Source organism: Muscardinus avellanarius, assembly GCF_963383645.1.
Source record: "Muscardinus avellanarius genome assembly, chromosome: 5".
NCBI classification, from domain to species: domain Eukaryota; kingdom Metazoa; phylum Chordata; class Mammalia; order Rodentia; family Gliridae; genus Muscardinus; species Muscardinus avellanarius.
The window spans coordinates 5932700-6060568 of NC_137790.1; the positions used below are offsets into that span (position 1 = coordinate 5932700).

Sequence of the window (127869 nt, forward strand, 5' to 3'; positions counted from 1 at the left end):
TTGCAGTACTGGGAATGGAACCCAGGGGCATTTTACCTCGGACCTATACCTCCAGCCCTATTTTTTTATTCTTTTTGAAACAGGGTCTCAATAAGTTGCAGAGGGTCTCACTAAGGAGATGAGGCTGGCCGCAAAACTTCAATCCTATCTCAGCTTCGTAAGTACTAGGATTACAAGCATGTGCCACCACACCCAGCTACGGTTATGTGTATTTAAAGCCCACAAATGGAAGAGGTTTAAATTCTTTAAATTTTGCTCAAGAATTTACCTCCTGGATGTCTGCCTAAATTACGGTAATGGCTGTACAAAGATATTCATGGTAGAAACTTGTTTGTAATCATTTTAAAAATTATGACTTGTAATTAGAAAATTTTCTAATAGTTAGAAAGTATCCCCAAAATCTATAGCACAAGCCTGGTGAAGTCAGTGGAGTAGTATTCCACGTGTTTTCAAAAGTAAGAAAAATCTATTCACATAGCCGGGCATGGTGGCACACGCTCGTAATCCCAGCATTCGAGAGGCTGAGACCGGAGGATCGAGGTTCGCAGACAGCCTCCGCTATTTAGTGAGGCCCTCTGCAACTTAGTGAGACCCTGTTATCAAGATAAAAAACAAAAACCAGGGCAGGGGGCGTAGCTCAGAGGTCAAATGCCCCTGGGTTCCATCCCCAAACCCGCAGAACAAAAAAATAAAGAAAAAAAGAAAAATCTGTATTCACTTATATAGAAAGATTGCCATGATTTTTTTAAATTATTTTTTGGTACTGAGGATTGACTCTGGGGGCACTCTACCCTAGCCTTTATTTATTTATTTATTTATTTATTTATTTATTTATTTATTTATTTTAGTGGTACTCGGGTTCTTGGAAACCCTTCTACCTCCGGGCTACACTCCCAGACCTATTTTATACTTTTTGTATTTTTGGAAACAGGTTCTCTTAAGCCAATGTGGCTGGCTTTGAACCTGCGCAATCCTGTCTCCGCCCGCCTCCCAAGCGTGGGATTACAAGCGTGCGCCACCATGCCCGGCTTTATTTTTTATTATAAAACAGGGTCTTACTAACTTGCTGAAGACCTCGCTAAATTGCTGAAACTTGTCTCAAACCTGTGATCCTCCTGTCTCTGCCATTCAACTACTGGGATCATGGGCATGCACCACCATAACCAGTTTTGCTTTGATGTTTGACAGAGAAACATCCAGAGACAGTGTGGAGAGCGGCTGTGCCCTGCTCTGAGTCCCTCTGTGTCTCCTAGGACAGCGGTTTCCAGGCTGGGCCTCACCCTGAGGTACTCATTTTAAGAACAAACGCTGAGGTCAAAGGACTCAGTACCTTATTTATACAAATAAACTGATGGGGAATGTGCCGATACCGGAAAATTGCTTTGGTATTAATTTCAAAATGTAAAAGAAGTCAGGACCTGGGTGCTGCCAGACACTCAGGCAGCCTATAATACAGAGTTTCCTCACCAAAAGTGATTACCAAGTACACAATAGTGTTGCAGCCCAGGGCCTTCATATTTTAAAGACAAGTTTACATAATAAATAACTTCTAGCAGATAGGCTAAAACTCCCCAAGGACGCAGGAGGATGGTACAGGCCTTCCTCAAAGAGGGCAGATACCATGAGAGCCCTGAGTCTGATCATCAAGTAACACATCTGCTTTGGGTTGTTAAGCAAGGCATAAGATAGTAAATCCTCATAATCATATCAAAAGACTTGTACCAGAGAAAACGAGCAGATCCACCCCTATGTCGGGTCAGGAAGACTATTGGTTAAGCAAAGATGGGAGATAATGAGTCTTTATAAAAACTGTTTTATATCCAAAAACCTCAGTGTCTTATTTTCCAGGCACTCCACCATATTTCTCTGGTGTAGTGCTTTAATATTCTGTCCCTTCTTTCTACCTTTGTTATAATAAAACTGCTTAGGCTTACAGCAGTATAGTTCTGGCTATTTTTTTCTAAAATTAGCTAAGAACAAGAATCCACAAGAATCCACAGCCCTACCTCACACTATTACATAAACAACCATGGTATACCCGTCAGATGCAGAGTGAACGCCCTGAGTTCACCACTGTGGCACCCTGATCCCATTATCTGGCCACGCATTCTGAGCATCGCCCAAGAAAATCACCACAGTGACAAACTTCTGATTCTCTGCCCCAGGCTTCAGCTCAGCACAGATTTCTCCTGCCCATGAGGACAGCGACACAAGGCCCAATCCAAGAGGACACTCACTCTGAGGTTGCCGTCCATCAGGACTCGCTTATGAAAACTCTTCTTTGACCACCAACAGAGACTCTGTGTTGGTGGTCAAACACCCCTGGGCCACTTTTATCCTTTCTTAGACTTTCTGTAACCAATATATTACCTCATAAAGTGTGATTTGAGTGCCATAGGTATTAGAAATTAAGATTAGAATAAAAGAATTTGAGATTGCCTGGGTCGTGACACCGGGTGAACCGTGAGTACTTGGCTGAAGAGAAACATCACTGTGGTGTACCTTGTAAATTGATTTTGAATCAACAAATTCTGACGTTATGGGAAGACACAAACATGTTTCTGTTAGGTTCTGGACCCTCCCCATATTGGACAGGGGCGGGGCTGACCCGCCTATCCTGCGAGACCCAGGATGTTCCCATGGAAAGCCACTCCCCTTTGATAAAAAAGGGGAACGCAGCGAGCTCGAAGAAGAAGCGTGGGGGACAGAGAGATTTCTGCACTCGTGGAAGGCTCTCTTCCACACATCCCCCCCTCACCCCCACCCCGCACCCACAACACGGGGGTGGGGGAGGGAGCTGCCTGGGACTAATGGGCTGATCTAATAAAGGCTTATGCCGCCTGCATGGCCGATCTCGCGTGTCTGTGGAACTCTTGCAAACCATACACCTGGTGCCGAACGAAACCCGACGTACCTATTTTGGCCTTTGGATCTATGCGCTCCAAACTTCTGCACTAAATCGCCGGGCACAAAACGACTAAGGCCCGGGCCCCGCCCGGCCTCCCACAACCCGGATTCTGGCCGCGAACAGTGCCCCGGCGCCTAAAAAAACGGGACGACTGAAAAAGGCTTATATGCTTCCCGGAGCCACGGATTCCTGAAACCTCCCGCGGCCGCCTCCGCCCTGCAGATTCCTGGGCGTCCTAAAGCCCCTGGCGGCCTCCCGTGCTCTGCTGGGAGCCGGCGGCCATGTTCCCACTGCTACCGCAGCCGCAGCCACCACCACCGGGGCGCTCTGCCTGCCTGCCGCTTGGACCTCCTACAGCCACCGTTGCAGCTCGGCGCTCCGGTCACCGCCGGGACCTCTAGCCAATTTGCCCCTGGCGGTGCTCCTCGGGGCCCAGCCTCACCATCTGGCGCGTACCTAAAAGCCATTTTTGTCTCCACGCCATGGGCCCGGCAACCCATGCCCGCGCGCGCCTAACCACCCCCGGCTCAGCGCGCCCCAACGCACAGCTAGGCTCCCGCGGACAAAGGCACAGCGGATCTCCGACCACCCCCCGCCCCACCCCCAGCAGCTCGGCGCGTTCCAAAGAGACACAGCTGATCTTTCCGATTCTCCCCGCCTATGGCGCTGGCTACTACGTTGCTGTAAGTACTAGGTTTTAAAACCAAATCCTTGGTGGTCTAGTGGTTAGGATTTGGCACTCTCACTGCTGTGGCCTGAGTTCGATTCCTGGTTAGGACACCAGGAAAAAAAGGCCATTTTGCTTTCTGCTTTAAGGGGACGTAAGCAGCCATCTTTAACACGTGGTTATGCTGATGGAGGCCATTTTGCTTTCTGCTTTAAGGGGACATAAGCAGTCATCTTTAACACGTGCTTATGCTGATGGAGGCCATTTTGCTTTCTGCTTTAAGGGGACATAAGCAGCCATCTTTAACACGTGGTTATGCTGATGGAGGCCATTTTGCTTTCTGCTTTAAGGGGACATAAGCAGCCATCTTTAACACGTGGTTATGCTGATGGAGGCCATTTTGCTTTCTGCTTTAAGGGGACATAAGCAGTCATCTTTAACATGTGCTTATGCTGATGGAGGCCATTTTGCTTTCTGCTTTAAGGGGACATAAGCAGTCATCTTTAACATGTGCTTATGCTGATGGAGGCCATTTTGCTTTCTGCTTTAAGGGGACATAAGCAGCCATCTTTAACACGTGGTTATGCTGATGGAGGCCATTTTGCTTTCTGCCTCCTTCTCTGAGGGTGACGGTGGCCATTTTTTTTTCCCAAACTGCAGGTCGGCCATCTTAGACTCCACCCTATTTTCACTCTTAACCAATCCTAGGGCTAATTAAAATTCTAAAACCCTCCCATTTTTCTCCTGGCCAATCGTAAAAGTCGGCGGCCATCTCAAATACCATTCACAGCCATTGTTTCACACACATCTCCACAGCGTGGGCCTGGCTCTGCAGCCCCTCTGCGCTCACACTGCGGTAAGCTTCCCCTTTAATTTGGATAAGCGGGTTCAGGCTTTTAGCCCCCTCCAGACTCAGGTTTCTGGCTGATTAAAGAAATCCGAACGTTCGGCCCTGAGTCTCCTCCAGCCGGCCAGGCCGCGCTGCGGGTGTGTACGGGAAATAGAGACGTCTTTTCCCTGACACACCAATCTGTTTCTGAACAAAGGGTGGGACCCCAGGACGCTGGAGTTCTGACTTTGTTCCTGCCCGCTTATCAGGAATGGGGGGAAATCAGCAATCTAAGATTAAGATCGATTCCCAGTCGGCACTGGGCCGCGTCCTGGCTAATCTCCAGGCTTTGGGCTTCTCAGGGGAACTGTCCCCAGAGAGACTTATTTCTCTTTGCACTAAGATTTGGCCGACATATGATTTAACCGATAACCTTCGATGGCCGGTAATGGGGACATTAAATCCTAGGATGTTAATGGCTCTCAGTGAGTTTTGCACACGATCTGCGAAGTGGTCTGACCTGTTGTATTTACAGCCATTCTGGCGCCTGCATTTTCTGTTCTACTCCCCTCCCAGCCCTGCTGCCCGAGTCATGCTGGCTGGGGAGTCCCGCGGGCCACAGCCGCCATCTTGGACACCCCCTGGCAACCCACAAGCGCCACCTGGTGGCCCCTCTGGGACACAGGCTGGTAACCCACCTGACTCACAGCCGCCATTGTACAAGGAAACACGGATACCGGAGTCTGACTCGGCCGAGGCACCGGCCTCATTTACGGATGAGCCTGACCCACAAGATCTCTCCGTACCGTTGCGACCATCAGCTCCTTCCGGGGCGGCCTCTCGCTCTAACCCACTTCTTTCCCCCCCGCCTTCCTCCCTCAGGGGACCAATCCTGACCTCCCCCTCGCCTACCCCCATAGGTCACCGGACTCGTTCCAGGAATCCCCCTTCTCTCCTGGCCCCGCTTCGTGAGGTGGCCGGTGCAGAGGGCGTGGTCCGCGTACATGTTCCCTTTTCCCTCCCTGACCTCGGACAACTTGAGAGAAAACCGGGCTCTTTCTCAGCCAATCCCAGTGGCTTCATCAAGGACTGGGCTCGTTCTCAGCCAATCCCAGTGGCTTCATCAAGGACTGGGCTCGTTCTCAGCCAATCCCAGTGGCTTCATCAAGGACTGGGCTCGTTCTCAGCCAATCCCAGTGGCTTCATCAAGGACTGGGCTCGTTCTCAGCCAATCCCAGTGGCTTCATCAAGGACTGGGCTCGTTCTCAGCCAATCCCAGTGGTTTCATCAAGGACTGGGCTCGTTCTCAGCCAATCCCAGTGGTTTCATCAAGGAATTCCAACATATCATACGAGCATATGACTTAACTTGGCGGGATCTTCATGTCATTCTAACCTCTTCTTTAACTCCAGATGAACGTGACCGTATCCTGAAAGCAGCCAGGGAGAGGGCCGACCAGACCCACGTAACCAACCCATTACTTCCTACCGGTAACGCTGCAGTTCCCTCTGAGGAACCCAATTGGGATTATAATGTAAAGGAGGGAATAGAAATAAGAAATTATATGATACAATGCCTTCTTGATGGTATGCGAGATGCCTCCCATAAGGCAGTTAATTACGATAAGCTTAAGGAAATTACCCAGGGTCCGGATGAAAACCCAGCTGTTTTTCTAAATCGGTTACGAGAGGCTTTTACCCGTTATACCGTTTAGACCCATCTACGGAGGCAGGCTCGGTCATATTGGCCACTCATTTTATTGGGCAGTCAGCTCCTGACATTCGGAGAAAACTAAAAAAGGCTGAGGATGGCCCTCAAACTCCTATCCGAGACTTGGTGAACATAGCATTTAAAGTTTTTAATTCCAGAGAGGAACAGGCAGAAGTAGAACGTACGCTCCAACTTCGCCAGATGGCGAATATACAGGCCCAAGCCCTGGCGGCGGCCCTGCGGCCAGCTGAGGATAAGCAGCCTTCGGGACGGCGAGCGCCACCTAGGGGAGGACGCCAGCAATGACAGCCACCCTCCAGAACCTGTTTCAAGTGCAGTGGTGCTGGTCACTGGGCACGCAGTTGCCCCCAACCACGTCCGCCAACCAGACCGTGCCCAGCGTGTGGCCAAGAGGGACACTGGAGAAGTGAATGCCCTTGGAGAGGAGGTGAGTCTCAGGTGCCTCAACACCGGGGAACCACCCCTCCAGACCAGGCCCCGCCAATGGCCCTACTGGGTCTGGCTGAAGATTGACACTCCCTGGCCTCGGCTACCCGTATTACTCAAGCTGAGCCCAGGGTCACGCTACAGGTAGCGGGTAAACCAATCTCTTTCCTGATTGATACGGAAGCTACCTACTCTGTCCTCCCTTCCTTCTCTGGACCTAGTTTCCCTTCCCAAATCTCGGTCCAAGGGATTGACGGCCTATCCTCCTGCCCACGTATCACAGGCCCCCTGTTATGCCATCTGGAAAGTTTTATGGTCAACCATCCATTCCTGATTATCCCATCATGTTCTACCCCCCTTTTGGGTAGAGATTTTTTAACCAAACTTGGGGCAGAAGTTTCATTTAATCTTCCCCCAGTGTCCGCTTCCTCTAACATATTTTTAATAGCTACAGCTACAATAGAAGACCAAAAGGAAACCCCCCCCCTTCCAACAGACGTGGTGGACCCCATAGTATGGGACACCAGTACCCCAGTGGTGGCAACTCACCACACCCCGGTTCGGGTTACCCTACGTGACCCCAATATTTTTCCTGCTCGCGCCCAGTTTCCGATATCCCTCCTTCATCGGCGCGGGCTTAAGCCAATCATTTCTCATCTCCTGGCGCAGGGACTGCTCATCCCTATTAACTCCCCTTATAATACCCCTATCCTCCCAGTTAAAAAGCCTAACGGGACATATCGCCTAGTCCAAGACCTCCGTTTGATCAACGAGGCAGTGATACCAATCCACCCGGTGGTCCCTAATCCCTATACCCTCCTGTCTCAGATTCCCCCCAATACTACCCACTTCTCAGTCCTTGATTTAAAGGACGCATTTTATACAATTTCCCTTCATCCGGAATCATATCCCCTTTTTGCCTTCACTTGGGAGGACCCCAACACCCAGGTTGCCCAGCAACTTACCTGGACTGTCCTCCCCCAGGGTTTTCGAGACAGCCCACATCTCTTTGGGCAGGCTCTAGCGCGGGATCTCCTCCAGTGCCCCTTAGAGCCTAGTTCTCTACTACAATATGTAGATGACCTTTTGCTTTATAGCCCCTCCTTGGAAATGTCTAAGCGTCACACTGCTCTCCTCCTTAATTTCCTTGGGAGCAAGGGCTATAGGGTGGCCCCACATAAGGCCCAGTTATCAATGCCTGAAGTGCAATACCTAGGCCTCCACCTCACCCCCAACACTCTGGGACTCACGGTGGACAGGGTCAAGGCCTTACGAGACTTACAGCCTCCCACCACAGCTGGCCAGATCCAATCCTTTTTGGGCTTTGTGGGATTTTTCCGACATTGGATCCCCAACTTTGCCATCATAGCTAAGCCACTACACGAGGCAATTAAGGAAACCCCGGCTGGCCCTCTCACTTCGCCTGCGATCGTCCGACAAGCTTTCCAGGCTCTTCGAGAAGCTCTCCTTAAATCGCCTCCACTGGCACTCCCCAACCCCACTAAGACCTTCTTGTTATTTACTGACAAAAGGCAAGGGATAGCTACAGGAGTGCTCACGCAACCTCTGGGACCAACTCAGATGCCAGTGGCCTATCTGTCCAAACAACTGGACCCCACCACCCGGGGCTGGCCACCCTGCCTCAGGGCTCTGGCAGCAGCAGCCGCACTCACAAAAGAGGCTCTTAAAATCTGCCTTCAGATGCCCCTGCAGGTCTTTTCCCCACATAGGCTCCAGGATTTGCTCTCTCCACGAGCACTCCCTCTTTTGTCACCATCCCGTATTCAGGAACTTTATTTGCTGTTTATGGAAAACCCAAGTGTTAAACTATCTCATTCCCCAGCCCTTAACCCGGCCACTCTGTTACCAGTGAGCCAGGGTCAGGGCCCTGATTCGGGTTCATTCAGCGATGTTCACTCATGTGTTGATGTAATTGAAGCTCTAGCCAAACCTCGGGCGGACCTTCAGGACACCCCCCCTTCTTAATCCAGATGTCACTTATTTCGTTGATGGCAGCTCTGTTCCTGACGCCAGAGGTAAGAGGAGAGCAGCCTATGCAGTGGTCACTCTAACTCAAACAGTTGAAGCTGCCAGATTACCGGACAGTACTACCTCACAAAAGGCTGAGCCGATTGCCCTAACTCGAGCCTTACAGCTGGCAAAAAACAAGCGGGCAAACATTTACACCGATTCTAAATATGCCTTTCTAATAGCACATTGTCATGTCTCAATCTGGAGAGAGAGAGGGTTTCTCTCCACCAAGGGATCACCCATTATCAATGCTACCCTAATTAAAAAGCTTCTAGACTCCCTTTCTTTACCATCCGAGCTGGCCATCATTCACTGTAGGGGCCATCGGACGGAGTCTTCCTTAGTGGCAAAAGGAAACAATAAAGCTGATTATACAGCGCGACAGCTGACACAGCAGGCTCAGCCAAGCCCACCAGCACCTATACTGTTTCTAACACTCCCTACAGTGGTGCCTAATTACAGCCCGGCTGAACGGGAACACCTGACAAAACTTGGGGCATCCAGCGCAAAAGATGGCTGGCTCATGGTACAGGATAAAATTGCTCTGCCTAAGGCCCAGGCTGAAGAGATCATCAGCTTAATACATAACTCTCTTCACGTGGGACCCATGGCACTAAAGCATTTTCTGAGCCCCTTGTTCTATTCTCCTCTCCTACTACAGCTAATTGGTAAAGTCAATGCCTCCTGCTCCACTTGCGCTGCTGTATCTACTCAGGGAGGCCTTCGCCCCTCCTTCCCCACCCACCAAATGAGAGGACACCTGCCAGGACAGGACTGGCAAATTGACTTCACACATATGCCTCCCCATAAAAAACTTAAATATCTTCTGACCATGGTTGACACCCTAACAGGTTGGGTGGAGGCTTTTCCTTCAAAGGATGAGACAGCCAGCACGGTGGCCAATGTTCTTTGCTCAGATATCATTCCTCGTTTTGGCCTCCCTAACTCCTTACAATCTGATAACGGTCCAGCTTTTGTTTCTAAAGTCATTCAGCAGGTGACACAAGCTCTGGGCATTGCGTGGAATCTCCATATTCCATACCGACCACAGTCTTCAGGAAAGGTAGAAAGGATGAATGGAATTCTTAAAAATCATTTAACGAAACTCTCTCTGGAACTACGGGTTTCATGGCTGGAGCTCCTGCCACTAGCTCTGGCCCGGGTGAGGGCCACCCCCCGAAGCCCCACCTTTATGAGCCCATTTGAATTGCTATACGGCCGCCCTTTCTTGCTTAATCACACTCTTCCTGCAGACCCCCCTCCTTTGTCTTCCTATCTCCCTTATTTGTCTCTCCTCAGGCACCTTCTTAGGGAACATGCTGACCAATACCTTCCCCAACCGGGGACTGACGAAACAACTCGACATCATACAGCTAAGGCCCTCAAGCCGGGGGATCAGGTCCTTCTCAAGTCACTCCAGCCAAAACAACTTCAACCACGGTGGACAGGGCCCTTCACAGTAATCCTCACCACACCCACCGCAGCCAAACTGCTGGGGGACCCCAACTGGCACCATCTTACTCAGCTAAAAAGGGCCCCACTGCAACAGTCCCAGGACGAATTTTCTTGCACAGTATTAGGACCTACTAAGCTTCGTTTTTCTCGACATAACTCACTTTGAAGTTTATATTTTAGCAGGTCCACTCGTTTACATGTTATGGTGCTCTCCCTCTTCGAATGCTAAACTGCCATAAGTATTAAACTTTGAAAGTCGGGTACTGATGCTCCTGGACGCAGTAGCAGATGTTCGTTTGACCAGACAGACCTATACCCACTCAGGGAGTTGCTGCTATTTGTAACTCTGGTCAAATAGAAACTGCTGGAGGGGCGGAAGATATTCTCCTCAGGGAAATGCTGCTATTTAATTTAATAGATCTAGCGACAATCTACCTCATATTTAAAGGGCTCCTAGGATCTGCTCTCACAATTTTTCTTTCTTTCCTTAATAGCACCTTGCCTGTTAAGTCTCCTCAAAGTAAACCAGTCACCGAGCTCTCCAGGGTAACCTCCAGCTCTCGCTGTGGCCACGCCCGCCTACCCCCGCCCTTCCAGGGGATTGGATCCTGACTCCCGGCCTGGGGCCCCTGACTCTGCCCCCTCTGTCAGCAGGAAGTAGCTCGATAGAGTCGTCGCCCCTATGACCAAAAAGGCCGGGATGTTAGGTTCTGGACCCTCCCCATATTGGACAGGGGCGGGGCTGACCCGCCTATCCTGCGAGACCCAGGATGTTCCCACGGAAAGCCACTCCCCTTTGATAAAAAAGGGGAACGCAGCGAGCTCGAAGAAGAAGCGTGTGGGACAGAGAGATTTCTGCACTCGTGGAAGGCTCTCTTCCACACATCCCCCCCTCACCCCCACCCCGCACCCACAACACGGGGGTGGGGGAGGGAGCTGCCTGGGACTAATGGGCTGATCTAATAAAGGCTTATGCCGCCTCATGGCCGATCTCGCGTGTCTGTGGAACTCTTGCAAACCATACAGTTTCCTGATATAAGAGACAGGAAAAGAGAAACAGAGGGAAGGAGGGAGGGAGGGAGGGAGGGAGCCACACGCCTCTGTAGCTCCAGCAGCTTAGGGTAGCCCAAGGATCCTGCCCCCCAGACCCCTGAAGGGATGAGGAGCCTAATGACCCTTTATAAAATTGGTTACTTTTCCTGGATTTATGGCTCAGGGCAATTCTTCAACAACTGATGTGATGCTCAGAAATGGAGAAATAGAGCTGAGCATGGTGGTGCATGCTTGTAATCCCAACATTTGGGAGACTGAGACAGGAAGATCGCGGTTCGAGGACAGCCTCAGATATTTAGTGAGGCCCTTTGCAACTCAGTGAGACCCTGTTTCAAAATAGAGAATAAAAAATAGGGCTGAGCATGTAGCTCAGAGGTAGAGTGCCCCTGGGTTCCATCCCCAGTACCAAAAAAAAAAAAAATCTTTTTAATGGGGAGACAGTGCCTAGGGCCCAGAGCACAGTGCCCTCCTCTATACTCAGCGTGAGTGCATAGGGAGCTAATCTAGTTCAGAGCTACAGGAGAGAGCTGGGGGTGAGATAGGGCAGGGGTCCTAGAAACAGGGAAGGTTTCAAGAGGCCATCTATATAAAGAACAAAAACAGGGAAGGTTAATGAGATATACAGGTAACAAGGACCAGGCCAGGCCTATGCAAATTAAGACAAAGCTTCCTCCTCTTTTGTGGGCTGCATTCTGAGGACAATGTTGACGCTTTAAACAAGTCCTGGGTGCACCAAGCCATGATTTGCGCCCTGAGCAGTCCCAGCTCCAAGTGCAAGAGTTATCTTATTTCATTCTTAGAACATTCTCAAATATTATTTATAATCCCCAGTTTAGAACTGGAGAATCAACAACAACAACAACAACAAAAGTCAAACACACTCAGAAAATGAGAAAACCAAAATGGAATCACAAGCCCAGGGTTTTACCATCATGACCTCCAACGCAGCCATAGTCGTGGGCCAAAGTGAACCAGGATCCAAACACATTTTTACTGTCACAAACATTTCCAAATTCCATACCCCTCTTCTTCTAGAATTCAAAACAAAGCCCTTTCCAGGCTCAAATACTTGTCCTGGACATTTTATTAACTTGGGATCTATTTTGTCTTAAAATTTTTAAGAGGCTGTTTGTCAGTTAGCAGTAAACATACTTAGTAATCAAATGGCTGTGGACAGCCTCGAGGATCATGCGGCATCATACTGTCTTTAATCCAACTTTGTTTCTTCTTTTTTATGGCATTGGGGATTAAACCCAGGCACATTTTACTTCTGAGCTACACCCCCAGCCCTTTCTTTATTTTTAATTTTGAAACAAGGTCTTGCTAAGTTGCTGAGGCTGACCTCCAACCTGCAATCCACCTGTCTCGGCCTCCCAAGTACTGGGGTTACAGGCCTGTGCCACCATGCCAGACCTAACACAGCCTCATTTCTATGCAGAGAAACAGACAAAATCAGCACAAAGCTAATGCATATATAATGCTCCGATCACTGAGGTCACTTTAAACACACCCTGAAGAAAACATGGCTCTTACATTCCCTTTTACACAGTGGAGATGGCTTTGGTTACTGTGCACTTTGCACACAGAATAAGAAATGTATAAAGAACACACCAAGGCCACTGGGACCTAGAGCATTACGTACACAGCCGCAGAAGCACCGTGGATGCAGTGCTGACGCAGTAAGAAGGCCTGAGTTTCATGGGGACAACCATCAGGCTTGCTAGCATCTCATTTTCGTCCATTCATAAAGTAATTAACAAGAAGGATAAGACTTACATTTTCCCCTCATGAGTCTTCAGCCTGAAGCTCTGCTGCGGCCACCGTCACAACCAGCTGCTCTCCTGCATGCACTTGAACACAGAAAAGGCTTTGTTGTAGGAATTAGCCTCCTGGCCTGAGTGCACCGGGCTCTGGAAGCCACTTCGTGGATGGTGACACCGTTGCCATAGTTACCGGCTCGCCCTCCACGGTAGGTCCTTATACCTCGCCACAAAAGCTGCATGGAAAAATAAATAAGTAAAACCCCCAGTTGAGCCATCTGCTAAGAAATTAACCTATATGCTTCATTGGTATTAAATTAAAAGCAATCATTTTGGAAGAGAAATGAAATACGAAAATAGGGCTTTTCAAAGCATCTGTAATTGCTAATCCACTTGCATTTTTGTGGTGGTTGTTTGGTTTTTGTTGTTGTTGTTGTTGTTGTTGTTGTTGTTGTTGTTTATGGTGCTGGGTATTAAACCCAGGGCATTATACATGTTAGGCAAGCACTTTTTCATTGAGCTACCCACACAGCCCTTTTTATTTTTTATTTTGAAATTATCTCACTAAATTGCCCAGGCTGGCCTCAAACATGATATTCTCCTGTCTCAACTTTCCACATTGCTGGGATTATAGACGTGCCACTACATCCAACCCACCTGAATTTTTAAATTGAGCAACACAGCTAGTTAGGGAAAATGGGGTGCTCCCGGGTGCTTATTAGAAATAAACTTTGTAATAAGTTTGTTTCTTGGCTTATAGTTCTACAATTTCTTCTTTTTCTTTTTTTTTTTTTTTCAGTACTCAGGATGAAACCCATCTACCTCCGAGCTACAACCCCTGCCCTATTTTTCATTCTTTATTTTGAAACAGGGTCTCACTGAGTTGCAAAGAGCCTTACTAAGTAGCTGGGGCTGTCCGCTAGCCACAATCCTCCAGTCTCAGCCTTCCAAATGCTGGGATTACAAGCGTGCATCATCACGCCCGTCTAGTCCTACAATTTCTGTTGGGTTTACTCTTGGAAACATCTGTGACCCCCATAACCTTGAAGAATAATCCATTTTTGTTCCCATATTCCAAAGCCCTTGAGCACAGCATGGCTTCCGAGTGTCACGCGGTGCTTGGCTCTGTAAATGGAAATGGCGCCTTCACCTGGATGTCTCTGCAAAATGTGTCTATTTCACATCCTGGTGGGCTTTCCTGCCACAGTCCAGTGACAAGTTATTTAAATAAGAAAAGAAAACTCTTCCAACATGAATTACTCATACAGTTGGTAACAATGGTGACCAATTAAAAGCTGCAATATACATTTCATAGACATGTCTTTCTGAGATCAGAGGTACTTAAGATGAAACACAGCTTGCTGTGTTGGGACCTAACAGAAAGCAAAGGTCTTAGGGGGAGAGTACCATATAAACATGGATAGAGAAGATGAGTCATTGGGCCTGACATGTGGAATGACCTGGTGAAAACTCTGACTCCCATGCATATATTCCTGACCCCTACCAGACCTCTGTGACTTCCAGAGTGTCACACTTGGCCTTTCCTTCAGACCAAGTTCACTTTTTTACTTATCCTCTGACTAAAAGAATCTGCCCAACCAACTCCTGCTGAAACAGGAATGTGATGTAATAGGCCAAACCAGGCTCTAGCCTCAGCTGCAGCAGGAACTCAGACCCACCTTCCCACATCCTCTTCCGTCTCTGCAAACAATCTTCCCATTCCAGAGTCCATCCCTCGTAGTGTGGCCAAGGACCAGGCCGTGAAGGTTGGGTTGCTCTTCAGAATTACCCACTTGACCACAACCTCACAGTTTTGTTGAGGGATGCAACCCAGTTGTTCCCACAACATGGGACATTCGTCCAGGCCCACCTGAGTGCGTGACCTTTAAGAATCTATGTTGGATGCCCGGCGCTACCACCGACTGTACGTCATGTGAGAACATAAACACTCATCCAGATGGCAAACATCCTGCAGTGACACAAGGTGACCCTCAAGGCCACAGTCAGTCCTATAATTATTTCCAAAAGTCCATTAAAATGGGCGTGGTGGTACATGTCTGTAATCTCAGTACTTGGGAGGCTGAGACAGGAGGATCGCAGTTCGCGGACATCCTCAGCTACTTAGCGAGGCCCTCTCCAACTTAGTAAGACCCTTTTTTTGTTTTGTTTTGTTTGTTTTGTTTGGTGGTACCGGGGGTTGAACCCAGGGACTTTTCTACTTCTGATCTATCCTCCCAGACCTATTTTATACTTTATTTGGAAACAGGGTCTCACTAAGTTGCTGAGAGCCTCATTAAGTAGCTGAGGCTGGCTTCGAACCTGTGCGGTCCTCCTGTCTCAGCCTCGCAAGCGCGGGGATTACAAGCGTGCGCCACCACACCTGGCTAGTGAGACCCTTTTTTAAAATAAAGAATAGCTGGCCGGGCGTGGTGGTGCGCACTTGTAATCCCCGCGCTTGGGAGGCAGAGACAGGAGGAACGCGCAGGTTCGAAGCCAGCCACGTGCGCTGGCATAAGAGACCGTGTTTCCAAATAAAAAAAAGTATAAAAATAGATCTGGGAGTGTAGCCCGGAGGTAGAAGGGCTTCCAGAAACCCCAGTGCCACCAAAAAATAAATTAAAACATATATATAATAATAAAGAATAGCCGGGCATGGTGGCGCACACTTGTAATCCCAGCATTCAGGAAGCTGAGATGGAAGGATCAGAGTTCAAGCGGCCTCAGCTACTTAGTGAGGCGCTCCACAACTTAGTGTGATTCTGTTTCAAAATACAGACTAAAAAATAGGGCAGAGGTATAGCTCAGAGGTTGAATGCCCCTGGGTTCTATTCCCAGGCCTGCCAAAAATAATTAATTAATTAAAGAATAAAAACTAGGTCTGGGGATGTAACTCTAGAGGTAGAATGCACCTTGGTTCAGTCTCCAGTACAGAAAAAAAAAAAAAAAGTTCCACATTAAAATGCCCCCCAGGTTCTGTGGTGCACGCCTGTGATCCAGTACTTAGGAGACCGAGAGGGAGGATTGCGAGGACAGTGTTCAAGGACAGCCTTAGCAGCTTAGCAAGGCCCTTTGCAACTTAGTGCGACCCTGTTCAAAAGTAAAATGTAAAAACAAAAAGGGCTGGGGGTGTATCTCAGAAGTAGAACACCCCAGGGTTTAATCCCCAGTATCATGAAAAAAAGAATGTTTTCTTTAGCTTTCCTGGGTATTTCTTTCTTTCTTATCACTTGACTTTAAAATTACACTAATCAGAAGTGTTGTGAGCATATGTTTGTGTCACTTTGAAACTCACTCTAACGTGCCAATAAAAGTATAAAAGTATATACCAATAACAGTGTAAAGCTGTACCAATAAAGACAGGAGGATCACAGGTTCGAGGACTGCCTCAATAAGTAATGAGATTCTCATCAACCTAGCGAGATCCTGTTTCAAAATAAAATAAAATAGGACTGGGAGTGTATCAGAGATAGAATGCCTCTGCGCTCCATCCCCAGAACCACAAAAAAATAAATTTCTGTTGTTTAGAAGACACCCAGCTATGGTATTCTGTTATAGAAGCCCAAGTAGAATAAGATATCTATGTATATATCAACATATAGTAATGGCATTTTCTTCTTTCCACTAAACATATATTTCAGAAGCATAATCTTTTTCCTTGGAAAATTCCTAGTGGGAGAATGAAATTCCTTCTATGAATAGAACAGAAGTTTGATCCAAACTTAAGCAAATGCCAAGGGACAGCTGACCTCAGTTAACATCAAGATTATGATGGTAAAAGAAAAGAGGACCCTGGAACCTTTATTATCATATTATTTTTAAATAAAACAAAGCTTTTTCTCAAATGCACCTTGGAAAAGAATCTCTATTGTCTACACTGACTTTAAAATCTTCCACTGAGCCAGGTGTGGTGGCTCACGCTTGTAATAACCAGCATTCGGGAGGCTGACCCAGGAGGATCATGGTTTGAGGCCAGCCTCAGCTACTTAGTGAGGCCCTGTTTCAAAATAAAGAACAAAAAGTAGGGCTGGGGATATAGCTCGGAAGTAGAATGCCCCTGGGTTCCATCCCCAGTACCACACACATACAAAAAAAAGGTATACTTCTAGTCTATTCTTTTGTCTTCCCCCAAACAAATCCAATGAACTTTTTTTTTATTGGTGCACTGTATTCATACATCATAATGGTATAAAGAAAATACTTTTGTAGACATACATGCACATATCGCCCAGTTAGCCCCTACCTGATCCTCACCCCGTTCCCTCCCCATCCCTCCTTCCCATGCTTGGCTTAGTGGTTGACATCTAGTATTATAGCAATTTATCTAAAATTAACAATGATAATCTCACATAACAGTTTTATTTGTCTGATACCAAGCTTTTGATGACTTATATATAACATTTCAATATTTCTTTTTGCTTTCTTTCTTACCAGAGAATATTTTTTTTCTTTTTTTTTTTTTTAGGTGAAACTATCACACATTTATTTATTTATTTTTCAGAGAAAAACTATCCTAATATGGAATATGGACTCTAGATACCCAAAACAATCTCGAAGAAGAACAAAGCTAGAAGATGTATATTTTCTGATTTCAAACCATATAAAGCTACAATAATTGAAACAGTGTAGTACTGTTCTAAAGGCAGATATATAAACCATTGGAGTTAAATAAAAGCCTAGAGATAAATTCTTCCATATATTGTCAAGTTATTTTTGACAAGGTTTCCACAAACATTTGGTGGTAGAAATAATAATCTACATGAAATAATAATTACATGAAAAAGAATAAAATTGGACCCTTACCTAACACCATATACAAATATTAACTCAAAATAGATAAAAGACCTAAATATAAATCTTAAGACTATAAACTTTTAGAAGAAAATCTGGGTCATAAAACCTCATGACATTGAAATTGGCAGTAATTTCTTGGATATGATTTCAATGGCACAGGCAACAGAAGGGTAAACAAACTCCCTAGAAAATAAAAAAATATTGTATATCCAAAGACAATGTAGACAGAGTTAAAAGTTAGTGATAGAATGGGATAAAATATTTCCAAATGCTATATCTAAAGGTATATTAATATTCCAACTAGAAATCCTAAAAATTAGCAACAATAAAGGCAAACAATACCATTTAGAAATAGGTAAAAGACTAACATAAATAATGAATCTCCAAAGATAGCCGATCTTAGTTGTCTGTTGGATGGAAAATCTTGTTTCTCTAGTTCTGGAGTGTGTTACCTATTTCTTCTTTGTAGTTAATCTCTTTGAGTATTTTCTCTAGCGCTGGTTTTGAAGATATAAATTCCTTCAGTTTCTGTTTGTCATGGAAGCTTCTTATTTCTCCATCTAATTTGATAGAAAGTTTTGCTGGGTAGGAAATTTTTGGCTGGAAGTTGTTTTCTTTCAGAGTTTGGAATATGTTACTCCAAGCCCTTCTGGCTCTCATGACTTGGTTTGGGAAGTCTGGAGTGATTCTAATTGGTTTGCCTCTGAATGTCACTTGGCCCTTTGTTTTTGTTGCCTTTAAGATTCTCTGCTTGGCTTCCACATTGGTCATTTTGACAATTATGTGGCGTGGGGATCCTCTTCTCCGATCCTGTCTAAAGGGAGTTCTATAAGTTTCCTGGACCTGTGTATCAACCTCTTGCTCTATGTTTGGAAAATTTTCTGCTATTACTTCCTTGAAGAGATTGTTGATCCCTTTGGTTTCACCTTCTTTTCCCTCCTCTATTCCAATTATTCTTAGGTTAGCTCTCTTAAAATGGGCCCATATTTCTTCAATGTCAGATTCCTTTTGTCAGATTTTTTTTTCTAAATTAGAAACTATGCATTCATTTTTGGAGTGATCATCTTCTAGGCGCGAGATTCTATTCTCCATGTGGTCTAATCGGTTGTTTATACTTTGAATTGAGGCCTTTACTTCATTAATTACATCCTTTATCTCTTTTTGGCTCTCTCTGAATTCTTTTCGAAACACCTCTATTATTTCTGCAGTTATTTTCCTGATTTGATCTTCTAGAAATCTCTGAATTTCTGTTTTATCAGGTTCTGATGTTGTGGGGGTTGTGGGCATTCACTGCTCCATTGTTATTTCTCTTTCCCATGATTTTGGAAGTTTGTGCCTTCTCTGGGTTCTTCCCTGGGTCACTACGACTTCACTTAAGGTGCTCTGGATCTTGAGTCTGTGGTATCTCAGTCACCACTACTCCTTTACTGGGTTGTATCGCAGAGTCTCAGACCCCGGGAGTCAATCGAGGCTGCTTTAGACCATGGAAAGTGCCAGGCTGGGCATTCTCCTGCATGGAGTTGTGACTATAGTGTGATATCTCTGCCACCGCCACTCCTCTGTTGGGTCAAGTCCCTGGGAGTCAGTACTGGGATTTCTCCTGTAGGGGCCACAATTTGACTCACTGTTGAGTGCGCTGATGGAGCTGTAGTGGACTTGGTGAATTCGCTGCTGCCACCCCGGTGGCAATATGGCGCCGCTGCCACGCCCTCGGCCGTGAGGCTGGTGAATTTCTTCTCTGTTTTTGAGCTCCGCTCTGAGTCCCTGCAAGGTGTGCTGAGCCCAGCCCCTGGGAGCTTTAGATGCTCCCTGAGCCAAGAAATCTGCCGAATCCTGCCCGGCTGTTCCACAGCGGCTCACCTCGGCTCGCTGTCCGCCACTCCTCTCTGGAGCCTGGTGGGCTGTTGAGTGCGTTGGTCTGGTGCCGTCTGGTGAATTCGCCACTGCTGCCGGCAGTAAGGCGCTGCTGCCGTGTCCTCGGCCATGAGGCCGGCATATCTCCTCTCTGGCTCTGAGCTCCATTCTGAGTTCCCCTCCTCTCTGGAGCCTGGTGCTAGAAGGAAAGATGGCGTCTGCACAGCTCTGCGCTGCAGCTCCGGCCGCAGCACTGCGGTCTGGTTTCTGGTGTCTCGTTTTTCCAGCCCTCTTTTTCTCTGTCCCTTGTATTTACCTTTTTTGTTTGTCTGCCGATGGTGTTTTCTGGCTATGAAAGGCACTGATTTTGTTAGCGGGGCTCATAAGCACTTTTCTCCATCGCCATCTTCCCGGAAGTCCCCAATGAACTTTTTGTGTGTGTGTGTGGTACTGGGGTTCTGGAAGCACTTCTACCGCCGGGCTACACTCCCAGACCTTTTTTTTTTTTTTTTTTTTTTTTTTTGAAACAGGATCTCTTTCCCAAGCACGGGGATTACAAGCATGTGCCACCACGCCCGGCCCCAATGAACTTTTAACCAACATTTGATGTCCACAAAGGAAGGAGTTCTATATGGAAATGGTGGTCGTCTTTCAGGAAACCACTTGCACCATCTCCAGCCACTGGTCCTTGAGTCTGCGTGTGGCTGAAACAGAACCAAGCGGCTCAGCGGACTGCACGGGAGGATGAGCGGGTGGTGTCAGGCACTCCGCTCTCCTGGTCCTGCTCTGAGGCTCATCTCCTCGGCATTAGCTCCTTCACACACGCACACACGCTCATGACACACGCACACACTCACACACACGTACACATGCACGCCTCCACAGCCCCATTGCTTTGCTTCCCCCCGGGCTGTACGTGCTCTTTCTATTCAGAAAATCAACCACATTAAGGGAAAAAATACTGGCTTGGAGACTTGGAATCACTATGCTTGTCATCAAAGATTTAAAATCAAGAACTCAGACTCTGAGGCACTTGCGGTGTTTTCTCCCTAGAAAACCTGCACATCTTTGTTTAAATCCATTTTATTTTATATGCAAGGCACTTGGCTGTCATCCCGCCTCCCACTGACAGGCAAAGAGAGGCAAGACCATGGGTTCAAAACTCGAGTGTTTGAGTTTTTCACTTGTACCTCTTCTTCCTTTTCTTTTTCTTTTTTTTTTTTTTTTTTTTTTTTTTTGTACTGAGGTTTGAACCCAGGGCCATTCTACCTCCAACCTACATCCCCAACCCTATTTTTTATTCTTTGTTTTGAACAGGGTCTCCACAGTTGCAGGGGGCCTCACTAAATAGCTAGAGCTGTCTGAGAACCCAGATCCTCCATCTCAGCCTCCCGAGTGCTGGGATCGCAAGTGTGCACCGCCATGGCTGGCCGCCTCTCCTCACCATGGCTGGCCACCTCTCCTCACTTTACTTCCTACTTTTTGTTTGTTTGCTTGCTTGTTTTTGTTTTTGTTTTTTGGGACTGGATATCGAACTCAGAGACATTCTACCTCTGAGCTATACCCTCAGCCCTCTTATTTTTTGTTTTGTTTTGAAACGGGGTCTTGATAGGTTGAAGGGAGTCTCACTATGTGGCTGAGACTGGTCTTGAACCTGTAATCCTCCTGTCTCAGCCTCCCAACTACTGGAATTATAGGTTTGTGCCACCATACCTGGCTTCTTTCTACTATATTTTTTGGGGGGTGTTACTGGGGTTCCTGGAAGCCCTTCTACCTCCGGCTACACTCCCAGGTCTATTTTATACTTTTTTTTTAATTTGGAAACAGGGTCTCTTAAGCCAGCACGGCTGGCTTCGAACCTGCGCGGTCCTCCTGTCTCCGCCTCCCAAGTGTGGGGATGACAAGTGTGTGCCACCATGCCCGCTTCTTTCTACTATTTTAAATCACTGGCTCCTTGGAGAGAGAATCTCTGCCTCAAAAATGCAGAGGGAAGGGTATGCATCTGAGCTCAACTCACACACAGGAAAGTCGCACGAAAGGAGCAGAAGTCCTCTGGAATCAGTAGACTCAGACTCAAGAGAACAACTGCACTGAACAAATCCACAGGAATTCAACTGAAACATACAAAGGGGCTGCACAGAAGGAGCATTTGGCATCCATTAACTCATGTATCCCTGGCAACCAGGACATGAGTATTATCTCACCCATTTTACAGGGGGGACTGAGTGAGGCACAGGGGACTTGTGTTACTTGCTGAATTTCACCAAAGGTCTTACATGCTAGGAAGTCGCAAAACCAAGATTCAAAACTGAAGCCTGGCCGGGCATGGTGGCCCACACCTGTAATCCTAGTACTTGGAAGACTAACACAGATAGATTTGCAGGTTCAAAGAAAGCCTAGGCAGCTTAGTGAGCCCCTCAGTAACTTAGTAAGACCCTGTTTCAAGATAAAAATAAAATAGGGCGAGGGGTGTAGCTCAGAGGTAGAATGCCCCTCAGTTCAATTCCTAACACCACACAGACACTCAAACCCCAAAATCCATGCCCATATTAAAATATCTGCCTACACCCAGTCCAATGACAGTAAAACCAGGATATACCACAGCAATATACACTCCAGGAGACCAATAAATGCCACCCCAAGTTACAGTTCCAGAAGACTAGAAGGTACCACCCCAAAATATGCCTTAGGGGCAAAGGATTATTTGAAGGATGTCGGGGCCCTTTCGGCTAGACCGGGATGGGGCGGTGGCTCAAGATGGCGCCTAGGCATATTGCCAAGTCACGAGGCTCACGAGGCTGGCGGTGCCCTGAGCCTGCGCAGTGAGCCCTATCAGGCGCCCTACGGATGATCAGTGACGCGGCGCCTCGTGCTACCACCAGCCCGCCTATGAGAGGGTTAGAAATGCGCATGCCCTAGCTGTGGGAAGCTTGGGGTTGGTGGAGTGATGAGGGAGGGGTTATGAGACTGATATATATTTGCCTGCTGTGCGCATTGAAGGGGAAGCATTAAAGAGGAAGCATCATCAACAGACTCGGCGTCTGTGTGTTCTTTCCTGGGGCTCTGCAGGACGGAGCCTTAGGGACAGGACAGAAGGAGTCATCAGCACAACATAGCTCCACAAACACTGTAGAAATCCCCCTGCAGAGCCAGGCGTGGTGGCACATGCCTGTAATCCTAGTACTTGAGAGGCTGAGACAGGAGGATCACAGGATGGAGGTCAGCCTCATCAACTTAGTGAGATCCTGTTTCAAAATAAGAAATAAAATCGGGTTGGGGGTGTAGCTTGTATCAATCTCCAGTAGAAAGAAAGAAAGAAAGAAAGAAAGAAAGAAAGAAAGAAAGAAAGAAAGAAAGAAAGGAAGTCCTCCTGCTGTAAGGAAATCTGTATGTGTAGAGGGACCATCCACCTGGGAGCCCTCCCCCTGCTGTGGCAGGAAGGGCGGAGGCTTGGCCTCTAGACCCCTACCAGTGCAGAAGCACTGGCCTCAACCTGAAGGCCAGGCCTTTCCCTGGTCCACCCTGCCTTTCCAGCATGAAATGGCAGTTAAGCCTGACTACAAAGTCTCCTCTGAGAGGCCCTCTCGTCTCCCTGGCGTCTCTCGTGGACATACTAGCTGTGCGTGCTAACAAACTCTAGTAGAGTTTTCTCTTTTTCATCTGCCTGTGGTTACAGGAGTTCATCCCAATGAAGAACTATGGAAAGTACACAGGAAACTTTTTTTTCAGTACTGGGGATGGAACCAGGGCATTCTACCTCCAAGCTACAGCACCAGCCCTATTTTTTATTCTTTATTTTGAAACAGGGTCTCACTGAGTTGCAGAGGGCCTCACTAAGTACCTGAGGCTGTCCACAAACCATGTTCCTCCAGTCTCGGCCTCCTGAATGTTGGGATTAGAAGCGTGGCCACCATGCCCAGCTGGAAATTTATTTTTAACTCCCTATACCACAAACACCGGCATTTAGAGTAAGTCTATAAATCATCTTGAATAGGGAAAACAGTGGTTTCTTTTAATAATGAAAAGTAGTTACACACAGGTTCCAAGCCAGCCTCAGCTACTTAGTGAGGCTCTCAGCAACTTAGTGAGACTCTGTTTCCAAATAAAATATAAAATAGGTCTGGGAGGATAGCCTGGAGGTAGAAAAGCCCCTGGGTTCTACCCCAGTACCACCAAAAATAAATAAATAAATAAATAAATAAATAAATAAATAAATAAATACAATCACTAAGCCAAACATGAGAAGGAGGGAGGGGGAGGGAATGGGGCGGGAATCGGGTAAAGGCTAACTGGTTGATGTGTGCATGTACGTCTCCATCATCTTGCATCCCATTAAGATGTATGACTACAATGGACAAATTAAACTAATTAAATAAATAAATAAAATGGGGATGGACATGCCTATAATCCCAGCACTTGGGAGGCTGAGATGGGAGGATCACATATTGAAGGCCATTGTGCGGTATCTTAGGAAACCTTGTATAAAACAAAATTAAATAGGGCTGGGAGTGAAGGAAGGAAGGAAGCAAGGAAGGAGAAAAAGGGAAATAAGAAAGAGAAGAGAGAGAGGAGGAAGGGAGGCCAGTGGGGCAGCAGCTGCCTGGGGATAGTGAAGACAGAAACCTCACTGTGAGGACGCAGAAGAGGACTTTAAAAAGGACAAGAGGAGCGACAGGACTGCCAGCCACGCCCACCTCCAGGCTGTCAGGATTCACCCAGCCCCACCCTCAGACGGGCGCACACTGCTGCACACACTAAACCGCAGCAGAACTTTATGTGAAACCCTCTCTCCAACGCAGGGTTTTCAGACGGCTCTGAACAGCGCCCTGGTGGTCCACAGTCCCTGTCACCACAATCGGAGCGGCCGTCCATCGATCCGGCCTTCATACTGGGGACTGACTGAACCAAGAGTTAAAACCGCTCGGAGCCCCTGGGCGCAGAGGAGGCTGGCAAGTGGAAGTGAGTGGCGTCCTGAAAGAGGTCGGTCACACGCTCCGTGGGGTCACCGTGTGGGCTGCGTACTTTCTGTAGGAACATTGAGGAAAGTTAATGCCAGATGTGACACCTGCCCGTGTCGATGACATGTGAGCGGCGGCCATGGTGGAGAAAGGCATTCAATCGAGAATAAGCAAGACTGGGGGCGAGGATACGAGAGCGCTGCGTGCATGGGGTTCCCAGGGTCCGTTGCTACCTAAACTTCACTGCATCAAAGAACACGGTCGGCTGTGCACAGGTATATACCTGTGACCCCAGGACTTGGGAAGCTGAGTCATGAGGATCGCAAGTTCAAGACCAGCCTCAGCAACCTGGTGAGGTCCCCTGCAACGTAGCAAGGCTCTATTTCAAAATAAAAAATGCAAGCCGGGTGTGGTGGCGCACGCTTGTAATCTCAGCACTTGGGAGGCTGAGACAGGAGGATCGCACGGGTTCAAAGCCAGCCTCGGCTACTTAGTGAGGCTCTCGGCAACTTAGTGAGACCCTGTTTCCAAATAAAATATAAAATAGGTCTGGGAGTATAGCCCAGAGGTAGAAAAGCCCCTAGGTTCCATCCCCAGTACTGCAAAAAATAAAAATTTAAAAATAAAAAAATGTAAGCTTATAATTCCAATACTTGAGAGGCGGAGACGGGAAAATCACAGGTTCACAGCCAGCCTCCACTAATTAGTGAGGGCCTCTGAACTTAGCGAGACCTTGTTTCAAAAATAGTTGGGGGCATAGCCCAGAGGTAGAATGCCCCTGGGTTTAGTCCCCAGTACCACAAAAAAAAAAAGTCCCTAGGTTCAAGCACAAGGAAAAGAAAAGGAGAGACACAGCCATTTGCCCAGGAGTCTGGACAGGGGCGGCTCGTCTCCACCCCCCCCTCAGTATTACCTGGGGTGGCTCAGAGGCTGGAGATTGGAAGGATCTGCAATCTCGGTAGCTCACACTTCTGACTCGCTGCGTGGGACCACTCCTGGAATCTGCACTCACCTCCCCAAGTGGCTAGGGCTCCCTCACAACATGGCGGCTGGGACCCGAGGGCAGGCATCCCAAGAGAAATGGCCAGTTGGATCCATGCGGACTTTTCTAAGCTACCTGAGAGGTGGAATGGCGTCACACCCACCGCACTGCAGGCACTAACAGAAGTCACTGGGGCCAACCCATAATCAGGGGAAGCGGAATTAAATACCACCTTTTCCTGGGAGTGTCAGAGAATCCCACCTGTGGGAAGAAGTTCCCTTGGAAAGACATGTGAGCCGGGTGTGGTGGCTGTGATCCCAGCATTCAGGGGGCTGAGGCCGGAGGATCGCGATTCACAGCCAGCCTCAGCTACTTAGTGAGGCCCTCTGCAACTCAGTGAGATTCGGTTTCAAAATAAAGAATAAAAGAATAGGGCTGGGGGTGCAGCTCAAAGGTAGAATGCCCCTGGGTTCCATCCCCAGTACTGAAAAAAAACAACAAAGATATAACAGGAAACAATAGAAAATGCCTTCAAGAGGCATCGTGGAATCCATTGCCCAAGTCCACACCAACTTGTCTGGACCACTCTTCCCAGCTATCTGGTCAAGCATCGTTCTAGATGTTTCTGCCAACATATGTTATAGATGAGATGGTAACGCTTAAATGAGCAGACCTAAGTCGCAGATTACCCTCCACGGTGTGGCTGGGCCTCACCCAATCAGGTGAAGGCCTTTATAGAAAAGGACTGGTCTCCCTTAGAAAGAGGGAATCCTGTGGGTAGATGGCTGTGGGATGGAGATGTAAGGTTGACCTCGCCCTGGCCTTCAGCCTCCAGCCTCCCCGCAGCCTCACCAGCCTCCACAATCACGTAAGCCAATTCCTCAAAACCTCTTTCTAGATACATAGGTCTGTATAGTCGATTATGGATTATATGTGTTACATGGCTCCCCCTATTTATAACCAGTAGGATTGTGGGTTTCCCTGGAGAACCCAGCTGATTCAGTGTGGAGAGTAGGGAGCGGGGCTTTTTATCAAAGAGGAGATAAGAATGCCAAGGAGCATTAGAAAAACAGAAACACCCAGTAAATAGAATAATGGGCAAAGGTCAAAGAAGGAAAAATACCAAAGATATACAACAAACATATAGAAAGTGTTCAACCTCTATAGAATTAAAGAAATATTAATATTGGAATGACAATAAAATATTCTCTCAGATTTGCAAAGCAATTAAATAGTGAAGACAGCGGGGTGCGGTGGCGCACACTTGTCATCCCAGCATTCAGGAGGCTGAGACAGGAGGATCGCAGTTCAAGAACAGCCTCAGCTACCTAGTGAGGCCCTTTGCAATTCAGTGAGACCCTGTTTCAAAATAAAGAATAAAGCCGGGCGTGGTGGCGCACACTTGTAATCCCCGCACTTGGGAGGCAGACACAGGAGGATTGCACAGGTTCAAAGCCAGCCTTGCTGGCTTAAGAGACTCTGTTTCCAAATTTTAAAAAAATATATAAAATAGGTCTGGGAGTGTAGCCTGGAGGTAGAAGGTCTTCCAGGAACCCAGTACTACAAAAAATAAAAAATAAAAAAATAGGGCAGAGGGTGTGGCTCAGAGGTTTAAAATGAATGCCCTGGGTTTAGTCCCCAGTACCGCAAATAAAATAAAATAGTGAAGGCAAACTAAAACTATTACCCAAGAAATATACATGCCTTTTGATCTTGCAAATCGTTTATGAATAGAAAGATACAAGCCAGATGCAGTGGCGCACACCGTAATCCCAGTACTTGGGAGACTGAGGCAGGAGGGTCACATGTTCAGAGTCAGTGTGCAGCGACTTAGCAGATCCTGGTTCAGGTTTCTTTTTTAACAAAGGGCTGAGAGTGCAGCTCAGTGGTCTAGGGTCCTTGGGTTCAATCCCAATACCATCAAAAAAAAAAAAAAAAGCATTACATTTTGTCCAAAACAAGCTATTTTACATTTGAAAATCATAAATAAATGATGCACTAATTATCGCACCGACTGGTAGCGGGAGCTTTTGGGTTTTTTGTTTGCTTTTCTTCTGTCTGATTGATAAACCCCCTCTACCGGCCCTATTTTCAGCCTGTGGTACGCAGGCGCAGACACGGGCCAGGGCCTCAGGAGACCGCGGCACTGGCCCGGGGGACGGTCTTCTGTTGCCCCCTCGTGGCCACTTCCTGTCATTACAGTGCACTTGGGGCCGCAGACCCTTTTTTTTCCCCCCCTTTTGCAGTACAGGGAATGGAACCCAGGGGCATTCTACCTCCGAGCAACAGCCTCAGCCCTATTTTTTATTCTGTATTTTGAAACAGGGTCTCACTAAATTGCAAAGGGCCTAAGTAGCTGAGGCTGTCCACGAACCCAGATCCTCCTGTCCCAGCCTTCTGAATGCTGGGATTACAAGCATGTGCCACCACACCTGGCTCAAATCAAATTCTTTAAACCTCCATTAGCTTCAGATCATCATAAAATTATCCCATTTCTCTGTGCCTTGTTTTCTTTTTTGCAAAGTTTTTTATTTTTTTTTTACTACCTCTGAGCTACATCCCCAGCCCCATTTTTTTTTTTTTTAAGAAAGCATCTCCCTAGATTGATGAGAGCCTCACTACTTGAACCTGCAATCCTCCTGTCTCAGGCTCACAAGTACTGGGATTGCAAGCGCGCACCACCACGCCCAGCTGCAGGGATTTTGCCAGCTCACTGGGGCTTGACTTACTCTCTTTAACATACGCACAGTGCTGCTGAGGTTCTAGAAGCTTCCTATCTAGAGAAAGTATATGGATTTTGCTCTTTCTCTTTCTGTACTGGGGGTTAAACACGGGCATTCTACCTCTGAGCTATGCCACCAGCCTTTTTCATTTTTTATTTTGAAACAGGGTCTTGCTAAATTGCTGAGGCTGGCCTCAAACCTGCGATCTTCCTGTCTGAGCCTCCCAAGTACTGGGATAATGGGCGTGCACCACCCTGCCCAGCCAGCACGTGGGATTTTAAACATATTTTGATACCATACAGAGCCTTTTTGGGGTTTTTCTCGTTGTGCCCCTGGATCGGCTCGCCACTGCGGGCAGGAGTGACAGGGGAAACCAAAAGAGAAGCCAAGAGGCCTGAAACTGCACAGCTCACACTTGACCAGAGGTCCTGCCTCTTATTAACACTTCAAAGAAAATGAAATGCCAATAAACAAGAACACGCTCAACAAAGCCAATTCTCTAACTAGCAGAAAGAAAAAAAGAAAAAATCATTCACCTTAAGTAAGTTATGTGATCTCTTTACTTATTATGTGTACAAATGTTGATTTTTTTTAATTAAAAATATGAGGAATTTGGCATGGAGCCAAACCTACCCGCCCTCTCCCCTACAAAAGAGAAAAGTCAAGTCGGCTCTAGGCAACCGCAAGGCACTCAAGGCCTATTTGTGAGTGGAGTTGTTATTTTTTTAAATACGCAGCCTCTTTACACAGGGTGTGTTTTAATGCAGTGACATAAAGATAGAAGTGAATTTTATTAATTACACGAATTTCTGTTTCACTGTAGCCATTCACCTTATTTTCAGCAAGGGGAGAAATGTTTTGTTTTTTTTAAACTAGAGGACCTCAATGAATTCAAACAAAATACCCTTCTCTTCCGAATGTCTCTTTTTGTTACTAGGGTAACAGGAAGAAAGCTGTTTTCCGGAGCTCCTGAGAGCCTCTGCAGCCGGGGGATCCTTTTCCAAATGTCGCAGCTAGGCTGGGCTGCAGGATCGATCGACAGGAGGCCCAGGAGGGGACCCACTATGGCCACCCCAAGGGGAGCCCCCAAGGGACCTACGACAGGGGGCGGTACGGTAAGGAGATGCGCCCTTCTCCCAGACAGGAGCGAGAAACAGGCAGAGAGGAGGGCGGGATGTCACAGAATCTCACAAGAAAGACAAGTCTCCGGTCAGCTGAGCCATCCACCTACCTGGCACGCTGGACCAGCCGCTGGTGAACGAATGCACCTGGCCACGCAGCTAAAACTACAGCAGCCGGCTCCGCGGGAGGCTGCAAATCCAGCTCCGCTGGTGGGCCTTTGTCCTGGTGACCTCCCGCAGTGTGTGAGAGCCCCGGCTCTCAAAACAGCCAAACAATCAGGGCCACGAGGACCTGCCATCCCCGTGAAGCCGGGATTTAGGCTTGATGAGGGGCAGATGGACAGGCGCACACAGGCAGAGCGCGAGAAAAAAGACACGGGTGCACTGGCGGCCAGTCATCTTTATTTATGGGCTCCTTCCTGGGAAGCACTTCACTTTCAAGGCTAAGTCTAAGACAAGTGGCTCTCGGCACACAGGAAGAAATGCTTCTGCTGTGTCGCAGAGGGAGTCGTATTCCTTGGAATCACTTTTTTCAGAGTATTAAGAAGGTCTACTCGTGCAGAGCAAAATAAAATGTTTAAGCAACAATGTCAGGCACATGAAGGTATCTATAAACTGTTTTCACATTTAATTTTTATGTTGATATGATTAAGTAGATGTCAGATAGTACACGCCTTCGGTGAAGCCCAGATGTACACAGAGGCGCGCTAGCTTCGGGCTAAAGGACTTCACTGGATTTATGGGGAGACATTTGAAATGTTGCTTCATGGCTTGGGTTTTCTAAAAGAAAAGGAAAATGTGAGAGAGAATTGTTAAATAGAGACAAAAAATGTTTACCACAATCTTCATCCTAGAATATAAAACATTGTCTTTTATTCTTTTTTTTTTTTTTTTTTTTGGTGGTGGTACTGGGGTTCCTGGAAGCCCTTCTACCTCCGGGCTACACTCCCAGACCTATTTTTATATTTTTATTTGGAAACAGGGTCTCTAAAGCCAGCACAGCTGGCTAGGAACCTGCGCGATCCTCCTGTCTCCGCCTCCCAAGCGCGGGGATTACAAGCGTGCTCAGGCTGGGCACGCTGGCGCACACCTGCAATCCCAGCTCCTCAGAAGGCTGAAGCAGGAGGACTGCACGTTGAAAAGCCAGCCCGGACCGTTTAGCAAGACCCTGTCGCAAAATGAAAAGGGCTTAGGGATGTATCCCCATCGCAGAGCACCCCTGAATTCAACCCCCAGTACCCCTCAAAACACACACACACACGCAGACAGAGCCTAGACCACCCATGGGCTACAAGAGGGCTTTATCTCCGGGAGCCAAACGGTTTGTAAAGAGCCCAATCATGTTACCATGTCGCAAGTAGCATTTTTTCTTTTTTTCTCTTTCTTTTACTTGGTGGTAGTGGGGATTGAATCCAGGAACATTCTACCTCAGAGATTCACTCCCAGCCCCTCTGGATGTTTTGTTTCAAAAGAGGGCGTCTCTTGGTTGCTGAAGTCTGGCTACACTGCTGAGGCTGCCGTCTTGGGGTGAGGTTTGGGGAGCTGCAGGCTTCCTCTTTCACTTTCGGAAATTCTGTGCATGCCCTGGATCCCGACCCATCAGAGAAACAGAAAACTGCTGCCCCGCTGAGCTCACTTGTGGGTTTTTTTTTTTTTTTCTATGTGGCCTATAAAGCCATCTGTCTACACTAAGGATTCTCTCTCAACTGTGCTGTTTCAATTTCAATGTTTTTAAAATTGTCACATTAAAATTACATAACTTTTAAAGGACTTCGCAGACAGAGGGAATCCCAGTGGATTCGCACAGTACTTGGGAGTCTTTTCTTGTGACTTGTTTTGCTTCTGGTAGTAAGATACATCCCAGCGTGTTTTCATTTCCTACCCTCCTTCGGGTAGGAAGTTTATGGAATTTCATAAACTTACCAAATTTCTTTTCTTTTTTTTTTTCAAAAATGGCTCCCAATTCATTTCTTAGAAACACAATCACTACTCTAAAGACAATCAGTTGGCCTTTAAAGGAGAGCTCTGTGCGCCTGTGGTGTGATCGAAATCAGCGGAGCCTTGGGCTAGGCTCACTTTGTAACTTAAGTGAATGATAAAAGTTTTATAGCCCAATAATCAACTGTGACAGCTACTCCCACTGGCTCCAAGACGCAGCAAAAATATATCCGGCGTTTTAAAATTGGCTTTTCATTTGTACGCACAGTGAATAAGAGAGGTCTGTGCTACTTAAACTGGTCATTGGTGTTCATTAGCACGGACAGCCTCAGCTCCTTAGCGAGGCCCTCTGCAACTCAGTGAGACCCTGTTTCAAAATAAAGAATAACAATTAGGGCCGGGGTGTGGCTTAGAGATAGAATGCCCTGGGTTCAATAGAAGTCTCTGGCTGCACGGCTTCAAAAGCTTGCCGAGATCCCTCACGCCTCGGCCACATTTCCCCGTTCTGACGTCTAATAAGTGAGAACTGAGTCAAGCACTTAGGACTAAGCACCCGGTAGTGACAGTTTCTGCTCATGAGTCATGGCCAGCGCCGTGACTGTTCAAGGTTAAGATTCACCGCCATCGTGACACAGCAAACGTCACCTCCCTGCAGATGGGCAGGTGTGGAGGCCAGCGGAGGGCTCTGCCAAGGGAACACGAGGTACCTCCCTTCCACCAGCTCACGAAGAGGAAGGGGCGGCACCACCGCTCCCCTGCTCCCAGGCGCACCTTTTCCTAGAAATCACATGCGCCCTCGTGCCCAAGAAATGGATCCTCAGCGCTGCCAGGCTCACGCCCTGGCCAAAGGGTGGGGGGGCCTTAATCAGGACCCACGCCCCTCCCGACAGGTGTTTGGCGCCAGGGTGCTCTAGCTACCTGGGATTGCTGAAGGCCCAGGCGCCAGAGGCCTACGAGTCCGCTCCTTCTCCCGGCTCTTCTCCTCCTTCTTCAGCCTCCTCTTCCTCTGCTTCCCCTTCTGCTCCCTCCTCCGCTACTTCTGTCGTCTTGTTTTTAACAAAAAATTATATCGTTATTGACATTATTGAGAAGCATAAAGACACAATGAGAGAAAGAAGAGATCTTACGTTAGAGGGCTCCCCAACAACTCACACGCCACACGCAGACACACACACCATCACACACACACACACACACACACACACTCCATCACACACACACATTCCATCTCTCACACACTCACCATGCACATGTGTAACACATCATACTACAGAAACCACACACATACACACACCACACACAAAGCCATCACCCTGAACTCCTTAATTCAGAAAGAAGATGCAGAAATGTGCTCATGAACTCTAATGAGTTTTAGGATTTCTCATAAAGAACATAAGCGTATAGTCTTCACTCATAGCCGCAAACTAAGTCTCGTCAAACTGCCTTAAAAAACCCCGAGGGGACACAGCTGGAAGAAAAAGGTGTGAAAAGAATGTCAGCAAAATGGAACTTTGCTGAGCCGGGCGCGGTGGGCACGCTTGTCATCCCAGCATTCCGGAGGCTGAGACCGGAGGATCGCGGTTCTCAGACAGCCTCGGCTACTTAGCGAGGCCCTCTGCAACTCAGTGACTCAGTTTCAAAATAAAGAATAAAAAATAGGCAGGCGTATAGCTCGGAGGTCAAATGCCCCTGGGTTCCATCCCCAGACCCGCAAAAAAAAAAAAAAAAAAAAAAAAAAAAAAGAATTTTGCCAGAAAGGATGAGCTGTTTAATGGATGGGATGGCTATATTTTGTTAAAAAGCCAATTTCCTTAATCCAGTGTTACCAGCAGCCTACATATCTGGAACTACTTCCAAGTTAACAGGAGGATGCTTTTTGTATTATTTTTAGATATAAAAAATGGAATTTTCAAAAACAGAAGCTTGCCGAACAAGAGAGATACAGAATTTTATTAGAAAGATATAATGAAAATCATGGTATAAAATCAGGTAGAAATAACCTTTAGGCCCCAAAATTGGGTTAAGTTTGATTTGTGTGTATGTGGTACGAGGGATTGAGCCCAGGGGTATTCTACTTCTGAACTTCATCCCCAGGCCTATTTTATTTTTTATTTGGAAACCGAGTCTCACTACATTGCTGAGCGCCTCACCAAATTGCTGAAGCTGCTCTCAAACATTCAATCCTCCCGTCTCGGCCTCCCAAGTACTGGCATGCATCACCATACCCATCTTAAGTTTGATATGTTAACATCAATAATGATGAGTTGGATTTATATTTACTGCGTCTCCAAAATATAGATACATTACATGAAAAATATAGATGACTAGAGTATCCATCGAGACTTGATAATTATGTGTGTACATGGGTGAGAATGCATGTGTGTGTTTGTGTGTATATCTTTGTGTAGCTAGTGATTATCTCTAGGTAATAGCATATACGCTATTTTTATTTTCTTTGTATTTTCTAAATTTTCTATAAAGATCATGAATTATTTTGTAATTTCAGAAATCAGCAGAAATATCTCTGGAAGAATTTCTTTTGATATTTGAGACCACATTTAACACTGATGACCTTGCACTGAAATACCAAGTCAGTACATGGGAGTTTTGCTAACTCTTCCTACCCTGGAATTCTCCATTTTAATTTAGTTCTGATTGGCCATTTAAAGCAATTAATCCAAAAATATGCAAGAACTGTATTCATAAAACTCTTGATTATAATGAACGTCACAGAGATCTAAGCAACTTTGGGCACTGGCACAAGAGTAGGAAGTCTGCCCAGGTCACTTGGCTCTAAGCAGGCAATTCTCTAACCAGATTCCTCTGAGCGTTGACATGGTTACGTCCCTATTAGGGTTTAAATGTTCAGATTCCAAATCCCAGCCCATACACGGCAGCCTCACCAGCAGGCAGCCGAGTAGAATTTCAATTCTGCGCCCTTGGGGGACACTTACAGCCTCTTCCGCCTTTACAAGACAAACAATGTGCTGCCCTCACTGAGGAGAGCTGGTGAGAATTATCATAACATTCCTCCCACAGCTTATTAGGAAACAGAACAAAATCTCTTGGACAGAAAAAAAATAATTATTTGATGTTTTCAAAATAAAACTTGTAGACTTGGAAGGATTTAACAAAACAGGAAGAGAACGGAGAAGGAGAGGGCGCCTGTGTGACACCTTCAAACCACGCTAAGAGCTAAGTAAGAGTTGGGGGGTTTTACCAAGCACAGGCTTCTGATATAAAATAAACTGTCTCTGAAGTTACATGGACTTTTTATTACTGGCGTGGAAACAGGACGGGCTCTTGCACCTGACTTCAGCTTGGTGAGATATCAGGTTCCCTAGGACACATGTCTAATCCCATGGTCCTCAGACTCGGCCAGGCATCTGTCACCTACGGGGCTTCTTCAAACACAGACTATTTTGCCTTGAAGTTTCTGGTCCAGAACTTGAGGCAGGACCCGAACGTGTGCACAGGAGTCCTCTCTTACCTGCAGGCGACGTGTTCCAAGCCCCCTAGAGGACTCGTGTGACCTCAGCGAGTTACAAACCACGTATATACTGCGCATATACACGCAACAACCAATGCCCGTGCCATCTGAATGTATCGTCACAGTGGCTGTCACTTTTGCAGTTGAAATGTGACAGCAAAGCTAGCGTGAATTTCTTCCTCCTTCCCAATTCAGATTTTTCCCTCGGGTAGATCTTGGCAACCTCAGTACAGAGTTTTCTTTCTTTCTTTCTTTGTTCCTAAGTCAAGAACTCTTGCCTTTTAGCTTTAGGACTTTAGGGTTGTTCTCTGTCGTATTCAAATTGCCGGCTCTGTTACTCTTTGTCTTTGGGGCCAGTGGTAAGTAAAACAAGGGTGACTTGAACACAAGCACTACAACATGGCACCAATCAATCTGATAACCAAGATGGCTGCTAAATGACCTATGGGCGGGTAGCATATACAACGTGGATACACATCAGGAGCAGGACGGCACAAGTTAAAACTGGCAAGTTGTTCACGTCTGCGGTTTTCCATTTAGTATTTTTAGACTGCAGATAAAGAAGGACCATTATATTTCTAAAGGCTCCCCAGAGGAAAGGTGCCACTGCTGGCCTAGGGATCCCACTTTGAGAACCTCGTCCATGGCCCATATCCTTCCTCCCAGATGACACTGACTGGTGCGCAGAGCACATTGGCGCTCACAGCTAGTAGGGTCGGCACATCACCACCCACCCACGCTCACCAGAGCTGCTTATATTTGTTCCCACACTTGAGTATGCAACTTAGAGTGTTGTTGCAATTACAGAGTTTATTTTTTTAATTTTTTATTGGTGCATTGTAGTCATCCATCTTAATGGGATAAAAGACTGTGGAGACACACATGCACACATCACCCAATTAGCCCTCACCTGATCCCCACCCCATTCCTCCCCATCCCTCCTTCCCATGCTTGGCTTAGTGATTGACTTTGATGTGTTTGTTTAAGTGCAGCATATGCTTTAGAGGTACATAATTTAAACATACAGCACGGGGGCGATGAATGTGAGCAGAAAAAGGACTCTCTGTCCTGTGTTCACTTCGGGGGATGCTTTGAAAGACGCAGTACATGTGAATCACCTTCAAAATCTGCCACCAAATTTGGCGTCAAGAAAGCTTGGAGTGGCTGGGAGAATTCATAAACCCTCACGCAGCTAGATTGCTTTGCACATGTCTTCAAATTTCTGCTCTACTGAAAGAAACTAAATCTGGAATTTCTAGACAGGTGAGTATGATTATGTTAGAAAAACAATTAGTCACTCTAATCCTTGCATTCCTGTTTAGAGAAAAAGTCCTAATATCTAAATAGCTGGTGGCAGATATACACTTACATATTTCAAGTTCACATAAGTGTTTAAGGCCCCTATTTTTTAAGATTTGCACTTTAATTCTTCAACTGGCGAAGCACGCTCCAGCTCCAATCACAGGCTGTGAGGTCTTTCACCACGCCTGGAACCTTGGCACAGGAACTCCAGAACAGGCTCTCTAAACAGGCACACTACAGCACATGTGCAGAGAATACTTTTCATTCCTAAACATTTTACCCTTTATGGCTTGTAATATTGTTTTATCATTTTTCTTTTAATCTTTTAATTGTACCTTATAATCATATCCCTGATCCCTGGTATCCCTAACTTTTTTTTTTTTTTTTTGGTGGTACTGGGGTTCCTGGAAGCCCTTCTACCTCCGGGCTACACTCCCGGACCTATTTTTTTTTTTTTTTTTTTGAAACAGGGTCTCTTAGCCAGTGTGGCTGGTTTCGAACCTGCGCGATCCTCCTGGCTTCGAACCTGCGCGATCCTCCTGTCTCCGCCTCCCAAGTGCGGGGATTACAAGCGTGCGCCACCACACCCATCCTTATCCCTAACTTTTTAATACATTCCCTTTATTTTCTGTAACTCTTAATCTTCTCTCCTTGTGAAACTTTATTTCAGTTGGCCTTAGTCTGCCTTTTTCATTGTAAGGCAATTCTTTCTTAAATTCTTTAGCTTGTTAGCCAGGCGTGGTGGCGCACGCTTGTAATCCCAGCATTCGGGAGGCTGAGACCGGAGGATCACGGTTCACAGCCAGCCTCAGCTACTTAGTGAGGCCCTCGGCGACTCAGTGAGACCCTGTTTCAAAATAAAGAATAAAAAAATAGGGCTGGGGGTATAGCACAGAGGTAGAATGCCCCTGGGTTCTATTCCTAGTACTGCAAAAAAAAAATAATAACTAAATAAATTCTCTTATGCTTTCTGTCTTCTCTCTAGCTCCCAGAAATAAGAGAAAACACGGGGCCTCGGCTTCCTCAGCCTGACCTATCGCACTGTGCATGACTTTCTCTACTTACATCCATTTTCCTGCAGTCGACACGATTTTGCTCTTCTTTGTGGCTGAGTAGAATTCCATCGTGTGGAATCCAGTGTGCACCCTGCACTTCTTTAATCCAGTCATCTGTTGACGTCACCCAGATCGGTCCCATAATTTGGCTACTGTGAACGGTGCTGCTTATTATAAGCATGAGTATGTTTTTATTTAGCTGACCACGCAAATCTGTTAAAGGGCAAAGACGCACCTACCTCTTCTGTTGCTCGTCCTCCCTCTTCTTCCTTGGGCCCATAAATCAAAATTAAGAAAAAATACAAATTCAAGTTAAGTTTTAAGTCAGATCTGAATATTAAGCAAACTGTAGTTGAAGCCCATCAAAATGAACAGCACGTTAATTTATAAGCTGCATAGACAGCGAAGCCTGGATAGTGGGTCCCCTCCGACTTCACGCATCCTATTAAAGCTCTTGGGATCTTATAAGCCTAGAGATTTTTCCTTAGTACTCAACTCCTGAGGAGATGTAATTGATTGGAAACGCTGCCTAATAATATGTATTGTTCTGTCTCTACAGCTGGCGCATACCGACGATCTATGGTTCGCCTAGTAAAATTTGGGTCATATATGTCATTTAAATTTTTCAACAAAAACTGTCTTTTCTTCCCTTATAACCTTATAATCATAACATTATTTCGGTTTTGAACCAACCAATAAAAGTAGACTAAAACTATTTCCTCTATCAGAACAAAATGATGGCATTTCTGAGCCGTGTAGTATTTAAACACCAGTTTCTGGGTAAGAAAAGAAAGCTGTGAGGTAACAGAGGGTGGGCCCCCCAAAACTCAGGTCTAGGTGCCCACCCACTACAGATTCCATTTCCCCCAGATCAAAATAATTGAACCAGCCGGGCATGGTGGCGCACGCTTGTCATCCCCGCGCTTGGGAGGCTGAGACAGGAGGATCGCACGGGTTCGAAGCCAGCCTCAGCTACTTAGTGAGGCTCTCAGCAATTTAGTGGGACCCTGTTTCCAAATAAAATATAAAATGGGTCTGGGAGTGTAGCCCGGAGGTAGAAAGCCACTGGGTTCCACCCCCAGTACCACCAAATAAATAAATAAATAAATAAATAAATAAAATGCTTTAAGAAGACTGCCAATAAAATAATATTTCTATGTTAAAAAAATAATAATAATAATTGAACCAGCTTGCATCTCCTAGAACTGCAACCCCAAGAAGGAAACAGAAGCTTTCCCATCCCTTCCCCGAACAGCCCTCTCTGGGGCCCGTGTGCTCCAGTGACTTCATTAAACAGACAGGTAGCACATCCATCCACGTGTGTGTGCGTGCATTTCTCTCCATCCTCCTCCTCCTCCTCTCTCCTCTCTCCTCTCTTTTTTCCCTAGTACTAAGGACTGAACCCAGAGCCCTACTTTTCTTTTTATTTTGAATAAGTCTAAGTTGTCACAGCTGGCCTCGAACCTGCAATCCTCCTGTCTCGGCCTCCCAAGTACTGGGACTACAGGCGTGCACCACCACGCTGGCTGCGAGGTGGCTCTTGGGAGCAGCCTTCGGAATCCCATCGCCCTGCACCCCAGGCACTGAGCTCCTGCACGCCGGCCCCGGGCCTGCACTCATCTGTATCACAGCCCTTCTCTGGACAGATGCGGACACTGAGACCACCAAGTTTAGTAAGCTGCCAAGGGTCAGAGGACAAGTCAGCAACGCAAATGGGACTCGCTCCGAGTCACCAGGTCACAACCTGGTGTCCTTCCCCTTCCGCCAGGCTGCCTGTCAAGATTAGTAACAGAACAAGCCAACGCAGAGGCCCGAGACGCTTCCACGTGCCCAGCCCGGCCCCACATCCCGGGCCAGTCCCACCACACCGCCGTCAGATCTCAGAGATGGCACGGAAGGCAGCTGGCCAAGCCCGAGCCGGCAGCCAAGGGGACTTTTCAGCACTGGGCATCTCTAAGTTAACTAATCTCTAAGTTAAACACTCCAGTGACACACCCAGTGTTAGTGCAAAAGCAAAGTCCAAGCCGGCGCGGTGGTGCATGCTTGTAATCCCAGGACTCGATGCTAAGACAAGAGGATCCCAGGTCCAAATACAGCCTCGGCAATTTAGTGAGGTCCTGCTGCAAAATAAAAAATAAAATGGGCTGGGCACGGTGGTGCGCTCTTATAAGGGAAAGCTGAGGCAGGAAGACCACAGGGTCAGAGCCAGCCTCAGCAATGTAGTGTTGTTACTGTTGTTGTTTGGTGGTACTGGGGATTGAACCCAGGGCATTCTACCTCTGAGCTAGGCCTCCAGCCATATTTTTTTATTCTTTATTTTGAAACAGAGTGTCACTAGGTTGCAGAGGCCCTCAGTAGCTGAGCCTAGCTATGAATTTGTGATCCTCCTGTCTCAGCCTCCCAAGTACTGGAATTACAAGCGCACATCACCACGCCCAGTCAGCTTCAGCAATTTAGTGAGGCTCTCAGAAACCTAGCAAGACCCTGTTTCCACTCAAGAATTAAAATCGGGCTGGGGGTATAGCTTGGAGGCAGAATGCCTCTGGGTTTGGTCCCTAGTACCGCCAAAAAATAAGTAAATAGATAAAATAAAATAGGACTATAGGTGTAGCTCAGAGATAGAATGCCCTGGGTTCAATCCCCAGCTCCACCCAACATTAAAAAAAAAAAAAAAAGGAAAGTCCAAGAAGAAAGGGGTCTGGCACCTCTGGCCAAATCCAGGCACTGCCACCACAGTGGGGCATGGGCCGGCCCAGGAGCAGGGGTCGGCCAGTAGAGATAGTAGGCTGGTGCCCCCCCCCACGTTAGAATAAATTAAATATTCTGAGTTAAATTCTTCATCCTCACACCTCTCTTCAGAACCTGTACTTTTGCTGGCTGGCTCCGGCAGGCTCTCTAGCTCTGATCTCTGTCCTTGCAAAAGGAGCTTTCCTCAAGACAGGTTTGGGAGGAAGCTGAGAGGGGAGACATCATGGTCCTGTAGCTAACGATGGAGAGGGCTTACAGATTTTCAGGCAAGACCTCTGGGGTTGCAAAGAATACAACTCAAAATAATTTTACCTTTCTAGTAAAAATAGGTTTACCTTGATGGAAGCCACACACAAACATAAACAAGTTACATTCCTCTAGCAATCTGTCAAGTGCTCCTGGCATTCCCACTAAAGTCCTCCCGTGGGGAGGCTGGGCCCACGCCTGCACCCACCCTGGCCACCGGCCTCCCTGGGCAGCCAAGGCCTCCCCGGCCCAGCTTCCAGCTTCACTTCCAGAATTTCTTGCACACGTGGCCCATCTGATCCCCTGTTATCTCCACTCTGACTTTACAAAACCAGTTTCCTTCCCCCACTAGCCCCACTGGTCACCCTGCGGCCCCAGAAGAGGGTCTCCATGTCTAGGATTTGCTGGGATCTGCTATTCCCTTGCCTGGAATTGAACTGCGCTTCAGTCTCCTCCCCAAGGCCCCCTTCTCATCCCAAGTTCTTGTTGGCACCCCACAAATACACCACACCTCCTGGGCTGTCTTCCCAGCAGGCAGGGCTTTGGGTGGCAGTGTTTGAGGAGTCACTGCTCAAAACCAACGGATAAGGATGCCTGCTGGACCAGAACAGTAACCTCAGCACGACAAATCACTGCCTCCTCAGCAGCTGCTCCTCCAGGCCTGGGATGGGGCTCCCGTGCTTCCCTGAGCCCTCTCTGCCCGTCCACAGTGGCCAGTGTACTGAGGACAAGCACTTGCCGCTCTCGCCGCTGCGTGGCCAGCATGCAGCACAATCCCGGCACCCAGAGGGGCAGAGCTGACGCCCAGAGGAGCATGGAAAGAAAGCACTCACGGTCTTCTCCTGGGACTCGGGGAGGCCGCCCGCATCTTCACCCTCCTCCTTCTGAGTCTCATTTTCTCCACCTTCTCCAGCTGTCTCTGTTCCCTGCTCATAAAAGAAACCCAGGGTATCAGTGACCTTAGGTAAGCTCCCAGGACAAGCCGGGACACACCGCGGCAGCTTTCTTCTTTAGAGCACGGTATACAGACAAAACAAACACATCCCTACTTCTGAGGTCACTTAGCTCTTCGAGCACATGCTCACCAAACCCGACATTGTGGGTGAAAGTGAATAGACAGATGTGCGTGTTTACAGTACTAAACTGCCTGAGCGAGGGGTTGTGATTCACCCATTTCAGGATAATGAGGATGACAGATACACAGATGGATGGAGATAAACAAGGCAGATAGGCAGGTCGACATGATGGATGGATGGATGGATGGATGGATGGATGGATGGATGGATGGATGGATGGATGGGACAGGATAGATGAGGACATAGCAGCCATCCTGGGGGACTGTGGATGGATGGATGGATGGATGGATGGATGATGGATGGATGGATGGATGGATGGATGGATGGATGGATGATGGATGGATGAATGAATAGATGGGATGAGACAGGGGCAGATGAAGACCAAGCAGCCATCCTGGAGACACTGGGTGGGTGGGTGGATGGATGGGACGGGGACAGATGAGGACCATCAGCCATGCTGGGGACACTGGCATGGGGGAAGGTGGTTAGGAAGCCCTTACCTCCGCCGTGCCCTCTGCCTCTCCCACAACATCACCATTGGGAAGAGAAGATCCTTCCTCAGGAGATTTTGTCGCCTGCATCAAAGAGGTGAGAATATTTCAGCATTTTCTTGAGGATTGTAATATGCATTTCAATGTTTGACTATTCAAATTACATCTGTCTTCATCTTGCACTTTTTGTTTGTATTTTGTTTTGTTTTGTTTGTGGTACTGAGGATGGAACCCAGGGGCATTCTACCTCTAAGCTACACCCCCAGCCCTGTTTTTATTCTTTATTTTGAAACAGGGTCTCACTGAGTTTCACAGGGCCTCACTAAGTAGTACCTGAGGCTGGCTGTGAACCTGCAATCCTCCTGTCTCAGCCTCCCAAAGGCTGGGATTACACCAGGCGTGGTGGCACATGTTTGTAATCCCAGCATTCGGGAGGCTGAGACCAGAGGATTGTGGTTCCCAGACAGCTTCAGCTACTTAGTGAGGCCCTCTGCAACTTAGACCCTATTTCAAAATAAAGAAGAAAAAATAGGGCAGGAGGTATAGCTCAGAGGTAGAATGACCCTGGGTTCCATCTCCACACCTGCAAAAAAAAAAAAAAAAAAAAAAAAACAAATACTAGAATTACAATCATGCTTCATCCTGTATTTTATTCACAACAGTACGGTGGCTGGAGTGGGCGATACAGTCATTACCACCCACACTTCAGAGAGAATATCGAAGTCTGTGCCTCTTACTTGATGCCCTTTGAACTTAAGAAGTGGTTCCCAGCGCTGTAAGATCTCAGCCTACTTTTATTACAAACACATTTCAAGTACATGGGAACAATAAGCCATGTACGCTCCCTCTATCTCCACTGTCCCACGAAATCAGGATTAAAAGCTTGACGTGTGCTGTGTATGGGCTCATGCCTGTAATGCCAGTACAGGGAGGCTGAGACAGGGGGATCACAGGTTCAAGGCCAGCCTCAACAACTTAGTGAGACCCTGTCTCAAAATAAAAAAAATAAGTTGGGCATGGTGGCAAACGCTTGTAATCCCAGTACTTGGGAGGCTGAGACATGAGGATTGAAGGTTCACAACCAGCCTCAGTTACTTAGTGAGGCCCTCCACAACTTAGTGAGACCCTGTTTCAAAATAAAGAATAAAAATAAATAGGGCTGGGGTGTAGCTCAGAGGTAGAATGCCCTGGGTTCAATCCCCAGTATCACAAAAAAAGTAAATAAAAAAATAAATAATAGGTCTAGGGGTATAGATCAGAGATAGAATGCCCCTAGGTTCAGCCTCCAAGAAAGGAAAGGAAAGGAAAGAATATAAAAGAAAAGAAAAAAAGAAAAGAAAAGAAAAAGAAAGAAAGAAAGAAAAGAAAAGAAAAGAAAAGAAAAGAAAAGAAAAGAAAAGAAAAGAAAAGAAAGCTGGTACATACCTAACTCTATGCTAATACATAAAGGCTAGTTTGGAGATGCTTGCTATCTCCCTTTGATTTTCGTGGGTTTTGAAACAGAAATAAGAACACACTGTGCATAACTTGATTTTCTATCTTAATATACAGTAAACATTTGTCCAGCGATATACTCATGCTATACAGTTCCAACTCATGCTTTTAACACCTGATTAATATTAAATATATAATAATTTATTCAAACATTGCCCAACTGATGGATGTTCAGAACATTCACATGTTTGTGCCTCTACAAATAACACTATATTGCACTGAGCAGTATGGTAAAGATCTTTTTCTTTAAAAAAGGTGACAGTAGCCGGGCGTGGTAGCACGTGCCTATAATCCCAGTTCTTGGGAGACGGAGACAGGAGGATTGCAGGCTCAAAGCCAACCTCAGCAACTTAGTGAGGCCCTCAGAAACTTAATGAGACCCTCTTTCAAAATTAAAAATAATTGCCAGTCATGGTGGCACATGCCTATAATCCCAGGACCTGGGAGACCGAGACAGGAGGATGGCGGGTTCAAGGCCAGCCTCGGCAATTTAGCAGAATCCTCAGCAATTTAGTGAAAGCGTCTCAATTTTTTTTTCTTAATTTTTTTAAGGGCCAGGGGTTTAGCTCATAGGTAGAACATCTCTGGGTACCACAAACTGGAGGAGTAGCCCGGGTTCAATCCCCTGTACAAGGGAGGAAAGAAGTGACCATGCCCTTTGTCTTTATCCTCACGACTAAGACAAGTGCTCTTTCTACTGTTTGCCAACATGTTGAAGGGGAAATGAGATTTCTTTTTTTTTTTTTCATTTATATTTTCCTAGGTACTATAAAGGAAGGGCATATTTTGTGTCTGTTTTAAACCACTTATATTTCCTGTTCAAATCAGTGCTTTCAAATGGTCTACCCATTTTTACTTAAATTATTCTTCTTTAATTGAGATTTTGGGAAGTTCTTTATGTAATGGAAATATTAGAGCGGAGCGCGGTGGCACAAACCTGTAATCCCAGCACTTGGGAGGCTGAGACAGGAAGATCCCAGGTTTGAGGACAGCAAGTATTGAGATTCTCATCAACCTAGCGAGATCCTGTTTCAAAACAATAAAAAGAGATAAGGGTGTAGCTCAGAGGCAGAATGCCTCTGGATTCAATCCCCAGTACCATAAAAAGAAAAGAAAATTAGTCCTTTGTTACAAGTGTTTTTCCAGTCTGTAACTGTTTACAAATTTTGTTGTAATATTTTTGTTCATTGTTTAGCCTTTCATATAAAAAAATCTAACTTTTATTGTCAAAAGTATATTTCTCGCCCAGCATGGTAGTGTACCCTTGTAATCCCAGTACTGGGAGGCTGTATATAAGAGAATCACAGGTTTGTGGCCAGCCTCAGTGATTTAGTGAGACCCTGTTGCAAAATAAAAATAAAATAGGGATGAGGGTGTAGCTTGGAGGTAGAATGTCCCTGGGTTCAACCCCCAGTGCCACAAAAAAGTACATTTTTATTACTTTGTACTGATTGTGAATATCTAGGCCTTCAATCCGCCCAGAATCTAATTTTGCATATGACAGGGGGTCTAAATGGTTTTCTTCCAGATGGATGGCAAATTATGTCTGTCCTAAACTGTCATTTCCCACTGAATTAATATGATATTTTTGTCATTTATTAAGATATATCCATGAATATATTTATTCGTTCCCATGACAATACATGGCTTTACCCACTGCTGCTTTTCACGCGATCTTTAATATTCACAAAGGCAAGTTGCTAACAAAGTCTACTGCTACAGAACTTTCTTGGCTTTTCTTAGACACTGTTCTAATAAATTTTAAGATCATTTTCCTTATTTCCGACAGTTATAAAATGGGATTTTTGTTGAAATAGCACTAAATACTTATATTAATTTGGAATATTTTCATTTCTTACGGTCAGTCACCCTAACTAGGAACGTGAAAGGTTCCTGCTTCTTCAGTCTCTGTTAGGGTCTCTCAGGATAAGATTAAATTCTTTATCTAGACCCTTTGAGCTTCTTGTTACATTTATTCCCAATCTTTTTTTTTTTTTTTTTTTTTTCTCGGTACTGGGGACAGAACCCAGGGGCATTCTACCACCAAACGACACCTCCAGCCCTATTTTTTATTCTTTATTTTGAAACAGGGTCTCACTGAGTTGCAAAGGGCCTCACTAAGTAGCTGAGGCTGGCTTCAAGCCTGCATAATCCTCCTGTCTCAGCCTCCCAAATGCTGGGATTATAAGCATGTGCCACCACGCTCGGCTTCCCAGTCATTTTATACAGATTTTCTTTCAGTACCAGGAACTGAACCTAGGGCCTCACAAATGTTAGACATGTGCCCTACCAATGAGATACATCCCCAGTTCTTTTTTTTTTAATTTTGAAACATGGTCTCCCTAAATTTCTCAGGCTGTCCTCAATCTTGGGATTTTTCTGCCTCAGCCTCCTGAGTAGCTGGGATTATATGTGTATACCTACTACACCTGGCTCCTTGTCCTAAATTTTTAAGTTAAACATTAATTTTACTAATTTTTACCTTTCTCTTTTAGTTATAAAAATATTCAAATCTAACAGATTACATGCAAGATATGAAAGGAAGGAAAGGCGGATTAATCCCTCTTTTTCCCAGATGGAGGCGACTGTCCCCTCCTAAATAAACAGTCTCAGTTTCTGCAAAGGGAATCTGATCTCTGGACATGAGGTCAACTGAATAGGGAGCTACTCTGAGAACAGGGGGTCAATGTGGAGTTCACCTCCTGAAAGAAAGGAAGCTCCCATCCCCTTCCTCACCTGCACCTTGACCAATGATATGCCCTCACTTAACACCACCACCACCATCATCGCCACCACCACCACCATCACCACCAACAACAACATTACCAACACTACTACCACTACCACCACCATTACCAACATCACCACCTCTACCATCACCATCTCCAACATTACCAACATTACTGCCACTACCATCATCACCACCACAACCACCATCACCAACATCACCATCACCACCACCACCATCACCATCATCACCACCAACATCAACACCATTACCACCACTACCACCACCACTAATCACCACCACATCACCATCTCCAACATCACTACCACTACCATCATCACCACCACAACCACCATCACCAACATCACCATCACCACCACCACCACCATTACCATCACCATCAACACCATCACCATCAACACCATCACCACCAACAACACCATCACTACCAACACTACCACCAAATCCATATCACCAACAACAACACCATTATCACCTCCACTATCACCATCATCACTACCATCACTAACTACTACCACCACCATTACCATCACCACCATCATTTCCATCACCATCACTATAACTTCAAGTTATTTTTCTTTTTCTCTTTCTTCTCTCTCTTTCTCTCTCTCTAAACCAACAGAAAAAGCCCACAATCCAAGATTCCTAAAATCCAATGATTTCTTTGTTTCTACACTAAAGCCTTCCCCATACAGAAAGCCACACCCACAGACATAGGACTCTAATCAATTTTTTAGTACTTTGTCTTAAATAAATGGAGGGTCACCAGATATCAGAGAAAAACACAAGACATAAAAATAAAAAGGAAAATAAATGGAAAAATATCATACTTAGAGAAAATACAGGATGCAAAGGGTTAAAGAATGTTTTTAAAAACTGTTTGAAACTACATTTAATAAAATCAGAGTTCAGAAAAATAATCTTATATAAAAAGAAAGCTATTAGAATACATCCACAAAAAAAAACAAAAGGCTCTAGAGAAGCAAAAATATGATAGAGAAAATGAAAAACTAACAGAGGAGGTAAAGCAGAAAGTTAAAGAAATATTGCAGAAAAGAACACAGAGATGAGAGAAAAAGAATAAGACAATTAGAGAATTAGTTCAAGAGGTCCAGCCTTCAAATGTAAATAGTTTCAAAAAGAAAAAAGATAGCAACTAAAGGAAAATGAACCCATAGAAAGAATCCCCCCAACATGTCCCTTTTCAGACCAGCGGGACATGACTCTCCAAAGTCACAGGTCCCAGCAGCTTCCCAGTACAAACAACGAAGGTGCCTAGACCAGGCGCCTCATCACACAGCTTCAGAACAAAAAAGAGAGCCCTAACACCTCTCAGAACGGGGAAAGACAAGACCAGGCAGACACAAGGCTCAGGAGACAGACTATCACAGCAACTCGGGAAGTTGGAAGAGTACGGACAGTCCCCACGGGGACTCTGCAGCTACAAAATGGTGGGAGAAACCAAGGAAGGGGAGATGTTCCCTGACAAGTGACATTCGACCAGGGCTCACTCTTTTTTTTTTATGTACTGGAAATTGAACCCAGAGGCAGTCTACCTCCAAGCTACACCCCCAGACTGATTTTATTTCTTATTTGAAACCAAGGTCTTGCTAGGTTGATGTGAGTCTCACAATTTACTGAGGCTGTGCTCAAGCCTGTGATTGACAGGTCCAGCCTGTCAGTGGTGGGGCTGACAGGAAGGTTGAGTGCCGACGGCCGGAACAGAAACACACAAGCCGGGAGTCGTGTCAAGCAGGATCTCGTTTATTTCTGTCAGGCAACCCAATTTAAAGCAAAAAACTGCAAGGGGGATTTCCAACAGGAAACTATTCTAACCTATCAAGCTAAAGGTCACTCTTGCATGTGTAAAGTACATAACTTGCAGCCAATCATTATCCAGTGCACGAGGGGTTCACAAGCACGGAAGCATTATTTGAGCCAATAAGGCTCAACATCACCAAATTGGGCTAGCGGGGGCAAGGAGAGTAGTTACGCCCTCCATATCCACTCGGCGCTACATGTTGCAGATTCATTCATCGGAAGTTCAGGTGGTTGTGCAGACCTGCACTCGACGCTACATGTAGTCCATTCATCGGAAGTTCTGTCAGGCGGTTTGAGCAGACCCCAACATGTGATCCTCCTGTCTCAACCTCCCAAGTATAGGATTACAAGACTGCACCAAGCCGGGTGCGGTGACGCACGCTTGTAATTCCCGTGCTCAGGAGGCTGAGACAAGAGGATCGTACAGGTTTGAAGGCAGCCTCAGCTGGTTTAAGAGACCCTGTTTCCAAATAAAATACAAAATCGGTCTGGGAGTGTAGCCCAGAGGTAGAAGGCCCCTGGGTTCCATCCCCAGAACCACTAAATAAATAAATAAATAAGGAAAGAAAGAAAGAAAGAAAGAAAGAAAGAAAGAAAGAAAGAAAGAAAGAAAGAAAGATTGTACCACCATGTCCAGTCCAATGATACAAGATTAAGATAATCCTTGTAAGACTCTGACCTTTCAATATTATACATGTATTAATTTGATTAAAATTGTTTTTAGCTGGGTGTGGTGGCGCACGCTTGTAATCCCAGAGTTTAGGAGGCTGAGACAGGAGGATCGCACAGGTTCGAAGCCAGCCTCAGCTACTTAGTGAGACCCTGTTTCCAAGTAAATTATAAAATAGGGCTGGGGTTGTAGCCCAAAGGTAGAGATCCTCTGGGTTCCACCCAGAGTACCACAAAAAATTGTTTTTAATATTTTTTAAATCCTTTCAAAGAGAAATGAAAATATATATTGCCTTTTGCATAGGAGAAATAAGTTCAAGAGATCCATTGCACAACACGATGATCACACATGTGGAGAGTTAATCAAGTGTCCAAGACTTGGTAGAAAAACAAGCTCAAGGAGACTTGGGATGGTAAATACATCAGGAAGACAACTGCCTCTTTCAGGTCACCTTTCCCGGACAGAAACCTTAATTGCTAAGGAAAACTGAAAATCATCATAAATAGGGGACTCGATTTTCCCTTTTCTCACAGGAGTTAGCCATTCCCTTGGGAACAGGAATTAAGAAGGCCCAGGTGGCTCGCAACGGTGGTCACGCAAAATATGCAGCCTGAGGGCTACACTGCCCACTGTCTACTTAAGGACTCTCTGAAGACTGCAGGCTCTGAAGCCTCACCCGTGGGGAGAGCTCGTACCCACCCTGGACCAATCAGGACTCTGGCTGGCTGGCTGCCGGGACTTCCCAGCCTGCAACGCCAGATGTTGCTAACCCTGATTTAAGAAGTATACACACTGTATATGGCACTCTGTAAGAATGCCCATTTTTTTGTCTGTCTGTCTGTCTATCTGTCTGTCTGTCGGTGTATGTGTCTATGCGTGAGTGGTAACGAGAACAGAACCCAAGTACATTCTACCTCTGAGCTACACCCTCAGTCCTAGTGTGAGTGGGGGGGGGGTAGCTTGGGATTGAACCCAGAGGAAATCTACCTTTGAGCTACACCCCATCCCGATTTTATTTCTTATTTGGAAACAGGGTTTCATTAAGTCAATTCAAGTCTCACCACTTGCTGAAACTGTTTTCGAACCTATAATTCTCCTGTCTCAACCCCCCAAGTACAGGGATTACAGGCATGCGCCACCATGCCTGGCTTATTATTTTTATTTTGAAACAGGACCTCACTGAGTTGTGGAGGGCCTCACTAGGTAGCTGAGACGGGCAGCGAACCTGCCATCCTCCCATCTCAGCCTCCCAAGTACTGGGATTACAAGCGTGTGTCACCAGGCCCAGTTTGTTTGTTTCGGAGTCTTTTTTTGTTTTATTCTTGTACTGGGGATTGAACTCAGGGTCACTACCTCTGAGATAACACCCCCAGTCCAATTTAATTTTTTTTATTTTGAAACAGTCTCGCTAAGTTTCTGAGGGTCTCATTGATTTGCTGAAGCTGCCCTTAAACCTGCAATCCTCCTGTCTCAGCTTCCCCAGGACTGGGATTAGAGGTGTCGCCACGACTCCCAGCCAGTATGGGCATTTTGAAAATCACTGAGAGAAGATTTTTTGTTTTGTTTTGTTTTTTGTTGTTTTTGTTTGTTTGTTTGTTTGTTTGTTTTTGGTGGTACTGGGGTTCCTGGAAGCCCTTCTACCTCCAGGCTACACTCCCAGACCTATTTTTACATTTTTATTTGGAAATAGGGTCTCTTAAGCCAGCGCGCACGGCTGGCTTCAAACCTGCGCGATCCTCCTGTCTCGGCCTCCCAAGCGCGGGGATTACAAGTGTGCACCACCACGCCCGGCTCAAGATTGTTTTTTTGATAGTGAGGATACTCACTATAAGAAACCGGGTGTAGTGGCATACACGTGTAATCCCAGTACGTGGGAGGCTGAGACAGGAGGATTGCAGGTTTGAGAACAGCCTCAGCAAGTAGTGAGATTATCATCAACCTAGTGAGACACCGTTTCTAATAAAAATAAACTAGGTCTGGGGATGTAGCTCAGAGTAGAATGAGTTTAGGTTTAATCCCCAGTGCCACAAAAAACAAAAACTATAAGAATCCGAGGTGATGCATGTATTAATAGGCTCGATTTAGCCATTCCACCAATGTATTCATATTTCAAAACATATACATAATAAATACTTATTCTGTCAATGAAAAAATAAAATATCAAAGGAAAATATACATCAGGTCAGAGGAATTTATGTACTACAGAAATTCATCTTACTAAATTTTCTTCATAGCACAACAGAATCAGAAACTAATTTTTTTAAGGTAGAAACTAATTTTTTAAATAGAACCCAGTAGTTCTAAGGTCAAGGAGATTAGACGTGCTCATCTCTGGAAAGCAAAGCCGGGCACCGGGTCAGCAGGATAAATGTTATAAGCCTCTCAGAGAACAATTCGGTAGAATGTTTCATATCCATAATGATGCACTTTCATCTCACTACAGGAATGTCTCGGAATTTATCCTAAGGAAATATATTCCTAAAGAAAGAACACTATTTCCCGGCAGCAACCGCTGCAGAGTTATTTACAATAAATAATGGTGAACAACCAAAGGTTCAAAATTGTAAACACAGTAAAACAAATGATGTCCTATTTTACCCTGATAGCATATATAAATTATTTAAATGACTGTTATAACACTGTAACAGCATACGCACATTTATGACACATTAATAATAATTTTAAATGTAGGACTATGCAGACAGGCAGAGTGGCACGGGCCTATAATCTTAGTACTTGGGAGTCTAAGACAAGAGAATTGCAGGTTCAAGTCCAGCCTCAGCAACTTAGCAAGGCCCTACACAACATAGTGAAACCCTATTTCAAAATAAAAAATAAAATAGGGCTGGGGAGCCGGGCGTGGTGGCGCACGCTTGTAATCCCCGAGCTTGGGAGGCAGAGACAGGAGGATCGCGCAGGTTCAAAGCCAGCCGCGCTGGCTTAAGAGACCCTGTTTCAAAAATATAAAATAGGTCTGGGAGTGTAGCCCGGAGGTAGAAGGGCTTCCAGGAACCCCAGTACCACCAAAAAAAAAAAAAAAAAATAGGGCTGGGGGTATAGCTCAGAGTTAGAATGTCCCTAGGTTCAATCTCTAATAAATATATGATATATATAATGTCACATATATGTCAATTGTCATATGTCAGTGAGAGTATCTGACAAAAGTCTTAAGTGATTATTGTGAAGACTAGAGCTACATGAAAAAAATCTTAAGGCTACAATAAAAAAAAAGAAGTAAAGAAGATCTCAATGGAAAGAAATGGGGAAAACACGATTCCCGAGATTTCAGTGAGTAGGGAGAACACGCTTTCCTCCTACCCTCTCTCCCGTCTCTATCGTGGTTCTTGGTGCAGAGGGTGGCTTAAGACTTTGATCTATGGTAGCCGGGCATGGTGGCGCACGCTCGCTCGTCATCCCAGCACTCGAGAGGCTGAGACCGGAGGATGGCGGTTCACGGACAGCCTCAGCTACTTAGCGAGGCCCTCTACAACTCAGTGAGACCCTGTTTCAAAACAAAGAATAAAAAATAGGGCAGGGGGTGTAGCTCGGAGGTCAAATGCCCCTGGGTTCCATCCCCAGACCCGCAAAAAAAAAAAAAAAAAAAAAAAAAAAAATTTTTTGACCTATGTTAAAACTCCAAAGTTTTACCACCTTATTATTGACTAGTCATAAAAAAAATTCACGTCTGTTAGAAACACTCTTAATAGGTCTTTAGATGGGAAACAGGACACTCCCCCGCCCACCACCAGTGGTGTAGGGTCTGGAGAGGGGGTTGGGAATCAGCAGGAATAGGGGAGATGCCTACTGAGAGACAGAGGGCCGGTTACAGGATGGGAGGAGTCAGGCACCGTGGCCCACGCCTGCAATCCCAGTACTTGAGGAGCTGAGACAGGAGGATCACAGGTTTGAGGCCAGCTTCAGCAAGTGAGACTATTTCAAAATAAAAAAGCCAGGCGTGGCGGCGCACACTTGTAATCCTAGCATTTGGGAGGCCCAGACAGGAGGATCATCAGCCTGAGCTACTTAGTGAGACCCTGTGCAACTCAGTGCGTCCATTTCAAAATAAAGAATTAAAAATAGGGCTGGGGGTGGAGCTCGGAGGTAGAATAACTCTGAGTTCCATTCCCGTTTTGTATATTTAGGAATGCACTTAAGATTACTACAGGGCCTCACACATGCTAGGCTGAGCTGTATCCCCAGTCCTGATATTTGTTAAGTTTCTAAATATTATAAAATTCACTATAACCATGAAAACATAGCAAAAATATGAAAAGCACAACTTTGAACTTTGTGTGTGTGTGTGTGTGTTTGTGTGTGGTGTGTGTGGTACTGGGGGGTGGAACCCAGGGGCTTTCTACCTCCAGGCTACACCCCCAGACCTATTTTATAATTTATTTGGAAACAGGGTCTCTCTAAGTTGCTGAGAGCCTCACTAAGTAGCTGAGTCTAGCTTTGAACCTGTGCGATCCTCCTGTCTCAGCCTCCCAAGCACTGGGATCACAAGCGTGCACCACCACGCCCGGCAACTTTGAACTTTTTTTAGTAAAAATTCTTCATTATCTCTATGCATACGAATTTCCTGGGAGCAAGACTATATTAAAATCACGTTAAGTCAGGCGTGGTGGCGCACTCTTGTAATCCCCGTGATTGGAAGGCAGAGACAGGAGGATCATGCAGGTTCGAAGTCAGCCTTGCTGGCTTAAGAGACCCTGTTTCAAAATAAAAATATAAAAAATAGGTGTCTGGGAGTGTAGCCCAGAGGTAAAAGGGTTTCCAGGAACCCCAGTACCACCAAAAAAAAAAAAAAAAAAAAAAATCACATTAAGCCTGGCATGGTGGCGCATGCTTGTTATCTCAGTACTTGGGTGGCTGAGACCGGAGGATCACAGGTTCATGGCCAGCCTCATTTACTTGGTGAGGCCCTCCGCAACTTAGTGAGACCTTGTTTCAAAATAAAGAATAAAAAATCAGGCTGAGAGTGTGGCTTGGAAATAGAATGCCCCTGGGTTCCATCCCCAGTGCCCTACACACCAAAATAAATAAATAAATAAATAAATAAATAAATAAGTAAATAAATAACAATAAAGAATGAAAAATCGGGCTGAAGGTATAGGCCAGAGGTAGAATGCCCCTGGATTCCATCCCCAGACCCGCAAAAAAAATAAATAAATAAAAAATAAAATGAAAATAAAGATCATCATGCTAAATTAAACAGTACTGTTTGTCTATTTGAATTCCCATTTATTTTACCCTGCATTGAACTGCAATGGGGATCCGAACTTACCTTGGAGCCTGGAGGGGGGGCCAAGCCAAGGAAGGAATAAATAATATTCTCTTCTTTTGCAGAGAAGAAAGAGTCAAAATCCTTGAAACAAAGAGAGAGAAGGTTTAAACGCACTGTGCACTGGTGAGCCAGTGTGTTCACCCCACCTGCTCCTTTATGCTCATTAGTCACCAGGTGAGACACCAAAGGCCGCCCCAAAGGTGACGAAGCCCAAAGGTTAAGAATCAACCCATAAACTGTACGTTTGGGGTTTTTGTTTGTTTTGGCTTTTGGTTTTGGGGGTTTTTTTGTGTGTGGTACTTGGGATGGATCCCAAGGACATTCTTCCTCCAAGTTATACCCCCAGCCCTATTTTTTATTCTTTATTTTAAAACAGGCTCTCAATGAGCTGCAAAGGGCCTCACCAGGCTTGCATTTGTTTTTGATACACTTTCATTGTGCCTGTCTTGCACACATGTGCACACACATACACACGCGCTGCTCATACTCAGGAGTTACTGACAAGACCCACATCCACCCAGTAAGTGGCGTTTCCAAAGTTCTACAGCTTTAACCTGTTGACTAATTTGTCCTTTGGCCTGTAGATTTGGACCTGACTCGCCCGGGATTATTTCTCCACTTGTTCCCATAGAGCCCTGAGGCCCAGACCCACCTCAGGCCCTGCCAGTACCAGAAGCCATAGGACTGGGGAAACAGAGAGGGGCTTGTTTTGGGCAAAATGGGAAGAGCTCCAGAGTGGTCTGGGATGTGTACCAGACTGAAATCTAATGCACCCAAAGCTCGCTCCCACCCGGGCCCACGGTCAGCCTCCACAGGGCAGGCCCCGCGGGTCCAGCCCAAAACCAACCCCCAGGAGTGCAGCTGTCAACTGCTCGGAAGAGTTTCATTTTTCATAAAGAAAACATAAGAGATCCGCCTCCAGACTGCTTTAGTTGGGCTCCTCGCCGTCACTGGGCGATGGTACAGTCTCAACAGTGTTGCCAAAAGACTCGCAGTGCTGCAGGAGCTGGTCCCAGCTCCTAGAGGACGACGCTCCTATGACTGGGCCATGGCGTGGCCGGCCCGGTTACTGTGGGCAGAGACGCTTAAGACCACACGCAGAAGGGGTAAATGGTACGTATTCCTGTGTACTGGTCTTAGCCAAAGCTTTATTATTTCCCTGTCGGTTGTCCGGCTCTGTCAAGGATAGACTTTATTCTTCTGTACTGAATGTGCTGTAGAAAGCTGCCTCAATTCTTGAAGGGAATATTAGGTTATGGGTAAATGCAAGAACGAAGGCATCAAAAATTCTGCCTGTTGTGGAACCTACACTTCCTTTTTCATATAATGTGCCTTTATTGGTGCATTATGGTCTTGCATCATGTTGACAGTGATGACTGCATACAGTACTTGTGCCCCCAGGGCCCCTTTCCACTTCCCAATACCGAGGACTGAGATCGACGCTGTATAGTCACTTGTGCCCACTTAGTCAATGACAGTATGTCCATTAATGAGCCTCAGTTTCCCCTCTCCTCTTCCCTTAGACCACCTCTGCCTCCATGGAGGTGTCTCCTCCATTGTCTGGAGTCCCTCTGGTATCCCAATTACTCCCTAGCTTGTGCATATTATAGAAAACATAGGGCCCTTCACCTTTCTGTGACTGGCTGATCTCACTTAACATAATGCTCTCCAGGTCCTTCCATTTCTTGCAAATAACATAATTTTGTTCTTTATTGCTGAGTAGAATTCCATTGGGTGGATATCCCATAATTTGTAATCCATTCAGCTGTTGATGGACACTGGGTTTGGAACCCACACTTTCTGAGCACTGACCTTCCAGACCCCATCCACCCAGTGCCCAGCCAGCGTGCTCCTGAGGTCCCAGAGCCCAGGCAAGTGGCCACGGCCATGCCTGGCAGCGGGTCTAGTGAGCCCTGATTACGGCTATTCTAATCTGAAAATCCGGGTGTTCAAGGGATTGAGTCTTGGTAGCACACGCCTATAGTCCTAGTATTTGGGAGGCTGAAACAGGAGGATCACAGTTGAAGGATAGCCTCAGCAACTTTTAAAATAAAATATAGCAGCCACCACACGCCACGGGGGCAAGATGCCCAAAGCCCATTCTAAGCACCTTGGCTTCACAGGCAGAGTGGGCTACGTGTGTGAACACGCAAAGTTAGCACAGACAAAAAGGCCTAAGAATATCTTACATGGATGACTGAATCTTGCGTCAGCCAAGCTATGTGCAATTATTATTTGTTCAATAAATATTTTTGTGGTACTGCGGATGGAACCCAGGGGCATTCTACCTCCTAGCTACCCCCCCTGCCCTATTTGTTATTCTTTATTTTGAAACAGGGTCTCACTGAGTTGCAGAGGGCCTCACTAAGTAGCTGAGGCTGTCCGCGAACCATGATCTTCCGGTCTCAGCCTCCCAAAAGCTGGGATTACAAGTGTGCACCACCACACTCAGTCATTAAATATTTTTAAATGTTTAAGGAAATGGAAGTATTAACTCTCCCAATTTGATTATCACAAACTATAATTATTATATAGTATATATTATAAATAATATGTAATATTGAATCATAATATGGTACCCCATGAGTTTGTACAATTAGAATAAAAATTTTAAATAAAAAAGGATTGGAGGTATAGCTCGGAAGTAGAATGTCCCTGGGTTTAATCCCCCCAGTATCACCCAAAAAAAGTATATCTAATGGAAAAATATTGAAGATATTATTCAAAATGAAAATAAGACAAAAATACCTATTATTATCATTTCTGTTCAATAGTGTTCTAAAAACCCTTCACCAATTAAGTAATTCAAGAAAAAAAGACAGAGATATTGTAAAAGAATGAATTATGCCATGCTCGGCAATAAAAGTATTTTTTAAAAAAAGAAAAGAAGCTGGGCGTGGTTGCTCACGCTTGTAATCCCCGCGCTTGGGAGTCAGAGACAGGAGGATCGAGCAGGTTTGAAGCCAGCTGCGCTAAGCTTAAGAGACCCTGTTTCGGAGGATCACACTAGTTCGAAGCTAGCCTTGCTGGCTTAAGAGACCCTGTTTCCAAATAAAAAAATATAAAATAGGGACTTCCGGGAAGATGGCGATGGAGGAAAGCGGCACTTACAAGTCCCGCTAACAATCCAACTCTACTACCACAAAACCAGCACCTTTCAGAGCCAGAAAACACCACCAGCAAAGAAATAAAAACGGTAAATACAAGGGACAGAGAAAAAGGGCTGGAAAAAAAAGACACCGGAAAAAAACCAGCCCGAAGTGCCACGCCCACGCGGCACGGAGCGGCCAGAGCAGCTGGAGCGACCAGAGCCGCAGCGCGGATTGGGGGGAGCCGTGGAGCAGAGCGGCCTGAGCAGCCGGAGCAGCCAGAGCTGCGTTGCGGAACGGCCGGAGCGGCCAGAGTGGCCAGACCCGCGGTGCAGAGCAGCCGGAGCCGCAGTTCAGAGCAGCCAAGCAGAGAGGCCAGAGCAGCCGAGCGGAGTGGCCAGAACAGCCGGAGCAGCCAGAGCCGCAGCTCGGATTGGCTGGAGCGGCGGTGCGGAGTGGCCGGATCCGCGGAGTGGAGCGGCTGGAGCAGCCAGAGCGGAGCGGCCAGAACAGCCGCAGCAGCCAGGCCCACGTCGCGGAACGGCCGGAGCAGCCGGAGTGGCCAGACCCGCGGTGCAGAGCAGCCAGAGCCGCGGTGCAGAGCGGCCGGAGCAGCCGAAGTGGCCAGAGCCGTGGTGCGGAGCAGCCAGAGCAGCGGCACAGAGCGGCCGGAGCGGCGCGGCCTACATCTCCCCTAGCAACACCAGGCTCCAGAGAGGAGGGAGACTCAAAACAGAGCTCAAATCCAGAGAGGAGGTACTCTGGCCTCGCGGCCTAGGATGCAGAAGCAGCGTCTTACTGCTGGCGGCAGCGGCGAGTTCACCGGACAGCCCTAGACCAACCCACTCAACCAGCCACCAGGTGCCTGAGAGGAGGGGTGGACAGCGAGCCGAGGTGAGCAGGTGCTGAACAACCGGGCGGCAGTCAGCAGTTTTGTTGGTGCAGGGAACATCTAAAGCTCCCAAGGGCTGGGCACAGCACAACTGGCAAGGACTCAGAGCGGAGTTCAAAACCAGAGAAGAAATACACCGCATCACGGCCGAGGGCGTGGCAGTGGTGCCATATTGCCAGTGGCAGCAGCAGCGAATCCACCGAGTTCACTACAGCTCCATCAGCGCACTCAACAACCGTGAGTCAAATTGCGGCCCCTAGGGGAGAAATCCCAGTACTGCACTCCCAGGGACTTGCGCAGATAGTCTCCCTGGGTCGGAGATTTTAGCAGTGCAGCCCAGTGGGGGAGTGGCAGTGGCAGAGATATCATACCCTAGTCACAACTCCCCACTGGAGAACGCCCAACTTGGCACCCCCCACGGTCTAAGCAGCCTTGATTGACTCCCTGGGTCTGAGACTTTGTGATACAACCCAGTAAAGGAGTAGTGGTGACTGAGATACGACAGACTCGAGATCCAGAGCATCTTAAGTGAACTCGTAGTGACTCAGGGAAGAACCCAGAGAAGGCACAAACTTCCAAAATCATGGGAAAGAGAAATAACAATGGAGCAGTGAATGCCAACAAACCCACAACATCAGAATCTGATAACACAGAAATCCAAAGATCTCTAGAAGATCAAATTAGGAAAATAACTTTAGAAATAATAGAGGACTTTCAAAAAGAATTTAGAGAGAGTCAAAAAGAGATAAAGGATGCAATTAATGAAGTAAAGGCCTCAATTCAAAGTATAAACAACAGATTAGTGTGACGGGCCCCGCCCATCAGCCAGTAAGTCCGAGAGCTAAGATGGCGCTGAGCGGAAATCTTCCCCAGAGCACTTAGGTGGTAAACAGCTTTCAGGAAGTGACGACAAGAGCATGAGATACACGGGAACACCGCATGCCATAGGGCAACAGCCAATGGACTGGCTGTTGCCATGAGTTGTGCACGTGAACAGTCTGCTGATTGGCTGTTGGGCTCTATATAAGGGGAAGATTTCTGGGGGGAAAGAGAGAGAGAAGAGAAGATTTACGGGAAGAAGATTTGCGGGAACTGTACAAGAACCTGGGGTAATAAAACTGCTTGAGGAAGATCGTGTAAGAGTCGTCACTGCGCGCGACAAGTGGTTGGCCCGTACGGGGACCTTCGCTTTGATCAGAACCTCGGCAGTCCAGGGCAGCCGGCTGGTAAGTACTCCTTGACTCCGAAAAGGGAGGAGGAGGCTCCGTTTACGGAGGGTTATTTTCCCCGATCAAAGGGGGCTCCATTAAGGAGGATATTTAGTAAATAAGGCTCGCGGATAAGCGAGGCTCGCGGAAAAGCGAGGAACAGCGCTGTATTTTCCCCGATCAAAGGGGGCTCCATTAAGGAGGATATTTTTTAGTGTAAGTAAGTTAGAGAATCGGGCTGGTCCTGATTCGACAAGATGGGAAATAGTCCATCTCACCCATTGCATAAAGCATTGAAAGCTTTGTTGAAAAGTAGAGGCCTAAAGCTTAGGGACAAGACAATACAAGATTTTCTCGAACAAATAGATAGGGTAGCGCCATGGTTTACAGTATCAGGGAATCTTTCTTTAGCAAGCTGGGATAAATTGGGAAGAGACGTAGAACGCGCCGAAGAACAAGGTATTGTCACAGGAGGGACTCGGCCGCTTTGTCGGCTGATTCGTGCCTGTTTGGAAGAAAGGCGCTTTAGAAAATTTGTGCAGGAGGGCCAGGCAGCTTTAGACGGTGTAAAAGAGGAACGTTCAACTTCCTCTAAAGTGGCCAGTGAGGAAGATTCAGAGTCAGAGGGGGAGGATGAATCTGAGGAGGAATTAGAGGCCATTTGTAAACAAGTGAAAGCTTTTGAACTGATTAAAGAGGAAATTTCGCCTCCTCCGTATAACCCTTCTGCGCCCAGAGCAGGAGAAGGTGTCTCTTTTAGTAGTCAGATGTGGAGAGATGCGGGAATTTTTCTAGCAAATCAAGCTTTCCCAGTTTTCCAGCTGCAGGAGGGGGGAAATCGTTATCATGAGCCTTTGGACTTTAAAATAGTTAAGCATCTCGCAGAGTCAGTTCGCACATATGGGTCGTCAGCTGCTTTCACTATAGCAATAATAGAGAGTTTACATCGCTATGCCATGACCCCAGGAGACTGGCAAAATTTGGTTAGGGCTACCTTAAATCCTGGCCAATATTTGGATTGGAAAGCTTATTATATAGAATATGCCACTGAACAAGCTGCACGTAATCGAGCAGCAGGAAATTCAGCCTGGGATATAGACATGCTGATGGGCCAAGGACGATTTGCTAATCAACAGCTTGGGTATCCACAACAGGTGTATGAACAAATCAACAGACTCGCTACCCAGGCCTGGAAGGCCCTCCCTAACAAAGGAGAGGTATCTGGTAACCTTACAAAGATTACTCAAGGATTGACTGAACCCTTTTCAGACTTCGTTGCCCGTCTAGTAGAGGCTGCGGGAAGAATTTTTGGGGATTCTGACGCGGCCATGCCGCTCATTAAACAATTGGTCTATGAGCAATGCACTAAAGAATGCAGACAGGCCATCACTCCTTACAAACATAAAGGCCTAGAGGTGTGGATGAAGGTGTGCAGGGAACTCGGAGGACCCTTAACCAATTCAGGACTTGCTGCAGCCATTATACAGGCCTCCGGACAACAAAGTAAGAATAGTACCAAAAATGGCAATTGTTTTTCCTGTGGAGCGACAGGACACTTAAAACGAGATTGTCCTAAGTGTAGGGCGTCCCAATCTTATCCTTCTCCTCCTGAGTATTGTCGTCGATGTAGAAAAGGAAGGCATCCTACTTTTGAGTGCCGTTCGGTTAAAGATATCGATGGCAACCCCTTGCCCTATACTGGAAAGCAATCATCAAATACTCAGACAAAAAACGGGAGGGCGGGCCCTCGTTCCCAGGGCCCACAAAAATATGGGAACCCTCAGGTGTATGGGGCCATGGAGACACAGCCACCTCAGTGGCCCAATTTACAGCCTCCGGAACAGTCCGGCGAGCCACTCCAGGTTCGGCAGGATTGGACCTCTGTGCCACCTCCAGGCTGGTATTAACGCCACAAATGGGGGTTCAAATTATTGAAACAGATTTTCAAGGTCCTCTGCCACCTAATTCTGTTGGCTTACTTTTTGGAAGGTCTTCCTCTACCATGAAAGGACTTGTAGTCCATCCGGGGGTTATAGATGAGGATTATACCGGTATTATCAAAGTGATGGTTTCAGCGCCCCGGGGTATCGTTGCCATTTCCCCTGGGGATAGAGTGGCACAGTTACTTTTGCTTCCCAGTCTACATGGTATGTTTCCTTCAGCAGAGGGACGACGCGGTATTGGTGGGTTCGGTTCTTCAGGAAATGAGTTAATATCTCTTGCCTTTGATATGGGAACTCGTCCCTTGATAACCTTGGACGTGGAAGGCAAGCAAATCCTAGGACTTTTAGATACTGGGGCAGATAAAAGTGTCATCGCCTGTAAAGATTGGTCATCTTCATGGCCCACTCAAAAGGCTACCGGAGAACTTAGAGGTTTGGGTTATGCTAAAACCCCTGACCTCAGTGCTAGGGCTTTACATTGGAAAGATCAGGAGGGACATAAGGGGCAGTTTGAACCCTATGTGCTGGAGCTGCCAGTTTCCCTCTGGGGAAGAGATTTATTAGTGGACATGGGATATTCCTTACAAAATACATCTTATTTCCCCCAAGCCCATAATATTCTCCTTCGCCAGGGCTACCACCCTTCCTACGGGCTGGGAAAACACCTCCAGGGACGTAAAAGCCCAATTCCTACTAAAGAAAAGAGTGGTCGCGAGGAACTGGGTTTTGTGCAGTAGCCACTGAGGAGGCAATTCCCATTACCTGGAAGACGGGAGATCCAGTATGGGTTCCTCAGTGGCCTCTCTCCCGTGAAAAGCTTGAAGTAACAAGGAAATTAGTACAAGAGCAATTACAGTTAGGCCATATCCGGCCATCCACCTCTCCTTGGAATACCCCGATTTTTGTGATAAAGAAAAAATCTGGAAAATGGAGGTTATTACACGACCTCCGAGCCATAAATAGCCAAATGCAGATTATGGGGCCAGTCCAACGAGGGCTTCCACTCCTCTCTGCTATTCCGAAGGAGTGGCCACTTATCAGCATAGATATAAAAGATTGTTTTTTCTCCATCCCTTTAAATCCTGCGGATACTCCTCGTTTTGCTTTTACTGTTCCCTCTATTAATCAAGAGGAAATTGACAGTAGATATGAATGGGTGGTCCTCCCACAAGGAATGGCCAATAGCCCTACCCTCTGTCAATTATATGTAAATAGTGCTCTTGAGCCCGTAAAAACCAAATTTCCAGAAATTCGGTGTATTCATTACATGGATGACATTTTGTTAACCACAAAAAATCCCTCCATACTTGAGGAGGCTTATTGTCACCTTGTAAAGATTTTGGAAACTCATCAATTATTCATCGCCTCAGAAAAGGTACAAAGAGGAGAAAATATACACTTTCTTGGCAACATTGTTCTCCCCCATGCAGTCCTGCCTCAAAAATTAATCATCCGCACTGATCAATTAAAAACCCTCAATGATTTCCAAAAACTGTTGGGAGACATTAATTGGGTTCGACCCTTTTTACAAATTCCTAACCATGCCTTGAAACCTTTATATAATCTGCTCGTAGGCAATCCTCAATTAGATTCTCCTCGCGTCCTTACCGATGAGGCCCGCCATGCGTTACAATTAGTAGAACAAGCACTTACGAAAGCGTCTCTCCGTCGAGTGACCCCTGGACAGCCATTATGGGCTTGTATCCTGGCCACTGAAAAACAGCCTACTAGTGTTCTTTGGCAACAAGGACCCCTTCTTTGGATTCACCCCAAAGTCTCCCCTCAAAAGGTAGTTGAATATTATCCCACCAGTGTAGCAAGCCTTGCCCTTAAAGCTATTCAGCAGTGCATCCAACATTTTGGCAGAACGCCTGATAAGCTGGTGGTACCGTACACTGCTCTGCAAGTACAAACGCTGGTAGCCACTATTGATGATTGGGCTATACTTATGTGCTCTTTCAGTGGTGAAATAGACAATCATCTTCCCAAAGATCCATTGTTACATTTTGTTCTGGAACATCCTCTCATTTTCCCATTGGTCACTAAAAACAAACCTGTAGCTAATGCAATTAACATTTTTACTGATGGATCCAAAACTGGTGTGGGGGCCTACCTAATAGAGGGAAGCGATCCTGTTATCATCCAATATTCACATACCTCTCCACAACTGGTTGAATTAAATATTGTTTTAGAAATTTTTAAGAGAGTTTCTTCTCCTTTCAATTTATTATCAGATTCACAATATGTGGTTAATCTGGTTAGATCGCTTGAATGCGCGGGTCAACTCTCTTTACATACTCCTATTCATTCTATGGCTAGCCAAATCCAGATTTATATACATTTAAGAAAGACACCATTCTTTATCCAGCACGTTAGGGCACATACTGGATTACCTGGCCCTATTACATATGGAAATGATCTAGTAGATAAACTCACCAAGATACATATGATTTTTTCTCTTACTCAAATGCAACAGGCACAGGCATTTCACCGTCAATATCATGTAAATTCTAAAACATTACAACAGCGATTTAAAATCCCTCGACATCAGGCTCGGGAAATTGTAAAAACCTGTAATGCCTGTGCCCCTTTTTTACACCCCTCACATGTGGGCATTTGCCCACGAGGCTTGCTCCCTCTACATCTCTGGCAAATGGATGTAACTCACATATCTGAATTTGGAAAATTGAAATATATCCATGTTTCCATAGATACTGTCTCTGGAATTATTCATGCATCTGCTCATGCCGGGGAAAAGGCACATGACGTCGTCAATCATTGCCTTGAGGCCTGGGCAGCATGGAATATGCCTAAAGAAATAAAAACTGATAATGGCCCGGCTTATACTTCCCAAAAATTCACATCCTTTTGTTCACAGATGGGAATAACTCTAAAGCATGGCCTTCCGTACAACCCTCAGGGACAGGGTATTGTGGAACGCGCCCATCGTACTCTTAAAGAATGCTTGATAAAACAAAAAGAGGGAATTGGAACCAATATGAAACCGAAGCAGCGCCTATCCTTAGCCCTTTTTACTTTGAATTTTTTGCAATTAGATGTCAATGGCAAGACTGCTGCCGATCGTCATTTTGCCCCCTCGGGTACGAGCCAGGGTTTCGTGCGTTGGAAGGATGCCCTCACAGGGCAATGGAGGGGACCTGACCCAGTGCTCACATGGGCCAGAGGCTCTGTTTGTGTGTTTCCACAGAACGGCGCCGATCCTGTCTGGGTTCCAGAGCGGCTGACTCGTCTGGTGAAACAAAAGGATGATGAGCCATCGACTGATTCTTTTGGGGACCATGATACTGTGGAATTCCAAGGATAGGAAGTGATCCACAATGGGGGCTTTTGACTGCTTTTTCTTTTCTATTGCCTTTGAGTCATTCTGCTCAAGTTCTTCCCCGCTTAATCCTTTTACCTTTTCCCCTTAAAATTGGCGCAGGAGCAAATTCTACTTTTGCAGGTTATAATTTTACTTATTAGAGCCTGACCATGGCCTTTCATTCTAACCTATTTGATCTGTGGCTTCTTTGTGGGATAAATGGCAGTTGCACGGATTTAGCTCCCCTTGTCATGATTAATGATAATGCGTTTATTGCCGCTAATCTTTCTTGCGAGCTTTCTGCATATCCTACAGATAACCGGTCATCGAAATTTGACAATTTGACAAGACGGTTGCGGTTGGAGATCATCAAAACCAATACTACTCAAGTTGACCCGGTGATGGCCCGCACCTTGATGTCCTGGATCCAACAAGCAGCTCGTCATTTAAAAGAGTGGGCTGGACTGGGTGCTCTTGGTCTTTGTCTGGTCTTACTGTGTATCTTATGTCTCTATTGTCTTAGAAAACTAATCCGTCAGCGCGCTACAGATCAAGTGCTCATAGCTCAGGCATTTGCAGCCATGGAGTTGGGACAATCCCCTCAAATATGGCTTGCGGCGATGGGAAAGTCTTAATGACAGGATGCCAGCTAGGACTGCACTCGGGACCCCGGGAGGGTGCATCCCGAGGAGGGCATGCTCAACTGCATACGGGTTGCCACTGATTCTTGTCCCGTCCCTGGCAAAAGGTGGTGGGCCTAGAAGCCCCTTCCAAACATACAGGGGTTGAGTCCTCTGTCCTCTCCTGTCTGAAAAAACAAAAAAGGGGGAACTGTGACGGGCCCCGCCCATCAGCCAGTAAGTCCGAGAGCTAAGATGGCGCTGAGCGGAAATCTTCCCCAGAGCACTTAGGTGGTAAACAGCTTTCAGGAAGTGACGACAAGAGCATGAGATACACGGGAACACCGCATGCCATAGGGCAACAGCCAATGGACTGGCTGTTGCCATGAGTTGTGCACGTGAACAGTCTGCTGATTGGCTGTTGGGCTCTATATAAGGGGAAGATTTCTGGGGGGAAAGAGAGAGAGAAGAGAAGATTTACGGGAAGAAGATTTGCGGGAACTGTACAAGAACCTGGGGTAATAAAACTGCTTGAGGAAGATCGTGTAAGAGTCGTCACTGCGCGCGACAGATTAGACCACATGGAGAATAGAATCTTGCTTCTTGAAGATGATCATTCTAAAAATGAACGCATAGTTTCTAATTTAGAAAAAAAAAAAAAACCCGACAGCAGGAATCTGACATTGAAGAAATATGGGCCCATTTCAAGAGAGCTAACCTAAGAATAATTGGAATAGAGGAGGGAAAAGAAGGTGAAACCAAAGGGATCAACAATCTCTTCAAGGAAGTAATAGCAGAAAATTTTCCAAACATAGAGCAAGAGGTCGATACACAGGTCCAGGAAACTTATAGAACTCCCTTTAGACAGGATCAGAGAAGAGGATCCCCATGCCACATAATTGTCAAAATGACTAATGTGGAAGCCAAGCAGAGAATCTTAAAGGCAACAAAAACAGAAGGCCACGTGACATACAGAGGCAAACCAATTAGAATCACTCAAGACTTCCCAAACCAAGTCATGAGAGCCAGAAGGGCTTGGAGTAACATATTCCAAACTCTGAAAGAAAACAACTTCCAGCCAAAAATTTCCTACCCAGCAAAACTATCCATCAAATTAGATGGGGAAATAAGAAGCTCCCATGACAAACAGAAACTGAAGAAATTTATGTCTTCAAAACCAGCGCTAGAGAAAATACTCAAGGAGATTAACTGCAAAGAGGAAATGGGTAATACACGCCAGAACCAAAGAAACAAGAATTCCCATCCAGCAGACAACTAAGCAAAGAAGAATAAACAGTATCTCAAACAGAAATAAGATCTTAACATGTTGGGAATTAAAAATTATTTGTCTATAATCACACTGAATGTAAACGGCCTCAACTCCCCAATAAAAAGACATAAAGTGCAAAATGGATTAAAAGCCAGAATCCATCCATCTTCTGCTTACAAGAAACACACCTTACAAGTAAAGATAGGAACAAACTCAAGGTAAAGGGCTGGAGCAAGGTAATCCATGCTAATGGTACTCGAAGACAAGCAGGAGTAGCAACTATGATATCAGACAAGTTAGACTTCAAACCCAAACTTATTAGAAGAGACAAAGAAGGTCACATTTTACTGGTAAAAGGAATAGTCCAGCAAGAGGAAATAACAATAATCAACATCTATGCCCCAAACATAGGTGCAGCTACTTTCATAAATCAAACTCTTTGTGACATGAAGTCACACATAAATCCCAACACAATAATACTGGGATATTTCAACACACCTCTCACAATACTAGACCGATCTTCCAGACAAAGGGTCAGTAAAGATGCCTCAGAACTAAAGAACACCATTAACCAAATGGACATGTTGGACACATATAGAATATTTCACCCAACTACAGCAGAGTTTACATTTTTCTCAGCTGCTCATGGAACCTTCTCCAAAATAGATCACATCCTGGGACACAAAATGAGCACTAGCAAATTTAAAAAATGTTACATACTTCCCTGTGTCATTTCAGACCATAATGGAATGAAACTAGAAATCAACTATAAGAAGACCCAGAGAAACAACATAAACATGTGGAGACTGAACACCACACTTCTGAATGAAGAATGGGTCATAGAAGATGTAAGAGGTAAATAAAAGTCGAAGATGGCGACCGAGAAAAGCGGGGCTTAAGAGCCCTGCTAACAAAAAATCTCCATTACCACAAAATCAGCGCCTTTCATAGCCAGAAAACACCATCACCAGTGAAACAAAAAATCACCAGGCTCCAGAGAGAAAGCGGACTGAGAACAGAGCCACAGAGGAGATACACCGGCCCCGCGCCTGAGGAGGCGGCAGACGCGGCAGCAGCGCCATACTGCCGGAGGCACCGGCGAATTCACGGGACGGCTACAGCAAGCCGAGGTGAGCCACTGCGGAACAGCTAGGCGGGATTTCTCCGCACAGAGAGCATCTAAAGCTCCCAGTGGCCGAGCTCAGCACACGCTGCAGGGATTCAGAGTAGAAATCAAAATCAAGAAGAAAAACGCCAGCCCCATAGCCGAGGGCGTAGCAGCGGCGCCATATTGCCACCGGCGGCAGCAGCAGCGAATTCAGCAAGGCCAGTACAGCTACATCTGCGTACTCAAGAACAGTGAGTCAAATTGCAGGCCACAGAGGAGAAATCCCAGTACTGTACTCCCTGGGACTTGACCCAGTGGGGGAGGGGCGGTGGCAGAGATATCACACCATAGGAGAATGTGCAACCTGGCACCCCCCACAGTCTAAAGCAGCCTCTATCGACTCTCTGGGTCGGAGACTCTGTGATAAAACCCAGTAAAGGAGTAGTGGGGTCCGAGATACTACTGACTCGAGATCCAGAGCACCTTAAGGGAAGTCATAGTGACCCAAGGGAAGAACCCAGAGAAGGCACAAACATCGGAAATCATGGGAAAGAGGAATAATACTGGAGCAATTAATGCCCATAACCCCACAACATCAGAACCCGATAAAAAAGAAAATCAGAGATTTCTAGAAGATCAAATCAGGAAAATAACTGTAGAAATAATAGAAGTGCTTCGAAAAGAACTCAGAGAGAGCCAAAAGGAGATAAAGGATGCAATTAATGAAGTAAAGGCCTCAATTCAAAGCACAAACAACCGATTGGAACACATGGAGAACAGAATCTCGCTCTTAGAAGATGAGCAATCCAAAAATGAACTCATAGTTTCTAATCTAGAAAAAAATATCCGACAGCAGGAATCTGATATTGAAGAAATATGGGCCCATTTTAAGAGAGCTAACCTAAGAATAATTGGAATAGAGGAGGGAAAAGAAAGTGAAACCAAAGGGATCAACAATGTCTTCAAGGAAGTAATAGCAGAAAATTTTCCAAACATAGAGCAAGAGGTTGATACAAAGGTCCAGGAAACTTATAGAACTCCCTTTAGACAGGATCGGAGAAGAGGATCCCCACGCCACATAATTGTCAAAATGACCAATGTGGAAGCCAAGCAGAGAATCTTAAAGGCAACAAAAACAAAGGGCCAAGTGACATTCAGAGGCAAACCAATTAGAATCATTCCAGACTTCCCAAACCAAGTCATGAGAGCCAGAAGGGCTTGGAGTAACATATTCCAAACTCTGAAAGAAAACAACTTCCAGCCAAAAATTTCCTACCCAGCAAAACTTTCTATCAAATTAGATGGAGAAATAAGAAGCTTCCATGACAAACAGAAACTGAAGGAATTTATGTCTTCAAAACCAGCACTAGAGAAAATACTCAAAGAGATTAACTACAAAGAAGAAATAGGTAACACACACCAGAACCAGAGAAACAAGAGTTTCCATCCAACAGACAACTAAGATTGGTTATCTGTGGAGATTCATTATTTATGTTAGTCTTTTACCTATCTCTAAATGGTATTGTTTGCCTTTATTGTTGTTAATTTTTAGGATTTCTAGTTGGAATATTAATATACCTTCAGATATAGCAATTGGAAATATTTTATCCCATTCTATTAGTAACTGTTAACTCTGTTTACATTGTCTTTGGATATACAATTTTTTTATTTTTTTATTTTTTAGGGAGTCTGTATACTCCTCTGTTGCCTGTGTCATTGAAATCATAACCAAGAAATCACTGTCAATTTCAATGTTGTGAGGTTTTATGACCCAGATTTTCTCCTAAAAGTTTATAGTCTTAAGATTTGTATTTAGGTCTATTATCTATTTTGAGTTAATATTTGTATATGGGATTAGGTAAGGGTCCAATTTTATTCTTTTCCATGTAATTATTATTTTTTAACAATATTTAGTTAAAAGATTATCATTTCCACCACCAAATGTTCGTGGAAACCTTGTCAAAAATAACTTGACAATATAGGGAAGAATTTAGCTCTAGGCTTTTATTTAACTCCAATGGTTTATATATCTGCCTTTAGAATAGTACTACACTGTTTCAATTATTGTAGCTTTATATGGTTTGAAATCAGAAAATATATATCTTCTAGCTTTGTTCTTTTTCAAGATCGTTTTGGGTACCTAGACTCCATATTCCATATTAGGATAGATTTTTTTCTGAAAAATAAATATATAAATATATGATAGTTTCACCTAAAAATAGAAAAAAATATTATCTGGTAAGAAAGAAAGCAAAAAGAAATATTGAAATGTTATCTTTAAGTCATCAAAAGCTTGGTATCAGACAAATGAAACTGTTATGTGAGATTATCATTTTTAATTTTAGATAAATTGCCATAATACTAGATGTCAACTACTAAGCCAAGCATGGGAGGGAGGGATGGGGAGAGAATGGGGTGGGGATTGGGTGGGGGCTGACTGGGAAAAGTGTGCATGTATGTCTACAAAAGTATGTATCCTACTATGATGTATGAATACAGTGCACCAATAAAAATTAAAAAGAAAAAAAAAAAAAAAGAAGATGTAAGAGGTGAAATCAAGAAATTTCTAGAAACAAATGAAAATAAAGATACAACATATCAAAACCTCTGGGACACTTTGAAGGCAGTATTAAGAAGAAAATTTATAGCACTGAGTGCTCACATAAGAAAAACAGAAAATCTTCAAATAAATAACCTTATGACACACCTCAAAGCCCTTGAAAAGCAGGAACAATTGAACACCAAAGCCAGCAGAAGACGGGAATTTATTAAAATTAGAGCAGAAATTAACGAAATAGAGAATAAAAAAACAATACAGAAAATCAACAAAACCAAAAGCTGGTTTCTTGAAAAAATTAACAAGATTGATAAACCACTAGCCAACCTAACTAAAAAAAAAAAAAAAGAGAGCGAATCAACCCAAATTATGAAGATAAGGGATGAAAAAGGAGACATTACTACTGACAGCGTAGAAATCCAGAGGATTATCAGAAACTACTTTGAAAAACTATACTCCAACAAAATGGAAAATCTGGAGGAAATCGACAACTTCCTAGATAAATACAACCTTCCTAAACTGAGTCAAGAAGATATAGAACACTTAAACCAACCAATAACAATCAAAGAGATTGAAATAGCAATAAAGAGCTTACCATCAAAGAAAAGCCCAGGACCAGATGGTTTCCCAAGTGAATTCTATAAAACCTTTATAGGAGAACTAATCCCAATACTACACAAACTATTTCAGGAAATAGAAAAAACCGGGACTCTCCCAAATACATTCTATGAAGCCAACATCACACTAATACCCAAACCGAATAAAGACAGTTCAAGGAAGGAAAACTACAGGCCTATATCTCTGATGAACTTGGATGCAAAACTATTAAACAAAATACTAGCAACACGCATTCAAAACCACATCAAGAAAATCATGCACCATGACCAGGTAGGGTTCATCCCAGGGATGCAAGGCTGGTTCAATATACGAAAATCAATCCATGTAATTCATCATATAAACAGAATCAAAGACAAAAACCACATGATCATCTCAATAGATGCTGAAAAAGCATTTGATAAAATTCAACATCCATTTATGATAAAAACACTGCAGAGAATTGGAATAGAAGGAACATATCTCAACATTATTAAGGCAATCTACAATAAGCCCACTGCCAACATCATATTAAATGGGGAAAAACTTCAAGAATTCCCCCTAAAAACTGGAACGAGACAAGGATGTCCACTATCACCACTTCTCTTCAATATAGTACTAGAGACTCTAGCCAGAGCAATAAGGCAAGAAAAGGAAATCAAAGGAGTACAAATAGGAAAAGAAGAACTTAAGCTTTCACTATTTGCAGATGACATGATACTATATTTAGAAAACCCAACAAACTCAACCAAAAGGCTTATAGAACTGATCAACAAATTCAGCAAGGTATCTGGATACAAAATCAGTCTTAAAAAATCAGAAGCTTTCCTGTACACCAACCATAAATCCACTGAAAAAGAAATTCAGAAAACACTTCCACTCAGGATCTCCCACAAAAAAATAAAATACCTAGGAATAAACTTGACCAAGGAGGTAAAAGATCTCTACAAAGAAAATTATAAAACACTGAAAAAAGAAATCGAAGAAGATCTTAGAAGATGAAAAGACCTTCCATGTTCATGGATTGGCAGAATAAATATCATTAAAATGGCCATCCTCCCAAAAGTGATCTACAGATTTAATGCAATGCCCATTAAACTACCAAGATCATTCCTCACAGACATAGAAAAATCAGTCCTTAAATTTATTTGGAATAACAAAAAGCCCAGAATAGCCAAGGTAGTTCTCAGCAACAAAAACCACGCAGGAGGAATCACAATACCTGACTTTAAACTATACTACAAAGCCTTGTAATAAAAACAGCATGGTACTGACAAAAGAGCAGATATATAGACCAATGGAGCAGAATAGAAGACCCAGAAACAAGTCCACACACTTTCAGCCAATTGATTTTTGACAAAGAGGCCAAAAACATACACTGGAAAAAAGATAGCCTCTTCAACAAATGGTGTTGGCAAAACTGGTTAACCATATGCAGAAAATTGGATATTAATCCCACTTTTTCATCCTGTACAAAAGTCAACTCACGATGGATCAAAGACTTGGAAATTAAACCAGAGACCTTGAAGCTCCTTGAAGAGGGCATAGGTCCAACACTACAACACATAGGCACAGACAAACACTTCCTGAACAAGACCCCAAAGGCACAACAAATTAAAAGGAGAATCAATACATGGGATTGCATGAAACTGAAGAGCTTCTGTTCAGCAAAGGAAACTATCAAGAACCTCAATTGAGAGCCAACAGAATGGGAGAAGATTTTTGCCACCTACACCACTGATAGAGGACTAATATCTAGAATATACAGAGAACTCAAGAAACTCGACACTAAGAAAACAAAGCATCCAATAACAAAATGGGCAAATGAACTAAATAGACACTTGACAAAAGAAGAAATTCAAATGGCCAATAAATGCATGAAAAAATGCTCAACATCACTGGCAATCAGAGAGATGCAAATCAAAACTACCCTGAGATTTCACCTAACTCCAACTAGAATGGCAATCATTCAAAACACAAACAACAACAGATGCTGGCGAGGATGTGGAGAAGTGGGAACTCTAAGACATTGTTGGTGGGATTGCAAATTAGTGCAAACACTTTGGAAAACAGTATGGAGAATCCTCAGAAGAATGGGAACAAATCTACCATTTGATCCAGCAATACCACTGTTGGGTATCTACCCAAAAGAAAAGAAACCAAACTACCAAACTAATGCATGTGTATCTATGTTCATAGCTGCACAATTCACCATAGCCAAACTATGGAACCAGCCAAGATGTCCATCAACAGATGAATGGATTACAAAACTGTGGGATATGTACACAATGGAATTTTACTCAGCCATCAAAAAAAACTCAATTACATCATTTTCAGGGAAATGGATGGAACTGGAGGACATTATGCTAAGTGAGATTAGTCAGGCACAAAAAATAAGCAATCAGATGATTTCCCTAAAATGTGAGAGTTAGGGAGAAAAGAGGAACAAACAAGACAACCTAAAGGAGGAGAAATGAGGGGGGAAGAGGAAAATCTCTAAAGCTCACAATGTACTTAAACATATCGAAGTCAATCACTAAGCCAAGCAAGGGAGGGAGGGACGGGGAGGGAATGGGGTGGGATTTGGGTAGGGGTTAAATCAGCGATGAGTACATGTTTCTGGGAGTGTAGCCTGTGGGAGTGTAGCCTGGAGGTAGAAGGGCTTCCAGGAACCCCAGTACCACCAAAAAAAAAAAAAACTAAAAAAGACTAAAAAATAGTGCTGGGGGTGTAGCTTGGAGGTACAATGCCCCTGGGTTCTATCCCTAGTACCACAAAAGAGAAAAGAAAAAAAAAAAGGGCTGGGATGTAGCTCAGTGGCGAAAGACCTCTAACGCCTCTCAGCTCTAATCCCAGCTATTAGGCAGGAGAAAAAAGTGAAATACCTCCAAAAAAAATTAAGGCTGGTATGGATAAAATTTAAACATTATAGAAGACCTAAATAATGATGCCATGAGATGTATCCTTGGATTGGACATCTTTATTTATTTATTTATTTATTTATTTATTTTCAGTACTGGGGATGGAACCCAGGGGCAGTCTACCTCTGAGCTACACCCCAGCCCTATTTTTTATTCTTTATTTTGAAACAGGGTCTCACTGAGTTGCAAAGGGCCTCGCTAAGTAGCTGAGGCTGTCTGCAAACCACGATCCTCTGGTCTCAGCCTCCCTAATACTGGGGATTACAAGCGTGTGCCACCACGCCCAGCGACATCTCTATTTTTAAAAAGTATCTTAGAGGTACCAAGTGTTCCCAAGTTGATCAACAGATTCAATAGTTTCTCAATCAAAATCCCAGCAGGGATTTTATAGAGCCAAAAAGATAATTAACCTAAAATGGCAAGGCGCAGAGCTAAGAACAGCCACAACAAAGCAGGAGAACAAAGTGACGTCTTACGTAAAGCTGTGGTCATAAAGACAGTAGGCGCTGGAGTATAAACAGAGAGACAGACATAATGCCCAAGAACAGACCCTACACAATATGCGAACGATGACAGCGCTGGCATTGCAGATACAGAGAGAAAAGATGGGCTGGGTCATGTGTGTGGATGAGAGGCTGGGAGGAGAGCCCAATGGTAGGGGCCCTGGCTTCCACCCCAGCACCCAAAACACAGAGAGAGAGGAGACAACCGGTTACCCACAGTTATTAAGCTGCAATTATGTCTCCATTTCACGCCTCTCAAATATTTAATTCATTAAAGTAAATATGAAGCCAAAATTATCAAAATTTTAGACACTCTTATGAGAGACTGTGTTTTTGGCTTCAAGTTAGAATGAGGACCTTCAAATGAGAGGAAGAGCCGCTGGGTCTCATCAGTAATCAGCGAACTTAACGTCACAAGTTTTACATCCAGCAACCCAGTTCCAGAAAATGTCAAAGTTGAACAATGCTAACGGTCGTTAAGAAGAGAAGCACTGAAAATGCTCACCCACTTCTGCAGGTGTGCGCCTGGTAGAAACAGCCAAGAGAACGCCTTGATTTATCTATCAGACCTAAACATGTGCCAGGTGTGGTGGTGCATGCCTATAAGCCCAGAACCTGGGAGGCTGAGACAGGAGGATTGCAGGTTCTCAGCAATTTAGCAAGACACCGTCTCAACATAAAAAAATAAAAAGGGATGGGATGTAGCCCAGAGGTAGAATGCCCCTGACTTCAGTACCAGAAAAAAAAAAAAAAAAACAAGCATGGTGGCCCACACTTATAATCCCAGTACTTAGGAAGCTGAGACAGGATAATCACAGGTTTAAGAACAGCCTCAGCAATGTAGTGAGACTCTGTATCAAAATAAAAAGTTAAAAGGACTGGGGGTACCTCTCAGAGGTAGAATACTCCTGGGTTCAATCCTCAGTACAAAAAAAAATGATATGTTATTATCATATGGTATTTTTCCCTTTTTTTGTGGTACTGGAGATGGAACCCAAGGGCATTCTACCTCCGAGCTACACCCCAGCCCTATTTTTTATTCTTTATTTTGAAACAGGACTTCACTGAGTTGCAGAGGGCCTCACTAAGTAGCTGAGGCTGTCTGTGAACCGTGATCCTCTTGTCTCAGGCTCCCGAATGCTGGGATTAAAAGTGTGGGCCACCATGCCTGGCTATATATGGTATATTTCTAAATAAATGTTTAAGAACATGGAATGGTCTGTGCAGTAACACTAACGCGTTGGGAGCCCCTGTCTTGCCTAACTGGGCTTGCATTCTGTCCTTCCCACTCCTGCCTTAGTGGAGCCCAGCCTTTACCTGGACTGAGACGCATGGAGAGCACCTGGCTAGCAACAGTCCTACGTGCCACTTCCAGCCTCCCGCCTCTGCCGGCCGGGAACCTGGCCACAACTGGCCCGGCTTCCTGTCTGGCGTCCCCTTTCTCTGTCTGCCAGTTGCCCGTCATGGCTCTCTGCATAATTTCTTCATCTGTTCCGCACAGGGCAGTCGAGTGCAAACTGGCAGGGGCCTGAGACACTGAGGACTAGGCCTGACACCCAATGCCCAGCGCCTGAAGAGGACATCGCTTGTCCCGTGGGGCCCCCACCTGCTTGGCCAGCACGCACAGCCCGGGGTTGACCGAGAATCCACAGGAGCCAGCAAGGCAATTTAAGTTATAGTTGTACTTCCAGGACACGTGCCAGTCACATGGGAGGGTCTCTAGGGGCATTCTACTTCCAATCTACACCACTATCCTTACTTTTTATTCTTCATTTTGAAACAAGGTCTCACTGAGTTGCAGAGGGCCTAAGTAGCTGAGGCTGTCTGTGAACCGTGATCCTCCTGTCTCAGGCTCCCAAATGCTGGGATTACAACCACGATCCTCCTGTCTCAGCCTCCCAATTACAAGCATGAGCCACCACGCCTGGCTGATTTATGCCGTTTTAAACCTGACACCTCTTTCAGAACTACTGAGTCTCCTTTTAAAATGCGAGCCTACAGCCAGGCATGGTGGTGCACACTTGTTATCCCAATACTTGAGAGGCAAAGACAGAAGGATCGCAGGTTTAAGGACAGCCTCGGCAACTTAGTGAGGCTCTTATCAACCTAGTGAGACCCTGTTTCCAAATAAAAATAAAATAGAACTGGGGGCATAGCTCAAAAGTAGAATGCCCCTGGGCTCAATCCCCAGCACCACAGAAAATAAAATAAAATAAAATAGTGAGCCGACATCAGCATGATGGCGCATGTTTATAATCACAGTACTTGGGAGGTGGTACAGGGAGATCTTGGTTTGCGAACAGCCTCAGCTACTTAGTGAGGCCCTCTGCAACTCAGTGAGACCCTGTTTCAAAAATGAAAAGAATAAAGCCAGGCGGGGTGGCGCATGCTTGTAATCTCAGCATTCGGGAGGCTGAGACATGAGGATATAGGTTCGTGGCCAGCCTCAGCTACTTAGTGAGGCCCTCCCAAAGCTTAGTGAGACCCTGTTTCAAAATAGAGAATAAAAAATAGGGCTGGGGGTGTAGCTCAGAGGTAGAATGGCCCTAGTTCCATCCCTAGTACCGGAAAAAAATAATAAATAAATAAAAAATAAAAAGAATTTTTAAAATGGCTGGGGGTGTAGCTCAGAGGTAGAATGTCCCTGGGTTCCATCCCCAGTACTGCAAAAATAAATAAATAAATAAAATAAAGAATAAAAAATTGGGCTGGGGATTTAGCTCAGAGGTAGAATGCCCCTGGGTTCAATCCCAGGGGCTGAAATAAAAGTGAGTCAACAAAACATAACCACTGTCATCTACTTTCTGGAACCAAAGCCTCTGCTTCCTCAGTACCCTTTCATGAAGAGCGCCTATAGACTGAAGCAAAGCACACGGGCAAAGCTGCTCACAAGGAATATTACTGTTAGCCGCCTATCGCTATAAGAAAATAACTGAAATAATCATCTTATAGAGAAGAGGTTTGTTTTAGCTTAGTTCTAGAGGTTCCAGTCCATGAGTGATTAGCATATTGTTTTGTGGCTAGGCAGGACATCGTGGTGGGAGTATGGAGCAGAGCAGAGCCCCTCCCCTCAAGGCCAGGCACAAAGAGAGGAGGAGGAAGGGGCTTGGGCCCAGTATCCTTCCAGGGCATGCCCCCTGGGGCCTAACACCTCTTAGCAGGCCCTACCTTGCACGTGTGTGTGTGTGTGTGTGTGTGTGTGTGTGTGTGTGTGTAATAGAAAAACATCTTAAAACAGAAGTCAATTTGTTGCCAGGCGTGGCGGCGCACGCTTGTCATCCCCGCGCTTGGGAGGCGGTTACAGGAGGATAGCGCAGGTTCGAAGCCAGCCCCACGCGCTGGCTTAGGAGACCCTGTTTCCAAATAAAAATGTAAAAACAGGTCTGGGAGTGTAGCCCGGAGGTAGAAGGGCTTCCAGGAACCCCAGTACCACACACACACAAAAAAATAGAAGTCACTTTGCTAGGTATGGTGGCAGATGTCTCTAATCTCAGTACTTGAGAGGCTGAAACAGAAAGATAGCAGGTTGTGGCCAGCCTCAGCAACCTACCAAGACTTTCAGCAACTTAGTGAGACCCTGTCTCAAAATAAAAAAAATAAAAAGGGCTGGGAATATAGCTTGGAGGGTCAATCCCCAATATAAAAAAAAAATTGAAATGAGTATTTGGAAATTTTTTTTCTTTCTTCTCCATAATTAAAATGAAAAAATTGCTTAGATCACAGTGAAATATAATAAGAGATGCCTTTGGTTTTATTTTTATATTAGAAAATAACTATGGAACTTTTATTCTAGTAGTCAACATGGGTAGAACGCCACATATACTACAATATTGTCTCTACGTAACTAGCCTAATTTAAAAGGATGATCCAGCCAGGCGTGGTGGGGCACGCCTGTAACCCCACACTCCTGAGGCTGAGAGAGGACGATCGCAGGCTTGTGGCCAGCCTCAGCAACTTGGCGAGGCCCTCCACAAGTTAGTGAGACCTTGTTTCAAAACCAAAAAAAATAAAATGGCGCTGTAAGTATAGCTCAGAGGTAGAACACCCCTGGGTCCAATTCCCAGTGCCACAAAAATAAATAAAGAGCCAAAAGTCAAATAAGAAATGTGAGGCAGATATTTGCAATATCTATGATAGTCGGTGACAACTTTCCTTGATATGCTGATCCTTACAAACCAATATATATTATCAATAGCCCAACAGATATTCAGGAGGCCAAGACAGGAGGATCGCGGTTCACGGACAGCCTCAGCTACTTAGTGAGGCCCTCCGCAACTCAGTGAGACCCTGTTTCAAAATAAAGAATAAAAAATAGGGCAGGTGCTGTAGCTCAGAGGTCGAATGCCCCTGGGTTCCATCCCCAGACCCGCAAAAAAAAAAAAAAAAAAAAGCCCAAAGCCCAATAGAAGAAAACATAAAAAACTATATAGGAAATCATAAAAAGCACAAACAGCTTACAAAAACAAATTTAAAAGATGCTCCACTACAACCACTGTATCAGTCAGCTTCTCGTCGATGTGACCAAAACACCTGGGAAGAACAACTTCGAGGAGGGAGAGGTCTGTTATCTGGGCTCACGGTTAGAGCGGTGTAGTCCATGGTCCGCAGGGTACAGGGCAGAAACGGCGTGGGAGAAAGGCATGGCGGGAGAAAGCTGCTCCGCTCACGGTAGCCAGAAGCAGGGAGAAGCGAGACGGGCCAGGACCACGTACACTCCCAAGACCCGTCCCCAGACACTTCCTCCAGACACGCCCACCGACGCAGTTACTACCCAGCACATCCATTCAGAGTACTGGTCCTCCTCTGGGTTGATGAGGCCTCGTGGCTCAGTCGCTTCACCTCCGATCATTAATACACTGCCAACACTTGAGGCTCCAGGCGGGGAACATTCTAGACCCGAACCCTAACGCCCATAAAGAAAGAAATCCAAATCAATGCTTCATCTAGAGACCGGCAAAGAGCCAGAGGAACGCTATCCACGAGGCTGCGGGAGTCACAGAGAGCCCCAGACTCAGCGAACGGGAATGCACCTGGTGCGGCTGCAGTAGAAGCCATTTGCCAACTGGTATCTACCAGCATGTGAGCCGCGGGTTTACTCTAGCGCAGCACATCTTCCAGGAGTTTGACCACACAGATAGAGTCTTGCACTGGATACAAAGGTCTGTATGGAGCCGGCCATGGTGGCTCATGCCTGTAATCCCAGTGCTTGGGAGGCTGAGGCAGGAGAATCACAGGTTGGAGGGCCGCCTCAGCAAATTAGTAAAACTCTCAGCAACTTAGTGAGATCCGTTTCACTTTTTTTTTTTTTTTTTTTTTTTTTTTTTTTTTTTTTTTTTTTTTTGGTGGTGGTGGTGGGTTTTTTTGCGGGTCTGGAGATGGAACCCAAGGGCAGTTGACCTCCTAGCTACACCCCCTGCCCTATTTTTCATTCTTTATTTTGAAACCGGGTCTCACTGAGTTGCAGAGGGCCTCACTAAGTAGCTGAGGCTGTCCGCGAACCTCCATCCTCCCGTCTCAGCCTCCCGAATGCTGGGATCACAAGTGTGCGCCACCACGCCCGGCTTTGTTTCAAATTTTTAAAAAACAAAAAGAGCTGGGGGATATAAAAAAATAAATGAGCTGGTCAAATGCCCCTGGGTTCATCCACAGTGCTGTTAGAAAAAAGAAACTTAGGTATAAAAATGACTCCTGGAGCACTGTTTATAATGGTGAAAGGCTGAAAATCACTTGAATGCTCTCCACTGGGGATATACCAAAAAGTTACGGCGCACACACTGTGGGACGTCTTCCAACCACGAAAAATAAGGAGCATGCGCAGCTATGTGCTGACCTCCAAGATGCAGTTACGAAGTACGCAAAACAAAGTGTGTGCGCTACTATTATGGTGGGGCCTGAGTGTCCCTCCCCCAGGTTCAATGGTCAAAGCCTATCCCCAGTGCAGCAAGGTTCAGGCCTGGGTGTGGCTGGAGCGTGGCCCTGAGGGTGGGCCTGGAGAGCTGCACCTGCCCTCATCCCTTCACCGTCTCCGTCTCTCTCTCCCTCTCTCTCTGTCTCTCTATTTCTCTTTGTTTCCCTCTCTTTCTTTCTCTGTCTCTCTCTGTCTCTCTCTTTCTCTGTCTCTCTTTCTGTCTCTATCTCTCTTTCTCCTTCTCTCTCGCTCTCCCTCCCTCTCTGTCTCTGTCTCTGTCTCTCTCCCTCCCTCTCTCTCTCCCTCTCTTTCTCTTTTGTCTGTCTCTGTCTCTCTCTCCCTCCCTCTCTCTCTCCCTCTCTTTCTCTTTCTATCTCTCTCTGTCCATCTCTTTCTCTCTGTGTCTCTCTCTATATCACTCTGTCTTTCTCTCTCCCTCTCCCCCCGCCCCTTCCCGGCTGCCATGAGCGGAGCAGCTCTCCTCCGCCACGCCCTTCCTTGGTGCTCTGTCTCCTCGGGCCACAGCAGTGGAGCCAGCCCCCTGTGGCCTGAGACCTCTGAACCCTGAGCGGAGGCTGGCTTCTCATCCTCTGCGCTGTTCTTGTCAGTACTTCAATCACAGCCTCACAGAGCTGACTAACACAAGTATATCCCCAGTTTTAGGTCATACACGATTGTAAATATACACTGACATTTTCTCAAAAGCCAAATGAGAACTGGCTAACATCCGCGGCCTGGGCACAGGGCGGCTACACAACCGGCAGGGGCCAGTGTACAGTGAGAACACAGGGCCCCCGGTTCAAAACTCGCTAAGAATTTCAAGACACGGCAGCCAAGTATTAAGCCAAGTACGGAACTTTCCTGGGCGTGGGCACCAAGTGCTCTCCAGGACAGCCCTTGGAACCAGCCTGGAGCTGTCTCCTCTCTATTCTCTCTCCTCTCTCTCTCCCTCCCTCTCTCTCTCTCTCCCTCTCCCTTTCTCTCTCCCTCCCTCCCTCTCTCTCCCTCCCTCCCTCTTCCTCCCTCTCTCTGTCTCTCTCCCCCTCTCCCCCTCTCCCCCTCTGTCTCTGTGCCTCTCTCTCTCTCTCTCCTCTCTCTCTCTCTCTGCCTGTGTGTGTCTGTGTCTCTCTCAACAATGACTGTTATGGCTCCAACCTCCGGAGCCAACCTGGCTCAAGGGAAGATAGCTGGAGTGACAGGGTCAGAAAGGGGAGATAAATCATCTCCATCAGAGTCCTTTTCAACTAGTTTAAGTTTGCAGTGTGTGCATGTATTAATGTTTCAATTATTAAAAATTACCTTAGAAATATGGAACCAAAATTTCTCAGTACTATCACTCCCCAAAAAGTCCTATTATCCCCCTCATCCAATAAGAGGCACAATTCTTAGAAATGTAAATGAGGAGCCGGGTGTGGTGGGCACGCTTGTAATCCCCAAGCTTGGGAGGCGGAGACAGCAGGATTGCAGGTTCAAAGCCAGCCGCGCTGGCTTAGGAGACCCTGTTTCTAAATAAAAATTAAAAATAGGTCTGGGAGTGTAGCCTGGAGGTAGAAGGGCTTCCAGGAACCCCAGTACCACCAAAATAAAAAAAAATTAAAAAAGAAATGTAGATGAGGTACAGGGAGGAAGAGAGGGTATGGGGACCATGAACCAGGGGTAAAGAGGGGTCCTTCCTCTTCAAGGAAATCGTCTGCACTCTGGGAAATCTCAGGTGAAATCCACAGGAGAGTTGAACTCTGAAACATACGTTCCCCTAAATATGCGCTGACCACACTAAGAGTGTAAAAACACTTCCACACCCACAGGCTCTTAGCCAAGCCTCTGAAGAAGCGAACTCAACCAGAGAACTTCATACAGCCACAAGCTGAGCTGAACAGCACCCCTGCAAGCCAAGCCCACCGCCACCCGGAGCCTCAGAAAGGGACCTTGTTTGGAAATAAGGTCCTTGCAGATGCCATCAGTTCCAGTAATGTCATTTGGATTAGGGTGAGTCCTCTTTCAACGACTGTTGTCTGTACAGGACGACACAAGGAGACAGACGTCAGGGAGACAGAATGCCCTGTGGAGGGAACAGGGCTGAGAACAATGTTTCTACAAGCCAAGGAGTGCCAAGAACGGCTGGCAAACACAGCAAGCCGGGAGGGGCGGGAGTAGACCCCTCAGAGACTTCAGAAGAAGCTGGCCCAAGCCGGGCGAGGTGGTGCATGCCTGTAATCCCAGGAGGCTGAAATAGGAGGGTCACAGGTTCAAGGCCTGTTTCAGCAACTTAGTGAAACCGGTTCAAAATAAAAAATAGATCTGGGGGGTGTAGCTGAGGCAAAATGCCTCTGGTTTCAATTTCTAGTACAAAAAAAAAAACTATATGTATATGTCTAGATAAATAGATTATAGATGATAGATAAATAGATAGATAGATAGATAGATAGACAGACAGACAGACAGACAGAGAGGTGTTTTTTTTTTTAAGGTGATAATCCTACACTAAACATCTTGATTTCAAACTTCTGCCCTCCAGGACTGTAGTAGAATAAATTTTCCGTTGTTTAAGCCACCAGGCCTGCGATGCCGTATTACAAGGGGCGGGAAATGAACATAAACCCCTGACAATGAAGCCGTTCATGCTGCAGACGGGAGGTCTAAAAACCTTTCTGCCAGAGAGCAGATCATAAATACCGTGGACTCGGGCTCGCACTGTCTCAGTTGCAACCACTCAATGCAGCCACAGCGTGAAGTCAGCCATGGGCGGTTGGTAAATGAGCTCGTGGGGAGGCTCCAAAGGAATGGCACTTACCAGAACTGATGGGGATGGATTTGGCCTGCACCTGCTTAATGACAGGCGGTTTAGATGAAAAGTATAATAAAGCCGGGCGCGGTGGCGCACGCTTGTCATCCCCGCGCTTGGGAGGCGGAGACAGGAGGATCGCGCAGGTTCGAAGCCAGCAGCGCTGGCTTAAGAGGCCCTGTTTCCAAATAAAAATATAAAAATAGGTCTGGGAGTGTAGCCCGGACGTAGAAGGGCTTCCAGGAACCCCAGGACCACAAAAAAAAAAGGTATAATACAAAAAAAAAAAAAAACTACACCAAAGAACCAGCCGTTCTGTGTAGCAAGAAGAGGTGCGCTGACATTCCTACACGCCAGAACTCAGAGGCAGCAGCACAGTTCCCTCCACTGGACAGAGCCCTCGCACCCAACGTGAGAAATGTCCTAACGGCTTAGAAAATCCCTAGTGTGGTTCCCAGTTCTCATATTCTAACGTCCTGGGATTTGTGAAATGCTTCTTTTTAACAACTGGACTTATTAAGCTCCGTCTATAAACTCTGATTGCAGAGTTTATTTTGTGGTGATATAAACTATTAAAATACAAAATGAAATTGCTGTTAAAAATCAAAATGTCCCAAACTGTTTTTAAGCTCGTTATCTTGTACCTATAGCAAAGAGCACAGTTCTACAAGTCAATCTGAGTATATGCATGTGTGGATTAAAGATTAAATCCTCAGAGCTATACCCCCATTCTTTTGTTTTGCTTTGTTTTGTTTTGAAACAAGGTCTCAGCCTTGCATGGTGTCTTACACTTGTAATCTCAGTACTTGGAAAGCTGAGACAGAAGGACCTCAGGCTTACAGCCAGCCTCAGCTACTTAGTGAGGCCCTCCGCAACTTAGACCTTATTTCAAAATAATAGGGCAGGGAATGTAGCTCAGAAGTAGAATGCCCCTGGGTTCAAGACCCAGTACCACAAGAGAGGAGAGAGGAGGGAGGGAGGGAGCAAAAGAGAGAGAAAGAACAGGGTTTAAGTTCACTGAGGGCTTCACTAAACTGCTGAGGTTGGCCTCAAACCTGCAAGCCTCCTGTTTTAGCCTCTCAAGTACTGGAATATTACCAGCATGTACCACTTGGCTCTGTAATTCACTCATTGTAAGACTGAAAACTTAGCATGTCCATGTGGGTGTATGGGTGTGTACTCAGCAAGGTGGGACAGAATTCCTTTCTTAGCGTGTATATTTTTTGAACAAGTGACCTCGATTCTTCAAAAACAAGGAACCTAAAATACCCCCAAACCCTTCTCAGTCATCATGTTATTCATCATTTTCTAAATCCTAAATATTGATTATACACAAGAGAGCTACCATCCAGGTATCGGTTAGAAACAGATTATAACTAGCCAGGCGTGGTGGCACACGCTTGTAATCCCAGTATTTGGGAGGCTGAGACAGGAGGATCGCAGGTTTGCAGCCAGCCTCAGCTACTTAGTGAGGCCCTGTCTCAAAATAAAGAATCAAAAATAGGGGTAGCGTGTAGCTTGGGGTTACATCCCCAGTGCCACAAAAAAAAAAGATCATTATTAGACAGTTGTGAACAATTCCAAATACTGTCTCAAAATCGGCTTGCCTTAAATAATTTCTGATAAACGCGCACACAGAAGGCTTTTCCACAAAACCAAATACTCACCCCGCAATACTGCTCTTCGTTGAAGATCTGGGGGGGCAGCGGGATCCCGTTTTGGGGCTTTTTCTCTCCGGGAACATTCTCCCTCATCCACTTCCTGTTGTCTTCATCCCCAGCGATGTCTAATTCCGTAAAGTCGATTTTATTAGCTTCCAAGAAGCCCACCACTTCCTGCTGTTTCTTCCTAATCTGGTCAAGAGTAGTGAAAAATAATTATTAGTCTGTTTTGGGGAAACGTTTGCTGACATTTACATACATTAAATCCTCTTTTCAGTTATCCATACCACACAAATAATTATGTAAAGTATTCAAATAAGGAAAACAATAAATATCACACCTCTTCATTATAAAGAATCAACGGAGTAACTATTTCAATTCTGAAACTTCAATAGTGTTAGGATAAGCAGCCCAGCCACACCCAAGATGGCGCCTCTCCGGCCTCTCTTCCGGATTGTGCTGCCTACGGCATAGCCCGTCAAAGGGGGCCACGGGACGCCCAACAACAGTCCCCTGATAACACACTCACTGGGGTACGAGCCACCCCATCAGTAAACGCCCCGTGCTTTATGCGATCTTCCGCTGTGAACGGAAGCCCCGTCCCATTTTCAAAAATCCCCAGCTGCCTGATATAAAAGGGAGCTGGGCTGTCTTAAAGAAGCTCTGGCTTGCTTGCTTATCTCCGATGGCTGGCGATGGCTGGCCTTGGGTTTTTTCTGCGCCGAACTTTCAAAGAGCATCAATGGGAACAGAGACATTCTGTTTTCGCATCCTTATTTGCAGTATTTAGAAATACTTAGCCGGGTGTGGTGGTACGTACCGGTAATTCCAGTACTTGGGAGGCACTGGGAGGTACAGGATGATTGCAAGTTCGAGGCCAGCCTCAGCAATTTGGTAAAGCCCTCAGCAACTTAGTGAGACCCTGTTGTATTTTATTTTATTTTTTGTATAGTACTGAGGATGGGACCCAGGTGCATTCTACCTTTGAGCTATATTCCCAGCCCTATTTTTTAGTCTTTATTTTGAAACAGGGTCTCACTAAGTTGCAGAGGCCTCACTAATTAGCTGAGGCTGGCCACAAACTTAGATCCACCACACCCAGCTAGAAACTCTGTTTTAAAATAAAAAATAAGCCGGGCATTGCGGCGCACACTTGTAATCCCAGTACTTGGGAGGCTGAGACAGGAGGATCACAGGTTCATGACCAGCCTCACCACTTAATGAGGCCTTCTGCGACTTAGTGAAACCCTGTTTCGAAATAAAGAATAAAAATTAGAGCTTAGAGGTAGAATTCATCCCCAGTACTGCAAAGAAATAAAATAAGTATTAAAAAGGGGCTGGAGCCAGGTGTGGTGGCGCACGCTTGTAATCCCAGCATTTGGGAGGCTGAGAACAGAGGATCTCGGTTCGTGGACAGCCTCAGCTAAGTGAGGCCCTCTGCAACTAACTCAGTGAGACCCGGTTTCAAAATAAAAAATAAAAAAATAGGGCAGGGGGTGTAGCTTGGAGGTCGAATGCCCCTGGGTTCCATCCCCACACCTGCCAAAAAAAAGGGCTGGAGAAACCTCAGCAAAGCTAGAAAGGAAGGGTAGGAGAGGAAGAAGGCTGAGGGTAATTAATGGAGGAGCTACATCTGAATATGTGTTTAAGTGTGAATGCAGCAAGGTCAACCTGGACGCTCAGTGTTAGGAGGGGGGAAAGGAGAAGCAGGGGGCACCAAGCACTGTGTGAATGTATGCCAGTTTCAGTATGAGCCACACAAAAATTTAAAAATAAATAAAAATAAAAAATAAAAGCCAGACGTGGTTTTTATGGCGCATGCTTATAATCCTAGCATTTGGGAGGCTGAGACAGGAGGATCATGGTTTGCGGACAGCCTCAGGCCCTTTGTGAAAGGTTAGAGCTGCCCCAGCCCCAAAAAAGGGGCAGGGCCGGAAGCTAGGAGGTGGAGCCCGGTAATTCCTGGAGGGGACCACGCCTCCCGGTCAGGAAGAAGAGAGTTCAGAAGGGAGCCCAATAGAGACACGCACTCTCCCCACCAGCTCCCGCGTGCACGCGGGGGCTGGAGGCCGATCTCCCACGAATAAAGGCATCCATAATATCTACTATGGATCTCTGCGTGTCTCTATGCGACTGGGGGACACCCCCATCTATCTTTCACTTTGCAACTCAGTGAGACCCTGTTTCAAAATGAAGAATAAAAAACAGGGCTGGGGTGTAGCTTGGAGGTAGAATGCCCCTGGGTTCCATCCCCAGTACTGCAAAATAATAATAATAATTATTATTATTATTATTATAAATGATGATGATGATGATGATGATGACCTGGAGCTGTAGTTTGTGTACTAGTATGGAGAAGAGGTTTTAAAATGTATTGATGTGTCAGCATTGGGAAAGATTTCCAATTGTGGAAATATATCTCCTGTATACTTAAGAAAGTCAGTAGGGGCGGGAAGGAGGGACTTGTCATTGACATTTCTAAAAGAGGAAGAAGAAAGTGGAGCCGGGGCAGAGGTTTCTTTACATTCCTAAGGAAAAACAAATGGCCTAAGGGAAATCTGAAGAAAATCCCAGACCCCGGAAGTTAACACATCTTGGGAGGGATAAAACAAAAGGTAGAGGCCTGTGTTTGGAGGCAGGACAGCCTCCCCCTTCGGGGCAAATCCTGCTGGAGACAGCAGAGCTGGGGCTGGAGATAAGGGATAGCATATGTACAGATCATGGACCTGCCTCGGACTTGGTCGGGATAAAACATTTAGTAAACTGGAGTTCTGTGGTATTTTCATTCAAATTGCCCCCATGCCCCGCTCCTGCACAGGGCTGTAACTATCTCTGTATTTCTATCTTTTTTTTTTTTTTTTTTGGTGGTACTGGGGTTCCTAGAAGCCCTTCTCCCTCCGGGCTACACTCCCAGACCTATTTTTATTTTTGGAAACAGGGTCTCTTAAGCCAGCGTGGCTGGCTTTGAACCTGCACGATCCTCCTGTCTCCGCCTCCCAAGCACGGGGATTACAAGCGTGTGCCACCACGCCCGGCTTCTGTATTTCTATCTTTTTAATAAACTTCTTTAAATCTTCAGCAACTGTCCAAGCTATGCATATTTATTCTTAGCTTAGGACAAGAATCCACGGTTTTTCTGTTTTTTCTGTTTGTGTGGTGGGGGGGGGATTACTTCTCCACACACACACCAAACACATTTCATCTGCAACAGTTTGGAGTTAGGATGCCCTAGGTTTAATACCGAGTACCAAAAAAACCCAGTGCATACAGAGTACTGGAAGGCAAAAGGTTAGAAAAAACTGATGGATATTCCTCCCAACACAGAAAAAGGCAACACAGTAGAATAGCCATTTTCCCCGACAGATTCCTTTTGGCCTACTCTTGCTCTGAGCCCATGCCCGCACCTAGGAGAGGAGGTAGCCCTTTTTTCTGCCTGTGGTTCATGTGTAATTACTGTTTCTAAAGACAGTTATTTCTTTAAAGTTTCAGAGCTCCTTCCCCACAAACAATCACAACCATTTCCTCTCTCCCTCAAAGAATTCACTCCCGGATAAACACTGTAAACAAATGACAGCAGACTCTGTGGACCCCATTTTAACAACCCCAGGGAGTGCTGGGCGCACGCTTGTAATCCCAGCGCTTGAGAGGCTGAGACAGGATTGCACAGGTTCGAAGCCAGCCTCAGCTACTTAGTGAGGCCCTCAGCAACTTAGTGAGACCCTGTTTCCAAATAAAGTATAAAATTGGTCTGGGAGTTTAGCCTAGAGGTAGAAAAGCTCCTGGGTTCCACCCTGGTACCACACAAAAAAAGTTAAAAACCCTAGGGAGAAACCTCCAGAAATCATGCAAATGATCAATCAATCGTTATCTGTCGACTCTCTACTCCGCAGAAGACATTGCACCAAGTCTTTCAGGTTAAGATTCTTAAACTGCTTATTTGTATGAAAAAAAAAGTACAGAACTAATTTACACAATAGAGATGTAGAACATACTAAGGGTGGTAAAGAGCTGGGCGTGGTGGGCACACTTGTAATCCCCGCGCTTGGGAGGCAGAGACAGGAGGATCGCGCAGGTTCAAAGCCAGCCACGCACGCTGGCTTAGGAGACCCTGTTTCCAAATAAAAATGTAAAAATAGGTCTGGGAGTGTAGCCCGGAGGTAGAAGGGCTTCCAGGAACCCCAGTACCACCAAAAAAAAAAACAAAAAACAAAAAAAAACAAAACTAAGGGTGGTAAAGGGACATAAGTATGATCGTTTATAATTTTTTTTGTGGTACTGGGGGTGAAACCCAGGGGCTTTTCTACCTCTGGGCTATCCTCCCAGCCCTATTTTTATACTTTATTTGGAAACAGGGTCTCACTAAGTTGCTGAGAGCCTCACTAAGTAGCTGAGGCTGGCTTCGAACCTGTGCAATCCTCCTGTCTCAGCCTCCCAAGCGCTGGGATTACAAACATGCACCACCATGCCTGGCTCAAATATGATCATTTATTAAAGAAAGATTAAAATTGAAATAAGTATTTTCTTTGACATGAAAATATCTAATATCTGATTTTTTTTTAATTCTTCTGGCATCCAGACATGGTGGCGCACGCTTGTAATCCCAGTGTTTAGGAGGCTGAGACAGGAGGATCACAGGTTCACAGTCAGCCTCAACTACTTAGTGAGGCCCTTCACAACTTAGTGAGACCCTGTTTCAAAATAAAGAATAAAAAATAGGTCTGGAGGTGTAGCTCAGAGGTAGAATGCCCCTGAGTTCAAACCCCAATACCGCCAAAAAAAATCTGAATAGAATATTGTTTCATAATAAAAATGAGTCATTAAGCCAGGCGTGATGGCGCACGCTTGTAATCCCTGCGCTTGGGAGGCTGAGACAGGAGGATCGCACGGGTTCAAAGCCAGCCTCAGCTACTTAGTGAGGCTTTCAGCAACTTAGTGAGACCCTGTTTCCAAATAAAATATAAAAAAGGTCTGGGAGTATAGCCTTGAGGTAGAAAGCCTCCTGGTTCCACCCCCAGTACCACCAAAAAAAAAAGTCATTAAAACTGTTTTATAGGCACAAGGGGCCAGATAGGGTGGTACATGCCTATAATGCCATTACTTGGGGCTGAGACAGGAGGATCACAGGTTTGACGAAAGCCTCAGCAACGTAGCAAGATTCTCAGGAACCTAGTGAGACTCAGTTTCAAAAAAAGGTGAGCTGGGAGTGTAACTTAGAGGTAGAATGATCCTAGGTTCGGTCCCCAGTATTAAAAAAAAATAAATGTATAGGCACAAGGGGTCTTGTTATTTTCGTGTGGCTTATTTACCAGGAGAAGGACTAGGCTTTGAGGATTCAAAATAAGTGCTGTAAAACCAGGTATGGTGGTGCATGCCTGTAATCCCAGTACTTGGGAGGCTGAGACAGGAGGATCAAAGGTTCACAGCCAGCCTCAGCTACCTAGTGAGGCCCTCCACAACTTAGTGAGAACTTGGACAAAAATAAAAGAATAAAAAATAGGGCCAGGGTTATAACTCAGAGGTAGAATGCCCCTGAGTTCAATCCCCAATACCACCAAAAAAATAAATAAACAAATAAATGCTGTCCCAAATCTGATATGTAGATTCAAACTCTCTTTCGGATAAACCCAAATCCTTTTTTAGAGATCAGTATACACTGTGGTAACCACTGTTTATAAGACCACCACCCCCCAAAAACAAGAAAGGAGAAAATGAAAACCATTTGTCCCTGGGCTCCCTACCGCTAAACAAAGCTCATCGGGCTGCTTGGAGCACTTGAGTTGCGCCTGGGCTGGAAGGCTAGCGAGGGGTTTAGGGTCCATCTGGGAGGGGAGAAGGGCGGGAGGGAGCACGTGAGCTCACCTGGCTGGACTGTCCCTGCCTCTAGGGTGGGGCCCCCCTCCGCTACAGATATCCCCACAGTGGTCCCTGCTGGAGGGGCCCCACTGGCTTCTTCCCACAGTCCAGCTCTTCTCCACGGCACCTCCATGCGGACCCCAGAGATCTAGCATCAGCCTGAGGGCTCCTCCCTTTACGGCCTCGGGGGACCAGACAGTTGTCCCCACAGACCTGGCCTCTTTCCGCCTCTTCTCCTTCCCCTCACCCTCTAGGATGTCACAACTGGTCCCACAGGCTACACATCTGTCCTTGGTGGTGGCGCTGCAGGACCTGGGCATACCTGGAGTCTGTGTCATTATTTGGAGCCTTGGAGACCTTGGCAGAGGCTCCGAAAGCTCTGGGTTTCTAACCCGCCATATTTATTCATAAGAAAGCCGTGACCTGGAGCCTGAGGGCGTCAGCCACCGACAGTCACTCTGCTGTGCTGGCGTGACCTGACAGCGGCACCTCTTGGTGGCCACCACTCGGCACCTCTAATTTATTACTCGTGCAGTTAAGCACCTTGCCAACTGAGCTCGCCATACTGTAGTACAACGCCTGGGGGGGGGGGGTCATCACAATCTATGTTTTCATTCTAGCTCAGAAAGTCACTGGACTGGACTGTCACCTGCAATGTCCTCACCTGCAAAACAGATGTAACGTGGCCTTCCTGGAGGGGTGTTGGCGAGACCTGAGTAAGATAACACATGGAAAAGCGTGCTGTGCCATAACTTGGGCGCCCACACCGTCGGGCACCCAGCACACCACAACTTCATCACCACCAGGATAGAGCCACGGACCAAGCAGGTATTCTCATCACTGTGGAACGTGAACAACACAGAGGCGGGCGTGGCGCGGCACACCTGACATCCCAGGACTTGGGAGGCTGAAACAGGATGATTACAAATTGAAGGCCAGGCTGGGCCACTTAGACTCTTGTCTCAAAAAATAGTAAAATAAGAAGGGCTGGAAGTGTAGGTCAGAGGCAAAAAACACCTGGGGTTCCACCTCCAGTAAAATAAATAACACAAGAAGATCCAATGAATTCATAGTTTCCAAGATGTACACCCAGGCCAATCTATTCAACAATTGTGGTTTTCCCACTATATATATTTTTTGGTGGTACTGGGGTTCCTGGAAGCCCTTCTACCTCCGGGCTACACTCCCAGACCTATTTTTATACTTTTTTATTTGGAAACAGGGTCTCTTAAGCCAGCGCGGCTGGCTTCGAACCTGCGCGATCCTCCTGTCTCTGCCTCCCAAGCGCGGGGATTACAAGCGTGAGCCACCACGCCCAGCTTCCCACTATATTTACACTGTCAATCAAGATGGAGAAAGGACTAAAAAACCCAGGAGTCCCCATGAGGATCTGCCCTTAAAGACCATGGTCCAGAAGCTACGCGGCTTAGAAACCACAGGGACCATCTCTCCCCCTGGTCTCCGTGCTCCACTGCGGCGATAGCCTTCTAGAAGAGACAGGGGTCATAGGAGAAGACACACACCTCCTGCAGCTCCCCAGGGCCCCTTAACCCAAACTCTCCTGAACATGGCAGAATGCGCCACCGCTCCTTAGAGTCAGCTATTAAAACAGAACTATAATACACAGCTGCATGTATTTAATCCCTCAAAGAGATTGCAGTTTCTTTTTCTTTTTTCATTTATTTCATTTGTTGGCGAGGTGTGAGGTGTGTGTGTGTGTGTGTGTGTGTGTGTGTGTGTGTGTGTGTGTGTGTTTCTCCTGGGGACGGAGCCCAGGGCCACTTATATCTGAACTACACAGCCCTATTTTATTAAGTTACAGCACTCTGATCCTCCTGTCTCCACAACCCACGTACTGGGATCACAGGCATGCACTTCATGCCCAACTGAGAATCTGTTTTTTGAATACATGAACTGAAGAAATAATAACAAACAAACTTTGCAGGACCCCCACTACACATGTGCCTGAGCGCAAGAAGCTGCCCCGCGTCTTTTCCTGCCACGCAGCTTTTGGGGAGAATTCCCCATCCACAAAAACGCAGCAGCACTGGTGATGGGGGTAACAACTTCTCACTTTTCAGGAAAAAACAGGAATTTTCCCATGTATGTGGTTTGGGATAATTCTTTGGACAAAGGATGATCCTAGATCTAGACCCCCTAAACAGTATTCGCTAATAATCGTAGTGACTGGTAGCTATAACGACTGTAATACTAATTGATGTTAATATTAATGATTAAAAATCATAGCACAACAGTGCCTAAGATGATACCATTAGGTGATAACTATAACACTTTCTGAGCACTGACTAAGCACCTGATTCCAAACCGACCCCAAGCATCTTATTTCAGGATTCCTCATGACAACGCTGTGAGGTGGGCGCTATTCTTATCCTCATTCTACAGACAAGGAAAGTGAGGCTTGGCAAGGTGAAGTACCTCTCTCAAGGTCACACGGTGACAAGCGGCACTAACACACTTGCGAGGGAATCAGAACTCACTTGGCTTGTCCAAGATCCTGGAATGAATGGCATCCCTCTAGGTCCTAAGTCAAGGGAACTAAATATGTTCCCAAACTCCAAGCATGCTAACACCAAATGAGCTAAGAAATCCACAAGGTTTTTGTTTTTTTTTTTTGTTTTTTTTTTTTTTTGTACTGGAGATGGAATCCAGGGGCATTCTACCTCCAAGCTACACCCCCAGCCCTATGTTCTATTCTTTATTTTGAAACAGGGTCTGACTGAGTTGCAAAAGGCCTCACTAAGTGGCTGAGGCTGTCTGTGAACTGCGATCCTCAGTTCAGCTCCCAAATGTAGGGATTACAAGTATGTGCCAACATGCCTGGCTATGCTTGAGTTTTGAAACAGAATCTCACTGAGTTGCAGAGGGCCTCACTAAGTAGCTGAGGCTGGCCGCAAACCTGGATCCTCCTGGCTCAGCCTCCCATGTACTGGGATCACAAGTGTGCGCCACCACACCTGGTCACCTGTTTTCTTTTTGTCTACTGAAGAATACAGAAGGTTGTGCAGATCAGGTCTACTGAATATACAGAGGATTGGCAAGTCAGTGGTAAAAGTTTTCAACAATAAGCGTGAACAAAATTAAGGCCCACCAAAATCTTTTTCCCTAAATATTTTTATTTAACTAAATCATGCAAAAAAAAAAAAAAAAAAACCAGCCAGGTGTGGTGGCACATGCTTGTAATCCCAGCATTTGGGAGGCTGAGACAGAAGGACCGCAGTTTGTGGACAGCCTCAGCTACTTAAGCCCTCTGCAACTCAGTGAGACCCTGTTTCAAAATAAAGAATAAAAAATAGGGTTGGGGATGTAGCTCAGAGGCAGAATGTCCCTGGGTTCAATCCCCAGTACTGCAAAAAAGAAAGAAAGGAAGAAAGGAAGGAAAGAAAGAAAGAAAGAAAGAAAGAAAGAAAGAAAGAAAGAAAGAAAGAACGAACGAACTCATGGGCTGGGGGTACAGCTCATGAGTAGAACTTGCCTACCATGTAAGAAAGGATGAGAGGTCCTGGGTTCAATTCCCAGTACCACAGAAACAAACAAAAATGTATTCAGTGTACATTAACTATGTTTCTGCAATCTTAAAGATTTACATCTGGAATTTTGTTCATCTTTGGTCTGTTAACCTGGCCCAGAGATCGCTAAAACCATCGCTGACCAGTTGTGACCGCGTGGGACTTAGCTCTTTTCTCTTAATTTCTTCTCACCCAGTGTGAAACTCCGTGGACTTTTGGGGCTGGGAGCCCTGAGGAAGCTGTCCTAGGGGCTGGTCCCCACCCAGCCTGCTGAGGGAGCCATCTCTGCTGAGCGACTGCAGAAACCTGAGCTGCACACTGAGCTCCTCCAGGAACCAGATATAAAAGGAAACAGCCCCTCTCTATTTTATGAGTCCCCTAGCTCCTGGGACTCATAAAATATTTTCTTTTCACAACTCTAACTTCTGCTAAAATGTGCATAGAAATATCAATCCCAGATAGGCGCTACGGGTTCACACCTAAAATCAAGGTCTGAGTAATTTCTAGGAAAAACAAATCACTGTTACCCTTCTTTCTTTTCTTTTTATTATTCATTCTTTTTAATTCTTTTTTCTTTTTTCTTTTTTTTTTAACTAGGGATTGAACCCAGGGGCATTCTACCTCTGAGCTACACCCTCAGCCTTTTAATTTTTTTATTTTGGAACAGGCAGGGAATCAATCAATTGTGAAACTGGCTTTAAATCTGCGATCCTCCTGTCTCAGCCTCCCAAGTACTGTGTTTACTGGCATGCACCACCATGGCTCTCTTCTTTCTTTCTTTCTTTCTTTCTTTCTTTCTCTTTCTTTCTTTCTTTCTCTTTCTCTCTTTCTCTTTATTTATTTTGTACTGGGGATTGAACCAGAGGCATTCTACCCCGAAGCTATCCCAATATTATATCTTATTTGGAAACAGGGTCTCACTAGGTTGCTGAGAGCCTCACAAAGTTGCGATGCTGTCTTTGAACCTGCAATCCTCCTGTCTCAGCTTCCCAAGTGCTGGGATAACAAGCCATTATGCCTGGCTTACCTTTTTTCTCAAAGAAGATTTATAAGGCACACAATCAAGGCCACAACTGGAAGGTCTCAAGTTAATCAGACCAGCAATATTATGGAGGTTGGCTTTTACTTCCTGTTTGGGGGCTCTCTGAATTCCTAGAGTATTTAAAACTGTGGCCCCGCTGGGCATGGAGGCGCATACCTGTAATCCCAGTATTTGGGAGGCTGAGACATGAGGGTCACGTGTTTGAGGACCTGTGAGACTCTCACCAACCTAACCAGACCCTGTTTTGAGATAAAAAATAAAATAGGGCTGAGGGTATAGCTCAGAAGTAGAATATCCTTGACTTCAATCCCCAGTAAGTACCACACACACACACACAAAAAAAAAAAAAAAAACTGTGGCCTCAGAGATGTTTGCTATCGTCACTGTGACATCATTTTCTTCCAATATTAATATTACACTGCACGGTCAAATCACATATCCAAGTAATTACTCCCAGGAATCATCTTAGCAACCTGTTCCATCAAACACTCCAAACAGTCACACGGCATGTCATTTGTTCCCAACTTAAATTTAGTCTAAGTCCAGCAGGATGAATGGCATACACACTCCAAAAGAAAGAGAGAAAGAGAGAGAGAGAGAGAGAGAAAAAACAGCACATGATTTTATAAACACGCAACAGCGAGACGCTAATGGCGTTATCAACTCCAGCATCACGCGCTCCTTCCTGGAACCCCCCTCACACTTGCGGTCTGGATTGTGCATTTGACACACTCTTTCAATGCTATGAAAACCAACACGGAAAGCCAAGGGTGCCCAGCTCACTCAGAGTGCAGCTGACCTACACACACACACACACACACACACACACACACACACACACACACACAGAGGATGTTAAGGCCAACGCTTGGCCAAACCGGCTCCTTCTACTTCCAACTCTCAGTTATCCAGAAAATAACAGCAGCAGCAGCAGCAGAAGAAGAAGAAGAAAGCCCCCACAGACTCCAGCAGGCACCTACCGCTATGGACCCAGAGGACGTGGCAACAAACACTTTGATAACCATTGCGATAGTCGGAAAGAGGACTCCCCCCAACACACCCCTGCTAGGGAACGCGTCGCCAGACAGATCCTGACAGTGACGCGCAGGGGAGCAGGTGCCCGGCGGGAGCTGGCAGCGGCCCAGAGCCCCACTTCTGCCCTTCCCTCCAATTTAAGAGGCTGGGCCGCTCAGGGGCAGAGTGGCTTCTTGGGCTTCCCTCTCCATTGGCCCCGGAATATTTTGGGATCCATCAAGAAAATATTTGATTGGTTGATAAAAGCAGCCACTGGACCCTTTCCCTTATCACTTCCAGTGCCCGACAACAGTCCCTAAAAGGCCAGGCTGTGCTGAGCACCAATCAGAAACCTGTGGAGAGATGCCTAGGGAAAAGGGAGGTGGAGCCCCAGCTACAGGGAGCCACGGAGAAAAAGCCAGGGAGCTCTTAGGAGCCACCAGGAAAGCCCAGAAAACGCCCCTGCGGTCTAGGAAGAGACTTGGATGGCAGGCTTCACACACACACACACACACACACACACAAACTGGAATTTCAGAAGAGCCACAGAGGCCTATAAATAAAAAAGCAAATTCTGCGTTTTAAAATTTTCTGGCCGATGATTTGAAAGTCCGACAAACGGTCGTACAATAGCAATTCCTCTTGAGTGGCCGGTTTCCAGCCGTCTCCCTTCACCACCTGTTTGGCCGTGTCTCCGAGGAGGCTGGGAAATAACTGCGGGCTTGTCAGCACGGATGCCTACAACAAGCAAATTACCTTCACTATGTTAAAGACTGGGGGATCAAAAACGATCTGCTTCTTACAGGCAGATCTTATTTACACAAGTCCTTTGAATTGTGCTAAAAATGAAAACACAAAAGCTAGTGAAGACACCCTTGTTAACTCCCACACTCTCTGGTGAGTTTTAAATCAAGGGCACTGGAGGCCAGGGGCAAGGGAGGTAATTCGTCCTCTGAGATAATAGGCCCCACTCCCCTTCTTCTTAAAGTCCCCGGCTACCCATGATGGAGGAGGTGGCACTGGTATCCTGGGACAGCTTTCTGGCTTCTGCACTTGCCCCTTAACCTGAGTCCCTGAATCCCTGAGCCCGAGGCCTGCTCTGCCGCTTCCCCTCAGGCACCTATGATGAGAAAGGACCCTCCAGGCCCGGAAACACCACTTAGACCCAGTCACATCAGAAAAAAATACTTGAGATGATGCTACCAAAATTTAATTTTTGCCAGGCGTGGTGGTGCACACTTGTTAATTCCAGTACTTGGGAAGCTGAGACAGGAGGATTGGGGTACGTGACCAGCCTCAGCACTTAGTGAGGCCCTCTGCAGCTTAGTGAGACCCTGTTTCAAAATAAAGAATAAAATCGGGCTGGGAATGTAGCGCAGAGGTAGAATGCCCCAGGGTTCAATCTTCAGTACCACAGGAAAAAAAAAAAATTATTTTTGGCTTCAACATGCAAAGCTAACTACCCCTAAGTTTAGGGCCTTGGTGAAGATGATCAAATTGAAGTCTCTATAAATATAAAACTTTTTTTGAATGTTAAATCCAAAATTTAAATCCAAAATTTAACGTCTTTGGATTTAACATCCTCTGTGTGTGTGTATACGTAGAACCCAGGGGTATTCTACCTCCAAGCTACACCCCCAGCCCAATTTTTTATTTTTTATATTGAAACAGGGTCTCACTAAGTTGTGGAGGGCCTCACTAAGTAGCTGAGCCTGGCCACAAATCCCAGTCCTCCTGTCTCGGCCTCCCAAATGCTGGGATTACAAGTGTGCGCCACCACGCCCGGCTTCTAAAATTATAAATTTTATTTTAAACTCTACAGAAGATCTCCAATCACTTTTACTTTTATTCTTCTCCCTACTTTCAGAATGTGTGTGTGTGTGTGTGTGTGTGTGTGTGTGTGTGTGTGTGAATGTGGTACTAGGGGTGGAACCCAGGGGCTTTTCTACCTCCCTCCAGAATACACTCCCAGACCTATTTTATACTTTATTTGGAAACAGGGTCTCACTAAGTTGCTGAGAGCCTCACTCAGTAGCTGAGGCTGGCTTTGAACCTGTGCAATCCTCCTGTCTCAGCCTCCCAAGCATGGGGATTACAAGCGTGCACCACCATGCCCGGCTACTTTCAGAATTTTACAGTATGTAGTATTTTTTCCACACCAAGAAAATTATATATTTCCGCACCTTGAAGTCTCACCTTGAAGTCTATTTTTCTCCCAAGTGTTAAGAAAGTAACACACTAGACTTATTTCCTAGTGGCCAAGTAAATTTTTTTTTTTTTTTTTTTTTTTTTTTTGGTGGTGGTACTGGGGTTGGAACCCAGAGGCTTTCTACCTCCAGGCTATACTCCCAGACCTTTTTTATACTTTATTTGGAAACAGGGTCTCACTAAGTTGCTGAGAGCCTCACTCAGTAGCTGAGGCTGGCTTGGAACCCGTGCAATCCTCCTGTCTCAGCCTCCCAAGCGCGGGGATTACAAGCGTGTGCCACCACGCCCCGATGGCCAAGTGAATTTCTAATGTAAACCATAGCTGGATTCTCATGTCCTCTAGAGGATAAACATCCTCTGCTCATATCAGATGAATCGACAAGGCCTAGGGAGAAATAAATTTTCTACTGAAACAATAGCCATCAATTTTTAGAAGTTGGCTGTGTCAGATCTGTGAAGTACTTTGCATCAATAACAGCCTTATGCCTTAAAACTGGGCTCCATTATGAACCCTACTTATTGTGAGAACAAGGAGCTAGAGAAGATGGGAACAGTAATGGCGTCTCCAAGACTGAGCCCAGCCCAGTGCTCCCCATGCCACACTGGAGAACTCCTCAGCTTCTGCCCTCAAATCCCTAGGGTTCCCTTTTTGCGTGGTTATCTCTAGTTTATTTTAAAATGACCATGAGTCAGGCATGGTGGCACACACTTGTAATCCCGGTATTTGGGAGAGAGACAGGAGGATCATGGTTCGCGGAAAGCCTCAGCTACTTAGTGAGGCCCTTTGCAACTCAGGGAGACCCTGTTTCAAGATAAAGAATAAAAAATAGGGCTGGAGGTATAGCTCAGAGGTAAAAATGTCCCTGGGTTCCATCCCCAGTACCGAAAAAATAAATAAATAATAAATAATAAATAAAAATGACCATGAGGCCGGGCGTGGTGGCGCACACTTGTAATCCCCGCGCTTGGGAGGCTGAGACAGGAGGATCGCATGGGTTCGGAGCCAGCCTCAGCTACTTAGTGAGGCTCTCAGCAACTTAGTGAGACCCTGTTTCCAAATAAAATATAAAAAACGTCTGGGAGTATAGCCCGGAGGTAGAAAGCCTATGGGTTCCACCCCCAGTACCACACACACAAAAAAAAAATGACCATGAGAATGTGCAAATTAGGAACTTGAAAACTCTAGCTGAACTATCCCTTTTACTTTATTACACTGATATTAGTTTCAAAACAGAAGTAGTACTAAACATTCCAAATGGCTCAGTAAACCTCTAACTTAACAAGATGCATTCCGAGACAAGCCGTATCTTCTAGTAAATGTGGGGGCATTTAACGTCTCTACTCCCCACTTTCTAATTAAAAGACCATGGTAAAGGGGTTACTCTCCAGAGACTACGAGGTTTCTTCAGTCTGGCATCCTTCCTCCTCCTGCACCAGCATTTGGGGAGGTGACTGCCTCTTTTCACACCACAAGTTAGTGTGTCTGCACTGTTTCCACCTTGTTGGAAACTTTCCTACAAGTCCCTAAGCAAAAGCCATGGGCTTGGTTCTCTCTGCAGGCTCCAAAGTTGGGAAGACTTGTATTAAACCATTATACCTGGTTCCCTTGAGACTTAAGACAATAGCGTCTGAGTCGGCCATGTTGGTGCACACCTGTAATGCCAGTACTTGGGAAGCTGAGATAGGAGGATCACAGGTTTGAGGCTAGCCTCAGCAATTTAGGTAGACCCTCAGCAACTTAGTGAAACCCTGTTTCAAAAGTGAGTAAATAGAGCAGGGCATGGTGGGCACGCTTGTAATCCCCGCGCTTGGGAGGCGGAGACAGGAGGATCACGCAGGTTTGAAGCCAGCCTTGCTGGCTTAAGAGACCCTGTTTCCAAATAAAAATATAAAAAATAGGTGTCTGGGAGTGTAGCCCGGAGGTAGAATGGTTTCCAGGAACCCCAGTACCACACACAAAAAAAAGTGAGTAAATAAAGTAAAAAAAGTAAATAAAGGTGCATACTTGTAATCTCAGCATCTGGGAGGCTGAGACAGGAGGATCGTGGTTTGTGGACAGCCTCAGCTACTTAGTGAGGCCCTTTGCAACTCGGTGAGACCCTGTTTCAAAATAAAGAATTTAAAAAAACATAAGGCTGGGGGTGTAGATGGGAGGTAGAATGCCCCGGGGTTCATTCTACCCAGTATGGAATGGAGGGAGGGAGGGAGGGAGGGAGGGAGGGAGGGAGGGAGGGAGGGAGGGAGAAAGAGAGGAGGAAAAAGAGAGGGAGGGAAAGCAGTAAGTGTGGGCCATGAAGGCCTCCGTTTATGCAGGGGCTCCAGGGCAGAGGTGGCGAGCCCTAATCCTTCGTCTTCCTCCAGCCTCTATCTAGCTACCTAACAACTTCATACGTGCAGCCTCTGGAATCCTGAGATCATAAGCCTCTTGCTCTAAGCCACCGAGTTCGTGGTAACTCTCAGGGCATCCCTAGGATGGAGGACTGAGGCCACGCATCTGCGGCATGATAGCCAACAGGCTGCCGCTTCCGCAGGACCTGAAGGGCCCCTTCCTCGTCCATCACACACACACAGGGAAAAGAACATCCCTTCAAAAGCAGAAGCAAGGCCGGCGTGGTGCAGCACGCTTGTACTCCCAGCATCTGGGAGGCTGAAACAGGAGGATCACGGTTCACAGCCAGCCTCAGCTACTTAGTGAGGCCCTTTGCAACTCAGAGACCCTGTTTCAAAAGAAAGAATAAGCCGGGCGTGGTAGCACAAGCTTGTAATCCCAGTACTTGGGAGGCTGCGACAGGAGGATCATGCAGGTTCGAAGCCAGCCTCGGCTACTTAGTAAGGACCTCAGAAACTCAGTGAGACCCTGTTTCCAAATAAAATAGAAAATAGGTCTGGGAGTGCAGCCCAGAGTTCGTGGAAAGCCCCTAGGATCCATTCCTGGTAGCACAAAAGAGAAAAGAAAGAAAGAAAGAAAGAAAGAAAGAAAGAAAGAAAGAAAGAAAGAAAGAAAGAAAGAAAGAAAGGTAGGGCTGGGGTGTAACTCGGAAATAGAATGTCCCTGGGTTCCATCCCAGGGAAAATCAACCATGATCCCATCGTTTTCTGTGTCTGCGGCGGTCCATCTCTAAATTCTCTACAGCATGCATCGTTCTGTGATCAGATTTTTTTTTTTTTTCTTGTGGCACTGGGGATCGAACCCAGGGGCATTCTACCTCCGGGCTAGTTTATTTTTATTCTGAAACGGGGTGTCGCTAGGTTGATGAGCCTCACGACGTGCTGAGGCTGTCCTCAACCTGCGATCCTCCAGCCTCAGCCTCCCAGCTCCGGGAATTACAGGCGTCTGCAGAGACACACTGCTCCCGGTTCACCCCCTCCGCAGGCGTCTACACCCGCTTGAGGAACGCTGAACTCGAGTTCAAACCCCCGGCTGAGAGACTGCCCCAGCGCGCTAACCAAGACCCACACGTGGGCTCCATCCTAGAGCCTCACGGACCTGGGCGCGAGGCCCCGCCCCGCCGCGGCGCCCGAGGGCCCGACTGCGCACGCGCACGCCCCGCCGGCCCGTCCCAGCGGGCCCCGCGCGGTTTCCATGGCGACGCCCCCGCGCCCTAGCCCGGGGATCGGCGCAGCCGCGGCGGGGAGCAGGTAACCGCCCGCCGCCCGGGTCCGGCCAACGCTGGCTGGGCTCGCGTTGCCGCCGGCCGCTCGGCCCTGGCCCTGCGCTCGCCCTCGGCCGGGCACGTAGCCGGGCGGCCGCGTCTCCTCTCAAAGCGCGGCGGGAGCGCGCACGCCGCCGCGCACTCGGCGGGCCGCGGGGTCGGGCCCGGGCGGCCCGGGGGCGGGAGCCGGCCCGGCCGGGGCGGGGCCCTCCGCGCCGACCGCACCTCCGCTCGCGCCCGCGGCTTTGTCCTCTGGGGGTTTCCTTCTGACCTTGGACTTGACAGGTCCCTGGCCTCGGCCGGGAGAATCCAACTCGCGAAATGTCTTCTCTGCGTTTGTCCTCCGCCCACTCAGCCTTGGGGCGCTGTCCACAGCTTTACCTCCGTGCCAGCAGTTGACTTTTCAGGCCAGCTTTTCACGTCTAAACATGACCTGGAACCTGTTTTCTATCTACACTCCCCGATGGATTCATCCAGTCTCGTGGGCTGGTCCACGTTATTGCCACTGAGCCTTGGGTGTGTTTGTCCAGCCCTGGCCCTTCCCTCCAGCGACAGACTTAGGGAGACAGCAGCCCGCCACGGAGCCACTGAGGTGTCTAAGGCATCTCAGACAGCACGCAGGGCGGCTCCTAATAATCCCCCAACCCGGCTGCGCTGTGTCCTGGATCCACCCGGCTACTGGAAACTCTCCTTGCAGTTATCCCAGCTGCGATGCCTCCCTCCACCCAGACTGCCAGCACATCTTTCAAAATGTACCCAGGGGACAGAGCCGCGGTTCTGCCATTTCTTCCAACCCCCAGTGTCACCACCCTGACCTGGACCACCGTCATCTGTTGCCTGAATCATTTCAGGAACCTCCCCTGCTTATGCCCTTCCCATACTTGAGCAGAAGTGGTCATGCTGTCTTCTCTCTGTTATTTCTTGTGAGCAACACAAGATTATATGACTGACACTTCCCATAAATAGAAGTATATTGTCAGTACTTGTTTAGAGAACTGCGGCGGTTAAACCAGGTAAACAAGACTGTGTATGCAGTGTACTCTTAACAAGCTAAAATCCAAAAGATGCCCTTTAGCTTTCTTAGGTGTAAATAGGACAGTATCCCTGGAACAGAAGTATGGCAAGTCGTTCAGGGAAGAAGAATCCAGAGCCTTCTTCCCAGCGAGAAAAAGTCACGCAGGAATTTAAGCTCTGCTCCTCCTTTTTTCTTTTTTTTTTTTTTCTTTTTTTTTTTTAGCAAAGCACCAAAAGATGCAAATTGAGATGGAGACAAATGATCCTCCCTGTGCTGGTCATTTTGATAGTAAGTACTGGGTGCTGATACCCTAGTCAGTCACGGAATGAGCCAGTGATCAAGGCGACAGGGCCCTGCCTTCCAGGAGCTCCTGGCCCCTGCACACGTGTTCCCTCACCAGTCCTTTCAACTGAAAACCTCCACTATTTTTTTTCCATCAAGTAAAACCACAATTCGCCAAAATACAAGTATGGTTGCTGCAATTTGCTGAGCGTCTATGGGAGGTTGCTGATTGTAAACCTCCACTCAAGCATCCTCTCCCACGCCCCCTGTGCTCTCTGCAAAGAAACAAAGCTGTCAGAAAGGAAAGGCCTCAGTCTCCAGCTGCCTACACTGTAAGCCCTGCTCCATCTACACCCCTCCTACCTCCCTCCTCCTGTCCAAAGTCATGTCCGTGATTGGGACCTGGTCCTTTCCCACTGGTCAAAACTACTATGCTGTAGTTGTAGTTTCTGCTGAGATACACCCCCAGCCCTATCTTATTTTAAAGCAGGGTCTCACTAAGCTGCTGAGAGCCTCACTCCGTTGCTCATCTTGGCCTCCATCTTGCAGTCTTCCTGGCTCAGCCTCTCAAGTACCGGGATTACAGGTGTGCGCCGTCATGTCCAATTGGACAGGTCAACTCTTTAAGGAATTGCCAAATTTAGTATATCTGTTCCTATCATTTCTCAACACCCTCCAGTCTGGCTTCCATTCTCACCTCTATGTGAACACGAAAACCTCTAATCAGACACTTCCAGGTGCCTGCCCCTCTCTCATTCTCTCTCTCTCCCTCTCTCTCTCTCTCTCTCTCTCTCTCTCTCTCAGCAGCATTTGGCCCTGCTGCCCCTATGAGCTGGAAACACTCATGCCTTGGCTTCTTTCTGAGACGCTACCCCTCCCCACTCCTCTGCTCTTTTGCTGCCGTTCTGGCTCACCCTCCTCTCCTAAGCTCCTTAGTATTGTGAAATTCCTAAAACCTCAGTGTCTGTCCTCATTCTCTTCTCCCTCTGCTGCCTAGACTCTGACACTTGGCATAAACCTGCGCCCACGGCTTTAAGTGCCAACTGTGTGCTCTTGACTACCAAATCTCTCCAGAGAGCCTTCTCTTCTGAACTGTCTGTCCAGCTGGCTGAGTGATACTGCGTCTTAATACCACGCACTCCAGCTCGACATTCTCAAGACCAGCGTCCCACCAACCAGCCCCACCTGGGACCTGTTCCATGTGAACGAGGGTCCTCTTCCACCCTGACCTTCACCTCAGCATCCAGAGGACAACGCAGTCGTGGTGATGTCTGCTGGACATCTTCCTCATGACTGCACTGCTTCTAGTTAGTGCCTTAGCCAAGCTACCACCTTGTGTCGGTCATCTTCCCACAACTAACAAGTACCTGAGATAGCAGCTTCATTTTGGCTCATGGTTTTCGGAGGTTCCAGTCCAGTGTTTGGCCCCGTTACTCTTGGGCCTGTGACAAGATAGCACATCATGGCGGAAAGTGTGTGGTGGAGCAAAGCCCCTCACCTGGCTGGAGGCAAAAGAGAGAAGGAAGCCGGGCGTGGTGGCGCACGCTTGTAATCCCCATGCTTGGGAGGCAGAGACAGGAGGATCGCGCAGGTTCGAAGCCAGCCGCGCACGCTCTGGCTTAGGAGACCCTGTTTCCAAATAAAAATGTAAAAATAGGTCTGGGAGTGTAGCCCGGAGGTAGAAGGGCTTCCAGGAACCCCAGTACCACCAGAGAGAGAGAGAGAGAGAGAGAGAGAGAGAGAGAGAGAGAGAGAGAGAGAGAGAGAAGGAAGAGACCAGGCCCCACAATCCCCTTCAAGGACACACCCGATGACCTAAGCCCTCCCAGTAAGCCCACCTCTTAAAGGTTCTACCACCTCCCCAGAGCGCTGCGGGCTGGGGCCATGCCTTTAACTCACGGGCCTCGGCATCACTCCAGACCCAAACCTTTATTCCTCCTCCTGCTGGCCTCACTGCCCAGTCCCCAGGCCCTCTCAGACTTTGTTCTGTTCTGTTGTTCATGCTGCAGCCCGGGAGCCTCTTCAGAAGGCTGAGCTGATTCTGCCAGCCCTCCCAGCCTGTCCCAAACAATCCGCCACCTCCCACTGCCCTTGTGTGAGGATCCTAGTCATGCATGCGCCTTCCCAGGCTCTGCAGCACCTCAAACAGCCCAGTGTAGGGGTGGCTGCTGCGGGTCCTCAAGAAGCCAGGCATGGCAGCACACACCTGTGATCCCAGTACTCGGGAGGCTGAGACAGGAGGATCATGGGTTTGAAGTCAGCCTCAGCAACTTAGTGAGACTTGTTTTCAAATAAAAAATAAAAATAGGGCTGGGGTTAGTTGGAGGTAGAATGCCCTTGGATTCATTTCCTACTACCACAAAAAAAAAAACAAAAAAAAAAATAAAAACCCTCACAGAATCCTCTCTTTCCTTTAATGCAGAAGCATCCTTTTGTAATCAGCTTATTGCCAAAATTCTGTTTCCCCAAAAACAGAAACACTTCAGTGTGTGGCCCTCACATATCCTACTAGCATGTGGTAAACACACAAAATACATAAAAAGGATGAACAGAATGCACATCTAAAGTGTAAGAAATATTAATGTCAAAAAGTTGGGCGTGGTGGCACACGCTTGTAATCCCAGCATTCGGGAGGCTGAGACAAGAGGATGATGGTTCGCAGACAGCCTCAGCTACTTAGGCCCTTTGCAACTCAGTGAGACCCTGTTTCAAAATAAAGAATTAAAAATAAGGCAGGGGATGTAGCTCAGAGGTCAAATGCCCCTGGGTTCCATCCTTAGACCCGCAAAAAAAAAAAAAAAAGGAAATATTAATGTCAGGTGTTTCGTACAACTCCACCAAAATAGAATAAAAATTCTAGTAAAAAAAAATTCGGGCTTACCTAATTTAAGTGTTTAACTTAAAATAAGTGGAAATGTGGGGAGTAGAGATAGGCCCTGCTGGTGATGTGAAGCCCTTCCTGCCTACACTTCCCTTTGGCAGTACAGCGGCTGTATTTGCTACTGTGTGGTGAAAGTAGGGAGCCTTTCAGGTTCTGATCTAAAAGCACTGCTTGGGAGTATCAATCTGATAATGATTTCAAGTTTTTTGTCAAAAAAAATTTCGAAATGTATAAAACTTTTAAAGAACCAATACTCACACAGCTAGTCTATAGCCATCTAAATGTTGAACACAACCTGTTCATGTTATCAAATAAAGCGTAAAGTTGCTGGTGGTAGCTTTCACTTTCCAGTTTTAGTACTGCGCTGGGCCTTAGAAGTCACTGAGCAATCAGCCAATTTCTTTCCTGCGCCCCTTGGGGGCACACACTGGCTGTGCTGCCAGAGCTGGAACATAACTCACGTCTCTTGCCTCTCGGTCTTCCCTGCCTAGCGTCCTGCCTCTCAATCGTGTTAATTCTTAACTAACCCTTATCAATATTGAGACTGACCAGAAACTAAAAATTGGACACAATCGTGTATGTGTGGTACTGGGATTGAACCCAGGGCCATCCCATCTCCCAGCTACAACCCCCAGCCCGTTTTTATATTTTGTTTTGTGACAGGGTCTTGCTAGATTGCTGAATCTCACTGCTTGCTGAGGCTGTCCTTGAACCTTCCATCCTCCTATCTCAGCCTCCCAAATACTTGGATTATAGACATGCTCTACTGCCGTGCTTGGGACATGATCTTAAAGGTAGACGAAGCCGGGCATGGTGGTGCACACTTGTAATCCCAGCATTTTGGAGGCTGAGACGGGAGGATCACGGTTCACAGACAGCCTCAGCTACTTAGTGAGGCCCTGTTTCAAAATAAAGAATAAAAAATAGGGCCGGGGTTGTAGCTCAGAGGTAGAATGCTCCCAGGTTCCATCCTCAGACCCGCAAAAAAAAAAAAAAAAAAGTAGACAAAATGGTTACTGAAATAGTATTCTTGAAAGAAAGCCTTGCCGGGCGTGGTGGCGCACGCTTGTAATCCCCGCGCTTGGGAGGCGGAGACAGGAGGATCGCGCAGGTTCGAAGCCAGCAGTGCTGGCGTAAGAGACCCTGTTTCAAAAATATAAAATAGGTCTGGGAGTGTAGCCCGGAGGAAGGAGGGCTTCCAGGAACCCCAGTACCACCAAAAAAAAAAAAAAAAAAAAAAGAAAGAAAGCCTTAAGAAGCTGACTCTTGCTGCATGGTACCATATTGATAAGCTGCGGGAAGAGCTTCTCTCCTCATTTCAGGCTCTGCTTAACTCTGTCAGAGTTCACATGAAAGAGCCCTGGCCGTTCATTCTGCAGGAAGCCCCGAGCCTGGGTCTGGTTGCGGGTCCTCCTCCCCAGAGCCGGGCTGCACTCCTGGGGGAGACAGGGAACGACACCTGCTCCATGTGCCACGCACGGGGGCCACCGGCCTCTGCGCAGCCGTGCCTGCCAGGCCTCCCCACGTCACCTGCTGACTTTATACTGGACAAGCTAGCAAACGACACCTCCACGTCATGGCAAACCCCTTCTCTATCAGCATGCACTGTCAGTGTCCATCGGAAACGCCTGCTGTTCCAACCTCTTCTGTGAAAGATGTCAAAAGTGGCCTTTCCTCTGCTTCTGCACTGGCGCCCTGCTGTAGGGAAGGCCTTCTCTTTCTCATCCATTCCTTTGCATCTGTACAGACGCATCCCTTTTATCAGTGACTTGTACTTCTCATTCTCTGTCCTCTTCGTTTATACTGCTGCTCGGCACCCTAGATTGTCTAGTAAGAACTGCTTCAAACTGATTCCTCTGTCTTTTTTCTTTTTATTTTTCTTTTTGTCACTGGGGGTCGAACCCAGACTTTCTGCCTCCAAGACACACTCTCATCTCCATTTTATTTTTATATTGAGACCACTCCTTGTTTGTTTGTTTATTTGTTGCAGTACTGGGGATGGAACCCAGGAGCATCTACCTCCCAGCTACACCCCCAGCCTATTTTTTATTCTTTATTTTGAAACAGGGTCTCCCCAAGTTGCAGAGGGCCTCACTAAGTAGCTGAGGCTGTCCTTGAACCACGATCCTCCGGTCTCAGCCTCCCAAGTCCTGGGATCACAAGCTACGCCACACGCCTGGCTCATGAGACAACTCCTCTGTCAGGTACCTAGTCTTATCTTGTGCTTTACCTGACCAAGGTTTAGATCATCCATTTCTCCAAAGAACCCCGATTCTTTGTCGTGGAGAATAGAACAGAACGCACTCATTCTTGCTAAAGTGCCATTGCTTCAGAGAGCAAAGTTGGGGGGATTACATTATAAGCATGTATGTATACACACACAGCACAGACACTTTACAGATGTCAATGCACAGAGCTCTAGAACAATGTATACACAAAATATTTCCAATTGTTATCTAACACCTCAGGGTTCTTCCCAGCCCTGCCCCTTCCTGTGCCTTTCAGGCAATAGGCAGCTTGGACCTGACAGCTCTAAATATACTCCCTTACTCTCTCTCTCTGTGATTACTTTCCTACCTGGCCAGCTCCCTGACACCTGTCACGCCTTCCCCTTAGGCCTCTTCCCTCCCAGCCTCCCGCCAGGGCCTCCTCACAAGGCCAGCCTCCTTGATTTTATTTGTTTGTTTATCTTTTAATCACCCCCTGAATGCTTGTGAGTGATCTCTAGCTGGTTTTTCCAAAGCAGACCATGGCAGCAGCTCCCTGAGGTTGGTCACCTTTTTCCTAGATAGAATGCACATGAGGTAAAGCTAGGGGGGGTTCTGAAGGTTAAAATGTTGTCTCAGAGCACTGGACTCCCTCTCTTCTTTGAACTCTTAAGATTTATAGTAGTGCATTTTATTTCCATCTTAATAGCATGTGTTTCTTCTCAGTTTAACTCATGATGTTTCTCAAAGTACCCATATTAGTTCCCTCTTGTAGCTCTAATGAATCACAACGAACTCAGTGGCTTAAAACAAGCTCTCTCCTACAGCAATGGAAAAATCTAAAAGGAGTCTTGTGCCGTAAAGTTAAGATGCTGGCAAGGCTGCTTCCTTCTAGGGCCTCAAGGGAAGAACTTATTTCCGTACCTTTGCTAACTTCTAGGAAAGCCCATGCTCTTTGGCCTGTGACCCTTTCTTCCATCTTTAAAACTGGTGGCAGCGTGCGTACGTGTGCTCTCTGTCTGCCTGCCTGCCTCCCTCCCTCTCTCTCTCTCCCTCTCTCTCTCTCTCTCTCTCTCTCTCTCTCTCTCTCTCTCTCCCCTTCCCACTGTCTCCATCAACCTCTTACAAAGAATGCTGTGTAATTATATGAGGCCCATATGGATAGTTCAAGGTAAATGAGAAATATACTTCCACTTCAAGTTCTTGAAGTTGACCACATCTCAGAGCCAGAGCCACTTTTGCTATATATAGAAACACAGGTCCTGGGGATTAGGAAATGGACATCCTTGGGGGCGGGGGGGGGGCATTATTTAGCTTCTCACAGAACCAAATTAAAGTGTTAAATCCCAGAACTGGGATTTATTCCTTTAATTATGGAAGGTAATGAGCAATGTAGACTGATTGGAAATTAACATCTCTTGGAAATATTTATGTGTATAATGAGTCAAAGTTACAAAAACTGTTTTTTATCTGATGATTTAACTTTTGCCACGTTGATAGATAAAAAATGGAATCTCACCAGGCGTGGTGGCGCACACTTGTAATCCCAGCACTTGTGAGGCTGAGACAGGAGAATCGCACAGGTTCGCAGCCAGCCTCAGCTACTTAGACCCCGTTTCCAAATAAAATATAAAATAGGTCTGGGAGTGTAGCCCCAAGGTAGAAAGCCCCTGGGTTCTACCCCCAGTACCACCCAATAACATGGAATCTCATTGTTTTAATTTGCATCTCATTATGAGGAGGCCTTCACATCCTTTTCAGCATTTCTTGGTTACCTTTGTTTCTGTCATGAGCTTGTTTCAATACTGAGTCCCTGTCCAGAAGAATTAATTTCAGTATGCAGTACTAAACCCACCAATACGCCGGGCGTGGTGGGCACGCTTGTGATCCCAGCATTCAGCAGGCGGAGACCAGAGGATCGGGGTTCACTAGCAGCCTCAGCTACATAGCAAGGCCCTTTGCAACTCAGTGAGACCCTCTTCTGAAATAAAGAATAAAAAAAAAACCCACCAATATCAGTACTTCTAAAATAAGATCCAGTGCCCGCCAATAGTGCCAAAAGGGTCTTCCATGTGGTAATATTGTTGTCTACAGGCATCTAACACATTATCCAAATACTTTAGGGTTTTTCATCTTTGAAAAGAAAGAACAGGCATGTGGAACAGGATCTTTTGTTCTGTTTAACAAGCTCTGAAAAGCACATTCTGTGACCCTTCAGAGCTCACCTCACCACAGCTGTTGGATAAGTACAACCAAGAATTTCACAATCAACCACCAAGAACTGCTTCACTGTGACGGAGAAAAGGCCTTAGCGTGTGATAAAAGGCATAGCACAAATGAATGCATATATGTTGACATTGGTTCAAAATCTTTTGTTCTTATATCAGTGTTTCTTTGTGAGACAGTAACATTTTCCTTTTGTAATATCATTTTAGGTTTTCTGAGATATATTATTTCTTTAAAAAGAGACCAAAACACATCAAAAAATACTACCCTGGAAACTTCATAAATGCTACAGTGTGAAGAACCCTCTGCTCAGAACATACTGTTTATCTTCAGACATCTTAGGGAAGCTTAATAAAGAACAGCAGGTACGCAATAACTCATTTTAAAACATTTTAGCTCATGCTTTTTCTCTTGTGTGCCTTACTGCAAAAGCAGGATGGAAGATAACTGAATGCGGCATTCAGACGCGGGCCTTGGTCCAGCACCTCTCACTCCTGACTCTAGCTGGTGACCACAACATAGAGATTCACCATGCTCGGAAGCAGCCTTCACTCCCATCACTGTGCATCCCAAGAAACACATCCTTCCCCGATCAGGAAACCGCGTCCACTGTGGGCCACGTCCTCGGTCACTACAGAAGGAAATAGCGACAAACCTAATGACAGAGACATAATAAGTTTTGTTCTATGTGAATACAGTAGGCTTCGTTCTGCAGAGAGCACTGATGTTCAAAGTGTCAGTGCTGCAGACAGAAGTCTAAACTATACCGTAAATCTGATGTAGCGGACACTAGTGTACTGGCTATAGCAGACATTACTCACACAATCAATTACTTTTTATTTTAATTGTTACCTTTTATTATTTTATAATATATTTCCAAAAAATTGCCATTATAGTTGCCTTTACTGTTCTATAAGACCCTCAGTGACACACACACACACACACACCCCAGCATCTCCAATTACTGACTCTGATTAAGGTCTTGCCTTCATAACCCTAGCCTGAGGAGACTAAAAAGTATTCCTTGATGGCACATATTCATTGTTAAGTAATTAAGAACATTGGGTGGCTGGTCCAAGACCTAGGTTCTCCCATCATGTGCTGTGTAATGAAGTTTATTAATGTGGTGAATGCATATTCTTATTGATAATGATAGTGAAATGTAGTTTATATTAATACAGAGATACTCTAAAACAGTTTAGTTGCCTTAAAAGTGCAATAGGAGCATATAAAGGAGGACAGACTCCAGTGGAGTGTTGGCCGGGGGTTTGGCCAGTGGGGAAGGAGACTTGATAAAGGAAACGGTTTAATAACATGTGTGGTATGTGGGGAAGGAGTAGGGTGGAGCCCAGAGGGAAGCTCACAAGGGCCATGTGCATGTTCTGTTCATATCATGCCGAACCTCGTGACAGTGTGCAATTACAATGCACAATAAAAGTATATTTTAAAGTACAATAATAGAATAGGTCTGATGCTAGTCATCAATCAGTTTCTAACAGATCTGAAAGAAAACTGGTGCTTAATAGACTTACTGCTCCAGAGAGCTGCTGGGTATGAGTATTAGAGGCACATCTCAGTGCTACCTCAGTGACAGCCAAGAATGGACTTTGGTCCACACTGCTGATACTGTGTCTCAGGCTCAGTTTCATAAGGATGAATTCTCACAGCACCAGGTGAACCCACACAGACCCAGATTCAGCTGATGGAGGTAGAAATTTTAAGGCAGTGTAGGGGTCCTAGGAATTCTAGAGTATTAAAGATATTCTGTCTCTTTGGTGGGTATAAGTTATGTTGAATTCAAGTGCAGATGCTCTTCAATTCACAGTGGGATTATATTCCAATAAACCCACTGTCAAAAAAGCATTTAAACCAGGCACAGTGCTGCACACCTGTAACCCCAGGACTTGGGAGGCTGAGGCAGGAGGACCACATGTTGGAGACCAGTCTCAGCAACTTAGACCCTCAGCAACCTGGAGAGACCTTGTTTAAAAAAAAAAAAAAAACTAAGGCTGGGCATAAGCTTGTAATCCCAGTACTTGGGAGGCTGAGACGGAAGGATTGCAGGTTCAAAGCCAGCCTCATCAACTTAGTAAGGCCCTCTGCGACTTAGTGAGGCCCTGTTTCCAAATGAAAAATTAGAAAGACTACTTGCAACTCTGCACACTCTAGCACATCAGTCCCCAAGACTCCAGGCTGCCCAAGCCACCGCCAGCTTCTCAGCATTGCAAGACAGGACCATGTGGCCTAACAGTAACCAGGAAAAGATCAAAATTCAAAATGCAGTTGATGTTAAATGCACGTTGCTTACTCACCACCCTAAAGTCAAAAAAGTATACATGGGACCACTGGAAGACAGGGAGTGTCTGTAAGTCTTATAAACTGAACACACTAATTAGATTCATCCAGATTTATCATCTGTGCCTGGGGAATACCCCCAGACTTAGCTTTTTGGGTTTTTTATTTTGGGGTTTTCTTTGCGGTACTTAAGCTTGAACCCAGGGCCATTCTACCTCCAAGCTACACCCCCAGCACTATATTTTATTGTTATTTTGAAACAGGGCCTCACTGAGTTGAGGAGGGCCTAAGTATCTGAGGCTGGCCGTGAACCTGCGATCCTCCTGTCACAGTCTCCTAAGTACTAGGATTACAAGCACGCACCACCGTACCCGGCCAAATTTATCAATTTAAAACAGCAGTGTTGCTGGCAACTACTCAAAAAAAAGATAAGATCATGATGAAAATTAATGGATTAGAGATGGAGAAAAATATGACGTTCGCTGGATTATTTTTCAAAACCAAATAACCATTCTCGAAAGCACCTCTTAACCTAAATGAATTGGGTTATCTGTTCTTCCATTTTTCTGCAAGATCACTGCTAACTTTGTAACCACCTGTGGCAGATCCACACAGAAGTTCCTGTTCTACAAATCTCTCTGACTTTCAAATGAACACTTGTATGGCTGGAAAACAATGAGAAACATGTATTATACTCATCGGTGACACGTCTGGTGGGACTGCAGTCAAGACCAGTGGGTGCAGAGTCTGCGGCTCACCCGGAGAAGCTGCAGGCACTGGTGGCTCACGCCTGCAGTCGAGGGAAGGCTCCATCCCTCAGGGCTAGCAGGCTGGGGAGTGGCCCAAGGGCTGCCAGCAGAGGCCTGGCTCTGTGCGCCTCTCCAGGAGCGCCTTCTGCATGACAGCCAGCCTCCTCAGTGAGCAAGTGAGAGCAAAAGAGGGCGATGAGGCCCAAGGGAGAGTCTTTACTTGCACAGTCTTGGGAGCAACATCAAAATCAGACTCAATAGCAGGGGTTGTGCAAGGGCACGAGCACCTGGAAGAGGCTCACGGGAGCCCTTAGGAGCTGCCACCCCCCTGCTGCGTCCCCGGTAGCCTCAGCAGCCGGAGCCAGGGCCACGTGGCTGCGACTCACTCCTTCCTCGCCCCTGGAGGCACCCCTGCTCCAGTGCTCCAGGGGAGACCACTTGTTTCTCTAGCTGAGTGGATGTCTCAGGTCATCCTCACCAGCCCACAGTCTTCAGCAAGGTCCAACTTTGCCACTGGTTGGAATAATTATATAGGAGGGCATAGATGACGTGGCTGGTGCCCCGGGGGTTCTACCCAAGCACACCAAAACCTAACTCAGATGCATTCCCCATAAGTGGCTAACATAGAAGGAAATAGAAACTGCCAACCAACTTCTAATTACCTAAGTAGAAGCTCTCCAACTGAATAATCCAAATAAGGCAATCCCATAACTAACCCATCTGTCCTTTTCTGTGCTCTGTTTCCTCATTCCCCTTATAAGAAGCCTTTGTTAAAGCTCCTCCAGTTGAGGTCCGAGATGCAAGCCACAGCTGGGTGCTGCTCAGTTCATGAATTGATGTTTGCACAAATAAAGTTCTGTAAAATACCTCATATGCCTCAGTTTGGTTTTTAACACTCGATAGCCAGCTTGGAGACCATCTAGTCTTATAGAAGTGGTTCATCCCCTTTCCTAAACTCAAACACAGCGCAAACTGAGAACGAGAGCGTGCTAAGTGGTTCTGTGGAAAGATTCAGAAATAGCTGGACATAGAGTGGCCCACACCTGTGATCCCCACACTGGGGAGGTTAAGACGAGAGAATCAAAGGTTTGAGGCAGTATGCGGTAACTTAGCAAGACCCTGTTTGAAAAACAAAAAGGGCTGGGGGTGTGGGTCAGAGGTAGAATGCCTAGCACCACAAACACACACACACACACACACACACACACACACACACAAATAGAACTGGTTTGGAAAAGTAAAACATTGTTTTATGTTCCCCTTGTAGATACCCACTGTGGGGATTCCACTCCCACGGCTTGGCAGAGAAGGGTTCCAGGTGACACTCCCTAGGCCTTCTTCAGAAGCCCACCTGACTTCCTCATTCTCTCTCTTTCCTCTCCATTTTATCTGTGCCCTCTCTCTCTTTTGATGTCCTCTATCTCTTTTGATGTTTTCTCTTTCAAATTTTCCCTAGAATTCCCTTTACTTTTCTAAGTAAATAATGAGTAGAAGGAAACTTCTTTTTTTTTTTTTTTTACGGGTCTGGGGATGGAACCCAGGGGCATTCTACCTCCGAGTTACACCCGCTGCCCTATTTTTTATTCTTTATTTTGAAACCAGTCTCACTGAGTTGCAGAGGGCCTCACTAAGAAGCTGAGGCTGTCCACGAGCCACGATCCTCCAGTCTCAGCCTCCCGAATGCTGGGATTACAAGCGTGTGCCACCACGCCCAGCTGAGAAGGAAACTCCTTAACCTGATAAAGGACATCTATGAAAAGTTATAGCTAATATCATACTTAGTGTGTAAGGCTGAATGCTTTCCTCTTAAGATCCAGAACAGGGAGATCTACTCTCACCACCACTTCTAGTCGGCATTGTCTTAGAGATTTTAGCCAGTGCAATCAGGCAAGAAAAATAAATATAAAGGTCTGTATTAGAATAATCAAACTCTTTATTCACAGATGACATGGTCATCTTTGTAGAATGTCTGATTTAAAAAAAAAAACCTACCCAAAAAAGCTACTAGAATTAGTGAGTTTAGCAAGTTGCAGGATATAAGGTTAGTATTTCAAATATCAATTGCAATTCTGTATCCTGGCAGCACACAAATTGAAGTGAAAAGATAATACCACATATATCAGTAGTCCTGGTTACCATCAAAAATATGAAATATGGAGTGATAAATCTGACAAAAGTTACCAAAGACTTGTACAATGAAAACTGCAAAACACTGCTAAAATAAATCAGAATTTTCAGTATGGACAAGGTGTTGGCTCACTTACAGATTCAACACAATCCCAACTTCAGTCCTATTATATTTTGGGGGGGAAGGGGGAGGGATTGCCAAACTGATTCTAAAATTCATATGGAAAGTCAAAGAACCTAAAATAGCCAAAACACCTCTGAAAAGGGATTAACAGAGAACTAATATGACCTGATTTCTAGATTAATTATAAAGCTCTAGTAGCCAAAACAGTATGGTAATATAGATACATAGAGAATAGACTCATGTAACAGAACAGAGAGCACAGAAATATTGGATGTAGCTTTAGCAAAATTGAACTGTGAAGCCGGGCGTGGTGGCACACGCTTGTAATCCCAGCACTTGGGAGGACACACAGGAGACAGGAGGACCACACAGGTTTGAAGCCAGCCTCAACTACTTAGTGAGGCTCTCAGCAACTTAGTGAGACCCTGTTTCCAAATAAAGTATAAAATAGGTCTGGGAGTGTAGCCCGAAGGTAGAAAAGCCCCTGGGTTCCACCCCCAGTACTACAAAAAAAAAAAATTGAACTGTGGCTGGGAATAGTGGCATATGCCTATAATCTCAACTAGTTGGGAATCTAAGAATCACTTAATCCCAAGAGTTTGAGGCTAGCCTGGGCAACAAAATGATACTTTTTTTTTTTTTTTTTTTTTTTTTTTTTTGGTGGTACTGGGGTTCCTGGAAACCATTCTACCTCAGGGCTACACTCCCAGACCTATTTTTATATTTTTTTATTTGGAAACAGGGTCTCTTAAACGAGCATGGCTGGCTTCGGACCTGCGCAATCCTCCTGTCTCCGCCTCCCAAGCACAGGGATTACAAGCGTCCACCACCACGCCCGGCCTAATTTATTTTTTTATTTTAAAGCAGGGACTCACTAAGTTGTGGAGGGCCTCACTAAGCAGCTGAGGCTGGCAGTGAACCTGTGATTCTCATGTCTCAGCCTCCTAAAAAAAAAGTACTGGGATCATAGGCGTTACAGGCATGCACCACCACGCCCAGCTCAAGAGACACTTTACAGAGAGTGGAAAGGCAGGTCTCTGATGGGAGGAAAGCATTTCAAATGTACCTGATAAAGGATTTATATCAAGAATTTATGAAGAACTGAACATTCAGTAACAAGAAAACAACCCAATTTTTTTTAATGTGCAAATACTTCACCAAAGGGGATCTAAGGATGACAAGCTCATGAAAAGGTGTGTGCCATCCTTTTGTATGTGCTTGTGTGTGGTGCTGGGGATGGAACCCAGGGCCACTGTACCTCTGAGCTGCACCCCCAGCCCTTTTTTTTTTAATTTGAAATTAGACCTCTCTAAATTGCTGAGGCTGGCCTCGAACCCGTAATCTTTCTGTCTTAGCCTCCAAGTACTAGGATTACAGGCATGCTCCACCATGCCTGGCCTATAAAGCATCTTAAAGGAGCTCCACAATTATTGACTCCTTATACATAGACCCTACAAAATGCAGAGACTCACAGGAAACAAGTGTTATAAGACAAACCAGCCGGGCGTGGTGGCGCACGCTTGTCATCCCTGTACTTGGGAGGCTGAGACAGGAGAACCCAGGTTTTCAGCCAGCCTCACTACTTAGTGAGGCCCTCCACAACTTAGTGAAACCCTGTTTTAAAATAAAGAATAAGCGTCGGGCGTGGTGTCGCACGCTTGTAATCCCCGCGCTTGGGAAACGGAGACAGGAGGATCGTGCAGGTTTGAAGCCAGCCACACTGGCTTAAGAGACCCTGTTTCCAAAAATAAAATAGGTCTGGGAGTATATCCTGGAGGTAGAAGGGCTTTCAGAAATCCTAGTATCACAAAAAAATAAAATAAAGAATAAGGCCAGGAGTAGAGGATTGCATAAGTTCAAAGCCAGCCTCAACTACTGAGTGAGGATCTCAGCAACTTAGTGAGACCCTGTTTCCAAATAAAGTATAAAATAGGTCTGGGAGTGTAGGCTGGAGGTAGAAAAGCCCCTGAGTTCCATCCCCAGTACCACACACACAAAAAAAAGAATGAAAAAAAACAGCTGAGAGTCTAGCTTGGAGCTAGAATGCCCTGGATTCAATCCCCAGTACTACAAAATAAACAAACAAACAAACATGCACCATCAAATATAGCTAAATCCAAACACCTTCCACATTTTAATCCAAATTAGGAAAGAGGCTGTTTATAGAATCTTGTTTATTAAGTCTTAAGTAGCTTGAATGGATTTCCTTTCAAATATGTTTTTTCCTTGTTCTATCAGATTTTAAGAGACTAGGATGGCTGTCTCTAGGCTGTTTAACATGGAGTATTCAGAGCTCATTTTAGGCCTTGAAGAGCATGTGATTAGAAGGGCATCTATGACCAAAAATTGGGCGTGGTGGTGCTCACTTGTAATTTCAGTACTTTGGAGCTGAGAAAGGAGAATAACAAGTTTGAGGCCAACCTCAGCAACTTAGAGACCCTCAGTAATTTAGTAGACCCTGTTTTCAAGAACAAAAACAGGGCTGAGGATGTGACTCAGAGGTAGAATGACCCTGGGTTCAATCATTAGTACACACAAAAAAAAGTTATAGGTCAGAGATAATCACATGCTTAGATGGAAGAGACCCCACTTGGCCCTGGTCTCTTCGTAGCCACGTCTCACTGCCCCTACTATGCCACACTCAGAGTGAGCGCACTGATCATCCTGCAGGAGTAAGGGAGAACACTTCCGGGAAGATGGTGACAGAGAAAAGCGGCGCCTACGAGTCCCGCTAACAATCGATCTCTATTACCACAAAACCAGTGCCTTTCAGAGCCAGAAAACACCATCAGCAAAGAAATAAAAACTGTAAATACAAGGGACAGAGAAAAAGAGGGCTGGAAAAAAGAGACACCAGAAAGAAACCAGTCCGCAGTGCCACGGCCGGAGCCGTGGCGCGGAGCGGCGTGGGCTCCATCTTCCCTGACAGCACCAGGCTCCAGAGAGGAGGGAGACCCAGAACAGAGCTCAAATCCAGAGAGGAGATACGCCAGCCTCACGGCCAAGGATGCAGCAGCAGCACCTTACTGCTGGCGGCAGCTGCGAGTTCACCAGACAGCTCCAGACCAACACACTCAAACAGCCACCAGGCTCCAGAGAGGAGGGGCGGACAACGAGCCGAGGTGAGCAGCTGCTGAACAGCCGGGCGGCAGTCAGCAGTTTTTTCGGCGCAAGGAGCGTATAAAGCTCCCAAGGGACGGGCTCACCACACCCTGCAGGGACTCAGCGGAGCTCAAAACCAGAGAAGAAATACGCCACCCTCACAGCCGAGGGCATGGCAGCAGTGCCATATTGCCAGTGGTAGCAGCAGCGAATTCACCAAGTCCACTACAGCTCCTTCAGCGCACTCAACAACTGTGAGTCAAACTGTGGCCCCTAGAGGAGAAATCCCAGTACTGCACTCCCAGGGACTTGCGCAGATAGTCTCCCTGGGTCGGAGATTTTTGCAGTCCAACCCAGTGGGGGAGTGGCAATGGCAGAGATATCACACCATCGTCACAACTCCCCACGGGAGAATGCCCAACCTGGCACCCACCATGGTCTAAAGCAGCCTCGATTGACTCTCTGGGTCTGTGACTTTGCAATACAACCCAGTAAAGGAGTAGTGGTGACTGAGATACCAAAAACTCGAGATCCATAGCACCTTAAGTAAAGTCATAGTGACCCAGGGAAGAACCCAGAGAAGGCACAACTTCCGAAATCATGGGAAAGAGAAATAACAATGGAGCAATGAATGCCCACAACCCCACAACATCAGAACCTGATAACACAGAAATCCAGATCTCTAGAAGATCAAATCAGGAAAATAACTGTAGAAATAATAGAGGACATTCTAAAAGAATTCAGAGAGAGTCAAAAAGAGATAAATGATGCAATCATTGAAATAAAGGCCTCAATTCAAAGTATAAACAACAGATTAGACCACATGGAGAATAGAATCTCCCTTCTAGAAGATGATCACTCCAAATATGAATGCATAGTTTCTAATTTAGAAAAAAAATCTGACAGCAGGAATCTGACATTGAAGAAATATGGGCCCATTTTAAGAGAGCTAACCTAAGAATAATTAGAATAGAGGAGGGAAAAGAACATGAAACCAAAGGGATCAATAATCTCTTCAAGGAAGTAATAGCAGAAAATTTTCCAAACATAGAGCAAGAGGTCGATACACAGGTCCAGGAAACTTATAGAACTCCCTTTAGACAGGATCAGAGAAGAGGTTCCCCACACCACATAATTGCCCCACACCACATAATTGTCAAAATGACTAATGTGGAAGCCAAGGAGAGAATCTTAAAGGCATCAAAAACAGAAGGCCATGTGACATTAAGAGACAAACCAATTAGAATCACTCCAGACTTCCCAAACCAAGTCATGAAAGCCAGAAGAGCATGGAGTAACATATTCCAAACTCTGAAAGAAAACAACTTCTAGCCAAAAATTTCCTACTCAGCAAAACTATCTATCAAATTAGATGGGGAAATAAGAAGCTTCCATGACAAACAGAAACTGAAGGAATTTATGTCTTCAAAACCAGCGCTAGAGAAAATACTCAAGGAGATTAACTGCAAATAAGAAATAGGTAATACACGCCAGAATCAAAGAAATAAGAATTCCCATCCAGCAGACAACTAAGCAAAGAAGAATAAACAGTATCTCAAACAGAAATAAGATCTTAACATGTTAGGAATTAAAAATTATCTGTCTACAATCACACTGAATGTAAACAACCTCAACTCCCCAATAAAAAGACATAAAGTGGCAAAATGGATTAAAAACCAGAATCCATCCATCTGCTGCTTACAAGAAACACACCTTACAATTAAAAATAGGAACAAACTCAAGGTAAAGGGCTGGAGCAAGGTAATCCATGCTAATGGTACTCGAAGACAAGCAGGAGTAGCAACTATGATATCAGACAAGTTAGACTTCAAACCCAAACTTATTAGAAGAGACAAAGAAGGTCATATTTTACTGGTAAAAGGAACAATCCAGCAAGAGGAAATAACAATAATCAACATCTATGCCCCAAACATAGGTGCAGCTACTTTCATAAATCAAACTCTTTGTGACATGAAGTCACACATAAATCCCAACACAGTAATACTGGGAGACTTCAACACACCTCTCACAATACTAGACCGATCTTCCAGACAAAGGGTCAGTAAAGATGCCTCAGAACTAAAGAACACCATTAACCAAATGGACCTGTTGGACACATATAGAATATTTCACCCAACTACAGTGGAGTTTACATTTTTCTCAGCTGCTAACAGAACCTTCTCCAAAATAGATCACATCCTGGGACACAAAATGAGCACTAGCAAATTTTAAAAATGTTACATACTTCCCTGTGTCATTTTAGACCATAATGGAATAAAATTAGAAATCAACTATACGAAGACCCAGAGAAACAACATAAAAATGTGGAGACTGAACAACACACTTCTGAATGAAGAATGGGTCATAGAAGATGTAAGAGGTGAAATCAAGAAATTTCTAGAAACAAATGAAAATAAAGATACAACATATCAAAACCTCTGGGAACTTTGAAGGCAGTATTAAAAGGAAAATTTATAGCACTGAGTGCTCACATAAGAAAAACAGAAAATCTTCAAATAAATAGCCTAACGACACACCTCAAAGCCCTTGAAAAGCAGGAACAATTGAACCCCAAAGTCAGCAGAAGACGGGAAATTATTAAAATTAGAGCAGAAATTAATGAAATAGAGAATAAAAAAACAATACAGAAAATCAACAAAACCAAAAGCTGGTTTCTTGAGAAAATTAACAAGATTGATAAACCACTAGCCAACCTAACTAAAAAAAAAAGAGAGCATCAACCCAAATTATGAAGATAAGAGATGAAAAAGGAGATATTACTACTGACAGTGTAGAAATCCAGAGGATTATCAGAAACTACTTTGAAAAACTATACTCCAACAAAATGGAAAATCTGGAGGAAATCGACAACTTCCTAGATAAATACAACCTTCCTAAACTGAGTCAAGAAGATATGGAACACTTAGCCAACCAATAACAATCAAAGAGATTAAAACAGCAATAAAGAGCTTACCATCAAAGAAAAGCCCAGGACCAGATGGTTTCCCAAGTGAATTGTATAAAAACTTTATAGAAGAGCTAACCCCAATACTACTCAAACTATTTCATGAAATAGAAAAAACTGGGACTCTCCCAAATACATTTTATGAAGCCAATATCACACTAATACCCAAACCGAATAAAGACAGTTCAAGGAAGGAAAACTACAGGCCTATATCTCTGATGAACTTGGATGCAAAACTATTAAACAAAATACTAGCAACACACATTCAAAACCACATCAAGAAAATCATACACCATGACCAGGTAGGGTTCATCCCAGGGATGCAAGGCTGGTTCAACATACGAAAATCAATCCATGTAATTCATCATATAAACAAATTAAAGACAAAAATCACATGAGCATTTCAATAGACGTTGAAAAAGCATTTGATAAAATTCAACACCCATTTATGATTAAAAAAAAACACTGCAGAGAATTGGAATAGAAGGAACATATCTCAACATCATAAAGACAATCTCTAGTAAGCCCACCACCAACATCATATTAAATGGGGAAAAACTTTAAGAATTCCCCCTAAAAACTGGAATGAGACAAGGATGTCCATTATCACCACTTCTCTTCAATATAGTACTAGAGATTCTAGCCAGAGCAATACGGCAAGAAAAGGAAATCAAAGGAGTACAAATAGGAAAAGAATAACTCAAACTTTCACTATTTGCAGATGAGATGATACTATATTTAGAAAACCCAACAAACTCAACCAAAAGGTTTATAGAACTGATCAGCAAATTCAGCAAAGTATCTGGATACAAAAATCAATCTTAAAAAATCAGAAGCTTTCCTGTACACCCATCATAAATCCATTGAAAAAGAAATTCAGAGAACACTTCCACTCAGGATCTCCCACAAAAAAATAAAAACTTAGGAATAAACTTAACCAAGGAGGTAAAAGATCTCTACAAAGAAAATTATAAAACACTGAAAAAAGAAATCGAAGATCGTAGAAGATGGAAAGATCTTCCATGTTCATGGATTGGCAGAATAAACATCATTAAAATGGCCATCCTTCCAAAAGTGATCTACAGATTCAATGCAATGCCCGTTAAACTACCAAGATCATTCCTCACAGACATAGAAAAATCAGTCCTTAAATTTATTTGGAATAACAAAAAGCCCAGAATAGCCAAAGTAGTTCTCAGCAACAAAAACCATGCAGGAGGAATCACAATACCTGACTTTAAACTATACTACAAAGCCTTGTAATAAAAACAGCATGGTACTGGCACAAAAACAGATACATAGACCAATGGAGCGGAATAGAAGACCCAGAAACAAGCTCACACACTTTCAGCCAATTGATTTTTGACAAAGGAGCCAAAAACATACACTGGAAAAAAGATAGCCTCTTCAACAAATGGTGTTGGCAAAACTGGTTAACCATATGCAGAAAACTGGAAATTAATCCCACTTTCTCACCCTGCACAAGAGTCAATTCAAGATGGATCAAAGACTTGGAAATCAAACCAGAGACCTTGAAGCTCCTTGAAGAGGGCATAGGTCCAACACTGCAACACATAGGCACAAATAAAGACTTTCTCAACAAGACCCCAAAGGCACAACAAATTAAAAGGTGAATCAATACGTGGGATTGCATGAAACTGAAGAGCTTCTGTTCAGCAAAGGATACTGTCAAGAACCTCAGTTGAGAGCCAACAGAATGGAAGAAGATTTTTGCCACCTACCCCTCTGATAGAGGACTAATATCTAGAAGATACAGAGAACTCAAGAAACTCAACACTAAGAAAACAAAGCATCCAATAACAAAATGGGCAAGCAAACTAAAGAGACACTTCATGAAAGAAGAAATTCAAATGGCCAGTAAATGCATGAAAAAATGCTCAACATCACTGGCAATCAGAGAGATGTAAATCAAAACTACCCTGAGATTTCACCTAACTCCAACTAGAATGACAATCATTCAAACCACAAACAACAACAGATGCTGGAGAGGATGTGGAGAAGTGGGAACTCTATAACACTGTTGGTGGGATTGCAAATTAGTGCAAACACTTTGGAAAACAGTACAAAGAATCCTCAGAAGAATGGAAACAGATCTACCATTTGATCCAGCAATACCACTTCTGGGTATCTGCCCAAAAGAAAGGAAACCAAACTACCAAACTAATGCATGTGTATCTATGTTCATAGCTGCACAATTCACCATAGCCAAACTATGGAACCAGCCAAGATGTCCATCAACAGATGAATGGATTACAAAACTGTGGGATATGTACACAATGGAATTTTACTCAGCCTTTAAAAAAAAACTCAATTACATCATTTTCAGGGAAATGGATGGAATTGAAGGACATTATGCTAAGTGAGATTAGTCACAAAAAATAAGAAATCAGATGCTTTCCCTAATATGTGAAAGCTAAGGAGAAATGGGTCATAGGAGGAACTCTAGATGAGAAAGGAAATCCTATAGAGGTGCAAACAAGACATCCTAAAGGAGGAGAAAGGAGGGGGAAGAGGAAAATCTCTAAAACACACAATGTACTTAAACATATCGAAGTCAATCACTAAGCCAAGCAAGGGAGGGAGGGACGGGGAGGGAATGGGGTGGGAATTGGGTAGGGGTTAAATCGGTGATGTATACATGTATGTACACACAAGTTTTTTACCCCAATATGATGTATGAATATAATGCACCAATAAAAATTTTTTAAAAATAAAAAAAGAAAGAAAGAATAAAAATAGGGCTGGGGTATAATTCAGAGATAGAATGCCCCTGGGTTCAATCCCTAGAACCAAGAAAGAAAGGAAAGAAAGAAAGAAAGAAAGAAAGAAAGAAAGAAAGAAAGAAAGAAAGGAGGGAGGGAGAAAAGGAAAGGAAAGGGAGAGAGAAAGGAAGGAGGGAGGGAGGGAAGGAGGAGGCTAGGGGCTGGGTCATGATCCAGGGACAGGGAGAAACAGCTCCAAGCTGGGCTCCAGGCGGTCAGGGCCACTGTGGAGTGCTGTGGTCCTTCAACTCTCCCACATTTGGAATGATCCTTAACCCAGAAGCAAAGGCTCACAGATAAGGATCCTTGCCTCTGCTTCCGCCCAAGCCACACAGCAGAATGCGTCCGGAAAGAGAAATGCTTTGCTGAGGTTAGGACGGGTGATGTTCCTGCCAGTGCCCAGAAGCGGATCACAGAAGGCAGCGATCCTGGGGCTGAACGCATGGCAGCCACTTACCCTCTGAGCCTGCCAAGGATGGGGGCTGGTGCTGTGACGGAGGTTTGTACAGCAGCAGCGCCCTAGTTAAACAGCACCAGAATGCTAACATACCTAACCAGATCATTTACACTAAGACCCTTTGTGGTGGGGAAGGAGCTACCTGTGAGTTTCCACAGCAAAGGAGAGGCTGGTTAAGCAGATGTGGCAGAAAGCAGAACCTGACTTGGGAGCAGGCTCCCCTGGGGAGGGTGCTGATGCGAATCCCATTGGAGAGGATCTGATATCAGCTAATTTCTCTCTTGCTTTCTTCAAAAGACAGGAGAATTAGAATTTAATGAAGAACAATCCTTTAGCTGCTCAGAGATGGATTTGTTGGTCTGCTGCTAAGGTAGGCCCCATGAAGAAGTCTCCTGTGGTGTTATTAACAGATGCCCGACCCTCTGCTTTTTAACTAAAGTTATGTGTTCTGAGTATATACATCTGGGATCCTTCTTGTATATGACTTCCTATTTCTTCCATTTATTTATTTATTTATTTATTTATTTATTTATTTTGGTGGTACTGGGGGTGGAACCCAGGGGCTTTCTACCTCCAGACTATACTCCCAGACCTATTTTATACTTTATTTGGAAACAGGGTCTCACTAAGTTGCTGAGAGCCTCACTAAGTAACAGGCTGGTTTCGAACCTGTGCGATCCTCCTGTTTCAGCCTCCCAAGTGCTGGGATTACAAGCGTGCGCCACCACGCCAGTTCCTATTCCTTCCATTTTAAATTCTCTCATTAGACAACAAAGAGCTCTAATTGAAAGTACCAGAAACTGTGACCTTTGGAATCCACTATTTCATGGTTGTTGAGAACAAGAGCTCCACTGTTTATTAATAGCTGTCTTGAGCTATCCTGGAGCTAGAATAGAATGAGTGCTCTTCGGGAGAAAACTTTCATGTGAAACTGTGTGTGTGTGTGTGTGTGTGTGTGTGTGTGTGTGTGTGTGTGTGTGTGTATAGAGACTGAACAGGGCCATTCTACCTCCAAGCTACGTCCCTAGCCCTTTTTGTGTGTGTGTGTGGTACTGGGGTTCCTGGAAGCCCTTCTATATCCGGGCTACACTCCCAGACCTATTTTTTATATTTTTATTTGGAAACACGGTCTCTTAAGCCAGTGCAGCTGGTTTCGAACTTGTGTGATCCTCCTGTCTCCGCCTCCCAAGAAAGGGATTACAAGCATGCGCCACCACACCCGGCTCCCTAGCCCTTTATATTTTTTGTTTTGAAATAGGTCTCCCTAGGTGGCTGAGAATATTGCTACATGAATCAGGCTGGCCTTGAACCTGCAATCCTCCTATCTCAGTTTTCCAAGTACTAATATTGTTTGTTTGCTTGCTTGCTTGTTTGCTTGGTTGCTTTGGTACTGGGGATTGAACCCAGGGGCAGTCTACTTTGAGCTACACACCCAGTCCTTTTCTTATTTTTATTTTGAAACAGGGTCTCCCTAAGTTGCTGAGGCTAGCTTCAAGCCAGAGATCCTCCTGTTCTAGGCTCCCAAGTACTGGGATTTCAGACATGCGCGGTGGCACTCTCTCTCTTGGATTCTTGGGGAGAGTGTAATGAAGGCTGTCAGCCCCTCCTAGAAGGCAGTTCTTGATCAAGAGAAGCCAGATCTAGGATTGCAGACCTACACACACTGGAAGACGTCGCAGCCAGCCGTGCTTGTCACACGCATTTCGCTCAGTCAGTACTTTTTTTTTCTTGATGGTACTGGGGATGGAACCCAGGGGCCTTCTACCTCCGGGCTACACTCCCAGACGTATTTTATACTTTATTTGGAAACAGGGTCTCTTAAGCCAGCTGAGGCTGGCTTCGAACATGCGCAATCCTCCTGGTCTCAGCCTCCCAAGCACAGGGATTACAAGCGTGCGCCACCACGCCTGGCTTCAGTCAGTACTTTAATACTACTGCCTAAGCCCAATACCAGGAAAACAGTCTCAGAAAGTAGAAATAAAGTGCAACACCCTTTCCCACTAAATGTTAGGATCCTGGGAATAAAAAGCTGAGGAGTTATTTAGCCACATGGAGGCTCCCTGTGGGAACGCTCTGGGGAATAGTAACTGAAATAGAACCTCTGGATCTACCACTGAAGAACAGCCACGGTGTGTGTGTGTGTGTGTGTGTGTGTGTGTGTGTGTGTGTGTGTGTGTGTTCTGGTAGTAGGGACTGAACCAGGACATTTTACCTCTGAACTACATTCCTACCCCCTTCTTTATTTTTTTTATTTTGAAACAGTGTCTTGCTAAGTTGCTGAGGCTGGCCTCGATCTGCAAGCCCCTGTCTCAGCCTTTCAAGTGCTAGAATTTCAGTCCTGAGCACCACACCTGGCTTACTTTATCTTTTTTTTATTTTTTATTGGTGCATTATACTCACACATCATATTGGGGCAAAAAACTTGTGTGGACATACATGTACCCATCACCCATTTAGCCCCTACCCAGTTCCCACCCCATTCCCTCCCCATCCCTCCTTCCCATGCTTGGCTTAGTGGCTGACTTCCATATGTTTAAGTACATTGTGTCCTGGCTTACTTTAAATAGTACTCAGTTTGAAACAAATCCACCCCAAATGAAAGGAGCATGATGCCATGTAGATCTTAATTATTTTTCATAAATAATTGGCCTTTAATTTTAAGAACCTTCAACTATATGGTATTACATGTCCCTGATTAGAAATTAGTATCACACCAACAAATTTTATTCTTCATTTTTGGAAATTAAACCTATTTCTTTGAAATCTACTTTACTATTTAGTTCTGAAATAATAACTAAGATGATTTTTAATTGCTTATTTATATATTACTGGGGATTGAACCCAAGGTTTAAGCTACACTCCTAGTCCTTTTTAATTTTTTTTAATTTTGAAACAGGGTCTTGCTAAGTTGATGAAGCTGGCACTGAACTTGCAGTCCTCTTGTCTCAGCCTCCCAAGTACTGAGAGTATGGGTATGTATCAGCACACCTGATTAACTGAAATAATTTTGATTTTTCACATTAAAAATTATATCTAAGTCAGGCATGGTGGCACGCACTTGTAATCCCAGCATTCAGGAGGCTGAGACAGGAGGATCATAGTTCACAAAGAGCCTCAGCTTCTTAGTGAGGCCCTTTGCAATTCAATGAGACCCTGTTTCAAAATAAGAATAAAAAATAGGACCGGGAATGTAGCTAAGAGCTACACTGAATGCCCCTGGGTTCAATCCCCAGTTCCACAAAAAAAAAAAAATTTAAATAAAAAGGGCTGGGGGCATAGCTTGGCAGTAGAATGCCCCTGGGTTAGCCAGGCATAGTGGCACATGCAT

General features: G+C 45.6%; 1 protein-coding gene across 2 annotated transcripts; it reads right to left on the minus strand.

Annotated features, from left to right (window-relative positions):
- Positions 1-32177: 32177 nt before the first annotated feature.
- On the minus strand, positions 32178-95478 carry LOC308263256 (SH3 domain-binding glutamic acid-rich protein-like; the record flags this gene model as incomplete). 2 transcript variants are annotated; one of them, XM_080696198.1, is made up of 6 exons in its annotated part: positions 32178-32273; positions 37314-37343; positions 40902-40994; positions 53654-53734; positions 84038-84223; positions 95434-95478. In XM_080696198.1, 6 exons carry the CDS (start codon positions 95476-95478, stop codon positions 32178-32180), a joined length of 531 nt encoding a protein of 176 aa, XP_080552324.1. The 2 variants fall into 2 exon arrangements, with proteins under 2 accessions (XP_080552324.1, XP_080552325.1); XM_080696199.1 differs by lacking the exon at positions 40902-40994.
- Positions 95479-127869: the final 32391 nt, after the last annotated feature.